The 137,854-nt window shown below is 31.9% G+C and overlaps 14 protein-coding genes and 5 pseudogenes across 21 annotated transcripts; 13 read left to right on the top strand and 6 right to left on the bottom strand.

The window, feature by feature from the left end:
* Window positions 1-5,006: 5,006 nt before the first annotated feature.
* On the top strand, window positions 5,007-6,447 carry LOC148207059 (uncharacterized). The gene has a single exon (XM_088105434.1). The coding sequence runs from the start codon at window positions 5,167-5,169 to the stop codon at window positions 6,313-6,315; it is 1,149 nt and encodes a 382-aa protein (XP_087961560.1). The 5' UTR covers window positions 5,007-5,166; the 3' UTR covers window positions 6,316-6,447.
* A 7,886-nt stretch (window positions 6,448-14,333) lies between these two features.
* Window positions 14,334-16,419, top strand: LOC148207058 (GDSL esterase/lipase At4g16230-like). Its single transcript, XM_088115915.1, has 5 exons — window positions 14,334-14,610; window positions 14,722-14,849; window positions 15,000-15,245; window positions 15,345-15,600; window positions 15,717-16,419. Exons 1-5 carry the CDS (start codon window positions 14,382-14,384, stop codon window positions 15,938-15,940), a joined length of 1,083 nt encoding a protein of 360 aa, XP_087972041.1. The 5' UTR covers window positions 14,334-14,381; the 3' UTR covers window positions 15,941-16,419.
* Window positions 16,420-19,488: 3,069 nt separating this feature from the next.
* Window positions 19,489-21,740, top strand: LOC124845876 (putative enoyl-CoA hydratase 1, peroxisomal). Its single transcript, XM_047323063.2, has 3 exons — window positions 19,489-20,041; window positions 20,113-20,395; window positions 21,356-21,740. The coding sequence occupies exons 1-3, from the start codon at window positions 19,632-19,634 to the stop codon at window positions 21,455-21,457; spliced, it is 795 nt and encodes a 264-aa protein (XP_047179019.1). The 5' UTR covers window positions 19,489-19,631; the 3' UTR covers window positions 21,458-21,740.
* A 270-nt stretch (window positions 21,741-22,010) lies between these two features.
* Window positions 22,011-23,385, bottom strand: LOC124845875 (putative ubiquitin-conjugating enzyme E2 38 pseudogene; annotated as a pseudogene).
* A 5,940-nt stretch (window positions 23,386-29,325) lies between these two features.
* On the top strand, window positions 29,326-30,440 carry LOC148207057 (putative ubiquitin-conjugating enzyme E2 38 pseudogene; annotated as a pseudogene).
* A 7,274-nt stretch (window positions 30,441-37,714) lies between these two features.
* On the top strand, window positions 37,715-40,643 carry LOC148207056 (putative protein phosphatase 2C 42 pseudogene; annotated as a pseudogene). The gene is made up of 4 exons (XR_015784959.1): window positions 37,715-37,918; window positions 38,023-38,415; window positions 39,028-39,398; window positions 40,296-40,643. The product of XR_015784959.1 is annotated as a putative protein phosphatase 2C 42 pseudogene (transcript).
* A 6-nt stretch (window positions 40,644-40,649) lies between these two features.
* LOC148207055 (UPF0481 protein At3g47200-like) lies at window positions 40,650-42,776 on the bottom strand (the record flags this gene model as incomplete). Its single annotated transcript, XM_088109434.1, has 2 exons — window positions 42,662-42,776; window positions 40,650-41,399 (listed from the first exon to the last, which is right to left on the bottom strand). A coding segment is annotated over exon 2 (708 nt), but the record flags the coding sequence as incomplete, so codon positions are not given.
* A 5,193-nt stretch (window positions 42,777-47,969) lies between these two features.
* Window positions 47,970-56,264, top strand: LOC148207054 (aldehyde dehydrogenase 22A1-like). The gene is made up of 14 exons (XM_088105433.1): window positions 47,970-48,467; window positions 48,544-48,587; window positions 48,723-48,827; window positions 50,259-50,386; window positions 50,640-50,762; window positions 51,039-51,192; window positions 51,664-51,767; window positions 51,856-51,934; window positions 52,077-52,172; window positions 52,283-52,420; window positions 53,121-53,336; window positions 53,484-53,675; window positions 55,599-55,742; window positions 55,890-56,264. The coding sequence occupies exons 1-14, from the start codon at window positions 48,356-48,358 to the stop codon at window positions 56,046-56,048; spliced, it is 1,794 nt and encodes a 597-aa protein (XP_087961559.1). The 5' UTR covers window positions 47,970-48,355; the 3' UTR covers window positions 56,049-56,264.
* A 1,208-nt stretch (window positions 56,265-57,472) lies between these two features.
* LOC148207053 (uncharacterized) lies at window positions 57,473-64,717 on the bottom strand. Of its 2 annotated transcripts, none has more exons than XM_088105431.1 (13): window positions 64,388-64,717; window positions 63,959-64,145; window positions 63,114-63,186; window positions 61,091-61,241; window positions 60,779-60,888; window positions 60,463-60,603; window positions 60,238-60,379; window positions 60,017-60,160; window positions 59,400-59,560; window positions 59,223-59,297; window positions 58,841-58,979; window positions 58,038-58,307; window positions 57,473-57,880 (listed from the first exon to the last, which is right to left on the bottom strand). In XM_088105431.1, the coding sequence occupies exons 1-13, from the start codon at window positions 64,670-64,672 to the stop codon at window positions 57,731-57,733; spliced, it is 2,028 nt and encodes a 675-aa protein (XP_087961557.1). In that variant the 5' UTR covers window positions 64,673-64,717; the 3' UTR covers window positions 57,473-57,730. The 2 variants fall into 2 exon arrangements, with proteins under 2 accessions (XP_087961557.1, XP_087961558.1); XM_088105432.1 differs by having other exon boundaries at window positions 61,091-61,238.
* A 5,821-nt stretch (window positions 64,718-70,538) lies between these two features.
* On the top strand, window positions 70,539-72,281 carry LOC124845889 (putative N-acetyltransferase HLS1-like). The gene is made up of 3 exons (XM_047323083.2): window positions 70,539-70,742; window positions 71,005-71,135; window positions 71,265-72,281. The coding sequence occupies exons 1-3, from the start codon at window positions 70,554-70,556 to the stop codon at window positions 72,136-72,138; spliced, it is 1,194 nt and encodes a 397-aa protein (XP_047179039.2). The 5' UTR covers window positions 70,539-70,553; the 3' UTR covers window positions 72,139-72,281.
* A 4,185-nt stretch (window positions 72,282-76,466) lies between these two features.
* LOC148207052 (protein high chlorophyll fluorescent 107-like) lies at window positions 76,467-80,371 on the bottom strand. The gene is made up of 8 exons (XM_088105430.1): window positions 79,806-80,371; window positions 79,565-79,708; window positions 78,621-78,926; window positions 78,469-78,528; window positions 78,045-78,290; window positions 77,494-77,604; window positions 77,232-77,408; window positions 76,467-77,004 (listed from the first exon to the last, which is right to left on the bottom strand). The coding sequence occupies exons 1-8, from the start codon at window positions 80,337-80,339 to the stop codon at window positions 76,636-76,638; spliced, it is 1,947 nt and encodes a 648-aa protein (XP_087961556.1). The 5' UTR covers window positions 80,340-80,371; the 3' UTR covers window positions 76,467-76,635.
* Window positions 80,372-85,036: 4,665 nt separating this feature from the next.
* Window positions 85,037-85,909, top strand: LOC124845887 (dirigent protein 11 pseudogene; annotated as a pseudogene).
* Window positions 85,910-89,500: 3,591 nt separating this feature from the next.
* LOC124845877 (ATP-citrate synthase beta chain protein 1-like) lies at window positions 89,501-95,026 on the top strand. Of its 4 annotated transcripts, none has more exons than XM_088105429.1 (18): window positions 89,501-89,755; window positions 90,072-90,101; window positions 90,695-90,813; window positions 90,937-91,039; window positions 91,240-91,305; window positions 91,387-91,510; window positions 91,606-91,740; window positions 92,209-92,269; window positions 92,348-92,424; window positions 92,547-92,702; window positions 92,798-92,926; window positions 93,062-93,194; window positions 93,299-93,426; window positions 93,650-93,755; window positions 93,884-93,960; window positions 94,043-94,113; window positions 94,201-94,485; window positions 94,741-95,026. In XM_088105429.1, exons 3-18 carry the CDS (start codon window positions 90,714-90,716, stop codon window positions 94,814-94,816), a joined length of 1,827 nt encoding a protein of 608 aa, XP_087961555.1. In that variant the 5' UTR covers window positions 89,501-89,755; window positions 90,072-90,101; window positions 90,695-90,713; the 3' UTR covers window positions 94,817-95,026. The 4 variants fall into 4 exon arrangements, with proteins under 4 accessions (XP_087961555.1, XP_047179020.2, XP_087961554.1 ...); XM_047323064.2 differs by having other exon boundaries at window positions 90,072-90,172; XM_088105428.1 differs by lacking the exon at window positions 89,501-89,755 and adding an exon at window positions 89,826-89,990 and having other exon boundaries at window positions 90,072-90,172.
* A 1,737-nt stretch (window positions 95,027-96,763) lies between these two features.
* Window positions 96,764-104,736, top strand: LOC148207051 (uncharacterized). Of its 3 annotated transcripts, none has more exons than XR_007029480.2 (13): window positions 96,764-97,854; window positions 98,279-98,699; window positions 98,783-99,455; window positions 99,698-99,738; window positions 100,083-100,151; window positions 101,653-101,753; window positions 101,880-101,958; window positions 102,236-102,334; window positions 102,460-102,528; window positions 102,654-102,703; window positions 102,807-102,888; window positions 103,271-103,376; window positions 103,817-103,872. XR_007029480.2 is itself a non-coding variant. In XM_088105426.1 (13 exons), exons 1-13 carry the CDS (start codon window positions 97,412-97,414, stop codon window positions 103,941-103,943), a joined length of 2,349 nt encoding a protein of 782 aa, XP_087961552.1. In that variant the 5' UTR covers window positions 96,769-97,411; the 3' UTR covers window positions 103,944-104,736. The 3 variants fall into 3 exon arrangements, 2 of the variants coding, with proteins under 2 accessions (XP_087961553.1, XP_087961552.1); XM_088105426.1 differs by having other exon boundaries at window positions 96,769-97,854; window positions 103,282-103,376; window positions 103,817-104,736; XM_088105427.1 differs by lacking the exons at window positions 103,271-103,376; window positions 103,817-103,872 and having other exon boundaries at window positions 102,767-102,888.
* Window positions 104,737-107,555: 2,819 nt separating this feature from the next.
* Window positions 107,556-109,049, bottom strand: LOC148207050 (uncharacterized). The gene is made up of 4 exons (XM_088105425.1): window positions 108,817-109,049; window positions 108,562-108,617; window positions 108,407-108,473; window positions 107,556-108,320 (listed from the first exon to the last, which is right to left on the bottom strand). The coding sequence occupies exons 1-4, from the start codon at window positions 108,943-108,945 to the stop codon at window positions 108,240-108,242; spliced, it is 333 nt and encodes a 110-aa protein (XP_087961551.1). The 5' UTR covers window positions 108,946-109,049; the 3' UTR covers window positions 107,556-108,239.
* Window positions 109,050-116,076: 7,027 nt separating this feature from the next.
* On the top strand, window positions 116,077-117,517 carry LOC124845880 (uncharacterized). The gene has a single exon (XM_088105424.1). It carries the CDS (start codon window positions 116,237-116,239, stop codon window positions 117,383-117,385), a length of 1,149 nt encoding a protein of 382 aa, XP_087961550.1. The 5' UTR covers window positions 116,077-116,236; the 3' UTR covers window positions 117,386-117,517.
* A 7,892-nt stretch (window positions 117,518-125,409) lies between these two features.
* LOC124845883 (GDSL esterase/lipase At4g16230-like) lies at window positions 125,410-127,495 on the top strand. Its single transcript, XM_047323077.2, has 5 exons — window positions 125,410-125,686; window positions 125,798-125,925; window positions 126,076-126,321; window positions 126,421-126,676; window positions 126,793-127,495. The coding sequence occupies exons 1-5, from the start codon at window positions 125,458-125,460 to the stop codon at window positions 127,014-127,016; spliced, it is 1,083 nt and encodes a 360-aa protein (XP_047179033.1). The 5' UTR covers window positions 125,410-125,457; the 3' UTR covers window positions 127,017-127,495.
* Window positions 127,496-130,564: 3,069 nt separating this feature from the next.
* Window positions 130,565-132,816, top strand: ECHIA (enoyl-CoA hydratase/isomerase A). The gene is made up of 3 exons (XM_088105423.1): window positions 130,565-131,117; window positions 131,189-131,471; window positions 132,432-132,816. The coding sequence occupies exons 1-3, from the start codon at window positions 130,708-130,710 to the stop codon at window positions 132,531-132,533; spliced, it is 795 nt and encodes a 264-aa protein (XP_087961549.1). The 5' UTR covers window positions 130,565-130,707; the 3' UTR covers window positions 132,534-132,816.
* A 270-nt stretch (window positions 132,817-133,086) lies between these two features.
* On the bottom strand, window positions 133,087-134,461 carry LOC148207048 (putative ubiquitin-conjugating enzyme E2 38 pseudogene; annotated as a pseudogene).
* Between the last annotated feature and the right edge of the window lie 3,393 nt (window positions 134,462-137,854).

The following is a 137,854-nucleotide window of genomic DNA, read 5'->3' as shown; positions in this document are numbered from 1 at the left end:
AAAGTTACGTAATTTCAAATTTCAAATATAGTTAACCCTTTAATATAATGTTGTGAGACATTTTTATTTAATAGTTGATGTCATGTTTAATACTTTGTGTCATTTTTAACTTCTTAAAATTTTAAATTAACGGTGTTATTCTCTATTTTAAGTTTTTATTCTAATTTTAAACCAACTTTAATCTTAACTTAGAAACATTTAATAAAAATATAAATTTTAATTATAATTTTGTAGGAAAATTAAATTTAATCTCAATTTAAAAAGAGACAAAATTTATCCATTAAAAAAAATAACTGAATCTAGAAATTTAACAAATATGGATTAAATATGTTTTTAGTCCCTAAACTATTGGTCGTTTCTGGTTTTCGTCCCTCTTCCAAAGTAAGGTACAATTTGGTCCTCATTCTTTAGAAAAACGTTCGTTTTAGTCCTCAAAATTTTGTTTTTAGTCCTCGTTTTAGTCCTCAAAACGTTCGTTTTTCGACTAAAACGGACGTTTTTTAAAGATTGAAGACTAAATTGCACCTTACTTTGGAAGAGGGACGAAAACCAGAAATGGTCAATAGTTTAGGGACTAAAAACATATTTAACCCAACAAATATAATGATAAAATGTAATATAAAACACTCATACGTAACTTTAATACTATCACATAACATTGTTATTTCCAACGTGATATGATACTAGATAAAAGTTGTTAATTATTTAAATAGTATTAGTAAACATGACTAAATTGAAAAAAGTTAATGAAAATTAGAAACAATTTGAAAAAAATTAAAACTGAATTAAACTAACTAAAAAAATAAAACCAAATTATTCGTATTTAAGTTTAGTATAAAGCATAGTTGTTTTGTTAACATTATTTCTCTTTTGAGAAGATATCAATGTATACCAAAAATCTTTCTCAAATAATTAAATAATTTAGGAACATGATCCACATAATCAATACAATTAAATAGTTCGTGCATGTGATGAAATTAATGCATTATAACACGTGTCTACTTGATAACATCATGAACATGAAATATCTCTTTGATTTATTAACTGTTAATTTCGGATGAAATATTTTTTAGCTATAATTTTACATATGCAAGACTTTGAACCTAATATTACGCTTAAGGGTCTCATTTCTATTTCACTCATACCGGTGTTTGTAATTATATTAAATAATTTAAAATTAAAAATTTATTTTGAGCTGCTAGATTGTTCATTTTTAAATTGCAGTTGAAAATTTTCACCTTATTTATTTTCTTTCTTTATTGCTTCTGTTTTCTGATTTGCCGCTTCTATGTTTGTGTGCTTCCAAAAGTCGTTTGGGGATGACGCAGACACATACAGAGTTACTGTTGTTCTTAGGTGTGTAACTTCACAATGCTAAAAATAAGTATCTTATTAGAGTATTGATTAAGGATTTTAAAAGTAACATTATTATATTTTAATTATGATTTTGAATGTGATTTCGGTAAAAACAGACAAACATATAGACAGAAGCATAGACCGTGTAATAGGTTTTACCATGTGTGTGGTGGGAAAAAAAGGTAATAATGGTATGTCGTGCTTTTACACTTAGAATTGAGTTGTTGAGTTGGTTCTGAAATGGTGAACAGCTAGGTCGGGTAGCTCAATTAAGGAATGGGATATCCCCAAGAATGTGGTGGTTGATGAATCACATGATGCTGCGGTCCAGCTATTCGAATTAATTAAGTAGTTAGTTCATTTTTTCTTTCTTGTTGAAAATCAAACTAATTATTTACTGATATGACAAGGATGATGTTTGCTTGCAAGTGTTGGCGGTGGAAGCCTGCATTCTCAACTTGGTTGCATGGACTGTAGCTTTTCTTTTTCTCCTCCAAAGTGAAGTTGTTCATCTAAATTTGATTCACAAATAATGGCGGGGTAGATGTGAATCTAGATGTTATTATGAGAATAAATGCTTATCATATTGTATAAACAATATTATTCATCATATTTTATATAGGACCCTTCAAAGATTCATTTTATTGATTCCGATTTTCGAGTGGGATGTACAAATTCATTTCATAACATTTGAAACTACAAAAAAAATATATAATACTGTTGATAGAATTTCATTGACAATAAAAATTTTGTTGGTAAAATAATATTTTTTTACTCTAAAAAATTTATAAAACAAATTATCGATGGATTTTATTTAAGAAAAAATTTAATTATTGATGAATATTTTAGTTGATAAATGTATCAGTAATATATGTCTATAATGGATATATAAATAAAATTTGTTGGTAATATAAATTTTTATTATTGATAGATATTTTTGTTAATAAAATGGGTGTAATAGTTTTTGTTTCAATTTTGATCATGTTATACAATTAGAAATGAATCTTTTTAAAGGGTTGTTGTTAATTTTTTGAAAATTTGTTGATAATAAATTCGTTGATAGTTGAACATGCTAGAATTCATTAACAAATTTGTTGATAATTATATTTTTTAGAATCGAACAATATATTCATTGATAAAATATATTTCAATGTTCCCACAAACTCACCAAATTAGTGTTTTAAATCAAATGCAAATAGGTGAGTATTTTAATAACAAATTTTTGGTCATCGGTATAACTTATAAGTAATTTTACTTTAGTAATAAATTTTTGTGTTTACCTATCAATTTTGACCATCAATAATATTATACTTTTTAAATTTTTATTTTATTTTTTTAGAGGATATTGCATTGGTTTAACCTAACAAACGATATAATATGGTTACTTTCACTATGCAATTTATCATATCGTTTCTTCATGAATCGATGTAATATCTTGTTGTAATAATTCTATTCTGCATCATTGTTATGTTTATTTTCTATTATTGATGACTTTGGATGACTTTTTCCTTACTAATTTTTTGGTTACTTTCTTATATAAAATCTAAAGTTGTTATAAATATTTATTTGACCACTTGAACGCGTTTTAAAAAGAAAGCAAATATTTTTAAAATTAATCTAATTTTTTTTTATTAAAATTACAACAAAAAATAAAACTGCACGCAATTTATATCTTTTGCCAACAATGTTATTGGTGACAGAGAACACTATTTTACCATCAAGACATTCATCCTATAATTAATAAAACATAAATCATCAACCTTAATAGCTCTTATATTTTTTTTTTTTTTCTGATAAAAAAATCAGCCTAATATCTCTGAATAGGTGAAATTAAACCTACAAACATTTGACTCTAATTACTGGTTACGTAGGTACATTTCTATCCGAAGCCAATTGAAATCTTAAAATTATTTCCCTTTCAGTATAGCTCCATTGCATCTAAAAAATAGAACAAAATAAAGGGAAAAGTTACCTTAATAATAAGTTAACCTTATGAAGAAATTGCTACAAATACAAATATATATACCTACTCTCAATCCACCACCTATTTAAGTCCCCACAAAATTCGCATGAAAGGAAGAACAAACAAAATGCATACTAAGGAATAGAAGAGGCCAGAATGGAGGCTGTGCCCAGACACATTCAGAGAACTCTCTCACACTCTATCCATTCTTCAAATTACAATACTATATACATTAACTACACAGACAAAAGAATTTAACAAGTAAACGAGAACCATTATCATTGTTATGTAAATTTATAAGAACCAATAGACAAATTATTTAATATAAAGATTAGAACCAACAGAAACAACACATTTAACCTTATAATAATATGACTGATTTAGAAAACGTTGAAATTCACACAAAATCAGTTACTAAGAAACGATGAAAAGTATTCATCTAATACAAAATGAAACGAATACTGCATGTATATTGGTCAGTTTTTCTAATAATGATGTATATTATTTATGACACGCATTCTTTAATTTACATACCTATAATCATACTCTTTTATTTTCTTATTGCAACAATTTTCTATGATTATATTATTTACTCAAAGACAGTGACGGAAGCACATTCAAACCTAAAAGCCATTGAAAATGCTGGTACTTTATTTTTAACAAGCATTCTTTGACTAAAAGTACATTTTAATATTAAAGTATTATGAAATAATATGACTGTCACTGTGTATTGATGAAGCAAGCTGTACATGTGGTGGGGTGCCAATCGTCCAGAAATGCTATATATTTCTTAAACTGGACTAAACATTAACATGTGAAGTTTTTTTAATTTGATTTCAGTGAGATGGCTGAAAATGTTTCTCACATCACATGCCAATCCCATGTATATGACATTGAACCGACAGATAATACACATAGCAGTAGGGCAAGTTTTCAAGCTATAAATGAGAAAAACAGTATAAAAACGTAAGGGTCTTCAACATTTCATAATTGCCATCTGCCAATCGCAGTCACTTCCAGAAAATTTTTCTAACTTCACTTTTTACTCACTAAAAATGGAAGAAAATTAATCACTCTGTATCCTTCACCTCGACCCGTTACATCCAGCCTTAAATATATTTACCAACTAAAGTCGTTCTGTTGGATACCAAATAACACCAATTTCCATCGTCATCAAGAGCCGTGTTCTTTCAAGTGTGTCATTAGAGATTGAATCTTCAGTGTATACAAATTTTCTTTTCGAGATATTAGTACTATAAATAAATTTTAACAATTTCAGAAATTAGTTCTCAGTTCTTTATCAAGATTCTAATAATTTACTTCAAAATAAGAATTTGTACGTGTACAAACTTCATTTTTGTAGATTTTGATTCTTGACAATACAAAGAGGGAACATGTTTCACAGAAAATTATGAACAACCACTTTCCTGATAAACGAAAATGTCCCATTTAGCACCTGATAATGAATAAGATAATTCACAGCAGAAACCCCAAAAAGGATACTCACTATTTAAACTCCTACAGTGACTGGAGCAAGCTAGTTGCTTTCAGTAGTGTTTTTTCTAATCGAGATATTATCATTTTTGTTAATAGCTATTAATCGAACTACGTTGTACTTAAATAAAGTAGTTGATGGTTGGGACATGACAATTAAGATTTCACCGGCCCGTGGATTTATCTTTAGAAACAAAGTTTGAACTTTTGACGGTGTTCGATAGTTGAGATCTCGATAAGTCTACGTGTATTAATGGTGTGTGTGCGCTTGTTCACACTATAAATAACTCCTTTCTGCCCAAGCTTTCTCCACAGAAAGCATTTTCTGCCCTATTTTCTCTATCTGTGTAAGGATGGGAAAGTTACAAAGCTATGTTGCAGTACTTGCTGTGGCATTTGTATTAGTGATAGGAGCAGCAGAATGCAGAAAAATTAAAGAAAATGAGTTAGTTGACGGTTTTGGAAGCGGCTTAGGTGGAATTGGAGGTGGACATGGTGGTGGATTTGGGGCAGGAATTGGTGGTGGCGGTGGTGCTGGTGGCGGATTTGGAGGTGGAAAAGGTGGTGGTCTAGGAGGAGGATTCGGAGGTGGGCACGGTGGTGGCGGAGGAGCAGGAGGAGGCATTGGAGGAGGTGCTGGAGGTGGTTTTGGAGGTGGCAAAGGCGGCGGTGTCGGAGGAGGAGTTGGTGGTGGAGGAGGGGCAGGAGGAGGCATTGGAGGAGGTGCAGGTGGAGGTGCAGGTGGTGGTTTTGGAGGTGGAAAAGGTGGTGGCGTTGGTGGTGGGGGAGGAGCAGGAGGAGGCATTGGAGGAGGTGCAGGTGGAGGTGCTGGTGGTGGTTTTGGAGGTGGAAAAGGTGGAGGCGTGGGAGGAGGAGTTGGTGGTGGAGGAGGGGCAGGAGGAGGCGTTGGAGGTGGGGCAGGTGGAGGAGCTGGCGGTGGACTAGGAGGAGGGGCAGGCGGAGGAGTTGGAGGTGGGGCAGGTGGAGGAGCTGGAGGTGGTGTAGGAGGAGGGGCAGGCGGAGGAGCTGGAGGTGGTGTAGGAGGAGGGGCAGGCGGAGGAATTGGAGGTGGTGCAGGTGGAGGGGCAGGCGGAGGAATTGGAGGTGGTGCAGGTGGAGGAGCTGGAGGTGGTGTAGGAGGAGGGGCAGGCGGAGGAGCTGGTGGTGGTGTAGGAGGAGGAGCAGGCGGAGGAATTGGAGGTGGTGCAGGTGGAGGAGCTGGAGGTGGTGCAGGTGGAGGTGCTGGTGGTGGTTTTGGAGGTGGAAAAGGTGGTGGTTTTGGAGGAGGAGTTGGTGGAGGTGCCGGTGGAGGCGCTGGTGGAGGTGCCGGTGGAGGCTTTGGTGGTGGGCATGGTGGTGGAGTAGGGGGAGGAATTGGTGCCGGAGGAGGCGCCGGAGGAGGCTTTGGAGGGGGTTCTGGCGGTGGCATTGGAGGCGGTGCAGGTGGTGGCGGTGGGGCCGGTGGAGGCGGTGGCTTCGGTAGTGATGGTCGGGGTTTTTGAGTTAAAATATATTCTTAATAGTATGTATACTATATACCATGCAATGCAATGCTCGTTTAAGGAACCAAGTACGTATAACGTACGCTATATTTATACATTATCGAAATAAACGAAAGTTTTCGTTCATGGTCATCTGATTCTTTTCTCCTTTACATCACAAGTTCATTTTATCACAGTTAACAATTAGCCTTTAATAAAACAACTGCCATATTTTGCTTTGTACTAACAAGCTAAAATTAAAGATATTACATGGATGTGGGACTTGTAATTCATCAGCTTTACAAATATAAATTATCTCGAAACAGTTATTTAACAACTTGGATTCTATCAAGGCTGTACATAAAACTGGTGATCGAGGTAGTAGAAACAAATTCGTGTCATGAAAAACCTATTACCTATACAGAATGTTTTAATTCAATAAATAAGTTGTACCTTACAGAGCTTCAAAAGGCTAGGCCTTGATTTTCACTGCTGAGTGGAAAAACATCACTTGTCTTAGCTCTTGACTATATTTTACAAGAAACAGACAAGTAAGCAATCATGTCATGTTGAATCTATCTTCTTCTGATGACCATAGAGAAAGGATGTTAACTAACTATTTTGTCCCAGATTATTCATTTCACATTAGTTTGGCGCCAACGCTTTAATCCAGCAGGCGTACATGTAGTTAGAATATCTCAACCTTGTCAAGTGTTTAATTATAGTGACACATCAAATTTACCACTGCCGTTAATCTCTCCATTGTGAGAACTAGCACTAGTGCAGTTAATTTTTATTTATTTTTATACTAGTTTAAGAATCGATATATATTCATTTTTTATACAGGTTAAAGCTATAACTATTTTTTCCTCAATGATGGTAAATGATGAGAGGGGCACGCCAGCAACGAACCAGTAGTTCACCATAGTCGTTGCGTGCGCCAACAAATAGCACAACGAGCATTCGCACACTCGTCGTAGACATGGATCTCGGCAACGAAAACGCAGCTCCTCCTTGCGTTTCACCTGCCCTTCACCGCCAAAACAACAACAACACTGAAAAAGAGGAAGTCGCACACCCAACCAGACCCGGAATCACTACAAATCCACGTATCATCGTGAGCACGATGCATATCTACAACACGTCGTAGTCGTAGTATTGGCGACCTCGTGATAACAGTGGCGGCCTAGGGTTCTAACGTCGAGGTGCAGCTAGGAGATGCGATCTCCAATGACGGCGAGCTCGTGCGGAAGTGGTTAATGGGCAAAATCGAAGGTGCCCTGTCTGGCGAGGGTTTAACGGCAGAAGGCTAGTGCGAGTAGCACTCACGCGCAGGAACGACGAACGACTGAGGGTGATTGATGCAGAGGCGTTGCGCAATGGCTTCCGTCATAGGGTGGCAGCAGAGAAGTCGTTGATACTAGCATTGGAGGAATCTTGCGAGAGTCTCACCGGAATCAGCAACCTAGGGCTTTAATGTTGCCAATCATGGAGTTTGCGTCCGTTGTATGTGTGAAGAGGAAATACAAGAAAATTGGGGAAGAAGGGGTGTGACCCCTCTCTTATCATTCCAAAACCCTAAAAATGTCATCTCATTGTATTTACAAATTAAAAAATAAAACTTAATTATTCGTTTCAACTCTATTTAATTGAAAAGTTTCTTAATCTGTGCTAAAAAAATTCTTTTTTTTTTTTCATTGTGTCCTAACTTTTTAAAAATTGATTTAATTAAGTTCTTTTTAAAAAATAAAAAAATAGTATTTATTTTCAACCAGGGAAGATGATTTTTATAATATTTACTATGCATTAATATCATTCTAATTAGTTCAAAAATATTTTTTACAGAATAATATTCAATTTTAGGAAATTGAGATTTTCAACATCTCCAAATAATCTTCACGATAAGTAGTATGTTCGTTATAATAAGAATAATAACAATAAAACCACCAAAACATACGTTAGCATTCTACCTTAGGTGGTGAATAAAAAAAGTTGAACAAAACATTTATATTGTAGTCAAACCATACTTCAAAGTTTAAAGAAAGAAAAATAAATAAATGAACTTTTACGTTGTTTGTATAAGGATGACAATAACTTTCATCCATCATTGAAGGGGAACACATCACATAGAAGAGATAAAAGAAAGAACAAAATATATAAAAGTATAAAAAATATTTTCAACAATCACAATCTTTTAGAACTGTTGATGATATACAATGAAAAAATTAATCTTTTTTTCTCTGCATGTGTTTTATCAAACACAGAATGCAACTACATCTTTTAATCAAAATGAAAATGGAAATAAATTTATGGTTGAGTTTGGTTTTGTTTTGGACTTCATAGTCAATTTTCTTTCTACTGTTTTTCAATATAATTGCTTTTAATCTCAAAACAACTGTCTTAAATTTTAATCTCCTTCTAAGGGAGTGAAAGGGAAAAGAAGAAAGAACGAAAGTGTCCTAATAGAAAAAAGAGGGTGGATAATACTATTTTCGTGTTTTTTTAATGAAAGGTCTGAAAGGCCGTGTAAAACTTCATAAATAAATAAAAAAATGTTGGTCCAACATTAATTCTAACAACAAAAAGTTAATTAAATTTTAGAAAGAATTTAATTTACTTTTAATTAAAATGCTTTGACTTTTTTTTAATAGTTAATTAAAATACTTAACTAATTTTTATTTAAATTATCAAAATGTATTTTTTTTATTCAAAAATACATAAAAGAAACAATATCTTTGAATTTGGATCTGTATAAAAAGATAAAAACAAAATAAATAAGTAAAGATAATTTAATTTACATTATTTGTCCTTTTTTGTAATGAACATATGATAATATTATGTGTTTGTTGTGATTTTTATTTTATTTTTATAAAAATCAATTGATATTAAAATAACAAAAAATGAGAATAGGTACGTGACAAAAAAATTTATATTATCTTGAATATGAGAATTAAAAGAAACTTTTATTTTAAAGATTATAATGAAGCTCATCTCATTTATTGTCATTCCTAACTCTAAGTGAGATTTTTAATCCCTAAAAGACCAAAGGTAATCTATAAATGTTTTTATGGGAAACAAATATGAAAAGGCTGCAAACTGTCAAGTTTTCTGATGTATTTGTAATTAGGTGACAAATAAATTACATGGTACTATGGTATGTGTATTAGTCATTAGCTTTTTTAATTTTATATGTAAATTTATTTACTTTTAATAATAATAATTTATCTTTCTTATTATTTATTTTTCAATTTTTATTTAAGTTTCTTGTAATTGTCCTTATTTCTTCAACTATTTCAAGTTGAAATTTTGTTTTTTCTTTTACATATTTATTGAACTTTTTTTAAATAACTTTGGAATTTTAATTTTAGTTCTTGCTTTATATTCATATTGTAGTTAGTAAGTTTATTTATTTTTTCCTTTTTTTAATTCTTATTTTTTCCTTTTTTTAATTCTTATTTTTTCCTTTTTTTAATTCTTATTTTTTCCTAATATAATAAGTAATTTGAATGTTATTTTATATTTTCAAGATCATATACATAAAAGTCATTGTATATTGTTTTTACTTGAGCCAATTTGAGTTTTAAATTTATTCGTTGTTGATGTAAAAGATTGAATTAAAAAATTTAACTTGAAAATCATATTTGATTATTAGTTTAAATGTTAAATTTAATATTTACTTCAAATGATATTAGAATAGTGTGAAAATATATTAGAAATCTCACATCAAATATGAATAAAGTATTTTTTATAATATATAAGTAAAAACTTTATTTTATAAATTTATAAAATAAAGTTTATTCGTAAAGTTGATTTTAAACTTTCACTTAAGAAAAAAAACTTATAAAATATTATTTATTTTTTATCAAAAGCATCAAAGTAATCATAATACAATTTTATTTCATTTTATCTTATTTTTAAAAGTGTTAAGTGTTGTTATGGTGCAAGAATTTTATAATATTTAAATTTTTATAATTTTTTACTTATACTTTGATGATGCAAGAATAACTTTTATGATTAAAATATATTTTTATAATCAAAAGTTTTATTTAATAGTTATAGTTTTTAATTATTCTCTAATATTATATTAACTTTTTTCCTTAATTATATATATATATATATATATATATATATATATATATATATATATATATTTATGTAAGTCTTAAACTTAAAACGTTGTTTCTTTTATAGACAATAAATATATATAGGGATGTCATGTTCTGTATATAGCACATCCTTGCATTTGTTTAAATACTTATTATTATTATTATTATTTTCTCTTCTTATTAATTAATTTCATATATATGATAAAAAATATATAGAGAATCTAACTAAACAACATAAAAGAAAATTCTCCTCTAGATATTTGTCATTGCAGAGGGTCTTGAAAGGTTGTTATAATGATGATTACATTAAAAAATATTCTAATAATGATGTATAGATATATTTGTATTTAATATTCTATTAAAATATAAATACGAAATGTGAATCTCAAAGAGTTATTAAATCACAACATTTCAGTTTAAATATATTAACCAACATGTGTTCAATGTTCCTCAATATACATTAACCTTAATGTTTTGTTTGAGTGACCCACTTGGGAAAATTTCTTTATAAGTTATCTAAGCAAACGAGTAAACTTTTTTATAAGTTATCCTAAAAATAATCTATTAATTGCACTTTCATTATTATAAAGTCATCTCTATTGGAGAGAAAAATAATGAGACTTTGGTGATTTTTAAAATATTAGGAAATCACAACACATCCAAATTAAAAAGCAAGAAACTTATTACATTGTATAATAATTCATAAACGAAGAATGATATAAAAAAATAGTATGACACATGCATTTTTTTTTAAGAACGGCAATAATAAATTAACTATAGTCAACTGGCTTAAAGTATGAATAAAAAAATAAAAAAAAAATGGATAAAAGTAAAAAAGATGAAGCCAGAATCACGTCGACCTTCATTGATTATGAAAGTAAATGAGGCAAGTTTGAAGTGGATGGAACTCTTTGGCTTCCCATTGTAGTTTAAGCAGTTATGAAGATGATGCTACACATCATCAACAACCAAGTATGGTACTTCCTTTGTTTTCTTACTGTTGGTAGCTGTAATTCAGTTTAGAAAATCTCTTCTAAGCGTATGCATGTTTCCCATTCTTCCATATATGCTACCTGCACCATTTATGATCCATAACAAATGCAAAAAAAGTAGTCATGGTGATGTGCGCAAAGTTGTCTGAAAAACAAAAGTAATGGGTGAATTATGTATTTTGTGCTGCATAATCAGAAGGCCCCATGAAAGAGAACTAGCTTGTAATTTTTATATGAGATGATTTTTCGTATTGTTTCAACAACTAATTTAGTGAGAATTCCAACACATTCCAAAATCCTACAAAACCAATTTTTAAAAAGAAGATTTACCTCTATTTATATATTATAAATTAATTTTATCTTTATTCAATGACTTTTAGGTTAAATAATCAACTATGTTTGAATTATATAATAAATTTAATTAATTATAAAATAAATTGTTTGATAATGAATTAAACTAAATATATTAATTTTAATGTTAATTAATTTAAAAATAAAATATTATTAAATATAATTAGATAATAATTAAGTTAAACTTGATTAAAAATCTATAAATAAAAGTTTAAAATAAAAAAAATTATGTAATTAATGTTTTATTAATTATTAATTGATTTTCACATCAAAATACGTTTATTTGAATAGTTAAAACGGTTCAATTTAACATTTGTATTTCTAAACATTATTTAGACTTTCAACTATGTATCCTCAAACTATTACATCGACCTCGTACCCAAAACATGAAACAGAGCAACGGATACTGCATGGAGATTAATTATTAACAAAGAGAAAAACTGCACAATATAAAATTAATTTTCATGTTAAATTTTCACATGCCTATATTAATTCAAAGTTTTGTGTAAATAATAATATACATATTTTAAATATTATTATTGAAAGGGGTGCACAGAAAACAAAGGAAAAAGTATTAGTCAAGAAAAAGCGACAGTGTGGGTTTTGTGATAGTTAAAGTTGCAAAAGAAAATATGAATTGAAGGAAGTCCCTGCAAACATTAAATAGTATCCTTTCTTTTATTGAGATGCATTTAATTAAAAAGCGTGAAGATTCAGTGCTTCTGAACTTTGAAGTTTGAACAACTTGTGGCATTGTTAGCAAAGTACTGTAGACAGACAGGAATTTAAAATTGAGAAGCAGGTAACCAAAGCTACCATTTCGTTGTGTTGCACATAAATTCAAAAGCTTCACAAACTATAGCAGAACCTGTGGTCTGATAATACAAGGATTTTATGCTACACTCGTACTAAAATGTTTTTTTTAAGGTTTTTTAGACACCTTAAAAAGTAATCGTAATAAACAAATTATTCGCTTAAATAATTTTATTAAAATACTGTTTTAATCACCGTGAATGTATTGTATATCATTATTAGACCACTGGCAACGCTAGTCGATAAATCGATAGAATTTATTTGGAGATAAAATTTTAATATACGAAAACACCAGACAATTTGACATAAAAAAAACAGTATTTTCAGTTAATTTGCAATAATCAATTTAGTTAATTTAATCAGTACTTCCTCCTTATTAAAAAAATAGACTTATTAAACTCATATATTTTGTTTATTGAGATTATACTTTGAATAACTCTTTTAAATTTTCATTTCTCAATTTTATGGATTTTATATTTGCTATTGATGAAAAAATATATTTCAATTTGATCTTTATTATATAAAAATATTTTGATATTATATTATTTTATAAGATTTGTTAAATAACATGTTTGTTAAATAATAACTCATCTCTTAAGTAAAATTAGAATATGTTTTATATGCGAGGATCGAGGTAAACAATCCAACTGTCGATAACAAGTCTAAATGTTAATTTTCAGTTTAAGTTTTCATATAATTGTTTGTTTGCGTTCGTTTAATTAGGAAATTATCTATATATTTTGATTTCAAAGTGGAAAAAGATTTGGCCGCGCATTAACGATGTGTAAAATTATCTATCTATTTATCTCAAACTTATATTTATAAATTTTAAATGAATTTTTGATTAATTTGGTCTAATTCTAAATAATTACATTTTACCTCTAAACATATTTAGTATTAATTAATTAATTTGATAAATGACTGATTGGTTTAGTTTCTCAACCAACCGATCATGACGATGATTCTTCTGGACTCTCCACCACCATGACCGTCCGACTTATAAGTGACAGAATTGTCTTAAGGTATATAGTTCTTTTTTACTTATAGTTTTTACTAAGTTTTTATATTTTATTTTTAGTTCTCACTATTTTTTTCTTTTTAATCTCGCATTAATTTTTTATTTATTTTAGTTTTTGTTATTTATTAACGTTCTTTGCAGTGTGTTTGGATGCAGCAACGGAAAGTTAAGAAGCGATGATTTTTCGGAAAACGATCCATTAAAATGCAAAAAAAAGAAAAAGAAATCACAACTTCTCACTAATTAATTTTATATATTTTTATTTATTTATCAATCATTAAATCATTAGCAATCTTTAATAAACTTTCATTTCATTTCTCACTGCCTTTTTCTTCATCTAAATAACATCACTTTCCCTTCACTTCTCTCTCAAATCTAATCATTTTCAGTCTCTCAAATCCTTAATCTAGTCCAAACACACCCTAATTAATTAGTTGTTAACTAAGAGACCATCTCATATATGTGGATGAAAACCAAATATATATATATATATATATATATATATATATATATATATTTATTATGGTATCTGTTTTGTTTTAATTTGAAATGTCATTTATTCCCTCCAACTACACGGTCAAGACTAGTAGGTTTATAGGCAGAGCAATTAATGTTGGCCCACTGCATGATTTTATCCCTCACATGATTTATTATTATAAAATTCCTTTATCATGAGCCGGTGGCAGTGTCTTTTGCACATTATAAAGCCCATTGTTTTTGGTACAATGTGGCACAGGTATAAGTACTATATAGGAGGAACTGCTTCAGTACTTCGTTGCAGTCACCAGTTACTGTTCTTTATTTGTGATGGGTGCCCTTTTGAATCTGCTTCTACTTTTCATAGTCTTGGTTTTGTTTAACGTTTCAACCTCAGATGATCTCCCTGCAAATTTTGTATTCGGAGATTCCCTTGTTGACGTAGGAAACAATAACTACCTTGTTTCCTTCTCAAAGGCTAATTATTTACCCAATGGCATTGATTTTGGAAGACCAACGGGAAGGTTCACTAATGGAAGAACCATCGTCGACATCATTGGCAAGATTTACCACCTTTTATATTAATTACATCCTATGTTTTTCTCTACTTTTTATATTAATGTTATTACATCTTTTGTCTGATGAGTTTTTCTTTTTCTTGCTCCATCAGGTCAGGAACTGGGTATGGATTTAACCCCACCCTATTTGGCACCCACCACAGTTGGACCAGTGATTCTGAAAGGTGTCAATTATGCTTCTGGTGGAGGTGGAATTCTAAATTTTACTGGACAAGTTTTTGTGAGTTTCTGCTTCTGTTGATGTTTGTTTAAGATGCTATAATCGTCAAGAAGCTATTAGTTTTACATGATTATTACGTGTTTGTAAGACCGTGATAATCTCACATCATCATACATTAATAACAGTTTGCATGCATTGATGGATTGTCAGGGGGGTCGGCTCAACTTCGATGCACAGATAGATAATTTTGCAAATACCAGACAAGACATCATAGCCAGCATTGGTCTTCCTGCGGCTCTTAATCTATTAAATATGTCATTGTTTTCCGTGTCGATAGGCTCAAACGATTTCATAAATAACTACCTAACACCATCATTCTCATTTTCCGAACGAGATTCGGAGTCTCCACAATCCTTTGTCGCAAAAATGATATCAAAATTCAGACTTCAGCTCACTGTAATGTTTTCAGGATTATAATTTTATGAAATCTTTGGTTCTGATGACTATTCTACGACAAATTGTTTAATGTTTCAACAACGTATGTACCACATGCAGAGGTTGTTCAATCTGGGGGCTAGAAAAGTTGTTGTGGCGAATGTGGGGCCTATAGGGTGTATACCAAGTCAGAGGGATTCAAACATCGGTGCTGGAGATAGCTGTGTTTCTTTCCCCAATCAGCTAGCACAGCTATATAATTCCCAACTAAAAGACCTTGTTACAGAACTCAACTCAAATCTAGAGGGTTCAGCTTTTGCTTATGCAGATGTGTATCAAATTTTAGATGATATTCTCAAGAATTATGTAGCACTCGGTACGTGTCTATATTGTTTGGCAAATAATCGATTATCAGAATAGAACCTTTGAATTTGCATTTGCAAGGTGTTTATTATGAACAAAAATTTTGTTGTGTGTATATACATGTGGCAGGTTTTGTTAATCCAACTTCAGCTTGTTGTCGCGTGGCTGGGCGCTATGGAGGTCTGGTTCCATGTGGTCCCACATCGAAAGTTTGCTATGACAGATCAAAGTACGTGTTTTGGGACCCCTATCATCCAACTGATGCTGCAAATGTTATCGTAGCTAAGAATCTCTTAGAAGGAGGTTCCAACTACATTTGGCCACGCAACATTCGCGGACTCCTTCAAACTTGACCTTTTATTTGGTGTGGATACCTATTTCGTCATACTAAATGCTTCAGCACAAATGTTATAAACTTACAAATTAAAGAAAGATTAGGAGATAGTGAAAATCATGAGCCACTACTAATGTTCTGTTTTCATGATTTCAAAGCTTATGACGACAATTTCCTTAATTTGCTTCGTAAGGTGTCTTTTGCTCCCTCCTAGGAAATCTCGATATGCCTCAAACTTCATGCTGAGGACATAATTGGATGCCTCAAACTGTTAGGTGCTCTGTCCCCATGGAAGAAGATATTATAGATATTTGAAGTCAGTATGTTCTACTTCCTACCCATTCACCAATAATTCACGTCACGTCACATATCTCCAACATACTCTTATAGTGTTTTTTAGGAAAAACATTAAATAGTACTATTAATTCCTCGTATTAATGCTGTAAAAGGATTTCATCCTTCTAGTTTGTTACTTTACAGTAAAGGTAATACATTTGAAAAAACACCCAAACTCAATGTTAATTATATAAAGGTTTAATACCTATTTTGGTTTCCTACTTTTATGGGTTTGATTCAAAATGATCCTATCTTTTAAAAAAGTTCAGTAAGGCCCGTAATTTTCTAACGGTGCAAATGTCACCATGACGCAACCTTATTGAGTTGTCAAGTTTGATGAATACGTGAATGTTACACTATGTACATATTAAAAAAATAAGGTTATATATATTTTTTAATTAAATTTAATTAATAATAAAATAAAAATATATTTTATTAGGTTAAATTTAATTAAAATTAAAATTAAAATTATATTTAATTTAATTTATATTATATTATATATTTTTTTTTGTAATTTTATTTAAAATTTATTTTAAAAATGTATAAAATATTATTTTTTTTGTGGGTATCCGTTACTACCCGAGTTTTAAAATACTCACGGGTATTTTCTATGTGGATACTCACACAGATAGCTGGTACAGTTTTATGGGGCAGGTCGAGTTGTGAATAGGCATTATGCGTGTTCGACCCGACACATTGTCATCTCTGGTTACTTCATCTCCTCCCATTATGTAACTATGAAATTCTAAAAATTAATTAAAACTAAATATTATTAATATACACAACAATATATTTATAAAAGAGTTTTAGAAGAAAAATAAATCAAACTTGTACTTATGAAAATATTATGATAGAGCTCGGATTCTTAGTTGATATTTATGCCATCAGGTTATAGTGTTCTTCAACCAATTTTGAACACAGATAAGTGACTCAGCCATTAGTGGATTTAAAAAGCTTCAAAGCACCCAAAACCCTACCTCCAATACTAAATATGCTCTCTAACCAAGACATTTATAACCATTTTTATAGATTCGAAAACCATGAATAATTTATTTTCCACCAAACCAAAATATTAAGTGGTCATACCATCAACAAAACTTATTTAAACACCTTTATAATTAATTTTTTCTATGGAATGTTTTTCTCTCAAATGCTATTAAAATCATCAACCATTATCAAATATCCAAGAATTTCACCAATGGTTCATGTATCAGATTAAGAAGAAAATACAGTTGCACTAACATATGACTACTTATATTTATGTTATTGTTTATCATTAGCTTATTTGTACTAATAATACATTTTTGTTGTACACAATTTGTTGGTTCCACAACTTTGTTTAAATCATATTTATACATTTGTTGAAAATTCTAAATTACATACTCAAACTTCAAACTTGTGTATAGTTGTTTGGGTGTGTATGGTGCAAAACATGTTCAAATAAAAAAAAATGACACCAAAATAAAATAAGTGATTGATGTTATCAACATTACCTTAATACCTTGGTACCTTATCCTTGAGTCAAAACAAATTTGAACTAATATACTATTCAGATATATATTTAGATTCATAATTGTATGATAGAATATCTGAAGACGAGCAGTTGTCAACAATAAACCAAACGGACCGACTGAACGATCGTCTTCATCCGGACAGCTAACAATAGTGAAGAGGCCAAGTAGGTATTAACGGATAGTCAACAATCACTTCCTAATGATCGTCAACCTCCTAGGCGAAACGATCGCGATATCGTAAAAGATAATGCCAGCGAGACAATCGTCATGCCACACGCTCGTCAATGTCGCCCCTAGTATCGATCGTCTTAATAGCGATCGTCCGTTACTTAAACCATCGATCGTCTTAGGAACGATCGTCCGTCACTTAAACCAAACAACCAACATGGATCAAATTAACCCAGTCAAGCTAAGAGTCAACATACGCTTGGTCAGCTTTATTCAGACTGGGTCAATTGACTCAGATACACTAAAGAAGAAGCGGTTACAAATGTATAACCATGAAAGCGCAAGTTGCGGAACTAACCAACCAAATATCAAAGACGAGGATAGGTTAAATACGAAAAACCTAGAGGAGACAGGTACGTTTTGAATAATTCAGAGAGAGAGGGAAAAAAATATTTTTCCATTATTGGACTAAAAAGGTTCAGTCATTCCTTTTTCTGACTTGAGCGTCAGAGTGCCTTCGCAGGTACCCACCCCATTCTTCCTGAAGAACGATAAGGAAACATTACATTGCTGAAAGGAGAAGACGTCATTCATCACCGTTCGCATCTCGGCCTCAACAACTATACTGAAACAATAATTGTTTTGTCAATTAGTAACCATTTAGTAAAATTAAATATGTATAATCATATGGAAAGACGTAGAGAAACCTTTAATAACTTCATAATTTAAAAAAAATAACAAAAATAGACATGTTTTCAATCATTAGAAGGTAAGATGACCATTATCACAACAAAAAAGACCACTAGAATATTCATTATCAAACTTTTCAAATACAACTTTGAAATATTATTCATCATATATATGAAATTGCACCTTGTGAGAACATCAAAGCGTAATATATTTTGTAATAATTTTTTGAAAACTCTATATACTCTCTAAACACAATTGATACACACAATAATCTCTATATACTCTATATATTTTACTTATTTATAAAATATTTGATTTTGAACTTTTTATAAAATGTTTCTCTTAGTTTTTATTCTCCCAAAATTTTAAAATTTTAAAACATTAATGTTGGTCTTGACATTTATTGAGATAGATAAATATCAATATTGTCCAGATCTGACTTTTTATCTAAATTGTTGAATGTTCATTGACATAAACAAATTATAAATGAAAATTATCACACTAACAAACTTAATTTAGTTTAATCATAAACAATAATTTTTAAATATAGAAATAACGTTAGTTAAAAAAATGCACTAACAGTAAAGTAATATTATATTATCCATCAAGCCTTTGTATGGATTATCCCTCTTTCTAGATTTATTTAAGCACAACAATCAAATAATATTGTGATTGATTAAGATGATTTCAATCAATTATTTGCGTTCAACACTTTTTCCCAACCTCTTACTATCAAATCTATCATTTTATTTATAAAATTAATTCTAACATTTCTTTAAAAATATTAATTATTAAATATAAGTTGAGTTTCATATAAATCATGATCATATAATAAGAAATATTAGTTTTGTGGTGGATAAAGATAATTATCTGACACGTCATCTCTCCGTCCGATCATCTTTTGCTTCACGCACTTCAAGACTGCATCCTCAAAGAAGGATCCACTCCCTCCCTTTCTTCTTAAGCCAACTTCACATTTTCAACCATCGAATCGGGTCAAACATGGAACGGCAATCACCGGAGAAACTAATACTCGTGAACCGCCACCCAAACGGCGTCGCACTGATCACGATCAATCGTCCGGGTTCTCTAAACTCGCTGACCCGGCCCATGATGGTGGACCTGGCCCAGGCGTTCAAGAAACTGGACCGGGACGAGTCGGTGCGGGTCATCATATTGACCGGGTCGGGCCGGTCGTTCTGTTCTGGCGTGGATCTCACGGCGGCGGAGGACGTGTTCAAGGGCGACGTGAAGGATCCGGAGAGCGACCCAGTGGTGCAAATGGAGCTCTGCCGCAAACCGATAATAGGAGCCGTTAGAGGATTCGCCGTCACCGCTGGGTTCGAGATTGCGCTCGCCTGTGACATCTTGGTCGCTGCCAAGGGATCTAAGTTCATGGACACTCACGCTAGGTTCATTCCCTTTATCCTTAATAGAAATCGACTCTTCGGATTTTGAACACGCCCCTTATCTGTTTGTGCAGGTTTGGGATATTTCCCTCGTGGGGTTTGTCTCAGAAGCTTTCGCGCATCATTGGGGTCAACAAAGCGCGGGAGGTATCTCTCACGGCCTCACCTTTGACCGCTGAGGTGGCTGAAAAGCTGGGTTTCGTGAACCATGTGGTTGAAGATGGTGAATTGTTGAAGAAAAGCAGGGAAATTGCTGATGCTATTGTCAAAAACAACCAAGACTTGGTGTTGAGGTACAAGGCGGTCATCAATGATGGCATCAAACTTGATCTTGGCCATGCACTTTCCCTTGAAAAGGTTAGTACTCTGTACAATTTGTCTCTACCATTATATGGCACGGATTTAGCGAAAAAGATTGGTTTGGTTTGGTCTAGAGCAACACAACAATTATCTGCCTCCCTTATTACATGTCGATTGTTGCCTAATTCTCTAAGACAGCTAGAAGATTTCTAATGTATATGGAATGGTTTCAGTTTCTCATAAGGTGAGTGGGGGTGTATCCATTAATTGTTGTTCCCTGTAGTTGATGTGAACTTAACATGGAGTTAGACCTCAGTATACCAAAAGTTTTTCCATAACTGCCGTAGAATTTTTTACTTTATGTATAAATTAATTTATTAACCCTTTTCAACTTTTATATTAACTATACTAATTGTAGTTTATATTAAAAATCATTTTTTTTCTGTCCTTAAAATATTTGTGAGAAAACTTATAACAGCAATAAGATGGTCTGGTTGAAAAGAAAGACTCATATCCCACAAACTGGATGAGTGACCTATCCATCTAATTTTATTTATCACAAATAAACTGTCCCCCTGATGATGGAAATGTTGTTCCAGATCCTGAAAACAGCATTTTATTGATCAAATTTGTCTTTGAAAGTGTAAACTTATTGAAATTAGTTTGCAACCCTTATGGTTAATTTGTCTGACGAAGTGCTATTCAGGGGCCTCAGACTCGAGTGCAATTTCCATCAACCTGAGATTAATGTATTGTATCTTTCGTAAACATTGGAAAAGAAAAGAGAAAGGTTGTGTTACACCGAAATTGTATCCGGGGATTGATTTGTTTGCTCTCTGTTTGGCACTATTTCTTTCCTGATTGTCTGTCAGTCTGCATTATCCATTTTATGCTTCTCTTCTATGTAATCAATGATCTTCCTTGCTAGGGATTTTTCTATTTTCCTCATTTGTGTACATTTTTAGCTTTACCCAAATCTTCTTACACATAAATTCTCCACCCGTGTAAAAAATTTAGGAGAGAGCTCATGATTATTATAACGGAATGACGAAGGAGCAATTCAGAAAGATGCAGGAATTCATAGCTGGTCGAAGTTCCAAGAAACAGTCCAAACTGTAGTAGGTTCTTTAGTAGGTTCTTTATTTGCGCTGATCTTTTGTGCTGTAAATGTATATGATTTTTCTTGGGCAAAGTTCACGCACTAGCCTAATCTTGATAACCAAGAACTAATTTCTGTGGGACGATACTTTGCTGGTCCACAAATTCGAGGTTTTACTAGCATAAATCCATCCAATATCTGAGAACTTCGACTGTTAGTTACGAATTATGTAAATGGTAGCAGTTCATTCCTTGTTAATTATAAAAATAAATGGTACAAATCATTTATGGATTTGTTTTCTTATCTGTTATTAGCCCCTTTTAAATATGGAATTTCGTTTAATTCTATGACTCTAAGCTCTTAGGATCTATTTTGTAGAGAGGAAATAAAATATGGAAAATTTGATAAAATAAAATTATGTAAAAACGGTCATTTATTACACTCAAATTCTTCTCATTTCATTTTAAAGAAGAATATGCAATTGTTATGGTGAGTGGAATATACTGCAGAAAGAGATAAAAGGAGAGAGAGAAATCGTAAAACAATGACTTTTGCGATGAAAAGCAACAAGAATGAGATAAAAATCAAATGAGTGCGTAAATTTTAAAAACAATTAAATTGCATGAACATTGCAGTCTGTCTAACTGGAGATAAGATCACAATCTAAACTTGCATCATGAACTATTACAATGACCTGAGTTTTTTTTTTCTTCCAATCAACAATTCAATCTTATGAAAAGGCCATGATAATAAGATATGCACACTACTTCAATTATATTAGGTTAACTTTCAAACACTTTCAAGACCACGATTTCTCCCGTCCATCTGGCTAATTTTGTTCTTACCAAATTTCCTGAATCTGAAAGCCTTTTTTATCTTTTCCACTATCTTTTTGAAGACTCCACTGCTTTTGGTTTCGGATTCTTGGCTCTGCACCTCCAATTGTTCTGCCAAACCCTCCAAAGAAGCACCATTCTGACGAAACGCTTCGAAGAGCCGAGGGTAAAGCACCACCATCCGCTCCTTGAAACTCCTCGAAACCTGGACCATCGGAAAACGCAAGTCATGGTAATTATAATACCCAACTCCCACGCGCCCACTCGCGTATTCGCCGCAGGCCGCCAGAATCGAAAACGCCCGCCGGCGAAAATGATCTCTGACGAAGGCCTCGAAGTTCCGCGGCGGCCGCTTAAGCAGATGGAAGGAGGTGACGCAAGTACTAAGGAAGACGTTCTCGTTGTACGCACGTGACTTCTTCTCCGATGGCACAGCCTCAGGTTCGTTGAAAAATGGTTTCTCGTTCAGAACCAGAGCTTGAATCGAGAGCAACACTTGCAACATCGTGGACTCACGCGGGTCCCACTTCTCCTTCTTTCTCCCGTACCACGTGTTCAACAGACTCAGGCACACTTTCCCGTTCGTGTAGAGGTTCGGGTTCATTCTGTACCCGAAGGAGTGGTAATACAGCTTCGGAGGGTTCCTCGGATAATCGGAAGGGAACACGATGTCGAAGAAGAAGAGACCATCGTGATACGGTGTGCCCGCAGCGCCTACGATCACAGCCCTCATTAGATCAATGCGTTGCTCGTAGACTCTGACATAGATTGATTCCGGTAAGTTCTGCTGGAGAATCTTCCACTCTCTCACGATGGTTTTGTACACTGTACTCTTTGAATCGCTGAACCATTTTCCCTTCTTTGAACCCAGAAAGTGGTGATCGGAATCGTCTGACACCACGTCGAAGTGCTCGAACTCCGTCGTATTTTCCATCTCTCCTTTTTCTCAAACTGAATTTTCAAATGCGAATTTGGAGAGAGAGTTCAAAATTTTCAACTTTTTGATGAAGGAATGGGTTTTCAGTGTCTAACAAACTCTCTCTACTAGTCCGTTGCAGGAACTTTAAAGGTGTGATCTGCGTTTCTGGTCTCTAAATCATAACAAACTCTTCTAATAATAAGATCGTATAAAATATCTTTTTTATTACAAGAATCTTTATATATTTTATGATTGATAATCCTATTACAGTTTATCTTTTTAGTAATTATTACATCATAAATAGTTTCATTTACTTGACTCTTATGTTTGTTTTTATCACTCTTTTATCTCTTCTGATCTTTCCGTGGTTTGTTTGTACTTCTTCAGAAAAGTATACAACAAGTCATTCTAATTGCTTAACATTTATCTCTTTCCATCGCTCCTCTCTCTTCTTATCTCCACGTGACTTCTAAATCAAGAAAGTTTCCAAGTCTCATCTCTTAATATTTTAATGTTTCTAAATTACCTGATATTAATATATACGTATGAAAAATGGGCTTAAATAACTTTTATTTCTCATCAATTTTTCCTATATTTTTTCCGTTTTAAACTTGAATAAAAATTTTGTTTCCATTTTGTTGCGTCCAAGTTAATTGACATTTCCGTAACTATAATACTTCTAATTTTTTTTATTTATTTATGTCATCAGTAAAAAAAATTTTTATCGTTTTTGTTGTTAATTTTTTGTATTTTACTTCTGATTACAAAAAAGAAATATTTGGTTCCTTATAAAAAAAATATTTTTGTTATGATACCTATCATTTATCTATATTTATAAAGTAATGAGTGATCTGCTAATTAAGAATATTACTAGTTAAATATAATGACAGATATTTTTAAACTTGTGCCTTTTGGAGAAAAATTAACCAATGTGATGGAACAATGTCGTTTTCATCAGTTTTGCATTTCATATTGTTTTTGTTTTTTTTATTCAAATGTGAAATTCAAAAAGAATAAAATTATAGGATTGTCCTTTTGGATTCTTCATTTTTTTAATTTTATCATTAAATCAAATACTGAAGAAAGAGCAATGCAAACTCTAATACAAAGGAAACAACATTACCTCCATCAATTAATTTGTTTTCTTAAACCATATTTTTAAGAAGATACGTATTCAATTCAGCATACGTGCAATTAAGTTACCATTTACAGTTAAGTATGGCATTAAAAGATATGGAAACAAAAGTCAGAATGGAACAAATCACACCCAGAAAAATTGTAAAAGTTATTTAAGGTGTGTTTAGATGGGAGATGATTTGAAGGAGTTTGAATGAATAGATTTGAAAAAATGGAAGATTGTGATGTTATTTGAATTAAGAAAAAGATGATGTAATTTGAGTGGATTTGAGATAAGTTTGTGCATAATGTGATGGATTTGATGGACTAAAAAATTATTTAATAGATAAAATTAGATGATTATTATTTTGAAGGATAAATCTATATAAATTGAAATATATATATATATATATATATATATATATATATTATTACTACTATTATTATTATTATTATTATTCTAATTATAATTACTAATTATCCATAATGTTACGTGAAATTCACATAAATACTTTTAAAAAAGTAATACATTAAAAATATAGAGATGCCCAAAATTTTAAATATGAAAAATAGTTACATTTTATGTGTATACTAGTTTAATTTATAATTAAATACTGAAGTATTTAATATATTTTATAATTCAAATATGTAAATGAGATTATAATAATAGCAAACACACCATTAATTAAAAATTAGGGGTAAATTTGTAAAATAATATATTATGATGTGACTTTCCTTGCTCATCTTCTCTACAGGGTACAAGTTTGGAAGTAAACAGAACATTAAAGATGCCCGAAATAATTTATCTTTTACGAAAAAAAAATTACCTAAATCATAATTAAACTTAGTCGCAGCATAACCCCTCAATATATTTGAGTTAAGTTGCTAAAATTAAGGCTTAAATAAATTTTGAATCTTCTAATGTATTTGAGTTTTTCTTTGGAATAAGATGGTAAAAAAAGAATTATTGATGTACTATGAACTATACCGATCGGAATTGATTATTATTAAATAGATACTAATAAGTCAGATTAGCTTACGCTATACAAATATATGGCATTAATGATTAATTATAATGGTTAATCAATGAACATGGATGTGGCAAGCATTATAAGTAGACAACTGATTTTCTATCCATTATAAAATATAGACCTCTTTATGAAACATATCTGACTTGAGCGCCGGAGTGCTTTCTGCAGGTCAACAACCCATTGGAGTGGATCGCGTTTTCAGAGAGCATTGAAGATCAAAAGAGAGCAGAGCAAGGAAGGACGACCGACCCTCAGACCAATTCAACCGAAACATTTTGGCGTCCACCGTAGGGCCGAGCGGCATCCCCATGAAGCCACAAAGAACAAGACGCACGCTCAGTCTCGACATCGTTACTTCGGATCAATTCCAGGTTTTGCAACAAGAGTAAAAAGTTCCGTAATAGTTCCCAAAGACATGTTTTTTGTTTTGAGAACTTTCAGGAACGTTCAGCCCTACATCCAACTTTGACATGCTTTAGTTTTCATTATAACCAAATTATAATATATTTGTTTAACTCGTTTTTGTGAGTAAAAATATCTTGCACAGGAAGGTACAAAGTTGCGTTCAACCAACTCTTAATTTTAAATTATAAAATATTTGCATTCGACTTTTTCAGGTTCTACCAACTCTTAATTTTAAATTATAAAATATCATGCACAGGATGGTTCAGAACTGCGTTTAACCTTGTCAGGTTCTAACGACTCTTAATTTTAAATTATAAAATATTATGCACAAGATGATTCAGAGTTGCGTTCAACCTTGTTAGGGTCTAACCACTCTTAATTTTCAATTATAAAAACTATAAAATATTATGCAAAGGATGGTTCAAAGATGCGTTCAACCTTCTCAGGTTCTACCAACTCTTAATTTTAAATTTTAAATTATAAAATATTATACACAGGATGGATCAAAGCTGCGCAACCTTGTCAGATTCTAAATAATGTGACAGCCAAGTCCATTGATTAACCATTAATGCAGTATAAATATATCTGCCAATCATTCATAAATGTAATATATATGCTTATGATACGGTAATTACTCACATTAATTACCCATTATTGCCCTTCACTGTGCCTACGAGGCCGACTGGTACTTTCGTCCAGATGGCCGATATACTGTCCTCACGTATTTGATCGATCGTCTCTCTTCAGTCTCTTGTCGGCGGATCTTGTATAGTACATTAAGCCCCCCAAGCCCCGAGCAGTTGTTTGCAGGTGCGAAGGGGTTTAACTTTTTGTAGTTGAGTCGTGTTAGGAGCGGTTTGAGCTGGTCACTAGAAGACTATGGTTGAACGTCTTCGCATGGCCGCCCGGGATTGCTAGTGAGTAGATCACTAGAATACGCCAGTGAGCTGGTCACTTGGCCGCCCGACACTGCTAGTGAACTGGTCACTACAAGACCATGGTTGAGTGTCTTCGCATGGCCGCCCGGGATTGCTACTGAGTATATCACTAGAAGACGCCAGTGAGCTAGTCACTTGGCCGCCCGGGACTGCTAGTGAGCTGACCACTACAAGACCATGGTTAAGCATCTTCGCATGGCCGCTCGGGATCGCTAGTGAGTGGATCACTAGAAGGTGCAAGTGAACTGGTCACTTGGTCGCCCGGGGTTTCTAGTGAGCATGGTTGAACGTAAGTCTGGACCTTCCTACGCAAGATATTTTTACTCACAAAAATATGTGTTAAGTAAACACTTCAATATATTATAAGTTATAATAAAAAGTCACTAGAACCTGATAAGGTTGAACGTAGGACTGAATCTTCTTATGCAGTATATTTTTACTTACAAAAATATGACTTAAACAAATATATTATAATTTATAAATTATAATGAAAAGTGGAACCTCTCAACGAATAACAGGACAGAATATTTTTACTCACAAAAATATGAGTTAAACAAATATATTATAATTTATAAATTATAATGAAAAGTTGAACCTGTCAAGGTTGAATGTAGGACTGAACCTGTGCAGAATATTTTTACTTACAAAAGTATGAGTTAAACAAATATATTATAATTTATAAATTATAATGAAAAGTGGAACCTCTCAAGGTTGAACGTAGGACTGAACCTTCGTGTCACAGAATATTTTTACTCACAAAAATATGAGTTAAACAAATATATTATAATTTATAAATTATAATCAAAAGTGGAACTTGTCAAGGTTGAAAGTAGCACTCAATCTTCCTGTGTAGATATTTTTAGTCACAAAAATATGAGTTAAACAAATATATTATAACTTATAAATTATAATGAAAAGTGTAACCTGTCAAGGTTGAACGTAGGACTCAACCTTCTTGTACACAATATTTTTACTCACAAAAGTATGAGTTAAACAAATATATTATAATTTATAAATTATAATCAAAAGTGGAACCGGTTAAGGTTGAATGTAGGACTGAGCCTTCCTAGATATTTTTACTCACAAAAATATGAGTTAAACAAATATATTATAATTTATAAATTATAATGAAAAGTGGAACCTGCAACGTTGAACATAGGACTGAACCTTCTTGTGCAGGATATTTTTACTCACAAAAATATGAGTTAAATAAATATATTATAATTTATAGATTATAATCAGAAGTGAACCTGTCAAGGTGGAACGTAGGACAACGTTCCTGAAAGTTCTTAAAACAAAAGACATGCCTTTAAAAATTATTACAGAATATTTTACTTTTGTTGCAAAACCTGTTATTGATCTAAAGTAGCAATGTCGAGGCCGAGCGCATGTCTACACGTTTGGTTCCTCGTGGTTTCATGGGGATGTCGTTCGGCCCCACGGTGGGCGCCAAAATGTTTCGGTTGAATTGGTCCGAGGGTCATTCGTCCTTCTTTGCTCTACTCTTTTTTGATCTTCAATCATCTCCGAGAATGTGATCCACTCCAATGGGTGGTTGACCTGCATAAGACACTGATGCTCAAGTCAGGTATGTTTAATCATGAGGTCTATATTTTATCATAATAAATTAAGATAGAAAATGCAGTATAAATATACCTGCCAATCATTCATAATTATAATATATATGCATATGATACGATGATTATTCACATTAATTACCCATCAATGCCCTTCAATGTGTTTATCAGGCCGACTGGTACTTTCGTCCAGATGACCGATATACTGTCATCACGTATTTGATCGATCGTCTATGTTCAGTCTCTTATCGGCGGATCTGTATAATTAATGTAATAACTCAGATAAATACAATCTTATTATAACCATGTGAGTAACTTATAAAGCTTATTTAGCACACTCAAGTCAAAAATTATATATCACTATACTTCCAAAATTACTACTTTTGAGTTAAAAACAACATAACATCATCATAATTTAAATTAATCCAACTGTATAGGATTCAAATCAATTTAACTAAAGTACTGATTATATTCTCTTTACAACCTTCATAACTACTTCAAATACGTTATTAATCATATATCATATGTCTAAAATTATTATAAATTCATATATACTCTTTTAAAAGTCTAATATAATTTTATTTAGATTTGAAATATTAAAAACAAGATATAATGATAAAAGTTTGTTTTTTCACTCTATAAAAATCGTTCACTTTAAAAAAAAATCATCGACAAATGATTCATTGAAATCATTTCATCAATATTGGAAATGATAAAATGCTTAGATTAAAATCTAACTATAGACTGTATCCGTGACCTTTGACCAAACCCTATCTCCAATACTATATAAATTTATTATTGTAATAAATAGTAGATATTTCTAGAATATATTATAAAAATTTGAAATTTGGGCAAAATTAAATAAAGTTATAAGATTTCTTTAGCTAAACTCGTCTATAAATCTAATATCAACGAAATGAAACTTCCCATATCATAACTAAAAAAAAAAATACAACAATTAAAATAGTTGTATTGTAACCCAATATGTGCGAGTTCTGTTGTAACAGTAGAATCCTTTTAAATGGTTTGTTTTGAAAACCAAACCTTACAAGAGGACCTAAAAGAAAACCTAAAACCACACTCACTTTACAAGCACCTGCAATGGTTCAAGAGCGATCCGAGAAACCAATGGAGGCGAAAAAGACCATGGAGTTCGAGCGGTTCGACAGTGTTGAGGACGACACAGACCATCATTTTCGAGATTCAAACGGTGGGAAGGGCTTCAACGATTCAAGGAGTGCACTTTACAAAACCATCATGAAAGAGTGGAAGATTCTCCAGAACAACTTGCCGGAATCAATCTACGTGAGGGTGTACGAGCGACGCATTGACCTAATGAGGGCTGTGATCGTAGGCGCCGAGGGCACACCGTACCACGATGGTCTCTTCTTCTTCGACATCGTGTTCCCGTCGGATTACCCGAACCACCCACCCAAGCTGTATTACTACTCCTTCGGATACAGACTAAACCCTAATCTGTACAGGAACGGAACGGTGTGCCTGAGCCTGCTCAACACGTGGCACGGTAAAAAGGAGGAGACGTGGAACCCACGCAAGTCCTCGATCCTGCAAGTTTTGCTGTCGATCCAAGCGTTGGTTCTGAACGAGAAACCCTACTTCAACGAACCTGGTGTGGAGGGTTTGTCGTTTTTCATGATAAACGTGGAGAAGAAATCGTGCGTATACAATGAGACCGCGTATTTTCGCACTTGCAAAACCTCGTATCAACTGCTTCGGAGGCCACCTCGGAACTTCGAAGGGTTCGTGAGTTCCCACTTTCGCGAGCGAGAGGATCGCATAATCAAGGCGGGCAGGGAGTACATGAGTGGGCGCGTGAGGATCGGGTATTACTCGTGCAAGTCGGCTCCGTCTTCTTCGTCGGCGGTGCATGTTTCGCGGGATTTCAAGCGCTGGATGAAGGAGTTTTCCCCTGACTTTGTTGAAGCGCTTCGACTGAACGGTGGTTCAGCTTCGAACGGGGCTGGTTTAACGATTATGAGGAGTTACTTTTATGTCCGGTCCGATAACGCCGATGAAGATCGCATCGATCCCGAGGAATCCCCAAGCAAAGGCGGCGGATTATTCAAATCGGTCATGGGTAAGATAAAAAAAGTCTTTGGGATTGGAAAAAATAATTAAGTGAAGGGGATGGTATAGTTTGTAGGTAGTCTTCAAATTCAAATTAAGGGCTTCGAAATAAACTATGTATGGTTATGGTTCTTCATAATCTTTAGCTTTTAATGATTCAATCATTGTCAATTGATTATAAACTTTGATGCTATTTTGGAATTATAAAAAGGAAACAGAACATTTGTTTTAAGGTATGTTACACGAATACCCCATTTTTTATTCTACACTCATCCAACGTCAACAAAATAACTTTTTTTTTCTCTCAATTTATAAGTCTATTTTTTAAAATAAAAACTTAATCATTTGTTGTAATATGGTTATGAAATCATATTAATAAATAGATTTTAAATCTAATTTAATTCAATAAAATCTGAACAAGAGCATGACATATATTATAATCCATGTATAATAATTTGATGTGTTTTTGAAATTTTTTTTATACAAATGTTATCCTCGTATTTTTAATTTTATTAAATATTTTATTAAATATTTTTTAAATTATTTTTAAATTAACTCTAACTATATTGTTATTGGATTCTATTTAAACAAATCATTTTTAAATAAGTTTTTGTTAATTAAAAAGTTGAGATTTTAGATATAAAATAGCTAAATATATATTTTCGAAATTTGGAGGAAGAAATTCGAAACTTTAAGTTCAAGAAAAAAAGGTTTGAAAACAAATTGTTCCATTTTAATTAATAAATACTTTTATTAATTAATAAAAATGTTTGTAAATATGATTTATAAATATTATTATATTTATTAACTAAATTTAAGTTTCAAGAGTAAGTAAGTATTAAAAACTATTATATTATTAATTCATATTTTTTATAAGATAAAAAGTAGTTTACGGAAATAGAATCTAATAATATCTTAGAGTTGTTTTAAAAATATTTCAAAAGTATTTAATAAAAATGTTAATTTTGATAAAATATCAATATAATGTTTGTAGAGAATATAAATTTGGTCATGATTTATAAGGAAATCATTAGTCTATTTAAAAAAACATGACTGAATTGAATCAAAGAATAAATATATGGACTTAAATTAACACATGATATGTATTTAACATAGTTGGTATAATACTAATAGAAATTACCTAATTACATCATTTCATTTAAACAAACTACTTATGAGACAAAAAAAAATTACCTACTTGAATTATTTAACCACCAAACTACTAATTTAACTAATAATTTAAAATGAACTAGGAAAATTAAAAAAAAAAATTATTAAGTGTTGAAAAGATATTTTCATATTGAGTGATGTATATCAAAAAATTTCCTTTTTTTAATTTGAACTCCTTGATTTCTTCTGTATATCTTGATTTCTTCTATGACCTGTTGAGTGTGTGCTAGTTCATTCATGAAAGGTTTTTGTGGTTAAACTAATTAGAAGTGAAAAAGTTTCAACATCAACTTTCCAGTTGAAAATATCTCTCTCCCAAAAGTAGCCGGAAAAAGGTTTAAAATATCTTAGCATGAATCAATCACTCTAAATTTATTTTAATAAGAATCAATTTCGTAAACTCAAATTGTTTATATTGTAAAAATGGCATCAATTAAGAAAAAAATTTTAAATATGAGAAGAGCCTCATAAATTAAAGTTGACATTTATTATGAGTCATTACTAACACATATCTATTAGTTGTATTTTGAACCAATCAAGCTTTTAAAGTTTTTGGAGCGAGATGGATATTTTAATTTTTTTTTATAAAATACGTCATACTTTGAATAAATAGTCAAACATAAAATTAAATATAATTAAAAAATAAACATAAATAAACAAGAGCAAGAATTAAATATTATAATTCTTGGTTTAGTTATTATCTGTGTTCACACCTCGTATGTTCTTTTATGTTTTTAAAAGAAAATAAACATAAATGTGTTCATAATTTTTTTTCTCATTTTTTATTTTATTGATTACTTAATTTATCTTACCTTTTTAACTTTTCCTATCCATACATTTACAATATAAAAATCATATTTTGAAATCAAAATTATCAAAACAAGAGTGGTTTTTTTATAGTCACAGTGGTACTAAATTATGTGTTCTTTTTATTATTTTAGTAATAATGATTAAATACATAAATTTTTATAATAGCATTTTGGATCCTTCGGTATTAATAATCTCAAAATCCGTGATTGCTTGAAAATATAAAAAGTTTAATTTTTATTCATGAAAATTTTCAAAAATATGATACTGAAAAATACGTTTTACATTTAGTTATGCTTTACAACCAATTTAAAAACTCTCTACATTTTTATTATCCAAATTTGAAACTCACACGCATCATTCATACATTAGTTACCTATATTTTAGTTCATTAATTGATGCAGAAATTTTTTAAAATAATGTAGTATAAAAAGTTTATAAAGTAGTGAAGTGAATTTGCAAACTCTGAAATAAAGAAAATAATTCTCGTAATAAGTTAACTCAAACAATTTAGGATGTTTAGTATATCATAATATCACATAATATATATATATATATATATATGGTTTGCTTGTATCAAATTTTAATTGACAAAAATACACTCATATATTATTAATTTTAATTTTTAAGATTAACGATATTTTTGAATAATTTTTAATTTTTATTTTATTTTTTATTTTAAATAAAAATAAAAAATACTAAAATACCTTTGTTTTTAAAGTATGTCTTTATTTTATAATAAGATATGTTTATCAACTAAAATTTGGCACATAAGTTAACAAACTATATATATATATATATATATATAGATATATAATATTTATTTTTTTTAATTATATTAATTATCTATAAAAAGATTATCAATATTAATTAGAAACAATTGAGATCAATTTTTTAATTATAAAAATATAACATCCATTCCCATAGATAAAATCCCATTAAAAACATATTAATCCTAAAAATAATATATATATATATAATAGTCATTCATAAATAAAAACAAGTAGTATGAGAAGAGAAAGAAAGCGAAATCCCATGTGGAATTCGTGCTACATGTTCAAATAAAAGACAAAAATTTGATGTAAATTTCATTTCATCTTAAACAGTTCACTAAACATAATGATAACTACAAGTCAATTTACATCTAATCCTTGTTTAAGTGTTGGCATCAAACTTATGTTGTAGATAGAGCGACAAAGGCAAGTGCGTCTTTGTCCTTTTTATATATATATATATATATATATATATATATATATATATATATATATATATATATATATATATATATATATATATATATATATATATATATATATATATATATATATATATCATGATATGTCCACTGCCTTATACTACTACGAGAAACCATAACTTCTTATTTTTGTCCCAATTAAATGAAAACTTTTTTTTCTTTGAATAAACAGACTTAATGATTAAAACAAAACAAGGAAAAATTCTAAATACACAATTATATCATTATATTGTATAAGGAATACAACATTTTTTACAATTGTTAGTACAACTTTTAATTACACAATTTTACTTTCTATTAAAATAATTGTATTTAATAAAATAAAATACATAACCATATTATCTTTTATTTCTTAACCAAGTCAATAATCACTTATAGTTCATCAAATTTTATCTTTATAAAGTTATTCATATTTTATTTCTTAAAGTATGTTTTTTTTCATGCATAAATGCGGATGCACATGACATCAACTTAAACTAAGGTGATAGACAACGTTACACTTATAAAATCCAACAGTTAGTCAGTCATAAATATAGATACTAATTACTAATTAGTAGTTGATTGTTAGTTAATCAGGTTTCTATTGTACCTAACACTGTTATAAACTAAATCACTGAATATTGAATTTCTTTTATATTAAATTTACGAGAATTCGATTTTCTCTCCAATAATCTATTCTCTCTATACAAAGATAGGTAATCTTCATAATAGTTATCCTAAAAATCATATAAAAAAATACATTGAATAAACTCATAAATTAATGACAACAGAATTATTTAATTAGTATTTTAATAGTTAATTTACTTTATACAAGACAAAGCCAAACTCTAAAAAGTTTAAAAAGAAATTACACATGAACTTTCGTTAAACACATTTATTGATGAAAAATAAAATAATAAATTATTTTTCTAAAAATGATAAAAGGAAAAATACATATAAAGATGAAAAGAGAACAAAATCAAAATCTTTACCTATTTCGAAACACGAGGTTAAGAATTTTATTATTCAATTAGAGGAGCTCTTACAATTCAACAAATTACAAGTGATAAATTTCATAGTAATTCTTTGTAATGTGATTCATGAAAACTTATTTAAACATGAAATGTCTAATGAGTCAAATTGATAAAATTAGAAGAGTTTCTTTAAAATTAAATTAATATAAAAAACAATCTCCTCGTGAGAAATATGTAAGAAGACATAATTGAAAATTTTAGTTTTGATTTAACTAATGATGAATTAAAAATTTTGAAAAAATGAAGGATAATTTTTTAGACGTGTATGATTTTTTTATATTTATAGTTCTATTAAATTATGTGTTTATTTTTGTTGTTTAATAATAGTGACTAAATATACAACTTTTGAGTATTCCAAAATTATTAGTCAATGTTTTTCAATTGTTGGAAGTCTACATCAACTATAAATAAGGTCAAATTATCTTACAAACCAGTTTTGCGAGATTGACTTAAACTTTAAAAATCACTTTTTAAAGAACATTCATCAACTCTCACACTAGTACAAAAACAGCGTATAACGTCATGCGTTTAACGTTCAACCACTGAATAACCAACTTCAATGATCGATGACATTTTTGTAAATAAATGCAATTATTAAACGTTGTTTAAAATTGTAATTCGATGTAAAATGATATAAAACGTCGAAGGCCCTAACGTTAGACGTCAAAAAGGTTAGTGAATTCAATAAAAAATTAAGTGAGAGATTAAAAATTCATTCACTTTATCGTAGCACGCGAGACCATTTTCTCTTCTCAAACTTTTTTCGAACGAAGTTTGACGACTATCACATGTAATCTTTCATTCATTTGATTCAAATGCATTTTATGTATGATTTTCGTTTGTTTTGACTGATAATTTTCGCGCTTTTGTCCTTCACAGGCGCATTCTGTTTTCTTTGTCATCGGTGAAAACACTTTATTCCAACGAACCCACCTTTTAAAGGTTAGTTTTTGTTTTTGTTTTGAATAACTTATTTGTTGAACTTGTTTTTGTTTTGAAGAACTTATTTGTTGAACTTGTTTGTTATAGTTTGGTTGAACTTGTTTGTTATTGTTTGGTAACTTGTTTGTTATTGTTTGGTTGAACTTGTTTGTTATTATTTGGTTGAACTTGTTTGTTGTTGGATATTGTTGTTTGTTCTTGATACCATATTCATAGTTCTTGCTTTATAAACTTGTTCGTTATTGTTGTTTGTTCTTGTACTAACGTCGTATATTAACAAAATTCGACGTATATTGACAAAATTTGACATTAACTTAACGTCGAAATTTTTAAATTCGACGTCAATTTAACGTCTTCTAATATGACGTTGTTCGCAAATTCGACGTTGTACGCGATTTTTGTACTAGTGTGATCACCTAATATATTTTTTATAGTTGAATCCAGCATTAATAAAGAGAAATGAAGATTTTTATAAAAACAATCTAAATAATTAATTTTTTATTTATGAATTAAGCCAAAAAAATCAAAAATACAAATTATAAGTGAATTCATAGGAAGGACATAGCTAAAATTAAATGTAAATTTTTATGTAAAATTTGAATATTTTCTTATTAAAATATTAAATTATTTTAGTAATGAATTATCTATCTATCTATCTATCTATATATATATATATATATATATATATATATATATATATATATATATATATATATATATATATATATATATATATATATATATAATACAATGCTTATTTTTGTATTAACTTTTATCACCTCTTGTATCTTGAAATTTATTGTTATTGATATGATATGTTAGTTGGGATATTATAATAAATATATTTACCATTAAAAGACATTCCAACAAACAGCATATTATTATTACCGCCACACCATCTATTAAATAAAGGTGTTTCTTTCATTCACTGCATTTACTCTCATTAGTTTATTCTTTAATGTGTTCTATTTGGTTGGATTAAGAAGTAGAAAATAAAAAATTGAAAAATGCTAAGGGAAATGGTTCATATTAAAAAGGAAAAAAAAATTAAAAGTGTAAAGAAACGAATAATGGTATTTTTAACGTGATAAAAAAAGTGATTATAAATTCATATATTTAAGAAATGATTAATGAGATATGATTAAATGTTAAGAAAGATTTAAATTGTTACTGCTTGCCTCGATTAAAACTTTATTCCATTACAAATCGCTATCCATTTGTTATTTGATATTTATATAAATTAATATATAATTTAAATTATTTTTAAAAAGAAAATAATATATTTTTAATATATTTTATATATTTGATGTTTAAAATTATATATATATATATATATATATATATATAAATATTTTGATATTCTTAAAATATTTGTTTAAGATTCGCAACTGCAAATACATGTAATATTGTAAAATAATTTAATGTAAAAAATAAAGTTTAAAAACATTTTTCCTATATCTCTTTATCATTATTTAAAAAATATAACAGTTAAGATTTTTTTTTGTGTTTTTAAAGTTTTTATTCTTTTCTTTTTCAAATTTTATTGCATCTCTTTCATGTATGCGTATTCGCGTCTTAATGCAAGACATAAAGATTAATGGACGTGAACTAAATTAATTATAGTCGTATAAACTTTAACGGTAAAAGTAAAAATAGCAATTTTTGATACATTTTTAGTAAAGTTCTTTATTTGCTGGGCTAAAATTTTGTTAAAAGATTTAAGAAAAGTCACAGGTGAGACTCGTCAAATTAAAAAGTAAACAATTTTATAATTTATAATGAAATTAAATTAATAATAAAAATGTATTATTGATATCTCTTAAATTAAACAATTGTATTTTCCTGAATTCAACAAAATGGACGGGGATGTTCACATTCAGCAACAGTTGGCAGGTCGTGCCTCTAGGCAAAAATAAAAGTCAAACGAATTGAAATGCCAAAAGTATAAGTACAAGGACGAAAGAGCAATAACTAAAAAACAAATCCAAAACTTTTACAGCCCGAAAAGTAATATATATTTTCATTTGATTTTAATTGAAAAGTGATAATTAAATTGCAAATGGAGTTTGTAAATAGTATATCTTTCATTGAAAAGGACTTGTATGAACTTTAAACACTGTTTGAGATAAAAATAAAATTAAAAAAAATAGAAAATAAAAAAAATGAGAAGGAAAATTGTGGAGAAGACACGAAAGTAAAGTAAAGGTGTTTGTCCCAACCCAACTAAAGTATGGAATTTGGTTTTATGAAAAAGGAAAAAAAGGAAAGGCATTGAAAATAACATCAGCAAACAGAGTCTTCCCCACACCATCTCTCCCACAAGAGAATGAGCCCGTTGATGTTCCTCTACAACCGAACACACCCCGCCACCACCCAAGGCTAACGTACGCCCCCTCCTTACCCTGCGCCTCACCACCCCGTCTTTTTTTTCCCCATTTTCCTTTTTCCCTTCTTAAGCACCGCGTTTAACCGTTACTTCCCCACTCAGATTCGGAGGATCGGAGCGAGGTTGGCGGTTCCGGCGTTGGAGGCCTTAGGGTTAGGGTTACCGAGCGATGTGGTATGATCCTGGCATTGATGAATCTGTTCTCGCTGTGTTGGAAGCCGTTCGGGCGCGATGCTGATCGATACGATTCCATCGGAGTTATCGGGAGCAACTTCGCCGGGAGAGAAGGCAGAGAAGGTTTGCTCTGGTTCCGCGACGTCGGAAAATATGCCTCCGGCGATTTCTCCATGGCCGTAGTTCAGGCCAACCAGGTTCTTGAAGACCAGAGCCAGATCGAGTCCGGTCCTCTCGGCACATTCGTCGGCATATACGATGGTCACGGAGGACCCGACGCCTCCAGATATGTTTGCGATCACTTGTTTCGCCATTTTCAAGGTTCTTCATTCGGAACCCTCACTTTATAGACAGTTTCGTTTGCTTCTTTTTTTAATTGTTTATTTATATATTCACTTTCACGGTTGTTGCTGTGTGGATTTAATGCGGCCACGTTTTTAGTCTGATCGTCTCTTCATGAATCACGAGTGGCAGTGGCAGTAACTGTTACCAGTGGTTTTCATCAGTTTGCTTTTCCCATGAACCTTTTTTGGATGTGCTTTTATACTCTCTCTTTTTTCTCGTTGGTCTATTGAGTCTGAGATTTCCAGGAATCAAGTACAGTTGAACATTCAGGACAATGGGTAGATAATGTTTGTTTTCGCTTTTTATCGTGAATCGATTTAATAGGTGAATTGTTTGTAGCTTTTTTTTGGATTTCCTCCAATGGAAACGGATTCGCTGTTCCGTGGCACATGGTGCTGTAAATAGTTATTAAAGTGTTTTGGAGTCTCGACTTTTGTGTTGAAGGCCCATGGTTTTGGTGGAGCATGATGCCTTAAATTTTGGTTCCTTCATGGGGTATGAGTGTTGGGTATTGGTTCTTCCATGTCTTGTTCTGTTGTTAAAGAAACAGTTCTTATGCTAGCTGTCTCAGATTTCTTGTCCGTGCAGCAACGTCGGCTGAGTCACGCGGGCTTGTTACAGCGGAAACAATTGAAAGAGCATTTCGCCAGACGGAAGATGGATACACAGCCCTCGTGTCAGGTTCCTGGAATGCTCGACCTCAAATTGCGAGTGCTGGTACCTGTTGTCTAGTTGGAGTGATATTTCAACAGACACTCTTTGTGGCAAACGTTGGAGATTCCCGTGTTGTATTGGGTAAGAAAGTTGGCAACACTGGAGGTATGGCTGCAATTCAGCTGTCTACAGAACACAATGCAAATCTTGAGGCTGTTAGACAGGAACTTAAAGAATTACACCCTCATGATCCTCAAATTGTGGTCCTCAAACATGGAGTGTGGAGAGTAAAAGGCATTATTCAGGTAATTTTTAACTTGTGTCCTCTCGGTCAAACATTTATCCATTCATTCATTATTTTCTTTATTGTTTTCCATTCTTTAAAGTGCTATACAGAAAGGTCTTGGAGGCTACTCAAACGGTGTCCTGAAAGGCCATTTCTTTTGTTTGTTAAAATTGAATGCTACATATGGGCTATGATTTCTGAGTCCTTACATGTCACCTGACCCAAAACACCTAAAGCCAAGGTCATAGATCATAGTTGTTCTTTTACTGTTTCTTGTATATTTTTCTACTGTGTCTTGTGTTGCAATATGAATTACCAACCTGGTTCATATTTTTAAGAAGCTTCTTATTCCTTAACCTCATACTATCTGTATTCATTTTCTGCATTGTTTTTCACCAGAGTTCCTTAAAAAAAAGACATCGAATATTTCAATTAAATTGTAGTTGTCCCCTATTCCCTTGTGAAGTTATCAGTACTTAAAAATATACCCTATTTTTAAGTGTATTAACAAATCCCTAATGCTTGTCCTTATAGTTTTAATTTGCTATCTTGTTAAGGCATTGTTGCGGTGCCTGTGTGTTTGCATGTGTATTAAACTACGAAGGTAATCCATGTGTTTAATGATTCAGTCCTTGATTTGTGTGGTTAAAACCAAATCGTATAAATGGAAGCAAACATTTTATATTTGGCTTATGATATTCAATATTCTATTTTCTACATTGCATTAGTGTTTAAAAAAGTACAGTTTAACCTCTGCGGTATTTTTATTGTTGAAGTCATATATAAATATATATGTGTATATGTGTCAGTGTATATACATACACACATAATTGTTAATAGTTCACAAGTAATCCCAAGGTTCACATCAAAACTTGGCAATATCACATATATACTTCATTGATTGTATTTGGTGCAGGTTTCTAGATCTATAGGTGACGTATATTTGAAACATCAACAATTTAACCGGGAACCACTTAATGCAAAATTCAGACTTCCTGAACCGATGCACATGCCTATCCTGAGTGCTAATCCCACTATTCTTTCTCATCCTCTGCAACCAAATGATTCCTTCCTTATATTTGCATCAGATGGTTTATGGGAGCACTTGAGTAATGAGAAAGCTGTGGATATTGTAAACAGCAATCCACATGCGGTAAGATTCTTTTTACCATGTCTGGATTTTCTTGTACTTATTTCTGTAATGGACGTTACCTATTATATTATTTCCTCGTATGGCCATGAAATGTATGGTTGTGTGTTGGGGGGGGAGAGGGAGNTGGCTAAACTTCTCATTCACAAATTCTCCATCCCCCGGCAACTGTTTTCTGAAGAAACGAAAGGTAAGCTCAGAGAGGGTCAGGGTCTGGTCATGTTGTACTTGAACGAGTACAATATGAAACAACCTTTGAAGAATGAGAAATGGTATTTGGTTTTCTAACAATATAAGGTCACATCTAACCTTATTGAGCAACCCTGGCGTGACAAATATGGGGTCACCACCACGTCTTATACCCTTTAGAGCATATTTCAAGAGAAGCTCAATGATGAAACACCCATCAACTAGCATCATCTCGATGAACTGGTTGCTTCTGAGGTTCAGTTCTTCTACATAAAAATTTCGTGCTGGCTTCTCTAAATCGCTCAGTGCATTCACACATTCGTGCAAACTTGACTCTAACTGGTTTGGTTGTCGACTCAGCAGTGTGAGCAGGTAATGCCACTTGCGATCTTCCATGTACTTTAGACCATCCTTGCCATGATGGAGAGGACCAATAGAAACTGTGCCAGGGATGTACATATTCTCATTTACTTCTAGGAGTTTCAATGGGACTCTGAAGATGGAGTTCAAAGATGAAACCGCTTCAAGCTTCTCTTTGATCGATGATACAAGATCTTTATCTGCTTGTGTCTTAGCTGAAACAGGGTTATGATCCATGTTTCTTGACTGATCCCTGGATTTGTCAGTGATTGTTTCCATTAAAAGATAGTAGAAAAGTGTTTTTTCTCTTTATCAAATCCACTGTGGGAGTAAAAATGAGATTTTGTTATTCATACAATAATTCTACTTTTCTTTTTCTCCATCATATTAAAATCATACATGCAGGCAAAATAGACTGCACTTGCATTTGCACGTTTTATTAAGAAATAAGCATGAAAATGAAGACGCAAATGCAAATGCTTCTCTCCAATATACATGAGGATCATCGTATCCAAATTTCAAGGAAAAGAAGAAGGAAGTAATGTTCATTAAGTTTGCAAAACTAAAATACAAGCAAAAGATAAGAGCCATGAGAGATCAGGGAGGGGGAAAATTCCATTATTCAATTGCAAGTTAAATCTATATATTCTAAACACATAATTTTCTTGTTCACAGATGGGTTTGGGTTTTTAAAAATGATATTTTTATTAAACTAATAGAGATTCAAAATAATTCAAAATTAAAGATTAATAAATATTTAGAATATTACACATTCAATAGGTTATATAACATAAAAAAATCTAACAGATTTGTAACTCTATTCAAAATGATGGGATATTTTTTTAAAAAATATTATACTATATTTACAAAAAAATAATAAACATTAAATAGATATGAATTAAAAACATATAAATATGGTTTACCATATATATATATATATATATATATATAATATATATATAATATATATAATAAATGTTTAATATTTTTATATTTTTTTTTTATTTTTTTATTTTTTAATAAATTATATTCCTTTTTTAATAAATTATGATTCATACCAAACCCAAATATAAATATACAAATTATTTTCTTTTGAAAATTATGAATTTGAAATTCAATCTAACTATTTAGATTTTGGTTTATGAAATTTTAAACTAATATCTTTAAAAAAAAATATGAATTTAAATTTAGTTTATTTTCAAATTATATTTTCAGAAATCCAATTTATCTTCACCCAAATAGTTGAACTATAGTTTGGCCATTTCTAAGTTAAGTCTTCACTTCTGTCTATGCTAACCTCATCCCATAATCTGTATTTAGCATAAATAATCTGTGTCCTTAAAATTATAATGAATGACATAAATATCAATCAAACCACATGAACAGAAAATAAACTCTGAAAATTAAATCAGCAAACCCCAGCCCCAAATATTTTTTTCTTAGCTTCAACAATTCTGCTATACATTTTTTTTTCAGTTCCAGTTATCCATTGCTGGAGAATTAGTACTAAATTAATTACAAAAAAATATTGGGAAAAACTTGTCAAGAAAATTAGAAAAAGAAACAAAAAGAAAAACATAGACCTGTATATCAGTTATCTGAATATGTTTCTTCCCAATCTGTATCTCTGTTTCTGGCTTTGTCTACCTCTGAAGACAATGCAAGAATGCTGCATGCATCGATATCTTAACAATCCCGAAAGCAATAATAGTTTCGAAAACTAGCGAGGCTACTGCTACTATATATACATAGATTAATCAAAACTTATTAGAATCCTAGATAACTTGAGAAGTGTGGTAACAGAAAGGAAGTGGAAAAACCAATGAATAAGGAAAGAGGGAACAAAACTAGTCAGGTACAGTTCTGAACTGTACAAAACAAAAAGAAAGCACGACCTGCTGAAGGTAAAGCAGAAACCTATTAGAAGTAATTACTTAGCATATAGTTTAAGAATTTTTCACACTAATTCTACGAGTCAGCATATTAACCCTTGCATCATGGTTTCCCTTCTTTCATCTTATATTTTATTCCAACTCAAGTTAGCTATAGTTATCATATGATAATTATTTACAAGAGTTTTTTCTGCAAGCACAAGAAATTTTGTAGCTATCATTACTAAAGAAAATTTTAGAAAGATATATGTATATTTTCGACCAGAAATATTTCAAAAAAAATTAAGTATTATCTATGAATTTTTTTAATAAAAATTCATATATATTTATGATGTAATAAGAAAACAATCTCTTTAGTGCGACTACAAATAAGAGCAAAAATAAAAACATATTATAAATTTAGTTTTATAGTATGTTTATAGAGATATTTGGAGGGATAATTACAGAGAACTTCATATAAGGAGTTTTACAGTGTAACGTAAGTGTAGTGTAGGAAAGTTGTTAATAATTAGAGGAATTATTTTTTGATATACCTAAATTTCTTCTTACATTTGATATTATCCTTGCTTAGTTTTTACTTTTTTCTTTCTTAAAATAATACAAAAGTTTACACCACTTTATCCTTGTAATATGTATTAAATTAACGTAAGAATGTGTCATGATATTATTATTATTACTCTAATGGCTAAATGTCAGCAACTTTGAAAGCAAAATCCTAGGCATAGATGCGTGAGCTAGAAAACTTAAGCCAATTTCAACTGTGTCTGTGTGATGCCATATTTTGACAGAAACTTATCAAAGTGTAAAAATTCACGTGTGTTACACAATCAAAGTGTAAAAGATTGTGTAAAATAAAATGAGAATCATACTATGAAAGATTAGCAGAACTAATATATGAGCAATAGTCAAACCTGGTCCATTTCCAAGTTTAACATGTTCAGAACCAGTGTAAGTGGATTTTGAAGAAAAATTGGAAGGATCACTTGTTATGTGATGTGAAGCCCCACTGACAGGGTACCGCAAAGATTCAGTCATAGATGATATAGAAGAAAATTGATCAAAACTGATATCGCTATTGGAAGGTGTAACCTGGGAATTATGTATTTGAACAAAGGACTGAAAATCTTGATTGAACCGATGCCAGCAAGAAGTAGTTATGTGTCCAAACTTGGTGCAAATTTGACATTGAACTCGCGTGTTGGCGTTGTTGTGGTGTGAGGAAGATGGTTTTGAAAAATTGTTCTTGTAGATACATCCACCATGAATAGAGTTAGAAGGCGAACAACCACGACCACGATCTTGAGTCTTGCTAACGAGTGGATAAATTCCAGGAAGATATGGTGATAGCATTAACCTAAAAGATATTATCAGAGGTTTGTTTGTGCTTCTCTAAGCGTTCCTCATGCGCAAAAAGCAAAGCTTCAATCTCTTCTACCGAGTAGGGTTCTGTTCAGAAAAGAATGGAAGTAACGAATCCATCGTATTCGTCTAGCAAGCCATCAAGAATGGCTTCGATGTGATTTTCTTCTGATGTCAAGAATGTACGCAGATATCGAGCGATCCTTTTTGGAAGCTTTGAGTTGCACTTTCAATTTTTTTACATGTGCTCTGGATTGGCTAGCGAAGTACACTGTGAGTTTTTGCCATCAAGAAAATGAAGTGAAGGCCTCTGATTGTTGCCATGCTAAAAAATTATGGTCATCAAGTTGAACGCTCACAGGTGTGGTGAAAGAATGTGGAGTAAAAGAAGGAATGGATGTGGATGTGATTTCAAAAGCGAAAGTCATGGTTGAGAGAAAAAAAAAATTATGCAGCTCTTGATACCATGTTGTGATAGTAAAAGAGTGAGGAGAGAAGATAACTCTACATGTATTATTACGTGAATCAAAACAGCCTTATATAGACATTAGAAACACTGACTATAGAAACTAACATAACAGACTCTGGTATGCAGTTATACACTAATAGTATTTAAAAAAAACAACTAAATTTTGATTCCTTGAAAATTGAACTTGGTTGATTGGGAATAATTGAGGCTAGAATTTAACTCCCCAATGATCAAATTCTAGCTTGGTATGATAAATTGAAAACCATATTATCCTTGTAATTGTTCATCAGAGTACGCTACGTTTATAAACACTCTTCCAAAACTTTTCCAAAAGTGTTAGTTGAGGAAAAATGTACTCATTTCAACCTTAACTTCATTCCACCTTCAACATCACCTTTTATTTAGATCCCAAATCATAGCCATTAGAGAAGGTAAGTGTAAGTCTAAGTTTAAGTTCCACGTTAACGAGAAAGTTGAAAAATATATAAAATACAGAACTTATAAATTGAAAAATGATTCTTTGACAAACCTAAATTTATTACTTTAAGAATAATAATACTTTGATACGGATGTTCATTTTGACACTCAAATGACACATTGTGGGTCCCAATAATAGTTTTATTCAATCAATCACATTGGGTTATTTTATAAATTAATGACATGATACTATATGAAATGAATGTATTTGACACGTTGACATGTGAATGTATGGATACTCTTGCTTTAAAGTTGAAAAATGATTCTTTGACACACCTAAATTTTTTACATTCATTTGACATTACCCTTACTTACTTTTTACTTTTTTCTTTCTTGAAAAAATACAAATTTTTACACTTTTACCCTTATACTCCGTGTCAAATGAATGTAAAAGTGTATCATGATACCATTTCTCTTTAAAGTTTTGAGTTGAAAGTGATGTCAATTTCTTATGTAAATTGGTGAGATGTCTCGTTACTTTAATTTTTGTAATTATTGAACACAATATGCTATATTTACATATACATTTTTAAAGAGTGTTAATTGAGTAAAATTTTTCCCATTTCAACCTCATATTACTTCATTTTCCTCGTCATCAACACAATTTATTTTATGCTTATGACTTTGGCCTCAATTTTCATCAAGTTTATTCAATGTAGTTTTTTTTTATAATTTCAATAAGACCTTAAGTTTCGTTAATTTTGATGAATTTGGTTATTTGTCGCATTTCACTTGTTGATTTTTTTATTTTTTCTTAATTTAAAAAATAATTCTTTATGTTTCAAATTAGCATTATCACAAGTGACAATATTAGTGTCACATGGTACTGTCACATGTCATTGGTTTATATTAATATAGTCTATATATTTGTTATTTTGATTCAATTTAATCTTTATAGTTGTTATTTTTATTTAATTTAGTTATTTTAAAAAAAATGGAGTAATTTTGTTTCTCTCTCTAAATTGAGACCAAATTTAGTTTTTATATGAATGTTATACTGATATTTTTATTAAAACCAACTCTAACCTTATTTTTTTTACATGTAGCAACAATCAAACATAACTTAATAGTTATATTTTAATAATTAGAGTTCGTTTAAAAATAATTATAGAAATATTTAATAAAATGTGAGTTTTAATAAAAATATAAGTATAACATTTATGTAAGATTTAATTTGGTTTCAATTTGAAAATGAACAATTTAAAAAAAATTGAACTGTGAATTGAATCAAAATAACAAATATAAAGAAAAAGTTGAATCAAAATATTAAATATAAAGGCCAAATTGAATATATGACATTGACACATAATATTAACATTGATACTTATACTTGACATTGACTTTGTTAGGTCACTGGCAAACTAACAAAAATTAAAAAAAACTGAAACGTGAATCTTAAAAGAAATCATATTAAATAAACTAGATGAAAATATAAATCATAATAGTATTTAAGTGTTTATTTTAACCCCTAAGATCACAGTTATGAACCTTAAGAAAAAGAACTCACCATTACTATTCTAAGATCAAACATGTTTTACAAAATTAAATGAACATTAATAATTATTGAAAACAAATTTTTTAATTTAAATATTTAGAATAATTTAATTTATTCACAGCTATCAATCTAATACCAAATATAAATAAAAATAATTTATACATTGTAGTTTTTTACCTCAATCCTCTCATCTCTTCTACAAATGGTGTCTCTCTCCCTTTTCGGATAAATTTACTTCATCAAAATCATTTCCACCTCTTTTAATTTTGGTGTGGCACGACAAGACAATAACAAGATAATGTTAATGCCACATTTAATGTTTCTTCTAATTTTACAAGAATAATTGCATTGATTATTTTTTATAAAATATAAAAATAGAAAGATCTTTAAAAACAATGAAAAATATTTAAAATATTCAATGATAATAAAGCGAAACAAATTATTAATATTTTTTTTATAAGAAATAGCTTTTAATTTAGTAAAGCATTTCCTTATAAGAAAAAACTTACATAAGGTAATATATGGTATAATTAGTGTTATACTTTAATTAATATTAGAGTTTTATTTTACGAACTTATATTTTATTTAATATTATTAAAGGTTTATTAAGATCAAATACATTTATAATAATAAGAAGAGATGTTATAAATGATTTTAGTAATGTGAAATTGCTTCTAAATTTTGATATTAATTTTTAAATTTTAAAAATAAATAAATGAGATCTCCTTAATACAATTATCTTAAAATTTTTAATTTTTTTACCGATCAAAGAGAATAACTTTTGAATTGTTTATAATATTAAACACGTTTTAGTTTAGATGTGAATCTAAAATAAATTTAACGTGTAAAAGAATATAATATTATTAATTTAAAAAAACTATATTCATTACATTTTATAATTTAGTTATCAAAAAATATATTGAAGCAAAAAAAAATTATAATTTCACATAAAACTACAAACATGTTTAATTGTAATTATAATAATAATAATAATTTAAGGGGAAAAAAAACACTCTGCTAGCTGTTCAAACTTGACTCATCCAACACAGCCACGCACGCGGGTCCTGGGACAGAGAGAGACACGAAAATTGTGAGTTTGGTCTCTTCTTAGGCCAGTTTTACTAAAAGTACTCCAAGATACATACTATTTATTTTATTTTTCTATTTTTTGAATGGATTTATTTTAATCACTCCTTCCTTTCACAAGAAAAAAATGATAAAGAATGCAGATAGAGATCAAAAAGGAGACCCAGGAGAGAAGTAAAGTACATTAAAAACGACAAGACGCATCACGCTTCGAATGGAATCTGGTTTCCTTTTCCCTCATTTCGTGCTATAAACTGAATTTTCCGCTTCGTTTTGCTCATAAAGATCGTTATCGTTACCACCAATGCCATCATCATCATCTTCACGACGCTTACACTTACACTGAGTGAGTGAGTGAGTGAGGGCGTTGTTCTGTAAAAACACTCTGCAGAGCCTTCAATCTAGAGAGCATCGATCGAACTCCAAGCCCTAGGTGTTACTGGTTTTCTTCCGATCGAATCTGCGACTTTTCATTTCGTATTGAATCTCCGAATTTCCAATGGCGTTTTGGTGGCCATTGCTCGTTTTAGCGTTCGCTTACGGTATCTGTAGGTTCCTTCTCATGCTCATTCCTCCTAAGGTTCCTTCCATCGACGTTGACACTTCCGATGGTACTCTATCTCTATCTATCTATCTATCTCTATTCATACCTACGATGTTGTGATGCTGAAATTGTGATAATGACAGTTCTGGACGATGGAAACCACCAGCAGGAGAATAGTTTCATATATGTGAGTCTCTCTCTCTCTTTCTCTCTGCTTTGGTACAAGTTGTGTATGATGGAAAGAATCTTGCTAATTGTTGCGTGGTAAAGTATGGCGTTTATTTTTCACAATCGCTGGGATTTATCGTTGTTTCAAATCCAGGTACCTCCGAGGGGAACGTCGCAGCAATCAGGGAAAATAGTTCAGTGCTATGAACCAGCAACTATGAAATATTTGGGATACGTTCCTGCATTGACGCATGATGAGGTCAGTGAGTATTTGTCTATGTTACCGAAGCTCGTAATAATGGTTTAAAAAGGAACTTTCAAGCACCAATAACTTAGTTGCTAAAAGTATTTGTATCCAAAATGTATTCTATATTGATATTCTTGGATACTTTACCAATACATATATGTGAAGCATACAAGCCTTTTAACAAAAGTTATTAAAATCCATTTTAGTTGTACATGAGATAGAAGCATGTGCAAAGATAGAAATCATCGTCACTTGATGAACCAATATTTGAAGTTTGTCCTCGTTAGGAATGATTTCAAGAAAGGAATAAGATTGATACTGGTATTATATGTAGAGAATACAAAGTGATTAATGATGACAATGATGACAACCTCTTTTTTTTGTTTAGTATTGTCCTAGAAGTATGTTACTATTCCTAATTTGAACTTGCGTAATGGCAATTATATATTTATTATGTGTTATGAGTTTTATATATATCTAGATATGTGTTGCATTGCGGTACTGGATATTCACATCGTATCTCATCATAGACTAGGAAGCACATCTAGTTTTCAATTCAAGCAATCTTCCATTTAAAGTGGTGCAAACTGGTTTCAAGCACACTAGAAATCTACTAGGGCATCATTTCTATGCAAGAAATATGGTGGTTGTGCTGAAGAAAATCTGACAGATCATATATTCTGCCTTGTGGATAAAATTTTGTACTAAACTAGAGCACCGCTTGTGTGCATGTGCAAATAGAGACAGCACGGTCCAAATAGAATTTTCTACTCTACAATAATATTTACCAGAATACCACCATTTGAGTGGGAAGCCAAATTGTTGATGATTGGCATTAGCACATCGTTGGTCAGTTTTAATGTGATTACTGACCATTCATTTTGTTGTCCAGTTGAGGAACAAGTTATGTTATTCCTTTTATACCTTTTTTGTCACAATTTTTTCTGATGTTGACCATATTTTGGTTTTCATCCATTTTTTTCTTCTTTATGAATGTTTGCACTTATTTATAAAAAGTTATTTACACTTGAGATTAGAACAGAAAATATATTTCTAGAGGGCTTAGAAGATCCCTCTCACTATCTTCTATATATAATGATAATACAAGAGTACATGGAATAGCAAGGGACTGCACTAGACTCCTAGGTGCAGAACTAGGTACAACTAATAAATGATATATCAGACTACTCCCTTCCTTGGCTTAATGATGATACATAAATATAATTATTCTAACATTTACCAATAGCATTCTTATTGGTCATTATACATGTGGAAACATTAATGACAAGGCATCCAGAGGTACCAAGATGACAATATTGATGTGAATACCAGTTATTGCAGAGCATGCACCTTAAAATACTGGTTCCTAGTTTTTCAGTTAGTTTTTTTTGCAAGCAAAACATTGCCAGATTGACTATAACTGCTTTTTCCATTTATGGATAGGTCAAGGATCGAGTGGCAAAAGTAAGGAAGGCACAGAAAATGTGGGCAAAGTCCAGCTTCAAGCAAAGGCGCTTATTTTTGCGTATACTTTTGAAGTATATAATTAAGCATCAAGCACTTATATGCGAGTAAGAGCACTTACTTTTGCATGGTTGTGAGGGAAGTTTTTATCATTCTATTTACACTGCTTGAAAGCATTTTTGGTATAAACTTAAACTTATTGTATCACTTTTGTGACATTTTAGGAAATATATGAATCTTCTGTAGCCATCCGCTGTTTTTAGTTATCCTATTCTTAATTCATTTTGTCTGAAGTAGATGTACATAGTGTTTATTGCATGAGAAAGTTATAACATGCTCTAGTTTATGTTCTTTAATTAGAATATCTTCTCGAGATACCGGAAAGACAATGGTCGATGCCTCTTTAGGAGAAATAATGACAACATGTGAGAAGATCAATTGGCTACTGTCAGAGGGCGAGCAATGGTTAAAGCCTGAATACCGGTACCTTCTTCTGCTAGTAGTTAATTAATTTCTTTCCTTAAACTTATCATCATGTATTATCTGTTTCATTATATTTTCTGTTCTTCCTGTGCCTTTTGTACACAAAATCAAGCCTTATAACTTATAAGACATCCTTTGTTTTATAAAAAAATAGTTATAATTTCTTCCTTATGTATTCATTTAAATCTCTACTATAAAATATCAAATTATCTAAAGTGACTTCTACTATCACTTTCTTTTTTTCTCCAGCATTTGATAAATAAAAAATCTTTGTAGGTCTTCCGGGAGATCAATGCTCCACAAAAGAGCTAAAGTAGAGTTTCATCCTCTCGGTGTTATCGGAGCAATTGTTTCATGGAATTATCCTTTCCACAATATTTTTAATCCTATGTTGGTGGCAATTTTTTCTGGAAATGGTATTGTGATTAAGGTATAAAGTATGTTGTTGTCTACCTATCCACAATTATTCTTCACGCTGTGTGTATTTTATGTTGTTTTATACATTGCTTACATTTGTACTTAATGGCAATTAGGTTATATTCCTCGCTAAAAATATATTAAAAAATGAAAATATTGTGCATGGTGCAATACTCACTCTTGCTCTAAGAGATATAAAACTTATGATGAACTTGTATCTAATAACCATTTAGAAGATTGATACGGTTTCTGCTAATACAATTAAGCTGAATTTCAGCTCAAGTTAAAATGGGTCTGTGCACTATCTATGCATTAAGCCCAAAAAGGCTATTGCACAAGGATCATGCTAGAGTTGGAGACATGAAACCACTTTTGATCTTCCACCTACTACTCTCTTGAGCTTTCAGGAGAATTGGTATTTAACTGTATAAATTGCTTTTATGTTTTTCAATTTGACTGAAAATTATATACTTCTTAATGTTAGATATCAGAACATGCAAGTTGGTCTGGATGCTTTTACTTCCGGATCATCCAATCAGCCCTAGCTGCCATAGGAGCTCCAGAGGACCTTGTTGAGGTGATAACAGGGTATGGCCATTTGTCTTACCATTTGTTTTTCCTTTTTGTTCTTTGATTGTTTTTATTCAGCTATGGCACTGATTGGACCTTCTCCCAGGTTTGCCGAAACAGGAGAAGCATTGGTATCTTCTGTTGATAAAGTCATATTTGTTGGATCGCCTGGTGTTGGTAAGATGGTACGATTCTTCTGGCCAGTTGAATGTTTTCTTGCCTAGAATTGGGTCATAATTCATTATTTTCAATCATTCCATTCATTTTTATGATGGCATCCTATTTCCCATAAATTGTGCTATGCCAATACACTGTCTTTTTATGCAGATAATGAGCAATGCTGCCAACACACTTATACCAGTGACACTGGAGCTTGGTGGGAAAGATCCATTTATTGTCTGTGAAGATGTAGATCTGGATCATGTATGAATCCTTTCTACCTGTTTGGATTCCGCAAAGCTTGGATGTAATTATTAATCATAAAAGCTTCATGAGTACCTTAGTTTTAACAGGCTTTGATCTGCTGAATATAGGTCGCACAAATTGCTGTCAGGGCTGTTCTTCAGTCAAGTGGACAGAACTGTGCTGGGGCAGAGCGATTTTATGTCCACAGGGAAATTTATTCTTCTTTTGTCAGTAAAGTCACCAAAATTGTGAAATCTGTTACAGCTGTAAGTGTTTTAATAAAATGTTGTTGATAAAATAAATCTTTACTCTGTGTAACTTTCACAATGGGCTTCTGATGCATAAAATCATTTATGTTTGCACTTCAATTCCACAAGATTGTTCTTTTCAGAAATCTATCGTAGTGTTTATACAGATGTTGTTTTTGTTCTCATTCATTGTCGAAAACTATGAGAAACAGTCATCTATTTCATTCAGAATATGTTGCATTTGTCATCTATATTTTGTTGAACTTATGCATTTTTTTTTTCTCGTTTCTCCTCTTCTTTACCAGTGCAACCACTTGATGCATAAACTTCTGAAAAAATGTTAGCATTGTGTGTGTGTTCTTGTGTGTTTGGAACTCTTCAAAATAAATAGTATATGTGAATCGTTGATGTATAGCTAAGAAATAGAATGTAGTGATGAACAAATTACATTTGCATACCATCACTAGCATGCTCCAACTCTCTTCTGAGATGATGTTTTCCCCTGAAACAGAAAGTACTGAAATCTGGATTTTATGATTATATACTGTTTGAGAGGAGGGCAAAAGAATTAGAAATTTAGGTTCATTCAGAGTGCTTTAACATCCCACAATAAAATAAGAGCTTGGTGATAATTGGTTATGAGTAGACTTCTGTTGTAGAACTAGAGTATAAAGAAGTCAATATTTTTTTTAATTTGTTGGCTATTGATTTCTTGCAGGGCCCACCGCTTGGTGGAAAGTATGATATGGGAGCTTTATGCATGCATGAACATTCTGAAAAGCTTGAGGGCCTATTAAATGATGCTTTAGACAAAGGAGCCGAGATTGTTGCCCGTGGGAGTCTTGGAAATATAGGTGAAGACGCAGTTGATCAATATTTCCCCCCTACTGTGATTGTGAATGTGAACCACTCAATGAGATTGATGCAAGAAGAGGTAACAAAACATGCCAATTGAGAGTTTATTAAATTTAGGTACACATCCTGTGATAGGCATGCATCTCATTTGTGCTTTTACATTCAAGAATTTATATTCTATGTTGTATCCTTCAGCAACTGCTTACCAAATTCATTGATTAACTAGGCATTTGGACCAATCATGCCAATAATGAAATTCAGCTCTGATGAGGAGGTTGTCAAACTTGCAAATGACTCAAAGTATGGGCTGGGCTGTGCTGTTTTCTCAGGCAATCAGAGTCGTGCGAGAGAGATAGCTTCACAGATACATGCTGGGGTAGCTGCTGTTAATGATTTTGCATCAACATACATGTGCCAGGTAAATTTGTGTGATGATGTGATTTATCTTGTCTATCTTTCATTTTAACTTCTATGTCTGTTGATCTCCTGATCGTGCAACAAGTAGGCCGACTGCAAAATTTCTCTGATCATGAGAATTATATTAGAGATGCTCTGGCAAATACTATTAAGCCACTTAATTAGGTTGAGATATATATATATATATATATATATATATATAGTTTACTGTGCAAGTGTTTGCTAGGAAGATGAAAAAGGCAGCTGCATAAGCAAGGTTTGAAACAGTTGAGTCATAAAATTAGGCTGAACAACCTACTACTGGATTTTAGTTCAAAAGGTAACAACATATAAAGGTACAGAGAAATTCCACAGGCTTGTTAATGAGCTTATCACTTTATATTATGTGAAAATAATATTTATATGCTTTTGCTAATTTACAGTTACATCCATTTCGTTATGTCCTACCTGTGTAGGAAATAACGTATTTGACATCATGTGAAGTTTCGAATCACATAAAGACGCGTGTTTAAGAGAAGGATATGTTATTTTTATTTGGGAAAGTTGTGTTTTTAGTTTCTACACTTTTGGTTAAATGTGGTCAAAGTCCTTATACTTTCATATAGACGAATCTGGTTCTCAAACTTAAAAATAACATCTGTATTAGTCTTCTCTTTTATGCAAACGAGGTAATTCTAGGAATACCAACTCGAAGAATTACAAAAATGTAGGGGATTTAATCAAGAATAATCCCAATCTGAATATTATTCCAGAAAGAAGATATAATGAAGAGTTTGAATGAGAATAATAACAAAATTATTCAAAACATTAGCAGTTATCTTAATATATAAATGCTAATAAACCGTTACAACAGAAAAACTAACTCCTTCCCACATGGCTACTAAACCAACTAACTACTAACAAACAATTTTGTAACACTTCCCTCCCCTTAATAGCATCGTTTCTCTCAAGGATGGAAGTTTGGAAACATCTTTAGATCATATTAGTATTCCCATGTGACATCTTCTGATAGATGATGCTTCCATTTTATCAACACCTTGGTCACAAGGAACCCCTTTCTTCTAGGACGGATTCAGGTTCTTTTTCAGCAAATGCATCATCCTGCTGATATGGTAAGTTAGTGGTGGCCACAAAGTTTCCTACATGTTTCTTGAGCTGAGAAACATAGAAAACGTATGGACCCTGCTCTGAGCTGGAAGATCCAACTTACAAGCTAGAGTACCAATGCAGTCCAACACTTTAAATGGCCCAAAATATTTAGAACTTAGTCCCGCATTGCTTCGGAATGCCATGGAAACCTGCCTGCCTACACGGATGTAGCGTAACATAAACATAATCACCAATGTCAAATTTGCGATCACTCCTATGTGCGTCAGCTACCTGTTTCATCCTTTTTTTGGGCTCTCTTTAAATGGAATTTTAGTTTTTTCATCTCTTCTTGCTTGGTAAGACTCCTATCCACCAATTCCACATTAGATTCCCTCGGAAGTAGGGGAGATGCACGGGTCCCTACTTACCTATACATGATCTCATACAAAGTGGCCTTGGTGGTAGTCTGACAAGTGATATTATACCACCACTCAGTTAGAGGAAGCCACCTTGACCACACGTGTGGAACATTGGCACACATACACCTTAAATAAGTTGAGGCACCGATTAGCCACCTTAGTTTGTCCGTCGGTTGGAGCATGGTAACTTGATGAAAGTTGAACGTGGACTCCCTGTAAGGTCATGAGTTCAATTTCATAAACACAATGACATGTTTGATATTAAAAATGCAAAAGGAAGACTGATAAAATTAATAAACTACAAATGATTAAAATTCCTGGTGGAAAATAGAAATTGAAAGTGGATAACCTGTTTAACTCAGCCTAGGTTATCATTCGATTTTCACTGAAGTAATTGTGCATTTTTTATTTTGCAGTCCCTTCCATTTGGGGGTGTGAAGCACAGTGGATTTGGACGATTTGGTGGTGTAGAAGGTTTGCGAGCTTGCTGTCTTGTTAAAGCAGTTGTTGAAGATAGATGGTGGCCATTTGTTAAAACCAAGATACCTAAGCCTATTCAGGTCAGTCAGAAACGCTTTTTGTCATAACATAATACTATTTCCTTCCCGTATCTTTAGATGCTTAAGATTTCCATATATAAGGGAATGGGTAGTATTTGTTACTTCACTGTGAATAGAAACTTTAATGGGCCTTTTGTCTGTCCACAGTATCCGCTTGCAGAGAATGGCTTCGAATTTCAGGAGTCACTTGTTGAAGCGCTTTATGGTCTTGGCATAAGGGATCGTTTGCGAGCATTGGTAAACGTTTTAAAAATGCTTACGGAGCAGAACCCTGCTGGCAGCAGCAATAAAAGAAGAAATGACTGATTGTCTGTTCGGGTAATGTGCTAGACGGCTGATATTATACTGAAATCCCGATGATGCTATTTGCTGTGAAAGAAGAAATAAATAATTGGATGATTGCTCTTGCTTCTCATATTTATCTCTCTAACTACTATTTTTGTACATCTGCTTCCCGTTCTGTTCCCTCCTTTTTGTGGAGCTTTGGTTTTAGTTTAATATTATTTTTAAATGCTCCTGCCATCCAAATCAAACTTACCTCTCTCTTTATCAAAGAAAATTTTCCCTGCAGTCATCTAAAAATTACCCATGATTATATGCCCATTTAAGCATGTTTTTTGTCTTTCTTTTCAAATGTTAAAGGAGATTTAAACAGAATATTTAGATGTGTTATCTGAACTGCGGGAGATAACGGAGTGTGGGCAGTGTTTTCATGCACTTCCATAACCTTGCATTTTTTTCATTTTTCTTTTTAGATTATATATAATTTGGAAGTCATTTTTACTTTTACTGTATAATTCGAAAGTATTTTTTGAATTTTTATTACATTCAAAAGTAAAATAAAAATAACTTTTGAATTGTGTAATATGAAAATCATTTTTCCCTTTGAAAAAAGATTATTTTATTCGAAAAGTTTTCAAATTACTGAAAAATTTCTGATCATACAAACCAAAATGGTAAAATAGCTGGTGGAGGAAGAAAGTTACGGAAGTGTAGTAAGAAACTGTCCGTGGTGTGATTTTAATATAGTTCTCTAGATTTGAGCCCAACAATTGAATGAACTATGGGATGAAGATTAGCCTAAAATGCCTCAAGCCTTAAGGTACACAACGTTACAATCTTATGTCGGGCTATTGTTTCTCTATTTTATGTAATCTTGTGTTATTCAATTCAAACAGCAAACATTTGGCCTTACAACCCAAAAGAAACTCAACACCCTCTAATTTCATGCATAAAATCATGGGTGGTTTGCTAAAATCAGGCTAAATTTGGGCATCATATCAATAACAGGTCAGTTGACCTATTATTAACCAGAAAAATGCACTCTATTTAATAAAAAGCAGAACCTACATCTAAATGCTAACAATCCTACCCAAATTTTAAAATTACAAGTGTTTGATCGTTCCAAATAAAATTAGTACAATACTTTATCCACTCATAATTCAGAAGCGCATGGTTTTAAAATAAAATCTAGTCCATGATGTTATCCGTAATCGCAAACCAAAATCATAGTGACAAAATTAACCTGGCCCCTTGATCACTGCTTTAGAAGATCTTTATCCAGTAATACACAATTTCTTCAAAACATATAACTCCCCCAATAAAATTTTGGAACAAAATTAAAGTAAAAAGTTACAGAGGAAAAGAGAATGAGAATGACGGAGGAGTTATAACTCAATTCTTCAAACTTCTATAACGAAAGAATGGTATGAGAATAAGTCGAAAGCAAATATTTAATTTAAATAATCACTCAATCAAATTTTTAATTAATTAATTGATGTAATATAAATATTTTGAAACATTCACTCAAAATATACAGCAATACTCAGGCTGAACTATGGATCATTAGACTTTCCTTTAGACAGGACGCATGAAGTGGGTTCTTAACGAAATACCTTTCAGGCCTTCATTATGATAGTGCAAGGAACGACTACAGTTTCACTACAATCCCAGTGCCACCTTCATTTGTACAACACTGCATTCAACAATTATTCACACTTGTATGCACGAGTGATTTCCCACGAAATTGAACCGTCTGGCGAGAGGCCATCTATCACACAACCATCTCGCTTACACTTTACCAATGCAACCATAAACCTCTCATTTTCTAACGACGAAGGATACATTAATTGCTCTTCCTGAAATAAAAAAATAATGTGTTCTTTGAGAACCAAGTTTTTTTCTATAGAAGTGATATTAGTAAGCATTGCTTAAGCTCACAATTCGCGATTTCTTACATTATCTAAACCCAATTTTGCTTGCAATGGCAAAGGGATATCATGTTTAAGATGTTACCTCGGGAAGTTCATAAAACTCCTCAGGAGCTATCTGCAACAAATCCATAGCAGTTTGACCTGTACACCATGCCAAAACTTTCGTACCCTCATCCACAAGAGTAATTTTCAGATGAAAAGTGCGTACTAACGTAGCATCAGAAATTGTATGACAAAAGCAGCATTTCATCGACCCATCAGGCATCTTGTTCACAAAATGACCACATAGAGAATGTGAAAATCGTGTATTAACGTAATAATACCGAATTGGATCAAGCGAGACTCGACATACCTTCAACAATAAAGTCGGAAAATTATCAGAACTTGTAAATAAACAATAAAATAACGGAGATACTGTAAAAAGAATAGGCATGGAAAGTTTCGGAACTGTACTCAAGAGCTCAATTTTTTTAGCTATAATAATAAAGCGATATATTATTCATGTAATCCTACTATTTTAAATGTCTGGCTCTATTTTTTTAGAGAACAATAATTCGTGAACACCATCGAACTACGAACACTCGAGGAACATGTCAATAACCTCTCGTGTTTCACTCATTATGGTTGAGCACGTGAATGAAGCAAAGTAACAAGGAATATTGAGTTCGAACAATAAAAAAAGTAGCTAAGGCAAGATGTCTTATATAAGTAAATAAAAAAATTTCTGTATATAGTATCATGTTGCATCAGCTATAATTAATGATTAGTCAGAAAATTGTAAACAGAAGACACTAGTGACAAGAAGATGACGCCTTCATAATTGAAACATAAAAGAAAAAAGTCAAGTAGACACTCAATTAATGCATACTGATACGTTATTCTTACTTGTGCGTAGCTAGTCTGGTCAGAAATATCAGAGAGTCGCGATAGCTTATGAAGGCAAGATGAGTAGATCAATGCTGGTAAGCAACTGAGATTGATGAAAGAAGCTCCAGTACCATTCTCAAACCATAATACTTCCAGACTGTCAATGAGAAACATTCAATTGTATTGAGTGATTATGCGGATACATTAACCACAAAAAGGGATTAATACAGGCAGATAAAATAGGCAGAGCAGGCGGTATGATGGAAAGGAGCACAATGCAACAATTTGATGTATTCAAAGACTTTCATTTTTTTGTCAATTTTCACAATTGTCTTTCTCATGTGGTGATTGGTCATGTGCATCAGTTTTTAATGTTAACTTTGAACTTGGATGCGCTCACCATGTTTGTTTCGACATTGAGCATGTCAAGCCAGATATGAATACAGTGTGACCGAGACTCACTCTTCCTAAGGACCTGCGGTATATATTATAAGAATATGAGGACGGAGAGCACTAAGAAAAGAATATTTACAACTGCAAAGAAACATGTTAACTGGTTTCCTATACTGTTTAGTACCAAAATCCCGCAAAATGAAGCTTTGTCCAAATTTCTCCGCTAGCATCCGCGATTCTTAAAGAGAAAACAGCTTCTTTGATATTTTCTTCTTTGATAATATCTGTAACAACACCATAGAGACTGATGCCCGTCATCTTGTCACGAAGGTCGACCACAAATGACTGCAAAACTTCACACAGGTAATAAAGTTAGGTAATAAACCATAAGACACACAAGCACACCTTTGGAAGCAGTGCACATAAGATAGTGTGTACATATTAAATATAAAAGAGAACAGTCAATAACACATTTTTTTCAGTGCATCCTTTAGTATTATTGGTCCATACAGGGCAAATTTAAATACGTTCCACTGAATACTGAATCAATAGAGACCTACATAAGTTATCGGGCAACACAAATGTCACGCAATAAAGGGTATCAGAATTGTGTTGCTAAACTAAAGCCAATAATAAAACCAAACACCGGTTATTGGCAGGCTTCCAATATAATTAAATAAATATTTAATATGAATAAAGTAAAATAACTAGTGAGAGAGCTATTCAGATTAAGAACAAATAGAAAATAACGAAAAACTATCCTTGAATTTTCTTTGGAGGGGAGGTAGAGAAAGAACTCACCCTAAAAGGATAATTACTGAAATCAATGGTCCCCTGAGAATCACGGGGCAAGCTAACTTGAGAAACCTTGAGATCCTGACTGGGATTACAAGAACCCGAGGGCAGTGAACCGTGACGTCGATTTGGAGTCAGTGTTACGCACACCTAATTGGCAGAGCTGTTAATAATTTCTCCATTTGACAACTACAATAGTTTATGTCAATCAGAAATCAACAAATAACCTGTTCTTCGTGTTGAATATACGGCACTAAATATAACTGTGTTTCGCTTCCGTATTCGAGACAAAACCCTTCACTTGTCTCGCCATCACAGTCCTCTGAACTAGCAACATACGGTTTGTCCAGGGCAAGCATGCTTCCCACTCTGTATAATCCCCAAAAATGAATGTCATACAAACATGAAAAGAATTATTCAGCTTCAGAAGTCTGATCACCGCAAGAACTTACCTGAAAAGATTGGCCAGGAGAATCTGCTCACCCCACAAGAAAAACTTTATTACAACACCATCGCCGTCAACAAGAGTAATCTGTTTTCTTTGTAAGATTCCAAACTTCCCTTGAACTTCCGAAGACTCGATCTTTTTAATCCTATAAATCAAAATAAGGAAATATTAATGGATAGTACACACTTTGAAACGTTAAGCTGCACCTGCATATTTGTACAAAAAGTAAAATCAAGCATGGTATTTTATCATCCCACAATGTGAAAAGATAACACCACTTGTTTTTTGTATAAGCACATCAATAACCGCACGTAGTTTACCGGGCATAAAGGGAATACGAAGCCCCTCCGTTCACTGCATCAAGAGAAATTGAAGAGAAAGAGTCTGAACAAAACTGAGCTCCTAGTAGCATTGCATCATCATCCTGATTCTGCGGTTTCGAAGAAAATGAAAGAGTAACCATCACGAAAACTTGACCTGAATCTCATCTTTTAGGTGTAGCACAAACACCGAAAAGGAAGAACTAGTCTACAGAAGCACATGTGTTCCAAACTCGAACTACTTGCATATGCAACTACAATGATCCAATAAAATTACCACAAATTCGTATTTGGACAAACTTTGAACGTTACCTCATCCAATAGAATCACAAGATACTCTGTTGGCAAAAGACGTGCACGTCCAGAACCTCCAGTGGCAGTTCGGAGGTAGCAACCGGTGAGAAAAATCTCCCTCCCTCGCTTCAGAATTCCGTTTTGCAGGCCTGCCAAGTCATAGAATCTGCTGGAAAACATATGATACAATATTAAATGAAATAGCAAATAAATATGACAAGGTTTTGATTTCAAATTACTGGCTACATATTTCAAACTGAAAAGAGGAGCTAAATCCATACTCAATACTTGCATTTTGTGCAAATATTTAAAAAATGTAAGCCATTGGAAACTTTAAAAGCTTTTAAACCGGTAAACAATTGAAGAGCAAACAGTAAAAGACAAAATATCTTAAACATCATTACCATCATATTGTCTAACAAGTTGAAGAAAATAATATAATTTTTTTTATCTTTTAATTAGATGCAGGAAATAATCATTCATGAGATTAAATGAAGTATTAGCAGCTACTAAATATTAGTTGTTGAGATTTACATATCTTATAAAAAAGATACACTTATATGTACACTTGTAAAACAAATAACATATACATACATATATATATATATATATATATATATATATATATATATATATACACACACATATATGTATGCTTCCAATTTTAATTGATATTTCCATAATTATAACAGGTATGGGTGCTAAAAATTCCCTTCAATTCACTGCTATCACAAATTATTTGTTAATGAATTTGCTTCACATATGGAAAGGAAATTGAAAGAAAATTTTGAGAAGAAAAAAAAAAGAAACGAAAGAGCAAAGATACAGAGATAAAGAAAAAATGTTTGATAAATATTGAAAAAGATATGACAAATTATGATCAAATAGGGAGAGACAAGGAAAAAGTAAGAAAAAGAAATTAAAGAAAAGGAGTTGAAAGAAAAAGAAATTAAAGATATTGAGTTGAGAGAGAATGAAATTGAAGAGGAAGAGTATAAAGAAAAAGAAATTGAAGAAGAAAAGTATAAAGAAAAAGAAATTAAAGTGAAGTTGAGAGAAAAAGAAATTAAAGTGAAGTTGAGAGAAAAATAAATTCAAGAGAATGAGTTGAGAGCAAGAAAAATTCAAGATAAGGAGTTGAGAGAAGAAATTAAAGTAAAAGAGTTGAGAGAAAAAGAAAACAAAGAAAAAAAATATAGAACAGAGAAAAAGAAAAATAAACAAAAAAACAAGTGGCAAGCAAAGAGAAACGAGAATATAATGATAAAGATAGTGTTTTTTATCCAGATATTATGGTTTTGTCCATTCAACAATTTTGATAAAAATGTTTTAGTGAGATTTGCAACAACCTATTATTTGATCCTAGTATTATGTTTTTTACTTGGAACAAATATACTCATGACACTAGAGGACCAATATACTTGAAAAAATAAAGAAATAGACAAATGTACTTAGAAAAAAATGAGAAAATGATATGATTTTAAGAAGTCTTCTGAATTTTCTTTGTAATATTTATCTTTTAATTAAATATAAGAAATGATGATTCATATAATAGGAATTAAATACAGCATTGGTAAGTATTAAATATTAGTTATTGAGAATTAATATGTAAAGGATCTTGTAAGTTATCTTATAAAAAGATAAACTTCTAATACAAATAACATATGAATTTGAAAGAAAATAAGATTTTTCTTTGTAAAAACCTTTTGAAGTTATAATTTATAAGAGTCCAATTTTGATCTTATCACTAACATTTTCATCTTTACTGGATGTGAAATCAATATCTTTCCCAAATTGATTAGAACGATCCTACCTTGTTTTTCTCCTCAAGAAAGAACTCACTTAAATAAATATAAATAAAGTTCCAAAGCTTTAAGAACTTTCAGGTTTCCATTGCTTTCAGTAGCAAGAGAAACAAGCCATGTAAAGTGAACGAAAAAGAAAAGCCAGCTGTCAGTGCAGGCATAGCGTAAATTTTTTTATTAACAATGCATCAAATTACAAAATTGAGTCAGACACCTGACTTGTTAAATTCAATTACCTGCGGTGTAGGTAGAGATCTATGGTATTGGAGCTCCAATAATCCCCTAATACGAGCATGTGGATGTTTGTGCCTGCAGATGGCAAGCATCAATCATTACAAAACAAAAATTAACACATACAAGAATCAATGGATGACTGTGAGCTCTATCAGAAATCAACTTTGAATATAACAACTAAGAGTGGGTTCCATTTGACTGACTTCTCCAAAAGACTTAAACCAAATAACTTTCCACTGCAGTTAAAGTGGGGTAGAATAACAAAACCGATGCCTGTTTGTAAATATTTAACGAATTACGTTCGTTCAAACAATACTTAAATTAAGCAAATGGTAAAGTTTTTTGTATGTTCTATTAGTATTTCAAAAGGTTAACATTTTTATTTAGTTATCTACAAATTTATTTTAAATTAATATTAGAATTTATTAAAAACTGATATTATTCTTAGATTTGGACTTCTTAACTTGGTCATTTAAATTTGGTACCTCCTTATTCCTAATCTGACTTGGTTTAAGGAACATTCTTCGTTATTATAAATATTTAAATTAGAGAATGTATTCGCAGAGTTCTCTCCCACTTTTTTCCCGCTCTTTCTTGGGTTATTTTCATTAAAAACTAGCTAGTTTTGTTGTCTAAAACTATAATTAGGAAGAACATATCATATCATGGAGACGTGTACGTCGCACTAAGAATTCCTCGGAAACAAAGTAAGTTCACGCACATCAGTTAACTTTGTTCTTGATCACTCTGAGTTCGTGACTCAGACTGCAAGAACATCAATCTTCACATTCGTTCGTTCCCGTCATTAAAATATACACAGGAAAAAAGTGCTTTAATTCCAAAGTACCTGGGAGCACAAATGCATCAACGATAACAGCTTCTAGAACACTGCTCAAGGACAGGAAGTTCTTTTCGAATATGGAATCAACTGTAACTGTGTTCGGAAGCTTAGTCCTCCGATGATTCTGCTTGAGTTGGTTGATTACTTCGAGCCGCTTCTTCGGAGCCCCAACCCTGCGTTGCTCACTCCACGCCTTCAAAGTAGATCAACAATAAGAAAAATAGCGAAAAACAGCAAAAATCCTAACTAAACTCAACACCGCGAAAAAGTAACAGCCAAACTCTCATAGAAAACAGTAATTGCTACATAACCTATCTAATTCCAAAAGAAAAGAACGTAACCGACTACAAAACCCTAACTAATCCACTCCGCAGTCCGTGCACTGAGGAGATCGCATTTAAACAGAGAAGAAATGGACGAGAGAGGTTGATGTACCTGAGAGAGTTCAGAGAGCAAGATCGCCGGAGTGACGCCGCTTGAATAAGCAATGCAAGTCTTCAGAATACGAGACGCGATCCAACTCCATCCAAGTCCAGTAGAACCGTCATCGTCTCCGTTTGCATCGCCTTCTAGTGATAACAGTTCAGATCTTGCGTATTCCACGAATTTTAGAAAGGGATCAAGTTCTTCCTCTTCCTTTTCTTGATCTTCTAGGCAACAGTCTACGTCCATGGCGGAATCTAGCTTTCTGCTGAAGCAATGGTGATCGCGATGCTCCATTCTCGAGTTACTGAGTTTTCAGATGCAGAAAGGTCACTTGGAATGCTTTATTCGCGGGCTTGGCGCGGTTTTCAATTGAAAATGCCCCTTTTGTAAATAGGTCTTCCACTTTTTGGCGGGCAACAGTTTGTTGGGCTAACGTACGGCTTATTGCCCAAGTACAATACAGTCTGGCCCAAAAAATCAACAAAGAGTTGGTTTGGCATTAATGGGCTCTTGTCTTTTTGTTAGGTGTTTCTTTATACACCACGTAAAACTCATTGTGCACCCTTTTTTAAACTAAAATTGATTCGCTATTTCGACTATTTTTTACCTGATTCGATCTAGCCAAGTTTAACAAAGTTTTATCGTCAGTTGTTTCAGACAATAATTCTTGAATATACTTTCTATAGCAATTATTCTTAAATTTAGTTGTTATAAAAATTTAGTTAGTACTTTCTCTCTTCTAACAATTCTCTGATTAGAAGAATATTGTGCATGAAATCATACAAATTAATGTAAAAATAACCATTAAGTATAATTAATTTGATATAATTCCTTCATACTATTATGATACGATTTTTAATTTTTTTTAAAGCGATAGTCATACTATTTGTCTAGGCTTTTTTAGTCATGGATTAAAAACACACATCGAAACTAAAAAAAAAAACAAATCAGTGGTTCATCACTAAACTATTTTTTTATCTAAATTGAAATTCCCCATCATTAATCATCTATATAATTTATTCTCACTGTTTATATTATTTATATAATTAATGTATGCATCAATAATAGTCGACGATATAACACTTTATTTTTATCATTACTTGTCATGTCATGTTTTCGTCTTATATATCATATCTTATCTGGTGCTCTAAGCCTCTAACGGAATCTGATGATTGTGTATATATACTTTTTGAATGTATGAGGAAAGAAGTACATATGAAAGAAAAAAGTAATATATAGTGATGAATACTGCCATGAAAAAAAATAATGTTAAGAACTCAAAATTGTATCTTTTTTAGCCTTGAATAAGCATTTTAAGTTTAAAATTAGGAAATGGAATATCCTATATCTTTCCATTTTTCTCAACAGGCGAGAGAAAAAAACTCTACTTAGAAAATTGAAAAAAAGAAGTAGCATTATGATTATATACGTATCTTTATTACCCCTAATTATGTAAACTTATACATAAAATTACTTAATATTATGCAATGAATAGCCTAATAAAACACATTAACATTGTATGTGGTACATAGTGTTAGAAATATAGTACAAAACTGTTAATGTTGTTTTAGAAAAGCATAGAAGAGACTATGTACTGTATAATACTGGTGTTAAAACGTTTCGATTTGCGATTGGAACGACAGATAGAAATAGACAAGACGCTGAAATATTCGGATATAATGCAGTAGTCGATAGATGTATATTCAGAAATACATGGAAAATTTCTACAAAGTCTTGATTAGAATGCACAATAGTCAAAGTCCTTATAAATGGTTTAGAAAACCCTTTTCCTTTCTGGAAACCATATGAAAAAATGGAAAGTGAAAATTCTTAAAAGGAAAAAGGAAAATGAAATAAACAGTAATGGAATCTGACACTCCCATGCCCTCATGTTTCTCGATATTTTCCATCAGTAGGGTTTTTACACGTCTAAAGTAGGGTTGTGGCAGTGTTTTCTCCATGAGACATAGAAGGACAAAGCAATTATAAGCTGAATGACTAAACGTAAAACCAACAGTAGTGATAAGAAACGAGCGAATATATAGACATTTAACTATATTCCTTCTTTGCCAGTGGCTGCCTCTTCACGTGCTTTCTTCAACAAAAGCTTCCTAGTTTGCCTCCTTGAGAGGAAGTACCTGCAATAACCACAATCATTTAACATAATTCAACTTTAAGAATATACTTAAGAAAATAATTTCAATATCACTTCAATTCGTCTGTCGTGTCGTTAAATAAACACTTGTATGTACTTTCAGGAAAATAAAATATATATGTATCTATGACATGTTGAGCTTGATTCCATTAGGTTTCAAATTGAAGGTTACGTTTTATCTTTGACATATTTTTTGAATAAAAAAATCCGACGTTGTAACAATTTAAAAAATAAAATAAAATAAAGATAAAAGTCTTAGATTAAGTAAAGGTGTATAAAATTAAAACTTTTAGGTTTGAGCTAATATATATATATTCTTATTGATCAAATCCATATTTGTTTAGTTTTATATAGTTTAAGAGATACAACATATCAATTGTTTTTTCATCTTCCAAAAACAATGCCACCATTTTTCTCTTTTCTTCTTTCTTGCAACATAGAGGAGTGATCGATGATTACATATGAGTTTATGAGCAATGATTTTATGCAATACAATATAACAGGATTGAGGTGTAAGTTAAGGTCGATCTAGATAAAGCTTATGCTTATATCTATATATGGTGGCATGTAAAATATGTATAGAATCCGAGGTTCTCACATTGCCATATTCAGGTTTATGATTAACAATTTAAACTCTTAATAATATATATATATATATAACCAATGCAGAAAAGACATTTAACGTCGGTCATTTTGGTCTTTTAACGTCAGCTCCAGAACTAACGTCTTTGTGGGTGACGTTAATCAAACGTCGAATTCAAACAGGCCCGATGTCTTTATAGACGTCGGTTACTGCATGATCTCGACGTCTAAAGGGCTTCATAGACGTCGGACAATGCAATGTTCGACGTCTAAAGGGCTCCCTAGACGTCGAACATTACATTAACTAAAGTTTACTACAGGTTGTGTATTATGGTAGCGTAGTAGCACCTTCTTCCTTTGCTAATTTATTCATAGAAAAGGTTGCGTCTTTTGGATCTCTTATGACATTTCAACCGAAAACCGAATCTGGGTCCTTGCCTAGTTCCATTAAAACCGCCAATGAAAACGAACGGTGACAATAGAACTAGGCAAGGACCGAAGTTCGGTTTTGGGTTGAAACGCTATAAGACATCCAAAAGACGCAAACTTTTCTTACGAGGAAACTAGAAAAGGGAGAATGTGGTACAAAGCTACCCAAAGACATGAGAAAAATTGCACCAAAACACAACAAAAACTCATTTTAATCAGTTCAAATGAAAGATAATCAATCAAAGACTAATATAATCGGAATAAAAATATGTTTAAACAGTTCAAAAGAGACAAAAACGCACTTAAAAAAACAATGCTGCGGAAAGAAAAGGTGAGAAGGAAGACGATGAAGTGCTCGTAACAACGGGTCTGATGTCTGATTTAACAGCTATATTAAAAGAGAGACAAACTTTGACTATAACACAATTTTAAAAATTAGAGTAACGTTTACACTTAACTGTATATTATAAAATTAAATTATTTCAAGTTAATGTAAGATTTTCAATGTTAAATAAAAATTTATATCATATTATAATTTTAACATTTATAAATTAAAGAAACACATCTGTAAAGGTCTAATAAAAAAATTTATTTACGTCGTTAAAACATTCTGTAAGTTTTGAAAAAAAAAATATTTTGAATGGCTGTTAACTGTGGAAATTATAATATAAAGTTAAATGTTGTGTATAGAAAGAGAAAGACAAAATTATCTAAATAGTTAAAACTCGTAAGTTAATTTGAGTTGGATTAAAAATAAATAAATTTTAATATGTGTCAAAATTGTACTTAGTTCACTAAGAATTCAATTCAATCAAATTGAATATGTGATGAGTTTCGGATTACCAACCTAGACATAAAAAAATTCACCTCATTCTTACTTTAATAGTCGAGTCTAACCAAATAAGCAATTTTGTTCTTTTATTTTAGAAGAGAGATTCATACCCACGATATTTTATTTATATTTTATTTAGAATTATGATTTAGTTTTTGAGATAATTTATTTATTGTATAAAATGAAAAAAAATATTTGGATTTTGGTTATATATTAAAAAATATGAGATTGAAGAGAGAAAAAGTTGTAATTTAATTTAATTAAGTGAATCAAACCACTTTAACTCATTAATCTATGTCTTGTTGATCGAACTCAAATTTCGATTAAGTTGACTTACTAAATAGCCAAACTCATGATGGTTCGAATGAGGTCACCATAATTATATATAATAAGTATTCAAGTATATTATAATTAATGAGTAAAAACACTAAAATATTAATTTATTATTGTGAAGGGTAAAAGACAATAATATAGGTGAAAGGAATATATGAGTATAAAATAGTGTAATAAGAAAGAAATAAATAAATATAACTAATGACTTCCAACATATTTTTTCACGTCAAGACATACATTTTGACTAATTCATGATTTTCATATATTTTGACTAATTCATGATTTTCATATATGTTAAGAGGTTTAAATCAATTTCAGTCTTACAAAACTCACTTATATACATTTTTTTCAATAATGTATTCAGTAAACCATCATTTATAACATTTTCTTTCACCAATGTATTCCTCAAACCATAATTTATATACATTTTTTTTTTCAATGTATTCATGAAATCATCATTTCATAAACCTCTTGCCAATAATTATAAGCACAGGTAATATAATGCTATTTATGATATTTTCCAATAAATGTGTACATTTTTTTTTATTTCTCTTATATAATTTAAGGTAAAGAAAACTATATATAAACACTTAAAATAAAAATTATACTAGAACATATTTTTAATCTATACAATAAAATTGTAAGTTTTCATTGTAATTTTTTTTCATGTAAAATTTAAAATTATTTTTTAATACTTATATAGAATAGTTAAATTTTAATTTTAATAATTATTTTTTGTATATGATAATCATTTTAAGATGATGCATTACCTTTATTTTGAAAATCTAAAAATGTCTTGTAATAACATATGCATACATTATATCATAGTATTAGTATTCAGATTAATTCGCCTCTTTTAAACAATGGTTTATTTTTTTTAATATATAAAGTAAATTGGCATAATTATGAATAAGAAATAACACACTTTAAATTTTGAAGAAATATAAAAACAGATATCTGAAATTTATTGAAAAAAGTTATTCGACAATTTGACAACTTTTATATCGATAAAAATTAACTTTTATATTTTTAAAAGAAAGAAAGAGGGAACAGTACTAAGTGATAATGTGAAATAATAGTAAAAAAGTTGTGGTTTCAAAATACCGTCAGCAAAAATTATCATACCACGCTGATTTTGTATTAGGAAGATATTAAAATCCGTTGAAAAAAATGAACAAGCATGCAGTACCCAAACTAAACCCGGGTCCCCCAACGTATATGTGACAACTCACAAGTCTGGCCACACCTGAGTAAACGATCATCAGCATTAACATTAGAATCAACACTCTGTCTGTTGAATAGCAATTAAGTTCGTGGAGCTTTATGTCGAAGGACTTGGAAGAGTTTGGACACATAACAAATGATTTCTTAGGTGTATCGCAAACGACATTGGTATGTCATTATCATTTGCTACGTACACATTTTTTAAGTGACAAAGCTTGAAGAAAGTTGTGAAAATCTTTATAAGTAGATTCAGTGGATCATTTTGAAAGGTTATTGTTTCAGTTTTGTGGTGCAACCCGTGTAGATTGTGTACTTGTATTTGTCCTAATGGCAACGACTGTGATAAATAGTGTCAGCCTTTAATAATAAAAACTAACACAGGAATTCTATTTTCAACGGATGCATCAAGTTGCGTGTTGTGATAAAATAGTTATTAACGGAATATTTTGATCGAGATGATACCGATCATAGAACAATGTGAACAAACAACCAATGGTTTTTCACCACATATATATAAGGATGCAGCAAGAGTTGAATGGTTGGGACAATCACACAAAGTTTTCCTAATTTCAGTTCACACCAGTACATCACTTGCTTCTTTTAGCTTAGGAAGAGTAGAAATGGTTGACACTTTCAGTGTAGAGAGTAGGCTTCATATAAGAGAGTTTGATGAAGGTAGAGATGTTAAGGTGGTGGGGAAGCTTGAGAGGAAGTGTGAGATTGGGACTAAAAAGGGGGTCTCCATTTTCACCAACATGATGGGTGACCCTTTATCTAGGATTAGGTTATATCCCCTTCATGTTATGTTGGTGGGTAGCTAATACCCTATATCTTTTTCCCCTTTGCACGATTATCTCTCCAAATCCAAACTTGGAAACTTGGGTTCAATTAGTTAATCATGAATATGCATTATCCAACAATCATCTTCATATATATATGTATATATATATACTCCATTTCTATACTTAAACTCTACTATATGAAAGTTTTGTCTGTTTCATATACATGCATATACCACATTACTATTATATGCAGCAGATGACTGTACTAATCATATATGTGTTTCATAAGGTGGCTGAGCTGCTTGAAAGCAAGGAGCTTGTGGGTGTGGTTCGAGGGTGCATTAAGAGTATGAGAACTCCTTCTGAATCATTGCTGAAGATTGGTTGCATACTAGGCCTTAGAGTCTCTCCTTCACACAGGTACTTGATTAATGCCACCATAGAATGCACCCAATCTGTTTGATTTATAAGGATGTAAAACTTTGAGCTTGGTATGAAGAATCACATTGCAATATGGTCAATGTTACCGACGTTTACTCATCTATGCAGGAGAAAGGGGATTGGACTGAAACTTGTCACCTCAGTTGAAGAATGGATGCTGAGAAATGGGGCTGAATATGCATTCCTGGCAACTGAAAAGAACAACGATGCCTCTAGAAACCTATTTACCAACAAATGCAAATATGTGAGCCTCAGCTCACTTTTCATATTTGTGCATCCAATTAGTTTCCCTGCAAAGCAGATTTCCAAGGATATAGAAATTGAGAAGGTAAACATAGACCAGGCAATTTCGTTATACAGAAGAACCCTGATGGCCAAAGAGCTTTACCCATTAGACATGGATAGTATTTTGAAGGAGAATCTCAGCTTGGGCACCTGGGTGAGTTATTACAAAGAGGGAGGCTTACTCAACTTGCAGAGAAAGGAAGAGAGTGAAGACATTATTACCAATGAAATCACAAGCTCGTGGATCATCTTTAGCATATGGAATACTTGTGAGGCTTACAAGCTTCAACTTAAAAAGTCTCAGCCACTTAGGTTTCTTCACACAGCTTTAAATCATGCAAGAGACAAAATCTTCCCTTGTCTGAGAATGTCGGTGAGTGACTCACTGTGCAGGCCCTTTGGGTTTCTCTTCCTCTATGGGCTCCACGGAGAGGGAGAGAACCTTGGGGAGCTAATGGAATCCATATGGAGGTTCACATCAAGGATGGGAGAAAGTTTGAAGGACTGCACAGTGGTTATAACGGAGCTAGGGTTTGGTGATCCACTTGTAAACCATATCCCTCAAACAGCTTCCATGTCGTGCATCGATGATATTTGGTACACGAAAAGAATTTCAAGCCACAGTGACGAAAAGGATGATGAACTGCTGATTAAGAGACAAATCGGGAATGTGTTTGTTGACCCTAGAGATTTTTAGGTCAATAACTTTTCGCAGCTACTTTTGTTGTTGTTGCATCTGATATGGCTTCTAGCATCATTAATTATCTCAACATATGGAGAATTATTATATGTATACCATTGACTTCAAATTATCTCTTAGTTGATTATGATTAACATCAATTCGTCATGTACCCCTTTTTTTTTTCTTTACTTTTCGGTCTTTTCTTTCTCCAACCCAGACAGACGAATCATTGATGCAACAGTTTTATATCTCGAAAGATGGACTTAAATGGTTGTTTATCATTTGTTGGTTGAACATAAAAGAAAATCGAAATACCTTCATGCTTTTCTTAGAATTTATGATGCAAAATTTCAAACAGACTACACTTCAAGAATCGATAGTGGTTCATGAATCATGACTGAACTTAAAGATACCCAGTTCCCTGTTTCAAATAACAGTTTTTTTTTTTCAAAGTTATAACATATTTCCAATAGATTAATCGTTGAAAATTCGGCCTTTTTATTATTATGTTAATGTGTGTGTGATACTTGTTACTATTCAACACCATTTCCCTCAATGGAATCATAGGATTACCTGAAAAGGTAAGAGTGGTGCGGTTTGCTTATCGAATCTTTGGTGACCCGAGGAATTGAAATCAGTTGTACAGACGCTGATGCAACAGTTCAAGGTGCAGCAGATCTACTGAGAGAAATATTTGCATAAGGAAAAGTATAAACATTCACCGAATCTTGGGTGGATTTAAGCGGTTGTGGGAAAGATTAGAATAATTAGTACACACACGAGACTATATAAGTGATATATGATCTAAAAGGAAGAAAGATAAGTAAAGAAAATAAAATAGAAATAATTAAGATGTATAAATATAATTCCTCTTTAGCTACGTATATAACTTGTGTACCTATACATATAATTAGATTTAGAAGATATAAATTATATAAAACTAAAAGTATTTTTTATACTGTTAATAGTACAGAAATTAATGCATGTATGGTAAATTAAGTATAAATATATACAATCACAAATCTGTGCATTAGTTCACAAATTTGTCATTTTTCTTACTTAAGATAATATCATATTAGTTATTAACTAAATTAATGCACCCAAAAATCTTGATTTTTTATAGAATAAAAAACATGACGTTATATATATATATATATATATATATATATATATATATATATATATATATATATATATATATATATATATATATATATATATATATATATATATATATATACGAAAAAATATTTCATTTTCATTTATTACAAATTGATTAGTTTATCACTCATATTAATAATTTTTTAATTTTTTTAATATTCTCTCTAATATATCTAAAATCCTTATCATTTTTTTTTCTTTGTGAAATATTCAGTTAGTTGAGTAATAAGCATAATTCAATTTAGTTTTACTAATCAGAAATTCTTTTTTAAATAAATTTTCTTTTTCCTTCACATATTTTAAATTAATTCATGATAATATTTCTTTAAAGGCACTATCTTTTACTTTTTAAAATGAATAAGGGTTATTAAACAAACAACCTAAATAAGTACTTCTACGATAAATTGTATTTATTGTGTATAATTTAATTTTATAATTGAATATGTAGTAAGATTATACTTACTACAACTAGTATAATTACTATCAATACTCGTTGTAGGATATTAATTATGTTAGTTAATATAACGTTTATGATTTGCATTGATAGTTATTTTGTGAAGTTCTGTATTTTTGTTTAGATTTAATTGAATTGGATGGATTTAAATGATCACATATGAATTTATAAGGAGAGTGTATTAGAATGTGTGTGTTGAATTACAAAAGTCATTATGATGTTAAAATGTTGTCAAAGTATCATTATTTTTTATTTAATAGAGAAAATCACATAGAATTGAATATTTTAGATGAGAAGTCATAAAAAATTTCTATACCTTTACTTCCTATTTGGATAAGACATTTCTATAATTTTAAAAATTGAAAGGCTTGTTTATTTGAATTGTTTGTAATTGATTTTTTTTTTCAAATATTTTATTTTGACAGAGTAATTAAAATATTTTGTATTTCAATTATATTGTTTAGATAAAGTAATTAAATTTCTCTTTTAAAAAAATTATATTTTAGGAATATTTATTTTAAAATATAAAAATTTTAAATTAAAATGTGCAATAAAATATTAGTCAAATTTTAATATTTAAATAATATTTAACAATTTTTTTTTCAATATGTATGTATATGTATATAAAAAGAAAGTCACTATGTGAAATTTTAATCTTCTCCGATTTTAAGTGAATTCAAATTTTATTGTTTTAATCATTTAAAATATCTTCAAAAAGTTTCTAGATTTTTTTTATCCAAACAATCCATGTAATTCTAAAAAAATTTAAATTGATCAAAAAAATTAATTATCCTTTTAAATGATCTCATCCAAACAGATTTTATATAATGCTAGCAAGGAATTATAATGATTGCTTGTAAGTAACCTTATGGTAGGTTTCATGTTTTGAATTTGATGTCAGAGTGTGTGTATTCAATATTTATTTTCTGAAAGTCAATTTAATCAAGCTCCTTCAATTTCTAAAATTCTAAGTGAAGTTGAAAACGTAATTAACATATAAATTTAGTGTTGTCAAAATGGGTTGTAATTCGTGGATCAATCCAGTTTATCACGGATTTGAGTCGGGTTGAGTTTGAAAAAAATGTATTTTTTTATGTGGACTAGTTTTCAACCCAGCTCACTTAGAACCCGGTTCACCGGGTTGAACCCGTGAGTGGCTCACCAACTCACCTAATTTAATTTAATTATTTATTATTTTGTGTTTCAATATTATTAGTTAGCATTTTTTTATTATAGGTAGATGGTGATAAAGAAAGAGATGTTTCAAGAGAGAAAAATATTATAGATTTATTCATTCAAGACTCTAATATTATAAATGAACAAGTGATACAAAAATTATCAATATTAAAAACTTATTTGTTCGTCTTTTGTACATGTTTTTGGATTACGTTTAGATTATATGATATATATATTTTTTTTTTAATTGTCTTTGGAGTTTAACATGATTTTAGTGTGCCTTTATTTAGATTTGAATTAAAACAAATTGTAATTTTTTTATTTTAAAAAAAAATTATAATTAAATGAGTCAGTGAGCCAACCTATTTAACCCACCAATCCGCATTGTGTCGGGTTGAGTTCAAATATTTTCAGCTCGCTAATAAGTGAGCCAAGTTGGGTTGGTTCACTAAATGATCAACCCATGATGAGTTGGACCGGTTCGATCTGGATTATCCATTTTGACAGATAAACTAACAATAGTTTTTTAGATGAGATTAAGAAAATGTAATGTAATATTTAAAATAATAACAGTTAACTTTATTGGTGACTAAATTAAATTTCATCAGTTTACCTATCTAATATATTTTTCATTATATAGTAATTATGTATTGGAACATCAATAAACGATGTCACACGTACAAGATCCAAGGGAGAATACTCACACAATATCTATGTAAATTGTATTTATGATATCACATATTTATATAGACCGTATTCTGATAAATTATAAATCTCTCTCTCTCTACACACACTTTAATTTGTAAAAGAACTTGTTTAAGTATTTTAAAATTAACTATTAAAGGTTGAACTTATTTCAATATAATTTTATATGTTATCTTGAAGAGTTTGTTAAAGTAAAGTAAAAATAATTTATATACATATCATTAGTTGTTTCTATAAAAATAAATAAATATAAATGCATGTTAAATGTTTTTCACAAAGGAAGTCCAAAACAAAACATAACAAATCCAGACATTAAACAAATTATAAATCCAGATATGAAAATTAATTAATTAATAATTTAAATTAATTGTATACCATTGATAAAAGTGCATCAATAATATTTTTCCTTGGAATCCAAAGCTCACTTCAGCTACTGAATTGGAACGTCCAAATTCCACAAAATGACATTTTGTCAATGGGAAGTTCGTTTAAATTTCGGATACATTTTCCGTGTGGTAAACTGTCAAAAGTAGTTGTTCTATACAGAATGAGTATTCACTTTAATTGTATGCCTGTGTTTTAGCTTAATTTAATTTATAAACTGGCAGATTGCTTTCACTTAACTGTAAAGTTCTATTTTATTTCAATTTTGATGGTTTACTTCATTGCAATAAATTATGAACTGAAAAAAATTGAAACATTGAAACAACAATAAGAAAGAGATAGAATACCAAAACAAAACTTAGAAGGCTATAAGAGTTTAATCTTTGCTATACGATCTTCCATTAAAGGTAGAGAAAGTTCGAGATTTTTTATCAAATTTAAGAGATATCATGACTGGGATTGATTAAAAAAAAACTTAAATGAGAAATTAGTATATTTCTATTGTATTAAAAAATATTCGTTTCTATGGCCTTGTTCAACACAAGGCAAAACACCTGTCATGACATGCCATGGTCACTCACTCTATTAAAATCAAAACAATTTTTACAAGACAACAACTAAACAACATTTCTTTAGACTTGCACTTTAGCAATTCTGTTATTTGGTCGCCATATCCTTCTACCAGATGGAATTCTCTTTTCAGAAGAAGTTTTGGGTGCTTCCAACTGAACTTCCAGATTGGAGGAATCTAAGGATAGTCTTTTCATAATGAAAGCATCCAAATCGAAGTCACTTTCACCATTTGCATCATCCTCATTATCGTCTTCAATAGGAAAATCGTCACTGTTTTTATCTGTTCCCGAAATATTTCTCAAAGAATTAAATGGCATATTGTAGGAATTTGGACTCAGCTTGAGGAGCGTCTTTAAAGTGTCAATGGCCGGGTCTAAAATATCTAAGAATCCCATAACCCATGAAGCATCATCTACAACTTCTGTGCGCTGTACCATATGCAACAAATAAAGTTTCTCATGTTAGCAGCGCACAAGGATATTTTCTCAATCTATTACAGAGAATCTAAAGTTAAATTATCTACATTTTACACCGTGCAATCCTTTAATTTACAAGAAACAATAAGTGATGTTAAATTATGTGTCAAGTAGAAATTGGTCTGAGATTATAACGGTCCCTGGATCATGAAAAATTTCTTCCAATATATGACAGTTACCTGTTGGAAATAGAGATTACGAATCTCTTCAGCACGCACGGAGTTTCCTTGTTCTTCCTCCATTGTTGCCCAAGTCATCCATGTCACATAACTCTGAGAATTTACATTCAGCGAGGATTTAAATAATCTACGTGCAGTAGAAAGATTGCCAAGCCTCTGCTCCAGAACACCCCAAGCCTGCATTGGAGACAATAGTCACAGCAAGTGATCATTAAGCTATGTAGAGACTCAAGTTGTAACATGATTCATCATATGCACGCACCTGAAGGCATCTGGCAGCAGTTTCACTGTTCTGATCAATTGAGAGTGTTTTTTGGTAGAATTCTCTGGCTTTATTCATGTTTCCTTCCTTCCATTCCATCCAACCCCAAGCCTACATGCCCCCAAATTTTCTGGTCAATCATTCTCTTTTCAAATTGTTATATACGAAAAGTAAAAAGAAAATATCTGTAGGTGGGAATCAAAAGTATGCAGTAAAATAGAAGTCATGATTCGTGCAACAAGGTGTTTTAAATCTGAAAGATAAACTATTTTTCATGTTGAATTAGTATATTCTTTGAAACATTAATTAGGATCCAGAACTAGATAGGGACAGTAAGAAGAATGCCATAATAAATATATGGCACTAATAAAAAACAAACAGAAGTGGCATATTCTGATCCCCTTTAGTCTTTCTAAAATATCTTACTTCCTGGTAGTCAGCACCACATCATGAATACAGTATGTATGGCACAGATTCCTCATCATGTCAAGCTTAGTTTACAGAACATCATGATATTTAAGATAAATGATCCAAGAAAAGAAATTTCTTACAAACCAAACAGGTTGGTGCCTTGGATTCAATTCTGACGCTCTCCTGAACAAAACCCGAGCAAGGTTTGCAGTTGAGTGTTGGTATTCTAATAAAGCAAGAGATTGAAGTAGAACAGCATCCCTCGGATTTAGAGTGTGGCCTATCTTTAAAAGTTTTCTTCCCTTGTCAATGTTGCCAATGTTTGCTTCAAAAACGCCCCATACATGCCAAGCAAACCTATTTTTGGGACTAGCCTGCACTGCTTTCTATTAAAAAGAAGAAAAAAAAACACATAAGTCACGCAATGACAAAATAATAAAAGCAAATGACTGAAAAAAGATGTCCCAACTCGTAATGAACATATAGTCTGTCTAGTTCAACCAATCAGATGAATCAGAACAAAAAAAAAAAACAAAAAGAGGAACTCGTAATGTTAAATACAACCTCAAACAATTTCCTAGCAGCACGGTAGTTTTCTTGTTCCACCTCCATTTGAGCCCAACTCTATTTTAGAAAGAATAAACATGATTTGAGATAACAAGCACTACATACAGGTTTAATTGATAAACTAAATCTCTCGTATCACCATGACTTACAAGCCAACTAGCACAGCTATTAGGATTACACTTTGTGGCCTGATTGAATAAATAACGAGCCTGCTGATATCTTTTTGCTCTAGCTTCAAGCAGTGCAAGTGTTTGGTATATGTACTCATTCTGTCCACCATATTGAAGACCTTTACCGAGTAGACTCCTTGCCTTCTTTATATTTCCCTGCTTTAACTCTAGAACTGCCCACCCATGCCAAGCAGCAACATGCTTCTTATCAGCAACCGTGGCAGCATCAAACAACTCTCTTGCCCTCCTGAAATTTCCCATTTGCATTTCAAGAACAGCCCAGCACTGTCCAAACAGAACTTGCATTTATTAATTTCAGAGGTTAAAATTCAGCGTATCAGAGTATCGGAAACAATGACCCTCCCTCCTAATAACATTATGTTTTAGTAGCTGAAAATAAAAAATAATGTCAGGTTTAGTACATGCCTCAAAGGAAATATGCCTGCCAGGTCAGGTAAATTATAGTCACATCTATGCCCATCTAAGATTTTAAGTACGATGAAGGGACATCTTTAAAACATGTTGGGATTTGATGTTGGCAATTTATTATCAACTAAGTAAAAAACTTGATTGAATACTAAATATAGATATAGTCAGAGGTAACATGCATCACTCCGATCTTTAACAACTTCTAAGAAAGAAAAAATGAAATAAGTTTCTCTACAAACTAATATTAGTTTATGCATAATTTAATTTATAAAAATTCAATTATATTAGTTTCCCTAAAAGATGAATTTTAATTAATGCATAAACGAAATTAAGAGAATTTTAAATGTAGTTCTCTTAGGAAATCAAACATATCACCAGAATGAGTTATTGGACAAACATGATTTGAAGGAGGCAAAGCAACCAGTAAACAAAACGTAGCCAGCTAGAGAGTGTGAAGCGTGATCACCACATGCAAAACACACTAGAACACTAACCTGCCAAATGTAAGCATTTTCACCCTGCGTAGCCTGGCAACCCTTCTCGTATATCTCTCTGGCTTCACCTGTTTTCGATTGCTTGCTCAAAATCTTTCCAAGTACCACGTAAGGTCGACCATCTTCAGGCCAAAAGCTTATACACTTCCATTCCCATTCAAAACCATCAGAAAAGAAATTGACAATATTTCCAAATAAACAAACTAGTCACTTAAAAAAAAGGAAAAACGTGACACCACACCTTTCGAAGCAATGCCTCTGCTTCTTCATATCGAAAGCTTCTTCTAGCCATAAGCTTCGCCCTGTATAACGCCAAGTCCAAATTCACTTTGAGGGGTCTCTCTTTCGATTCCAACCTCTCAGGTTCAAACATGGGCATCTTCTTCGCGAATTTCGCGAGCCCCGCGTCGATCGTGGAAGCCTTCGCGTCACCACCGTCATCCGCCTCATTCTCCTTCTCTTCCTCCTCCTCCACCTCCTTCTCTTCTTCCTCTTTGCCGGAAAAATCAGTCAACGGCCGGCGAACGGCAAGGGCATCCACGGAGCCCGAGTCTTCGGGCGAAACTGCATTGCTGTAATTCTGATCCGATGAAAGGGAACTTTTGTCCAGCACCGTGGTGTACGAGGAGGATGAGTCACTGAGAGAGCAACACGGAGCATGTGAGTGTAGGGGCAAAATGGGTACCTTATGTGTGAGCTTGAAGATATATTTAGGGTTCTTGGACTGAGTTACGAAAGCGAAGGCGGAAGAGGAAGAAGAAGGGACGGCGTTCATTTCTGGTTAACGGTCTAAACTGTTTCCTGTTTTCTACGTACAGGCAATTGTTGAAGAAGAAGAGAGTGATTGGAATTACCGTTATTACCCTCTGTTGGAGTCGCAAAGACGGGTTCATGATTCAAGTGGAAGGGTAGTTTGGTAGTTGTACATGCTACGTCTCAGTGGACTGAAATTATCCACATAAGTACGTGGCTTATGTGGCTGGGCCTTCATCCTGAATGCAGATTTTAGCCACACGTGTGGGCTCGTAATTGGCATGTGTGGTCGGGTTCCGGATTTTACAAACGTGGTGGATAAATCATAAACGACGAGTAAACTGGGAGAAATAATCGAATGTGATGGGTGTAGAAAATTATTAATTACAAATGTCAATAACCTGTCTCCAAAATTTAGTTGTACTTTTCATATATTATAGTGATAATTCTAAATTGATTTTTACTTCTCTCCACAATTGAATCTTCTTTTAACACTGTTTACTTACTGTTTCTTTGTTGTCTTTGAAACAAAAATATTTTTCTAGCACTTCGATCGTCTTAAGAAGCTAAAACTCCGGTTTTAAAATCTACTTATAAAAAAATGCTTATAGAAATAGTTAGAGGTCGATTTCCCAATACAGAAAGTTCTAAAGCTTTTTCCAAATGAACAAATAAATTCAATTTTAATTGGATTTTTTAATTTAAATATACAGCTTAATTAAACATGTGTTTCATACAAGGTGAGATTTTCAACTCACATTAAATTTTTATCCATCTTTCTCTCACGTGCGAGTCTTTTCATATTAAAACACTTCATTCTTAAACACGAATACTTTAGTAGTGACAATTTATTTGCATCATCGTTTTAGTATGGGACAAGCTTTTGTAAATTACTTTCAAAATAAAGAATCTTTAAAATTTTTAGGTTTTTCACTTTATATCATATATATTCTAGTTGTCATCTAGATAAATCCACATTAAATATGACAATGGGTTAAATCGGGTATAAATAATACCTACCGGTGAAAAAATTTAAAAAAATACTTTATTAATGTTAAAATGTATTAAAATTAAAAAAAAAGTTTTGTTTATGTATTATTTTATGTATGTGAAAAAAAAATTAGGGAGCCAAAGCCTCCTAGACCTTATACTAAGCTCTGCCATTGGGTTTACCTGCTATCATCTTATCCAAAAAAAATCTATCACATAACTCGTTGGGCTTCTTATCAGTATTTGTGAAAAAATATTTATAAATACCTGTGATACTAATGAATATTATATATATATATATATATATATATATATATATATATATATATATATATATATATAATTTAAAATAAAATTATTTTTAAAAAAATATTTAAAATATACATTTAGATAACAAATAATAATTTGTAAGTACAGTCCAAGTCAATAAAATATTAATACAAATAAATTTAATATTTTTAAAAAATAAATTTAAATGAGTTGTGTCAAAATATAAATTTTAAAATATTAATATTTTACCAAATAACTACAATTTCATATGTCTAGATGAAAATAGATATAAAATTAATTTTTAAAATATTATTTTATTATTAATATATCTTTCACTAATATTTTTACTTTTATTAGTTGAATTGTGAGACCCTAGAAAATCAGCACTGCAAATCCCTGTCACATCACCATTAATACACGCCACATCACTGCTCAGGGAAATTAAAAACCCACTTTGCACCGCATGCAAGTCTGCCATGTGTCATTTTAGAACCTTAGGAAATCTGTAGTGGGAAACAGGTGGCAGTAAGTGAGTGCATGACCGTTTGACGTGGGGGGGGGGGAGAAAATGATTTCTCTGAAAACACTTCCTCTCACTCTCTGCATTCACCCACTTCCTCACGAAAACTCAACCCTTCATCTTCTCCAACTTCTCTCTAGAACTCCCAATTTCTCTCTATTGTAAATCTCACACCTCTTCTCCGATCACGTTACAGCACCGTAGGCACGTTCGTTGAGCTGGGAGCTATCCACTGGACCGAACAGTTTCAAGAACCGAAACTGGTAAGCCTTTCTCCAGTAGCTCGTCCTTAGGTTTTCTGGAAAACCAAGTTTCTTTGGTTGCATGCAAAAGAGTAGTCTAAAGGATTTCATGTTTCTGTGGATTAGATTGTTTAAGAAGAGTCAAGAAGCATTGAGAGTAGAATACCGTTAGCTGGACGAACCAAAAATCTTGTGTTAGGACGTTTCCTTCATTGATCCGGGTAAGGGAAGCTTATAAGTTTAATTCATACTGCTTGATTTTTTGTGATCTGAGTTGCATGTATGTAAAGTCTGATGTTTGAGCTGTTATGAACGGTTACTGATATCTGATATGATTTCTGATGTTGGTTTAATCTGTCATGAACAAATACTGCTTGTATGTATTACATATGTTGTTTTTGGTTTTGATTAAATGCATGTTGATCTGATCATGTATAAATGGAGTATGGTGATTGTATAGTTGGAATGATTCAAATGTTGAAATCTGTATGATGATGATGTTTAAGGTGAATTAAATCTGGAATGAAAGTTATAAAGTTATAAATTGGAAATCTGGAAAATTTTGCTAAGGTTGAGAAATCTGAAATTTCATTCTTTCCCACTGATAAATGACGTTCGTCCCTGTACGGTCTTAAACCGTTCGGCATTTCAGTAAAGTAACTTAGATTGGGATTCTTTCATTTGGAAGGAATTCTGCTCATGAACGAGCGTCCCAAATTGAATGTCTGAGCGTTCGTCTAGCTCAGCAATATTTAAATATTTAAAACTTTATGAATAAGTAACGCTCGGTCTTATACCGAGGCGTTCGTCCTAATTAGCGTTCGGCCTTATGTTGAACGTTCGTCTTTGATAGCGCTCGTCCTTATGTCGAGCGTTCGTTTTTCATAAGCGTTCGGCCTTATGTCGAGCGTTCGTCATTCGTAGCGTTCGGCCTTATGTCGAGCGTCCGTTCTCAATAAGCGCTCGGTCTTATCACGAGCGTCCGTTCTGAATCTCGCTAGGTCTCTTACCTCGCGTTCGTACTGAGTGAATATTCAATTGATAAAATAGCGTTCGTTCAAAGTATTTAAATATTCATTTTTCTTTGCGTTCGTTCCATTCCTGGAATTGGATTCATATGTAAATCTCTTGAAAAATAATTCTAAGTGTTCTTGACCCTCCTTTGTACATTAAATCTGGTTCAAGTTTCTATCATGATTATTTTCTAAGTACCAGTACACTTCAAGTAGAGTCAGTTCATTTAACAGAATCCACAGAAATTACGTTCGTTCTAAGTATTTTTCCTGAGTATCCAGTGAAGTTATTTGGACGTTCGTCCTGAGTGTTCAGTGGACTGTACGTTCGTTCTGTTATTCTCTTACAGTTAAAGATGAAATTGATGTTACATCATATTGAATTACAGTGTGAACACTATATGGATTGAATCTATGATTATGGATATTGGATGAGCGTTCCAGGGAGGAACGTCTCTTATATGATTGAATATTGAATTGGTAAAGTATGACTGTGGTTAGTTAATGCTGGCTTGGTCCATCCTGATATTCCGTGATGCTCATCTTCACGTAGAAGGGGGTAGTCATGTGTGGGAATGGCAGGAGGTCTTTCGTATCCCTCACTTAGCAGGGGCGAAGGATTAACCTCAAGTGGAAGCTGATTAGGTATATCCCGGCTACTACACCACTTGGGTGCAAGGACGCCTATAACTACATGGTTCATACAGTCCGGACGGTCTGTCTTATATATCTTTCTATGTTAAATTACATGATTAAGTTACTTGATGTATGTGTGAATCGAATTACGAACTGTATGTGTGTTGTATTAATTAAACAGTATAAGCTTACCCTTGCGTTTTCCATTTGTGTTGTCTACTGTCCATGTGCTTTCGTCTTGTCAAAATGCAATGATCATCCGTTGTGGATGTGAGCAGATGGTGATGCATCCCTTGAAGTCATGCTGGAAGAAGAAAATTTGGAGGATGCAAATCTGGTGGAAGTTGAAGTTAAAGCCGAGCCTTAGAGCGCTCGTTAGTTTAGTACAGTATATATATAGTAGCTCATTTTGGGACGTTCGGTTATCATCTTGTAAAACCGTTCGTTATTAGTGCTCGTTATTTTGAGCTGTAATTTGTAACTCTGGAACCTTAAGTTGTTCTGCTTTATTTTCTCTGCACTTGGATACGCTCGTTATTTGTACACCAGCCGTTAGACTTTGAACCTTGGTTTCCTGTTAATATTAAGACTGTTTACTGTTCACTGTTAATTGTAATTAATTCTGAATTATGGTATTACTATATTTTGGGATGTTACATGAATTTTTTTTTTAAAAAAACACACATAAAATTTGCAGATAATAAACACGGATTAAAAATTACACTTATATTTGGTTCATCAAGAAACATGTAATTAAATATTAATACTCATTATCCACAATATTCATTAAAAATATCTATAAAATATCTTTTACATAGTTTACTTGAAAATATTTGTGAAGACGAATAATTTTGTCATTTTCAAGTGATATTAGAGAGATTGATATCTTTAACTAGTAAACAATAAGCCTATATAAAATATCAAAACATAATTTTTAAAACATTGAAACAATAGATTTATGAAATTTTATATTTTATGTATTATTCGTTTTATCCATTTTTTGTGCAATATATAACTTAAGTCTTCTTAAATTTCTAACCATGCAAACTAAAGCATAAAAGGGCACCAGGTGCGAAAGTGGTAGCCGCGAAAGTGGAATCTAACCCAATGAAATTCCTTTGTCACTTTCCTCTGGGAATCTTGGTTTATCAACACACAAGCATCTTGAACCACCACAATTAAATTAATTAATTATCTAACCTTGATTAATCAGCCCTAAAGCATCTTAATTAAACTAACATCAGGTAGAAAACCAAGCAAGGGACAAGGGACCAGAGACAAAACAGGATCATGAACAATCCACTGAACCTAACTTCGAACCTCTTCTTCTTCATCTTCAACTTGACCATCCTATACGCAGCCTACACATTCTCCACATTCCAACCAAAGCAAACGAATCTCATATTCTACGTCCATGATCACTTCACCGGCGACCACTCCACGGCGATTACGGTAGCCGGAAAGACTGGAGCGGTCTCCAACATCCTAAACTTTGGCACTGTGGCGATCGTTGATGACCCAGTTACAGAAGGACCGAACATCGATTCAAGACTGATTGGTAGAGCTCAGGGTATGTACATAAATTCGCAACTTGATGGGAAAGGCTTGTACATGGTTTTCTCTGTGATCTTCAGCAGTGGGGAATTCAAAGGTAGCAGCTTGGAGATTCAGGGATCTGATATCTTCACAATGAAGGAAAGAGAGTTCGGAGTTGTGTCTGGCACTGGTTATTTCAGGTTTGTGAAAGGATACGGGATTATGGAAACTGAGTTCATGGATATAGCTACTCTTAGGGCCACTCTTAAACTCAATGTAACACTCAAACATTACTGAGAAAACTCACTGTTATGGTTTCTAGAATTTCATTTCTATCAACAAATCCTTTTATTTACAATAAGATATATTAACATTTAGCAACTTTTTCTTTAACAACTTTTTCATTATAGATTATGTGTCAATATTAATAACAAACTACTGCAATCATATAAACGCGGTTGTAAAAAAGTTATAAAAAAATTATTAAAAAAACATTTTTCAAGATATATACCTGTCATACACAAATATTCTAAAAAAATCTAAAATTTATCTAAGTCTCTGTATAAGTATTCTAAAATTAAATATATAAATAAATATAGTTATAAAAATATATAATTTTATTTATTAAAAATAATATTTGCATATTGATGTTATACAATTTCTTCTCGTTGTGTATTTTCTCTTTATCGTTCCAATTTCATGGGATAGCTGAGTGTGTTTTATATATATATATATATATATATATATATATATATATATATATATTTTTTTTTTTTTCACATGTTGGGTTTTTTTTTTCTTAAACTAAATATTTAGATACGTTAAAATTTTCCACACCAATTTTTTCAGAATTTAAAGATATTTGGATGAGTTGAAAAATTATAAGTACAGGATTTTGATTTTGTTTTCCTTCTCGGTTAAGTACTTGGAATTTCTTGTGCTCCAACTTTGGACCATCACCCCATGTTTAACAAATGCTGTTTTTTTTTATAATTAATTTGAATAAATTATTCTAGTTTTTTTTTTTAATCTTTACCTACTGTTACTTAATACGATTAGGGTTCCTATATCACTATAGGTAGAAATAATCATGATTTTTAGGTTCGAAGATCAATTTTATCAACATACAAAAATCTAAATCAAAATTTTAATGACACTTCTTTTTAATCATGATATAATGAAAAGACTTTTAACATGTTATTGACATCGTCGTTAACAAAATATTTTTTAATAATATAATATTTTACAATTGAATTATATATATACACTTGAAATACGTTATAATTAAATTATCTGAATAAAGAAAACATGTGTGTTTTTAAATTGTTATTGTTTGCAGATAAGTGTTAAAAAATAATGTTTCCTTCATTTTGGATGACACATAAATAAATAATTAACGTTTTTTAATATTCTTAATATTTTTTGACGATTATATAACTTTTTATAAGTCTTATTTGATAACATATCGGATATGTTTATATTGTTTGGTTAAATGTGTGTGTGTGTGTGTGTATATATATATATATATATTAAACTTTTTATTAATATTAAAAAATATAAGAAAATATCACTTTATATGAATGAGAGATCAAATATTTTAGAATAATTTTAACATATTTTTATAATTATATAATTGTTTTTTCATTTAATATTCCTTTCTGGATTAAATTCTTTTTTTCTTGCTTTATATACTTTTTTCATTTTCTAGATTGATGTTTCATTTTTCTCTGACTAGATCATTTATTTGCTCAGACCACGAAGAGACGGTAAAATAAAATCCATCTTAAATAAGTTTTTGTCTTTCTCTGATCTTTAGATGTTGCTATATAATTTTTTTGGAAGCTTTTGAGCTCAGTATATAGTTTATGAAGCAGACTCACTGGACTAAGTTTTATTTGTATTTGTTCCAATTTCTTGAATATATATTTTTTTTGGATTTTTAGGATGCAAGTAAGATTCAAGCTAACTAAATACAGCATGTAATGGTGTGTCAAGTTTGTGAATGAGACTTGTTTCGAGGAAATTAAAACTTCTCTAACTTTGCAGATATTTTTTTTTAAAATTATCCAAAGAGCATAAAATTTGAGATAATAAGAGTTAACTTATCCATGAAAATATTTCATTTTGGTGATGATGATGATTATGAACAAAGAGAATCTGATTTTCAATTTTCATTTTTGAATTTGATTGTTCCGTCTATAAAGTTTTTTTTGCAATCTTTTATTTACCGTGAATATCATTATTACTATTATTTGGATGGTTTAGAAAATGAGATATTGTAATAAATTGTTGGTTTTAATTACTTTTGTTTATATTTTTTTAAATTAATATGTTTATGTATATAACTTTAAATAAATTTAAGAAATATATGAATAATAAGTTCTCTATTTTGTGTGTTGAAAATTTTCAATATTCAAAAGTAAATGATTTCATTTAATGACATATGACAAGTTAATTAGGAATTTTCTTGATTTAATTATGAGTGTTTGATATTTTTAGATAAAGTTTATAAATATGAAGTAAGTTTAAGCTTTTTTAAAAATGCTTTATGTCTATTTATGTCCTATTTATGAAAAATCTTTGAAGCACATTTAAGTTTTGCATTCAATTTTTTTCTCTTTTAATAAGTTGTGATATGATAAATTATTGATTAGTTTTGAAATATTAGAATTCATAATTACTTGTAACACGAAATTATTTGAAATTCTTGTATTTATTTTCCTTTTCTTGCTATTTTTTACAATTTTGCATTGTTTGCTCAGCCGAAAAAATAATTTTGACTTGAAAAACAAAACATCCAAGATAGTTTTTTTTTCTTCTAAATTTTTTTCACTTAAATAATTAACTATCACTTAAGCTAAAATTATTTCCCTGTTTAAAAAATATAAATAACTAAAATAAAATTATTTTGTTTAATTGATATATAGATTGAAAAATGTACTTATATATATATATAATTATTTTAGAGTTATATAACTATAATACCAAAAATAAATATACATATTATAAGATATAGTATTACACTCTTTCAAAAGAATAATAAAGTTTTTCAAAACTGGATGATTCTAAACTAACACTACTACTTTCGTCTTGCATTGAATTAATTGTTATTTTCTCGTATGTTCATACCATGGAAATAATTATTGTAAACAAAAAAAAACGCATAAACTTGATTAATGAAGAAGAAGACATGTTATTAATAAATGATTGACTATTAACTTGTTACAATTTTCATAATTGATTAATTAATTACGCATATAATTCATTAATTACTAATATTTAACTACTTATATTAACTATTGATAATCCTTGAATTATATTATGTTATAAATAAGACTTTTCTTTTAAAGAATAAAACACATAAATTAGTCTTAATTATTTACTGTGTTCTCTTCTTTTTTTTTCTTCTTAAAGAAATTCCTATCTTCTCTCGGTAATTGTTTTTAAAATTTACTCTTTAAATAATTTTTTAAAATTAAAATAACTATTTTATAATTTTATCATTTCTATAAACATTTTTTAAACTTAATACTTTTTATTATAAAACTACCTAAAATAATAAAACTATTCACAGTAAAAAAATGATTTATATTTAATTTCATAATTATAATAATAACAATAATAATAAATTTTTTATTTTTTATCATCATATAAAAAGTAAAGATAGTTGCGTGTGTCTTCGCTAACATTTATTAAAAAAGGAAGATGAGTTAAAAATAAGGAAAATGTTATTTGGACAACAAAAGTTTGACACAATTTTGACAACGGCGACGTGGCAGCTGTGCATTGGCTCAGTGAATTGAAAACAAACCAGAAAAAACCCAAAATACCCCTCAACCCGGTTCACTGAGCCGTTGTTTCTATTTAAAGTTAAAACCTAAAATAAAAAATAAAAAAGAAGAGATAAAAGTGGGGGTGTGATTCACCACGCACATTAGATAACATAAGATAACATAACCGGTTACCGCCTCCTTCTCCAATGACCAATACTGCCAGTGCTCACCCCACCTTCTGTTTCGCAAAACACAGACTGTGAGAGAGAGTTATGGAAATTGGACAATGAGAATGTATGTATGTGGATGAGGTTTTAACAAATCATAATAATGCTGACCCATGAGCTAAGCCAAATATCACTCTCACGTGACCACTCTCATTCATTTCATTATATATAAAACTTATATCGTCTCTTGCACAGCATTCATCCTAAATTCTAGCAGCTTACTCCATTTAGGTACACTTTCTCTTTCAATCTCAGATCTCCTTTCATCATTTCCTTCCATTATCACTTCACCAATCTCATCATATTTCTCTCTTCGCTGTTCCCCATTCTGCTTCAATTTCATTTCTCTCTTCGTTCTTTCTTTCCCCAATTTCAAAACCGACAGCATGCACATGACGATATCATCTTGTTTTTAATGTTTTTGTCTAATTATGTGGAATCGGAATTTCGGATCTGGCGAGTTGCAGTAATTACGTTGGATCAGCATTATATTTTATACTTTTTTTTTATTCAAACTTAATGCCTAACGTCACGTCCATCTTGTCAGGGTAGCTGTTTGGTGGTGGTTCAAGACTCGGTTAGGCTTTCAGTCTCATTTACTCACTCCTTTGACAAATTTGGTTCTTCGTTAATCTGTTTCCTTTTCTTGTAAGTTAGGAATTTAATGATGCATTGTTGCGTTTCCTTTTCTGAGGTTATATTAGAGTTAGGAACGAGTGTTGTTTTTCTTCGTAAGCTCAGTGGTTTCTTTTCTTGCTTTTGAAGTTTAAGAGGTTTCACATACTGGTTTGTTTGCTCTATTCCTTTGCCGTGCGTGTGTTTGATGATAATTCATGACATGCATGACACGTGGAATTTTGCGCATCACGAATCTGGTTGATCTGCTTATTATGTTTTGTTAATCAGTCCTGTGATCCTAGAGCTGTTATATAGTATAACTATTAGGCTGAAGTGTCAGTAAGTTATTCGAGGGTTGTGGTTATTTTTAATCGATATATCTTAAATAATTTATCTGTCTTTCTGCTTAAAATTAAATAGTTGATTGATACTGAATCCTGGAGAGAGATTTCGATATCTATAGGTGATTTTGAGGGAATTTTACATGTCAAATATTGGTTTATATTGTACCTAGCTTCTTCTGCAATATAATGCATTAGTGTATGTTATCAGATCCATCTGTTTCTTCGTCATGGCCGCTGGACAACTATTCTCGCGTACTACACAAGCTTTGTTTTACAACTACAAGCAACTTCCCATCCAACGGATGCTTGACTTTGACTTTCTTTGTGGTGTGCATCATCAATTTTATCATTTTAATTCCTTATTACAATTCGAGACTTACAGTAGCAAATTGTGGAGCTACATTAATGTGTTTTTTTTATTAATGAAAGTTCCAATTATTTTATTGGCAGGTAGAGAAACACCATCAGTTGCTGGAATTATTAATCCTGGTTCGGAGGGATTTCAAAAACTCTTTTTTGGTCAGGAGGAAATTGCAATCCCAGTTCATGCTGAGTATGTGTTTCATGATTCACAAATTGTCTCTTTTTGGCTTAAAATTTGGACTTGGTGAACCAAACATGGTTAAGAGTTTTCTTTTCCTCCCTTCATTTTTGTGGTCTCTTTACTGCTTGGACATGCCGCTGGAATACCAAGTAACCTGTAATGAAAGGAAATTCTCGTTTCTGTAAGTTTATGTTTGACTTATTTTTCAGTATTGAAGCAGCTTGTGCTGCACACCCTACTGCTGATGTGTTCATCAATTTTGCATCGTTTAGAAGGTTGGTATTCATGGCTGTTCTTTTTGAGTCCAGGACTATCTTATTGCATGGTATCACGATAATAGTTTGATATACTTGCAGTGCGGCTGCATCATCCATGTCTGCTTTAAAGCAGCCGACAATTAGAGTTATTGCTATTATTGCTGAAGGCGTCCCTGAGTCAGACACTAAGCAATTGATAGCGTATGCCCGGGCAAACAATAAGGTGAGAGAAGAAATGGAAATCAAATTAAATAAGAAAACTTCGTAGCTAAATAGAATAGGTTGGAAATACTAATTTTAGTGATGATGTTGTGCTAGGTTGTTATTGGTCCAGCCACTGTCGGAGGAATTCAAGCTGGTAGTTTTAAGATAGGTGACACTGCTGGAACAATTGAGAACATAATTCAGTGCAAGCTCTACCGGCCTGGATCTGTTGGATTTGTTTCTAAATCTGTATGTAGATTTTTTATTTTCCAGTTCATGGCATAGTGTTGTTCCATCTCACTTTTCTCTTGTTAAGGATATGATATTATATCTAGTACTACTTTGAAAGGAGGAGATGCTTTTCTATCAATGTATTCGTGAGCATAGTCTTGTAGATTTCAGAGTGGAAATTATGGTTGTGGAGTGATGAATCAATTAATATTGAAGTGCAGTTCTGCATAACAGTGAAAATTGGTAGTAGTAAACCTGTTTGATAGGATTCTGTAACATCACTACGACCCCCTTTCTGTTGTTAAGTAATAGCACCGGCTAGTACAGCTAAAATGATGTGCTAGCATTTTGATAGTAAAATTACTGTTATCCAATGTTTGATTACCAAACAGCTAAGAAATTTGGAATTTGAGCTCTATTTCTTTTGGCGTTGTCTTATTATGTATACACCAATGGTTGAGAGAAGAAAAAACTATTGAATTGCAGGGTGGGATGTCAAATGAATTATACAACACTATTGCCCGTGTGACTGATGGAATTTATGAAGGTACTGCCAGGGTGTATGTTGCTGTATTTCTTTAACGATAGTTTTGAATTATATTTTTAATCTTTTGTCTTGCTTCAGGCATTGCCATTGGCGGAGATGTTTTCCCAGGTTCCACACTCTCTGACCATGTTTTGCGGTTTAACAACATACCACAGGTAAAATTTCATTTTCATCTTGGTTACCGTACATAACATCTGAAACTCATAAAGAACTGTGAAGAATTTGGAGCCTATAATTTTCCTGTGAATGATCAGTCTGTATTTACATCAAACCGTAGGTTAAAATGATAGTAGTACTTGGTGAGCTTGGTGGGCGAGATGAGTATTCTCTGGTGGAAGCCCTAAAACAAGGGAAAGTGACAAAGCCAGTCGTTGCCTGGGTTAGCGGAACCTGTGCAAGACTCTTCAAATCTGAAGTACAATTTGGTCATGCTGTATGTCACTGGCTCGTTATTTTTGACTAATTCTCAGTTCTATTTATAACATGGGAGGCAAATTCCTGATGTCCATTGGCAAATTTATAAATTAGGGAGCAAAAAGTGGCAGTGACATGGAGTCTGCTCAAGCAAAGAATCAGGCACTAAAAGACGCTGGAGCTGTTGTTCCCACTTCATATGAGGCTTTTGAAGCTGCAATAAAGGAAACATATGACAAACTGGTTAGTTTATCTTGAAAATTTTATCTTCATAACTGTTTTTTTCCTTGTTCCATCTCCCATAAGGAGCAATGCTTTAAAGAAGTTGTCAGTTTTCTAGATTAGCCTGACTATCGTGGTTGGTTTTTCTTTTGCTAGGTTGGAGAAGGGAAGATCGCACCTATTAAAGAGTTTACTCCTCCACCAATTCCTGAGGACCTTAACATTGCAATTAAGAGTGGAAAAGTACGTTCTCCAACTCACATTATTTCCACCATCTCTGATGACAGAGGTATGTTGGGATCCATCAAGTTTGTCAATTGTAACATGGAAATGAGGTGTCCCAAGGATACATTTGATAGCTAAATCAAACTTCTCTTCCATTATTTTCCAAAGGTGAGGAGCCCTGCTATGCTGGTGTACCCATGTCTACCATTATTGAAAATGGTTATGGTGTGGGGGATGTTATCTCTCTTTTGTGGTTCAAACGTAGCCTTCCCCGTTACTGTACTCAATTTATTGAGGTATACTATTCACATTCCAGTTTGCTGAGCTTTCATAAAATCTAGTTCTCCCTTTCTTTTTATGCGTTGTCTACCTTAGGCATGTGAAACTGTCTATGCTCATGCTCTTTTTTAAGACTATTATTGCACTATTCGCATTTCATATAGGTATTGGTTTTTGAGTAAAATATTGATATCATCTTCTAGCTTATATTTTTCTGATGCTTTACATTGGTGATATCAGATATGTATCATGCTGTGTGCTGACCACGGTCCTTGTGTCTCTGGTGCTCACAATTCTATAGTAACAGCAAGGGCTGGAAAAGACCTTGTCTCCTGTCTTGTATCGGGTAAATACTGGCCTCTAGTCTTTCTACTGCCGAAGTATGTTTGTTATCTGAGTAACCGTGTCTGTGCACTAATATTTCCTTTCAATCGTCTCTAATATTTTTCATTTGGCATTCTTGGTTTATAACAGGCTTGCTTACAATTGGTCCTCGATTTGGGGGTGCCATTGATGATGCTGCTCGGTATTTCAAGGATGCTTATGACAGGGTATGATTAATAGGCTTTTCCCGTGAAGCTAGCTATCCATTTATTGTTTTAACATGCCATACCGCACATTTTCTTGTTACAGAATCTTACACCTTATGAATTTGTTGAAAGTATGAAGAAGAAGGGCATCCGTGTTCCTGGAATAGGGCACAGGTAGTGTGTTCATTTACTATTTTTTTCTATTTGGTTTTGTTTCTACGAAGATCTAAATGTAAATTTTGGTTTTGTTCTATAAACTAGAATCAAGAATAGGGATAACAAAGATAAGAGAGTCGAGCTGCTACAAAAGTTTGCACGCACACATTTTCCATCTGTGAAATACATGGAGTATGCTGTTGAAGTTGAAAACTACACCCTCACCAAGGCAAATAATCTAGTTTTAAACGTCGATGGTGCAATTGGGTCGCTTTTCTTGGATCTCCTAGCTGGTAGCGGAATGTTCACCAAACAAGAGGTTGACGAAATTGTGGGAATTGGCTATCTGAATGGGCTTTTTGTTTTGGCACGCTCCATTGGTCTGATAGGGTGAGTTTCGTTTTGATTGTCTTTATTTGTCAGAAAGAGCTTCATTTTTATCGTATTTATCTGTCAGTAAGAGCGTTTATTATTTCTTTTTTCTAGTAAATAAGAGATATCATTTTTGGGTATACACACACAAATTTCAACCATTCCCACTGTCAAAACTCGTAATTTCATTGGATTTTGACATCTAAAGTTTGTGTTACAGATACAGCATTCAAGACTTAAAATTAATTCATTTTTATTAATTCATCTTTTCAGGCATACCTTTGACCAAAAGAGATTGAAACAGCCACTCTACCGCCATCCATGGGAAGATGTTCTGTACACAAAATGAGGGGTTCTGTATTGCTGAAAGAACTTTGCTATGCTTCAGATAAGCTGTTTTTCGGGAAATCATGCATCAATGCTGGAATGATTTTGTTTTTTAGTTGTTAGACTAGTGTACGGGGGGCTTATTGGTATCTAGCTGTTTATAAGTTGTATTAAAAATTAATTTAAGAAATAACTTAGTTAAATTAAAATTATTCTTCTTGCTCTTGATGAAGATGGTCTCTATTCTACCATGGCTCCAAACAAAATTGGTCACCAAGTCCTTGTGCATTCGTGCATCACTCTGCTATTTTGTTAAAAATTCTGGTAATCGTAATCTTGTGTGTTTATTTATGCTAATAACGACTCTAAGTAGAACATGAAAAGATGCCCCAATTATTTTTACTTCAACATTTGTTTGGTCCAATAAATGTAGTTGAAGAAAATAAACAAACAGTATTTCAAAAGCCTGGCTTTGAATTTTAGTCTTAAGCTCTAAATCTTACACTGATGCAGGTCAAAAACTATTTTAATTAGTACACTGTTAATCTTAATAATTTATTTCAATCACATAAATTTTTCTATTTTCTATTTTACACCAAAGCAAACTTTCAAACGTTGTTGAAAAGTAACTTTAACTTTATCTTTATTCTATATATTTATTTTTGATTGGTCAAATGATATATTTCACTTTTCTTTTTCTTTCATGTATTTTATTTTCGTATTACAATGAACACTTGCAAAATTTGAAATAATGATTCTTATATTTCCCCTCCTCCGTGGGATAGGATAGCCTGATTCTTCTATATTCTTTCTATTTTTCAAGCCTCCTAAAGTTGTCTGTATGCACTTATTTATATTCAAGAAACCAATTGTCTAAGAATTTAATCATACAGTATTAAGAAGATAATAAAGTTATAAGGATTTTCATACAGAAATATTTTTTACTATTACAAATTCTAATAAAATGTCATACAATTTTTCATATTTTTAATTCTTAATTCTTCAATTATGATCTAATTAATGTTTTTTATTTTAAATTTTTATTTTTATCTTCATCAAATTAATTTTATTTACGTGTAACATTTAAAATGATTACTTACCCATCTATTGTCACATACTAACAATAGAAAAATACTAATTTGAAGTTCTTACAAGTTCAAAAATTTAAAGAATTTCTCCAATAACTAAAATAAAATAGAAGAGAAAAAAAAGGAGTTGTAAAGCAACTCATACAAGAATAATTAAAATTATAAAGTAATATATAAGAATATAAATTCAATAATAAGAAACAAAATTCTTGGCCACTCTTACAAAAGTTACAGTAAACCATTCAATTGGAAAAACAAAGAGTTAGTTTTTCCTATCTTGATTTTGGAAAGTAAATACAGAATATATCTGATTTAGACTGTTTAAGGCAAAAAAGTGGTGATTTACTTTTAGGAACGCTCTGATAATACTTAACTAGTTCAGTGACGGCTATATATTTTTAATATCTTAAAAAGATTTATACTTTTATTTTACTAACACAACTGAAAATAAATAAATAATATAAAAATAGAGTCTTAACTTAGAAAAAATAGTTTTTGTCTTTTAATTTTTTTATGTTATCATAATATGTGTATTGCATGGTTGAAGTATACTTACACTTATTAAATTATATTTAATATATTAAAAATATCAAATGTACGTTATTATTTTTATGGACACTGAGAAACAGATTAAATTATAAGGTGTCAGTCCAATGAACATACCCAAAAATGTATAAAGAAAAATATCTTGTTGCTTGCTCATTTGAGGTCTCATTTCATTTTACTTTATGATGAGTAATCACAAATTTTGCTAACAAGGAAAAAACAGGTAAGAAATGTGTCCAGTATTGTGTCTGAACCAAATTAAAACAAGTGGAGTCCTCCTGAAGAGAAAAAATAGCATGCTCCATGGAATAAAAAAAAAGCGCTGGTGTGAGAATGAACCAATAAGAATGAAGCGACTCAAAAGTTTTTAAACCAAAAAGACAGAGTACGTTAGGAGCATAAAGCACACCCATAGGAGAGAGTTGATACACGTGTGTCCTGGATTGGTCTAACACTAAGAACTCGAAAGGAGAACGGGCTGTTACTGCCACGCGCGGGATTGCGAGTGGGATTTTTTGGTCTACTTTTATGATGTAATAATAATGAATAACTTTCTTTTGGTCCAAATAGCTGGATTCAGATATTAACGATGAGATAGAGAATGGAAAGAGAAAGAGTTGAAGTAAGAGTAAGCAAAGGCAAAGGAGAAGGAAAAAAAGGAAAAAAAAAAGTAGTAAGAGTGAAGAATATAGGTAGAGATAATAGAGATAGAGAAAGGAAGAGTTTGTTTTTTTTGTTTTGATGTTGTATTGACTCTGTTGAGAGATAAGACTTTGAACTTGAATTGAAAATTTATTGCAATCTGTGTCTAATCAATTTATTTATGAGCTATATGTGTTGGTAGCTTCTAGAGAAAAGGGAGGTGAATGTTGTTGTTGCGGTTGCTTGTTGTTAGTGGATAAAATAAACATATCTGAAGAGGACGATAGCAATAGCGTGTGTTTGTGTTTGTGATTGCGATTGTGATTGTGATTGTTGTTGCAATGGGAACTCCACCACCGGATGAACTCGTGAAGAAGATCCAACAGTTAGAAGAAGGACACGCGCACTTGAAGCAAGAAATGTCAAAGCTCAAACTCTCCGATGTGAGGCATGGACATCGCCAGAGGTCGCACTCCGTCTCTCCGCAGCGTTCCAGATTGGGCGCTCCGCCGAGGAGGCGGACTGATGCGCCGGCAGCTGCGTGGAAGAGAGGTTCGTGTTCCTTCAAACAATCCTCGCCGCTGCAGAGAGAGAGCCGCGGCGGCGGCGATCCTCAAATTCACGGCGGCGGCGGAGGAGGTGGAGGAGAAGGAGAAGGAGAAGGTGCTACTCCGCGCCGTGGCCCTTCCGCCGTGAATTTCACTGAACGGCAGTATCTTAATATTTTGCAGTCAATGGGACAGTCTGTTCATATATTGGATCTTAACTGTCGCATAATATACTGGTCAGTCTTTGTCTCAATGCGTATCGCGTTTTTTTATTTGTTTTGCTATTAAATTCTGTGTAATTTTTCTATTCTGTAACGGTGATAGTTAACGAAGATGTGGAATATATGAATGTATTGACTTTTATAGCAACTTTCTCATTTAACCTTTTCAAAATGAAATGCACGAGTTAATTTTAGTGCATGAGAGAAAGTCGGATGATTTTCCTTTTCTGTGAATACTTAGGGAAAAGCTTCTTACTATAAATACTTGTGATTAGTTCTTTGCTGGAAAATGGATGTGCTGGCTGTGTTTTAATGTTTGATATATATTGTTTACTGTTGAGCATGTGATGTTGTATGGTGCTGATTGCGTTAATTCGGGGAACCTATATTAAGACCTTGTTTTGAGAAAACAAAAATGTGGTTGGGGAAAATTTTGCAGGAACCGTAGTGCGGAAAATCTGTATGGTTATACTGCAGAGGAAGCTTTAGGGCGGGATGGGATTGAGCTGCTTGTAGACCCTAGGGATTTGGGCATGGCCAATGATACAGTTAACCGTGTAATGATGGGAGAGAACTGGACGGGGCAATTTCCGGTCAAGAATAAGATGGGAGAGAAGTTCATAGCTGTAGCGACTAATACACCTTTCTATGATGATGATGGAAGCTTAGTTGGGATAATTTGTGTCTCTTGTGATTCACGGCCTTTTCTTGAAATGAAAGTTCCGATGTCTGGTGTAAGGAACACTGAGTTAGATTTGGACTCAGGCGGAACTCGATCTAGAAGTAGCATTACGAATAAACTTGGCATTGATACTCAGCAGCCACTTCAAGTTGCTCTTGCGTCGAAAATTTCAAATTTGGTTTGTGACATAACTTTTTTGATTCTGTAATTTTAGTATACAGTGGTGTGCCTCGACTCTTGACATCTTTAATCATTAAACAGGCATCAAAGGTGAGTAACAAAGTAAAGTCAAGGATCTGGACGGGAGAAAATAATGTGGATCGTGAAGTTGGAAGTGGTGAAAGTCATCATTCTGAGCATAGTTTGTCGGAATCTGTTCTTTCGGACCAGAGAGAGGATGCTAATTCCAGTGGAGCTAGCACCCCCAGAGGTGAGGTGGCACCGTCCCATTTTGGTGTGCTTTCTCACGGCGAAGAAAAGTCCCAGGGAAAATCTTCGAGAGGGTCTGGTGACGAGAGTGAAGGAAAATCTATTCACAAAATCATACCTGCTAAGGCTGAAGCCTGGATTCAAAGGAAAACATTATCATGGCCATGGAGAACAAAGGACCGAGAAGGTTCAGATGGATCAGAGGGAACCAATGTTCGAGTTACTGGGCCCTGGAGACAGAATGATCGAGAAAATGAATCAGTTAATCAGAAGATTCTGTCTTCTAGCTTGAAGCAAGAAAGCCAGGGAGGTGAAAGTAATCGCCCTAATAACAGTGAAGTTTCAGGATCCTGGTCCTCCTTTAATGTTAACAGCACAAGCAGTGCCAGCAGCTGTGGGAGTGCTGGCAGTTGTGCTGTCAATAATAAAGTGGATGTGGACACTGATTGCTTGGATTATGAAATTTTGTGGGAGGACCTGACAATTGGAGAACAAATTGGGCAAGGTGAGACACTCTTAACTAGTGGGGCAAACTTGAGAACATAATCTTTTGAAAACATCTATGCCTTAAGAGAAAAATTTACTCTATGTTTGAAATTCTGTTCGTTTCTTTCTAGAGCTCTCATAATTTATTATGCCTATGCTTGCAAACCCAAATATCAAGTTAACAATGGTTATTATGCCTTCTATGCTATACCCGTGACTTCATTTCCTATTCACATAACCGTTTCCTTTTCCAAATTGCAGGTTCTTGTGGAACTGTATATCATGCTCTGTGGTATGGATCAGTATGTTCTTTTCTCTTGCTGCGATTTCTGATTTTAATTTCTTCCATTATAGAGGATATTTTCCAAGAAATTTACTCTAGCTTAGGTTTCTTTAATGCATTCTTTTCCTTGCCTTTTTGGGGCGTAAGCTTATATATTGGTGCAACTGGAAACTAATAGCATTTAGTATACCGATGTCCTTTATTGTGCTAGTTCAACATTCTTGAGTTAAGGCATCATAGAATTTCTGGTTGTCCTGCGAAAAGAGGATGGCAATTCTAAGCCAGACAACGTTAGAACGTGCCTGTTATAGTTTTATAAGCTGACTGAAATTCTGATGTCAACTTATATTTGGAATTTTGCAGGATGTTGCCGTTAAAGTTTTCTCAAAGCAAGAATATTCAGATGATGTGATATTGTCCTTCAGACAAGAGGTATGCTTTCCTGTAGCCTAATTTTCTTATTAGTGAGGAAGTGACAAAGGTTCAGAAAAACAACTATTGTTGCCAATGTAATTAGGAGAGGAAAATCGGCTAAAACAAAACAGTTTTCCTTACTTTGATGTTTGCTCAATTATTGCACAATTGGGAGGGAAATGTCATACTTGTTGCTTTCACCTTTTTAATACCATGATTTTATGAGAACAAATCTACCTGCATGTTGGGCATCATTGGTCTCTATTAAGTGAACTTGATTCATTTGTAAAGCATGCGTTGGGCTTCTTAATCACTTTTGGTTATTTTATATAAGGATTAATAGGCATCGTTGTGACTTTGCTAAGCTTGTGAAAGGGATCCATGTTTATACGTACATGGCTTAGGTGAATGATGGCCTACATTGTTATTCTGTTTTGTTTTTGGTTGCAGGGGGTGGGGTGAGGTGTTACATTATTTACCTTAGAGTGGATATAATTAGCCAAATGCAGTGAAAAACCACACATTTAGCGTAAAAGATAAACATCATCTGCATTGTGGAGTGCATGCAAATTGCCAAATACAGTATAAAGCCACACATTTAACGTAAAAAATAGTGTATGATTTGTAGCATGACTGGTTGAGTAAAATTCAGTCTCATTATCTCTTAATCTCCTCTAACGATAAAGGAGTTTAGGAGGGGACAACCTATACTGAGAGTACTGAGTTCTAGTGTGGGATTTATACAGCCTTTGGCTCCAATTGAAATGGCTAGCTTTTGTGATCTAGCTCTTCCATGATTCGTATCAATTGATATCAGATCTTTTCGCGACAGTGTCTCAGTTATGAAGAAGCAGTGGGTGGTGCACTGCCGTGCATTCGCTTTGGCTAGTAAAAGGGCTAGTGTGTACATCCAGCCCGTATGAACTCAAGGGTTTCTAGAGTGCGGGTTTTATAAGGCTTTGGGCTCTACACCTACAACAGCTAGCTTTTGTGATGTGGTTTCCCATTTGTGACTGGATGACTTTTTTTTTCTCTTCATTAGTTGTCCTTCAAGTTCAATACTGTTTGGTTACTCTGCATCTTGTTATTAGCCACATCTTTCTTCCTTAAATACGATAAACTGCTTATATTGATTTAATATGACCCATATATATTCTATTCCTTTAATTATCCGACTTTATACTCCAATTTACCATGGTAATATGGGTGCACACTTACACAGCCTAGATTGCATTATATTTTCAAGATTGACAATTTCCCATAATATGTTTAAAATAATCGGAAAGAATTTGGATCGGTGCAGAAACTATTAGTTATTGAGTGCCGTGGCTATTAGGATCGCTAGGGATTTGATATAATGTACTTTCTAGAATTTAACTAATATGGAGCTGTGCCTTGTTCTTCCACTTGATTATTTTACCGTATTGATCACTTTTTTCGTCTAAACCTCACGAGTCCTTGGCAGACCCCTGCAATATCTTGTCTTACATCGATTTGACAACATTTTTCTCGTATGAAGGTGTCTGTAATGAAAAGACTTCGACACCCAAATATTCTTCTCTTTATGGGGGCCGTGACTTCACCTCAACGTCTCTGCATCGTGACAGAGTTTCTCCCACGGTTTGCTGACTTTTCTTTTGACCCATTTGTATTAAGAGCATGTGATTGTACTTTACTATGCTATGTATCACGAAGTACTTAGCTGGGTTAATCATTGCTGTGTTCATTTGTATTTTATTACTTCAGTGGAAGCTTGTGCCGCTTGTTACACAGAAACACTTCTAAACTTGACTGGAGACGGCGAGTTCATATGGCCTTGGATATTGTGAGTATTTAATAATAGAACTATAGATCGTATGGTGTTTAACTCTTTTCCTTCCAAATAAGGTCATTGTTATGATGCTATTTATTTGGTATACTAGTGGATCATTCACTTTGTTTCCCTTTCCTTTTGGCATTATTAATTTATTTCGGATTTTACTCCTGGAGCATAACGTAATTCTGACTTTGCTCGTATAAATATAAATTCCATTAGTATTTTAGAAAGCATCTCTCGCATTGTTTGAAGCTTGTTGTATGCTTACAACATATTCTTTCTACAGGCACGGGGCGTAAATTATCTTCATCATTCTAACCCACCTATCATCCACAGAGATCTGAAGTCTTCAAATCTTCTAGTTGATAAGAACTGGACTGTGAAGGTCAGCCACTTTTCAGTTTTCTATTTATTCTACGATGTTGGTTTGGAAGCTTGTCCTTGATTGCTTAAAGGTTCTAACACTGTCTGTGGTACTACAAATATCTTGATGACGTTTTAACTGAACAGGTTGGTGATTTTGGTCTTTCACGAGTTAAGCACGAAACATATCTCACAACTAAGACTGGCAGGGGCACGGTACACTCTTTTTCTTTAGTGGGACATAATATTTCTTATATTTTTGCAATTGTCCCCTTTATATTTTTCAATGCTAAAGAGTCTCAAAACATCTCACTGATCCTAGCATTTTTTTTGCTTTATAGCCCCAATGGATGGCACCCGAAGTTCTTCGTAATGAACCCTCCGATGAGAAGTATGTCCTATCTGTGCTTTCATTTACACTTTCTCTCCACTGATGTTTCTAAACAAATTTCAGACTTTGAATATCTGTTTTTGCTGCTTCTTGGGAACATCAGATCTGACGTTTACAGCTTTGGAGTGATACTATGGGAAATTGCAACTGAAAAGATACCTTGGGATAATCTCAACTCAATGCAGGTATTTCTTTCATGAGTACATGAACCTTCGAAAATATATACGCACGAAGCTTAAATTGGTAGTAAAGCTTATCTAATCGAATTGCAAAGTTTGGCTTTATCGTTGGTCAAGCCTTTGCTTTTTTTGAAGTTATTTGTTATTCCAGTGCTTTCAAACTTGGAAGTGAACTATTATACCATTAAGGGTGAAAGTTGGGTGTTTAAATTGTCTTTGGCTGCAGCTTATTTAGTTTTTGAATTACGCTTATTCTATGTTATTAAAGATCATGGTGACTGGAGATTATTATATCATAATGTTTTCCCAGTTCAATATGAAGATTTTCTTTTATGAACTATGGAATATGGATCACTGTGGGTGCATATATGAACAACTTTTCCTCTAGGAATCTTGCAGGTGATTGGCGCTGTAGGATTCATGAATCAACGGCTGGAAATTCCAAAAAATGTCGATCCACGGTGGGCTTCTATAATTGAGAGCTGCTGGCACACGTAAGCGTTCTAATCTCTGTAAAACTTTTGTACGCCAATCCCAACCCTCCAAATGCCTTGAATACCCAGCATGAAAGTTATCACCCAAAGGAATATAGAAGTTGCTTTACTTGTGCTCCAATAGTTGGCTAGCTTACCTAAACAATCTTCGTATTTTCTTGCTGTTTCATCAAACTGGAAGAAGTATTTTGCCCTTTTATTTATTCAACATTTTAATGTAGCCCATTTTACATTTTCGGACTGTAGTGAATAAGAAATTCTTAGTTTCTTAGTTGACCTTGGTTTGTTGCGTTTGCTCCTCAACTTTTTTTTTTTCATGTAAATCCTAGATCCCTTATATTTTCTACCTTCTTTTGGTAGTTTTACTTACGAATGTTGAAGCCATATAAGTGGAGTTAGCAAACGTTTTTCCAACTTACAAATTTGTCTGTTCCTACCAGCGATCCAGCATGCCGGCCAACGTTCCCGGAACTGCTTGAAAGGCTTAGAGAGCTGCAAAAACAGTATGCCATCCAGTTCCAGGCAACACGATCCGCCAGCAAGGAAAGCACCCAAAAGGAGTCGTAGAAAAGCTTGGAGCCATTTTTTTCTGATGGTTAATGATTTTTTTTGCATATATTTTACCAAAGCTGCTGGAGTAGATGAGTTAGTACAAACAAACAACTGGTCTTGGAACTTTGTAGCATAGCTGATCTGAGTCCTTCATCAACATTTGCCAAGTTATTTTGAAGAAGGTGATAAAGAAACGTGGGGATTGCCAAACTTTTGATAGTGATTGGGTCAGTCATCTTATTTTTCTCTTGTGGCATCTTTTAAGTTTCATCAATTGATTGGTGGTTTTGGATGTTTGGAGTCTTGTCAATTGGATCGATTACCACCCACGTTGTACTTTTCTATGCAAATGTTTGCGCCACTATTTCAAAGTTGTACAGAAGGTGGAGAAAAGAAGGGGAAAAGAAATCATTTGACTACATAGATTTTAGAATCACAAAGTCAGTGTGCTTCAATGTTTTACTTAATGTTGGATCTCTATCATTATCCACTCGAACCAAAAAGTTCAGTTTAGCACATCAGACAGCCTTTTAAAGGAATCATTTAAAATTTGATTGGCTGTATAGGCAATAATTCCTATATTAGACACTAAATATCATCGAATGAGTATAGGCAATAATTCCTATATTAGACACCAATTTTCAATTGCTTCTGCTTCTATTGGCCGTCCCTTTTTGTGAATATTAACCGAATTGTAAAATGCTGATTTCCTAAGCGATATAACGATCAAAATATTTGTTTTTCTCAAGATTAGATGTAATGGTAGATGGAGGTATGATTAGATTGCTATTACGATTTGAATTTCTTACGACTCTGCATCCTTGGCGATGGTAATGTTTTATTTCCTTAATAAATGGCATAAAAGAATGAAATTTGTTTTGAGAAAAAACATGAAATTATAAAGAAAAACATTCTAACAATTCTCATTTCGTTACTGTAACTTTAAAGATCGAATTCTTTTTTTAAAAAAAAATTGAATCCCATAATTTATTTACAAGTATTTGTATCAGAAATCAAACTAAATGATTATATATAACGGAGAAGTTTGAATTAAGTAATTTATACTTAACTGTTTACAGTAATATAGAGAAAATATATTATATACTGATAATATAAAATAATTATTTAAAAACAAACAAATATGCATGGTAAGTATGTTAGTTTTGACATTAAAAGTTATACTATATCATTTTTTTTTGTGTTGTTCCACTTTCTTTTAGTTTCAACAAGTAATTCCAATGTGGCAAAATTCAAACAATGTTTGGATTCCATTAGTAACTTCAGTTATGACATATGTTAGATTATGTATGTTGATTTCAATTGGATGCTTATACGAAGTTAGCATATCATCAATTCAAAAAGTAATTTTAAGAGTCATAAAATAATTTTATATAATTAATACAATTATCATACTCAATTCACGCATGGGACTTGAGCAGAGTTTTCTTATGTAGTTTCCTAACAAGCTCAAAAAAGTTAGACTTTGATGGAGTCATTTAAATTCTTTTTCCATGACACCAATGTTTTTTCTTTTCAATTAAAATCAATGGAAGTAGTTTTGAATTGATATAAACCACAATTATTTGTATTAATATCAACCAGATTTGTTTTCCGTTATTGGTGATAAATTTTTTGTCGGTTTTTTTATTTTCTATATTTTTGTATATATGTTGACTAAATTGAGATTGGTTAAAGGGCTACACCTCCAACCTCTCATTACATCTCCATAAATTCCACTTTAACCTTAATTATTATTATTTTTAATAATTATATTTTAAAAATTATTAAGATATAAACGTATATTAAATACTATTAAAATTTTAAATTATTATTAAATTTTAACTTTGAAAATAAAATTTTAAAAATTTATGAATTGAATTTCAAAATTCGTAATGATATGAAATTTTTGGAAGTGTAGGATAAGAGGTTAGAGTTGCAGAACAAAACATCCTTGGTCAAAACAATATAGTCAAGTTAGATTTAATGTTTTTTCATTTGACATAAGAAAAAAAACACATGACAAACTCTTAACAAAAGTAACTCTAAAAACATTGATTGAGAAAATGAATACTGCAGTTATGAAAAAAAAAAAGAAAAAAGAAACTATGAAACAAATCAATTAAAAAATAGTCCTGCTAATATTAACAGAAAAAAAGAAGATAAACTTATTTTACAATATTAAATAATAATATTATTTTCATAAATTAAAAAAAAAAATCTCTATCCAAAAGAATATATTTTGTCAAAAAATATTCCAAATTCTTTATAAAAACTAATTAACTTACGAGAATTTCACATTATAAATAACCTCTTTGAATATTTGGTCTTTGATATGGTTTAATGCTATCATTTCATCTATAAATTGATCTCGCCTAGTTAAAATTTTGCTATTGTAATATTTCTTAACCACAGGTTTGAAAACTAAACAAAATAAAAATAAAATAAAAAATAAAAATTACACGGTATCGTATGAGATTTTCAAGAGAATGTTGATTTGATAATTTATATTTAGGTAGTTTTGGGCTTAGCTTTATGTTTTCATTCTTTATAAAAGTTGCACCAAATACATTTAAAGAAATAATCCTGAAAAAAAAACAAGGACCTTGACTTTAAAATTGATAGAAAGAATTTGTTTTAAGGAAAAAATAACTTCCAAGATTAAATTACACGCTATCTTTCATTTTGAACTAATTTATGTTACGAAATAAAGTTAGCTTTCAAATAGTTTTTCAGATAAAACAACAGTCATTCAAAACTTTAACTTTAAAATAGCTTTTAAACAATAAGAAAGCAAGTTGGGTCAGCCATAGCCCTTTTCCTCCTTCCTAACAATTCCCTGTTTACTAGTGAAAATGTGACGTAAGTTATGAGACAAGAAAGGGGGAAACATCTCATGCAACTTGTAGAAATCTGAAACAACTTCATGGTGCGGAATTATAAAGCCTATTTCGGGACTAAGGTTGCTTTTATCACTTAGGAAGTGGGTTTAAATTTTCAGATAAATAAAGTAGTGGATTCCCCGACAAACAAGCAAGAAAAAAAAGGATGAGATGACAAACTAATGGCTCTAAAGACATCTTAGAAATAAAGAAAAAAGAAAAGACACGACAGCATGAAGAACTGTTGCAGCTGTATGTTTTATTAGAATCTTTCTTTAATACGGAAAAAAGTAGGTGAAAACATAGTGGATGCTTTCATCACGACACGACAATGTCAACTTCAATCAAGTTACATCAAGAATCTAGCTTCTATCAACTTGGAAGTGGTAAAAATAGTGCAAATATGTCCTAACAACTTGCACAAACTGTTGCGAGCAATACCTTACAAGAGCATTAAGCATGGAGATACAGGACTAAGTACAATGTTTTCTATTTGACCACAGTAGTTGACAAAGCATTAAGCACTGAACTTGAAGATGTAGGAGCTTCACGTCGAACATGCAAATGAGCTAATACTAGTGACAAAGACGGAGATACATGACTCCAATTATCTCACGCTCCAACATAACTATGCATAGATGATCCAAGGATCAAGAACTCAAGATCCTATCGTATGCCATCTTAGCCATTCGTTTAGTTCCAATTGGTCAATTTGATGCATGAAAGAGAAAAAACAGAACTGTCATGGTAACCGAAGAAATCTAAGAATTCTGATACATTTATTGTTTGAGTCAGTAGTAGAAAGAGTTTAAACACATGAAGAAAGAGAGGGAAGGAGGGATAAAACTTCAATAGATAACAACTCATTTAACTAAGTTTTAAAAAAATAATAGTACCCAAACCATTAAATTTCCTTGGGTACCACATAATTTCTCAAGATAACATAGTTTTAATGGTGAGATTTGTTCTTCAAACTGTAGGGGATGCATTTCCATGATCCAACGGGTGCTACCTATGGTGATACACTGTGTTCAAATCTCACTCCCCACTTGCCCAATTCAGGCTAGAAATTCTAACTTGAAACTATCTACGCCAGAACAAAATAGCACCCCTGCCACTAGGTTCCCTAGCCTTCATGAAACATTAATTGATTGGTTCTATCGGCATAGAATATTTGCTCAAAGTCTAGTCTAATATCAGCACCAAACATAAGAGCAGAACAATGCAAGACAACTAAGCTAATCTATTGTTAGTTCCTTTATGTTAGTTATTATGCTTTCAAGAGCTGCAGGACTTGATTATGAATATAGAAATTTTGTAAACATCTAAACAAATGTTTTGGCACGTGGATCGTATGATTTCTGAATAAATTAGGTCTTTGCATTCAGATAAGTATGATTTTGCTAACTATGGCACTTCCATTCCCACAACTCTAGCGAAGCAAGTGCCGGATTGCAGCAACAGCATCACCTTTATGCTCGCGTAAGGTTCTTTCAGCAACCTTTTTATCCAGCTTTTGAAAACAAATTACACATAAAAATATCAATTGATTGAAAAAAACTGGAAAATTTTAAAAATGCGACGTACGGACAAAGTTACCTCTAATTCATTAGCGATAATATCAACATCGGCGGCATTTATCTTAACAGCAGCTAATTCTTTCTCCCTAAAATCATGGGGAAAATACAGATTAATAGTTACTTAATCACTAATCAAATGTAGAAGACAGAAAAAAGAATTAATAATGATTTTACCTCAAACGCATGGCTTGCCAATCAGCTTCCGCGGATGCAGCAATTGATGCCATGGCCTGCAAGATCATTAGAAAATACCGCAAAATTCTGTTTAACAAGAATCGAATCGCTTGTGTGGAATTTTGTAGCAACGTTTGATAACAGCGCGTTTGATTTCAGTTTAGGACGCGATTTTGAGAAGCTGATAAACGCGCTTCTGAACGTGTTTTGAATTTCGAATACGATTACAAGAAAATATGAGAGAGAGAAGAGAACCTCTTGAACGCGAGAGGAATCGAGTTGGCGATCCTCGACACGGTCAGTGAGCTTGTCGAAAGCTTTGGTCTGCTGCTGCATGTCCTTTGAGTCCACCACCCTCTCTATTCCCTCCTCTGCACCTTCCATTTCTCTCTCTCTCTCTCTCTCTCTCTCTCTCTCTCTCTCTCCAATTTCACTCTTTCTGCTGCAAAATCAAACTCTACAACAAAACTAACACAACCCACGCGCAAAGCTGAAAGAGCTTCATCTCATACAGTTACTTTGTGCCTTCTGAAACATTGTTCGGGCCTTATTGGGCTCAACGTGGAATCCATTTCTCTAAAGGATTGACGTCCTGCACCCCACAATTTCTTCACGCACCCAAACTTTTCAAAATAACAATTTTACTTTATTAAAAAGTGACTTCTTGTTTAAAAAAATTCAAAATAATTTTTTCAGATTTTTTGGAATAAAACTTCCGAATATACATTTTTTTCTAGAAGGAATTTTCTGAAACAACATGAAATGCATTCTAGAAAAAGCTTTCCAAAACACATTTATCTTATTCTTCATCTACAACATTATTCATCTATTCTTCTCTCTTTGTAACACAATCAGCCCACTAAGTTAGACCCAACTACTTTTTCACATAAGAAAGATTATTTTTTCAGTGCCAATAAAAAATATAAACTACATTGCAATTAAAATAAATAGTGTTTAGTTATTGATAATTTTAAAAATAGCAATTAAAAATTAATTTACAAATAACAATAGGATTAAATATTTCTGAAAGGAAGATTTTGTGGGTGCAATTTAAAAAATGTACACAAAATAAGAAAATAGAAAAAAAAATATTGATATGTGTAAGTGGTAGAACATGAGGAGTGAGTCTCATTCTCCGATATATTTTAATTTATAATTTTGAAAATCGTCTTGTATAAAACTTTTAAAGAAATGATTACAAAAACAAAAAAAAAATATAATCTTATCCTACAATGTTATTCCTGAGTTTACAATAATGTAAAACACTTTATTATATCATAACTCCATATATTTAATTTCTTTTAATAGTATGAAAATGATTAAGATTAATCTTAAGTGAAAGTAATTTTCTTATTTATAAATTAACGTGTAAAATTATTCTAATTAATGTATTTTTCATTTTAAATTATTAAGCACGTGGGCATAGATAAATGGATATGAGATAATTATTTACTATAAAGACCTAAATATTAATCTAATTATTATTTTCGTTGAGTTATTTCAATTCAGTCATAATAGTTTTTTAATTAATTTTTTATTCATTTTTTTCAATTTAATTATTTTTTAACATCATTTAAATAATTAATAAACAATGAATTGTGTAAATGTAATTTTTTGTGTTTTTCTTTATTTCTAAAATATTTTTAAATTTTCTTTACTTATTTTTATTTTTTTAATTTAAAAACAATGTTCATGTCTCAATAAAACATCATGCTATATGAAAATAGTAATGTCATATCACAATTTAATGGTATATTTATTATTTTTATTCAATTTAATTTAATTTTTTTTAAATTGATTAATTTTGTTCTTCTACAACTGAAACCAAATTTAATTTTTATATAAATATTATATTTATAAAAATTTACATTTTTATTATGTATATTTTTTTTACAGTTAGTTGATTTAATATTAGAATGAAACTCTTAAACAATGGAGATCAAGATAATTGGTTTAAAATTTTAAAAATTAAAAATCAAATAAAGTATTAAATAAAAATAAAAATTAAAGTTAACACAATTTATAAAAAGAAGTAATTGTAATTATTATTATCATAAAAACACAAAGAAATGAAAATCTAAAACTAGTTATTTTTATAAAATATATATGTTTAAATTTGAAAATTTCATTTTATAATTGATTATAATATAAGGATTAAATATGTTCTTGTCCTTTAATTTTCATTTAAAATTAAAAGTAATCTCTCTTCAAAATTTTGGCTTAATTTAGTTTTCCAATTTTATAAATGTGTTGATTTAGTTCTTTTAACTAAATTTTGTTAAGTTTATTTAACTTTTCATACATATTTCGTTATAGTACTTGGGTTGTTTATACCGTTTGATACATTTTTACTTTAATGTTAATTGTAAAACACCTTTGAGATATCGTATAAATTTAATAAAATTTAATTAAAACAACTAAATCCATGTAGTTTTAAAAATAAAATACTAAGATAATTTAAAGTTTTGAAGATGGACTAATTTCAATTTTCACCGAAAGTTACGTAATTTCAAATTTCAAATATAGTTAACCCTTTAATATAATGTTGTGAGACATTTTTATTTAATAGTTGATGTCATGTTTAATACTTTGTGTCATTTTTAACTTCTTAAAATTTTAAATTAACGGTGTTATTCTCTATTTTAAGTTTTTATTCTAATTTTAAACCAACTTTAATCTTAACTTAGAAACATTTAATAAAAATATAAATTTTAATTATAATTTTGTAGGAAAATTAAATTTAATCTCAATTTAAAAAGAGACAAAATTTATCCATTAAAAAAAATAACTGAATCTAGAAATTTAACAAATATGGATTAAATATGTTTTTAGTCCCTAAACTATTGGTCGTTTCTGGTTTTCGTCCCTCTTCCAAAGTAAGGTACAATTTGGTCCTCATTCTTTAGAAAAACGTTCGTTTTAGTCCTCAAAATTTTGTTTTTAGTCCTCGTTTTAGTCCTCAAAACGTTCGTTTTTCGACTAAAACGGACGTTTTTTAAAGATTGAAGACTAAATTGCACCTTACTTTGGAAGAGGGACGAAAACCAGAAATGGTCAATAGTTTAGGGACTAAAAACATATTTAACCCAACAAATATAATGATAAAATGTAATATAAAACACTCATACGTAACTTTAATACTATCACATAACATTGTTATTTCCAACGTGATATGATACTAGATAAAAGTTGTTAATTATTTAAATAGTATTAGTAAACATGACTAAATTGAAAAAAGTTAATGAAAATTAGAAACAATTTGAAAAAAATTAAAACTGAATTAAACTAACTAAAAAAATAAAACCAAATTATTCGTATTTAAGTTTAGTATAAAGCATAGTTGTTTTGTTAACATTATTTCTCTTTTGAGAAGATATCAATGTATACCAAAAATCTTTCTCAAATAATTAAATAATTTAGGAACATGATCCACATAATCAATACAATTAAATAGTTCGTGCATGTGATGAAATTAATGCATTATAACACGTGTCTACTTGATAACATCATGAACATGAAATATCTCTTTGATTTATTAACTGTTAATTTCGGATGAAATATTTTTTAGCTATAATTTTACATATGCAAGACTTTGAACCTAATATTACGCTTAAGGGTCTCATTTCTATTTCACTCATACCGGTGTTTGTAATTATATTAAATAATTTAAAATTAAAAATTTATTTTGAGCTGCTAGATTGTTCATTTTTAAATTGCAGTTGAAAATTTTCACCTTATTTATTTTCTTTCTTTATTGCTTCTGTTTTCTGATTTGCCGCTTCTATGTTTGTGTGCTTCCAAAAGTCGTTTGGGGATGACGCAGACACATACAGAGTTACTGTTGTTCTTAGGTGTGTAACTTCACAATGCTAAAAATAAGTATCTTATTAGAGTATTGATTAAGGATTTTAAAAGTAACATTATTATATTTTAATTATGATTTTGAATGTGATTTCGGTAAAAACAGACAAACATATAGACAGAAGCATAGACCGTGTAATAGGTTTTACCATGTGTGTGGTGGGAAAAAAAGGTAATAATGGTATGTCGTGCTTTTACACTTAGAATTGAGTTGTTGAGTTGGTTCTGAAATGGTGAACAGCTAGGTCGGGTAGCTCAATTAAGGAATGGGATATCCCCAAGAATGTGGTGGTTGATGAATCACATGATGCTGCGGTCCAGCTATTCGAATTAATTAAGTAGTTAGTTCATTTTTTCTTTCTTGTTGAAAATCAAACTAATTATTTACTGATATGACAAGGATGATGTTTGCTTGCAAGTGTTGGCGGTGGAAGCCTGCATTCTCAACTTGGTTGCATGGACTGTAGCTTTTCTTTTTCTCCTCCAAAGTGAAGTTGTTCATCTAAATTTGATTCACAAATAATGGCGGGGTAGATGTGAATCTAGATGTTATTATGAGAATAAATGCTTATCATATTGTATAAACAATATTATTCATCATATTTTATATAGGACCCTTCAAAGATTCATTTTATTGATTCCGATTTTCGAGTGGGATGTACAAATTCATTTCATAACATTTGAAACTACAAAAAAAATATATAATACTGTTGATAGAATTTCATTGACAATAAAAATTTTGTTGGTAAAATAATATTTTTTTTACTCTAAAAAATTTATAAAACAAATTATCGATGGATTTTATTTAAGAAAAAATTTAATTATTGATGAATATTTTAGTTGATAAATGTATCAGTAATATATGTCTATAATGGATATATAAATAAAATTTGTTGGTAATATAAATTTTTATTATTGATAGATATTTTTGTTAATAAAATGGGTGTAATAGTTTTTGTTTCAATTTTGATCATGTTATACAATTAGAAATGAATCTTTTTAAAGGGTTGTTGTTAATTTTTTGAAAATTTGTTGATAATAAATTCGTTGATAGTTGAACATGCTAGAATTCATTAACAAATTTGTTGATAATTATATTTTTTAGAATCGAACAATATATTCATTGATAAAATATATTTCAATGTTCCCACAAACTCACCAAATTAGTGTTTTAAATCAAATGCAAATAGGTGAGTATTTTAATAACAAATTTTTGGTCATCGGTATAACTTATAAGTAATTTTACTTTAGTAATAAATTTTTGTGTTTACCTATCAATTTTGACCATCAATAATATTATACTTTTTAAATTTTTATTTTATTTTTTTAGAGGATATTGCATTGGTTTAACCTAACAAACGATATAATATGGTTACTTTCACTATGCAATTTATCATATCGTTTCTTCATGAATCGATGTAATATCTTGTTGTAATAATTCTATTCTGCATCATTGTTATGTTTATTTTCTATTATTGATGACTTTGGATGACTTTTTCCTTACTAATTTTTTGGTTACTTTCTTATATAAAAATACTAAAGTTGTTATAAATATTTATTTGACCACTTGAACGCGTTTTAAAAAGAAAGCAAATATTTTTAAAATTAATCTAATTTTTTTTATTAAAATTACAAACAAAAAATAAAACTGCACGCAATTTATATCTTTTGCCAACAATGTTATTGGTGACAGAGAACACTATTTTCTACCATCAAGACATTCATCCTATAATTAATAAAACATAAATCATCAACCTTAATAGCTCTTATATTTTTTTTTTTTTCTGATAAAAAAATCAGCCTTAATATCTCTGAATAGGTGAAATTAAACCTACAAACATTGGAACTCTAATTAACTGGTTACGTAGGTACATTTCTATCCGAAGCCAATTGAAATCTTAAAATTAATTTCCCTTTCAGTATAGCTCCATTGCATCTAAAAAAATAGAACAAAATAAAGGGAAAAGTTACCTAATAATAAGTTAACCTTATGAAGAAATTGCTACAAAATACAAATATATATACCTACTCTCAATCCACCACCTATTTAAGTCCCCACAAAATTCGCATGAAAGGAAGAACAAACAAAATGCATACTAAGGAATAGAAGAGGCCAAGAATGGAGGCTGTGCCCAGACACATTCAGAGAACTCTCTCACACTCTATCCATTCTTCAAATTACAATACTATATACATTAACTACACAGACAAAAGAATTTAACAAGTAAACGAGAACCATTATCATTGTTATGTAAATTTATAAGAACCAAATAGACAAATTATTTAATATAAAGATTAGAACCAACAGAAAAACACATTTAACCTTATAATAATATGACTGATTTAGAAAACGTTGAAATTCACACAAAATCAGTTACTAAGAAACGATGAAAAGTATTCATCTAATACAAAATGAAACGGAATACTGCATGTATATTGGTCAGTTTTCTAATAACTGATGTATATTATTTATGACACGCATTCTTTAATTTTACATACCCTATAATCATACTCTTTTATTTTCTTATTGCAACAATTTTCTATGATTATATTATTTACTCAAAGACAGTGACGGAAGCACATTCAAACCTAAAAGCCATTGAAAATGCTGGTACTTTATTTTTAACAAGCATTCTTTGACTAAAAGTACATTTTAATATTAAAGTATTATGAAATAATATGACTGTCACTGTGTATTGATGAAGCAAGCTGTACATGTGGTGGGGTGGCCAATCGTCCAGAAATGCTATATATTTCTTAAACTGGACTAAACATTAACATGTGAAGTTTTTTTAATTTGATTTCAGTGAGATGGCTGAAAATGTTTCTCACATCACATGCCAATCCCATGTATATGACATTGAACCGACAGATAATACACATAGCAGTAGGGCAAGTTTTCAAGCTATAAATGAGAAAAACAGTATAAAAACGTAAGGGTCTTCAACATTTCATAATTGCCATCTGCCAATCGCAGTCACTTCCAGAAAATTTTTCTAACTTCACTTTTTACTCACTAAAAATGGAAGAAAATTAATCACTCTGTATCCTTCACCTCGACCCGTTACATCCAGCCTTAAATATATTTACCAACTAAAGTCGTTCTGTTGGATACCAAATAACACCAATTTCCATCGTCATCAAGAGCCGTGTTCTTTCAAGTGTGTCATTAGAGATTGAATCTTCAGTGTATACAAATTTTCTTTTCGAGATATTAGTACTATAAATAAATTTTAACAATTTCAGAAATTAGTTCTCAGTTCTTTATCAAGATTCTAATAATTTACTTCAAAATAAGAATTTGTACGTGTACAAACTTCATTTTTGTAGATTTTGATTCTTGACAATACAAAGAGGGAACATGTTTCACAGAAAATTATGAACAACCACTTTCCTGATAAACGAAAATGTCCCATTTAGCACCTGATAATGAATAAGATAATTCACAGCAGAAACCCCAAAAAGGATACTCACTATTTAAACTCCTACAGTGACTGGAGCAAGCTAGTTGCTTTCAGTAGTGTTTTTTCTAATCGAGATATTATCATTTTTGTTAATAGCTATTAATCGAACTACGTTGTACTTAAATAAAGTAGTTGATGGTTGGGACATGACAATTAAGATTTCACCGGCCCGTGGATTTATCTTTAGAAACAAAGTTTGAACTTTTGACGGTGTTCGATAGTTGAGATCTCGATAAGTCTACGTGTATTAATGGTGTGTGTGCGCTTGTTCACACTATAAATAACTCCTTTCTGCCCAAGCTTTCTCCACAGAAAGCATTTTCTGCCCTATTTTCTCTATCTGTGTAAGGATGGGAAAGTTACAAAGCTATGTTGCAGTACTTGCTGTGGCATTTGTATTAGTGATAGGAGCAGCAGAATGCAGAAAAATTAAAGAAAATGAGTTAGTTGACGGTTTTGGAAGCGGCTTAGGTGGAATTGGAGGTGGACATGGTGGTGGATTTGGGGCAGGAATTGGTGGTGGCGGTGGTGCTGGTGGCGGATTTGGAGGTGGAAAAGGTGGTGGTCTAGGAGGAGGATTCGGAGGTGGGCACGGTGGTGGCGGAGGAGCAGGAGGAGGCATTGGAGGAGGTGCTGGAGGTGGTTTTGGAGGTGGCAAAGGCGGCGGTGTCGGAGGAGGAGTTGGTGGTGGAGGAGGGGCAGGAGGAGGCATTGGAGGAGGTGCAGGTGGAGGTGCAGGTGGTGGTTTTGGAGGTGGAAAAGGTGGTGGCGTTGGTGGTGGGGGAGGAGCAGGAGGAGGCATTGGAGGAGGTGCAGGTGGAGGTGCTGGTGGTGGTTTTGGAGGTGGAAAAGGTGGAGGCGTGGGAGGAGGAGTTGGTGGTGGAGGAGGGGCAGGAGGAGGCGTTGGAGGTGGGGCAGGTGGAGGAGCTGGCGGTGGACTAGGAGGAGGGGCAGGCGGAGGAGTTGGAGGTGGGGCAGGTGGAGGAGCTGGAGGTGGTGTAGGAGGAGGGGCAGGCGGAGGAGCTGGAGGTGGTGTAGGAGGAGGGGCAGGCGGAGGAATTGGAGGTGGTGCAGGTGGAGGGGCAGGCGGAGGAATTGGAGGTGGTGCAGGTGGAGGAGCTGGAGGTGGTGTAGGAGGAGGGGCAGGCGGAGGAGCTGGTGGTGGTGTAGGAGGAGGAGCAGGCGGAGGAATTGGAGGTGGTGCAGGTGGAGGAGCTGGAGGTGGTGCAGGTGGAGGTGCTGGTGGTGGTTTTGGAGGTGGAAAAGGTGGTGGTTTTGGAGGAGGAGTTGGTGGAGGTGCCGGTGGAGGCGCTGGTGGAGGTGCCGGTGGAGGCTTTGGTGGTGGGCATGGTGGTGGAGTAGGGGGAGGAATTGGTGCCGGAGGAGGCGCCGGAGGAGGCTTTGGAGGGGGTTCTGGCGGTGGCATTGGAGGCGGTGCAGGTGGTGGCGGTGGGGCCGGTGGAGGCGGTGGCTTCGGTAGTGATGGTCGGGGTTTTTGAGTTAAAATATATTCTTAATAGTATGTATACTATATACCATGCAATGCAATGCTCGTTTAAGGAACCAAGTACGTATAACGTACGCTATATTTATACATTATCGAAATAAACGAAAGTTTTCGTTCATGGTCATCTGATTCTTTTCTCCTTTACATCACAAGTTCATTTTATCACAGTTAACAATTAGCCTTTAATAAAACAACTGCCATATTTTGCTTTGTACTAACAAGCTAAAATTAAAGATATTACATGGATGTGGGACTTGTAATTCATCAGCTTTACAAATATAAATTATCTCGAAACAGTTATTTAACAACTTGGATTCTATCAAGGCTGTACATAAAACTGGTGATCGAGGTAGTAGAAACAAATTCGTGTCATGAAAAACCTATTACCTATACAGAATGTTTTAATTCAATAAATAAGTTGTACCTTACAGAGCTTCAAAAGGCTAGGCCTTGATTTTCACTGCTGAGTGGAAAAACATCACTTGTCTTAGCTCTTGACTATATTTTACAAGAAACAGACAAGTAAGCAATCATGTCATGTTGAATCTATCTTCTTCTGATGACCATAGAGAAAGGATGTTAACTAACTATTTTGTCCCAGATTATTCATTTCACATTAGTTTGGCGCCAACGCTTTAATCCAGCAGGCGTACATGTAGTTAGAATATCTCAACCTTGTCAAGTGTTTAATTATAGTGACACATCAAATTTACCACTGCCGTTAATCTCTCCATTGTGAGAACTAGCACTAGTGCAGTTAATTTTTATTTATTTTTATACTAGTTTAAGAATCGATATATATTCATTTTTTATACAGGTTAAAGCTATAACTATTTTTTCCTCAATGATGGTAAATGATGAGAGGGGCACGCCAGCAACGAACCAGTAGTTCACCATAGTCGTTGCGTGCGCCAACAAATAGCACAACGAGCATTCGCACACTCGTCGTAGACATGGATCTCGGCAACGAAAACGCAGCTCCTCCTTGCGTTTCACCTGCCCTTCACCGCCAAAACAACAACAACACTGAAAAAGAGGAAGTCGCACACCCAACCAGACCCGGAATCACTACAAATCCACGTATCATCGTGAGCACGATGCATATCTACAACACGTCGTAGTCGTAGTATTGGCGACCTCGTGATAACAGTGGCGGCCTAGGGTTCTAACGTCGAGGTGCAGCTAGGAGATGCGATCTCCAATGACGGCGAGCTCGTGCGGAAGTGGTTAATGGGCAAAATCGAAGGTGCCCTGTCTGGCGAGGGTTTAACGGCAGAAGGCTAGTGCGAGTAGCACTCACGCGCAGGAACGACGAACGACTGAGGGTGATTGATGCAGAGGCGTTGCGCAATGGCTTCCGTCATAGGGTGGCAGCAGAGAAGTCGTTGATACTAGCATTGGAGGAATCTTGCGAGAGTCTCACCGGAATCAGCAACCTAGGGCTTTAATGTTGCCAATCATGGAGTTTGCGTCCGTTGTATGTGTGAAGAGGAAATACAAGAAAATTGGGGAAGAAGGGGTGTGACCCCTCTCTTATCATTCCAAAACCCTAAAAATGTCATCTCATTGTATTTACAAATTAAAAAATAAAACTTAATTATTCGTTTCAACTCTATTTAATTGAAAAGTTTCTTAATCTGTGCTAAAAAAAATTCTTTTTTTTTTTTCATTGTGTCCTAACTTTTTAAAAATTGATTTAATTAAGTTCTTTTTAAAAAATAAAAAAAATAGTATTTATTTTCAACCAGGGAAGATGATTTTTATAATATTTACTATGCATTAATATCATTCTAATTAGTTCAAAAATATTTTTTACAGAATAATATTCAATTTTAGGAAATTGAGATTTTCAACATCTCCAAATAATCTTCACGATAAGTAGTATGTTCGTTATAATAAGAATAATAACAATAAAACCACCAAAACATACGTTAGCATTCTACCTTAGGTGGTGAATAAAAAAAGTTGAACAAAACATTTATATTGTAGTCAAACCATACTTCAAAGTTTAAAGAAAGAAAAATAAATAAATGAACTTTTACGTTGTTTGTATAAGGATGACAATAACTTTCATCCATCATTGAAGGGGAACACATCACATAGAAGAGATAAAAGAAAGAACAAAATATATAAAAGTATAAAAAAATATTTTCAACAATCACAATCTTTTAGAACTGTTGATGATATACAATGAAAAAATTAATCTTTTTTTCTCTGCATGTGTTTTATCAAACACAGAATGCAACTACATCTTTTAATCAAAATGAAAATGGAAATAAATTTATGGTTGAGTTTGGTTTTGTTTTGGACTTCATAGTCAATTTTCTTTCTACTGTTTTTCAATATAATTGCTTTTAATCTCAAAACAACTGTCTTAAATTTTAATCTCCTTCTAAGGGAGTGAAAGGGAAAAGAAGAAAGAACGAAAGTGTCCTAATAGAAAAAAGAGGGTGGATAATACTATTTTCGTGTTTTTTTAATGAAAGGTCTGAAAGGCCGTGTAAAACTTCATAAATAAATAAAAAAATGTTGGTCCAACATTAATTCTAACAACAAAAAGTTAATTAAATTTTAGAAAGAATTTAATTTACTTTTAATTAAAATGCTTTGACTTTTTTTTAATAGTTAATTAAAATACTTAACTAATTTTTATTTAAATTATCAAAATGTATTTTTTTTATTCAAAAATACATAAAAGAAACAATATCTTTGAATTTGGATCTGTATAAAAAAGATAAAAACAAAATAAATAAGTAAAGATAATTTAATTTACATTATTTGTCCTTTTTTGTAATGAACATATGATAATATTATGTGTTTGTTGTGATTTTTATTTTATTTTTATAAAAATCAATTGATATTAAAATAACAAAAAATGAGAATAGGTACGTGACAAAAAAATTTATATTATCTTGAATATGAGAATTAAAAGAAACTTTTATTTTAAAGATTATAATGAAGCTCATCTCATTTATTGTCATTCCTAACTCTAAGTGAGATTTTTAATCCCTAAAAGACCAAAGGTAATCTATAAATGTTTTTATGGGAAACAAATATGAAAAGGCTGCAAACTGTCAAGTTTTCTGATGTATTTGTAATTAGGTGACAAATAAATTACATGGTACTATGGTATGTGTATTAGTCATTAGCTTTTTTAATTTTATATGTAAATTTATTTACTTTTAATAATAATAATTTATCTTTCTTATTATTTATTTTTCAATTTTTATTTAAGTTTCTTGTAATTGTCCTTATTTCTTCAACTATTTCAAGTTGAAATTTTGTTTTTTCTTTTACATATTTATTGAACTTTTTTTAAATAACTTTGGAATTTTAATTTTAGTTCTTGCTTTATATTCATATTGTAGTTAGTAAGTTTATTTATTTTTTCCTTTTTTTAATTCTTATTTTTTCCTTTTTTTAATTCTTATTTTTTCCTTTTTTTAATTCTTATTTTTTCCTAATATAATAAGTAATTTGAATGTTATTTTATATTTTCAAGATCATATACATAAAAGTCATTGTATATTGTTTTTACTTGAGCCAATTTGAGTTTTAAATTTATTCGTTGTTGATGTAAAAGATTGAATTAAAAAATTTAACTTGAAAATCATATTTGATTATTAGTTTAAATGTTAAATTTAATATTTACTTCAAATGATATTAGAATAGTGTGAAAATATATTAGAAATCTCACATCAAATATGAATAAAGTATTTTTTATAATATATAAGTAAAAACTTTATTTTATAAATTTATAAAATAAAGTTTATTCGTAAAGTTGATTTTAAACTTTCACTTAAGAAAAAAAACTTATAAAATATTATTTATTTTTTATCAAAAGCATCAAAGTAATCATAATACAATTTTATTTCATTTTATCTTATTTTTAAAAGTGTTAAGTGTTGTTATGGTGCAAGAATTTTATAATATTTAAATTTTTATAATTTTTTACTTATACTTTGATGATGCAAGAATAACTTTTATGATTAAAATATATTTTTATAATCAAAAGTTTTATTTAATAGTTATAGTTTTTAATTATTCTCTAATATTATATTAACTTTTTTCCTTAATTATATATATATATATATATATATATATATATATATATATATATATATATATTTATGTAAGTCTTAAACTTAAAACGTTGTTTCTTTTATAGACAATAAATATATATAGGGATGTCATGTTCTGTATATAGCACATCCTTGCATTTGTTTAAATACTTATTATTATTATTATTATTTTCTCTTCTTATTAATTAATTTCATATATATGATAAAAAATATATAGAGAATCTAACTAAACAACATAAAAGAAAATTCTCCTCTAGATATTTGTCATTGCAGAGGGTCTTGAAAGGTTGTTATAATGATGATTACATTAAAAAATATTCTAATAATGATGTATAGATATATTTGTATTTAATATTCTATTAAAATATAAATACGAAATGTGAATCTCAAAGAGTTATTAAATCACAACATTTCAGTTTAAATATATTAACCAACATGTGTTCAATGTTCCTCAATATACATTAACCTTAATGTTTTGTTTGAGTGACCCACTTGGGAAAATTTCTTTATAAGTTATCTAAGCAAACGAGTAAACTTTTTTATAAGTTATCCTAAAAATAATCTATTAATTGCACTTTCATTATTATAAAGTCATCTCTATTGGAGAGAAAAATAATGAGACTTTGGTGATTTTTAAAATATTAGGAAATCACAACACATCCAAATTAAAAAGCAAGAAACTTATTACATTGTATAATAATTCATAAACGAAGAATGATATAAAAAAATAGTATGACACATGCATTTTTTTTTAAGAACGGCAATAATAAATTAACTATAGTCAACTGGCTTAAAGTATGAATAAAAAAATAAAAAAAAAATGGATAAAAGTAAAAAAGATGAAGCCAGAATCACGTCGACCTTCATTGATTATGAAAGTAAATGAGGCAAGTTTGAAGTGGATGGAACTCTTTGGCTTCCCATTGTAGTTTAAGCAGTTATGAAGATGATGCTACACATCATCAACAACCAAGTATGGTACTTCCTTTGTTTTCTTACTGTTGGTAGCTGTAATTCAGTTTAGAAAATCTCTTCTAAGCGTATGCATGTTTCCCATTCTTCCATATATGCTACCTGCACCATTTATGATCCATAACAAATGCAAAAAAAGTAGTCATGGTGATGTGCGCAAAGTTGTCTGAAAAACAAAAGTAATGGGTGAATTATGTATTTTGTGCTGCATAATCAGAAGGCCCCATGAAAGAGAACTAGCTTGTAATTTTTATATGAGATGATTTTTCGTATTGTTTCAACAACTAATTTAGTGAGAATTCCAACACATTCCAAAATCCTACAAAACCAATTTTTAAAAAGAAGATTTACCTCTATTTATATATTATAAATTAATTTTATCTTTATTCAATGACTTTTAGGTTAAATAATCAACTATGTTTGAATTATATAATAAATTTAATTAATTATAAAATAAATTGTTTGATAATGAATTAAACTAAATATATTAATTTTAATGTTAATTAATTTAAAAATAAAATATTATTAAATATAATTAGATAATAATTAAGTTAAACTTGATTAAAAATCTATAAATAAAAGTTTAAAATAAAAAAAATTATGTAATTAATGTTTTATTAATTATTAATTGATTTTCACATCAAAATACGTTTATTTGAATAGTTAAAACGGTTCAATTTAACATTTGTATTTCTAAACATTATTTAGACTTTCAACTATGTATCCTCAAACTATTACATCGACCTCGTACCCAAAACATGAAACAGAGCAACGGATACTGCATGGAGATTAATTATTAACAAAGAGAAAAACTGCACAATATAAAATTAATTTTCATGTTAAATTTTCACATGCCTATATTAATTCAAAGTTTTGTGTAAATAATAATATACATATTTTAAATATTATTATTGAAAGGGGTGCACAGAAAACAAAGGAAAAAGTATTAGTCAAGAAAAAGCGACAGTGTGGGTTTTGTGATAGTTAAAGTTGCAAAAGAAAATATGAATTGAAGGAAGTCCCTGCAAACATTAAATAGTATCCTTTCTTTTATTGAGATGCATTTAATTAAAAAGCGTGAAGATTCAGTGCTTCTGAACTTTGAAGTTTGAACAACTTGTGGCATTGTTAGCAAAGTACTGTAGACAGACAGGAATTTAAAATTGAGAAGCAGGTAACCAAAGCTACCATTTCGTTGTGTTGCACATAAATTCAAAAGCTTCACAAACTATAGCAGAACCTGTGGTCTGATAATACAAGGATTTTATGCTACACTCGTACTAAAATGTTTTTTTTAAGGTTTTTTAGACACCTTAAAAAGTAATCGTAATAAACAAATTATTCGCTTAAATAATTTTATTAAAATACTGTTTTAATCACCGTGAATGTATTGTATATCATTATTAGACCACTGGCAACGCTAGTCGATAAATCGATAGAATTTATTTGGAGATAAAATTTTAATATACGAAAACACCAGACAATTTGACATAAAAAAAACAGTATTTTCAGTTAATTTGCAATAATCAATTTAGTTAATTTAATCAGTACTTCCTCCTTATTAAAAAAATAGACTTATTAAACTCATATATTTTGTTTATTGAGATTATACTTTGAATAACTCTTTTAAATTTTCATTTCTCAATTTTATGGATTTTATATTTGCTATTGATGAAAAAATATATTTCAATTTGATCTTTATTATATAAAAATATTTTGATATTATATTATTTTATAAGATTTGTTAAATAACATGTTTGTTAAATAATAACTCATCTCTTAAGTAAAATTAGAATATGTTTTATATGCGAGGATCGAGGTAAACAATCCAACTGTCGATAACAAGTCTAAATGTTAATTTTCAGTTTAAGTTTTCATATAATTGTTTGTTTGCGTTCGTTTAATTAGGAAATTATCTATATATTTTGATTTCAAAGTGGAAAAAGATTTGGCCGCGCATTAACGATGTGTAAAATTATCTATCTATTTATCTCAAACTTATATTTATAAATTTTAAATGAATTTTTGATTAATTTGGTCTAATTCTAAATAATTACATTTTACCTCTAAACATATTTAGTATTAATTAATTAATTTGATAAATGACTGATTGGTTTAGTTTCTCAACCAACCGATCATGACGATGATTCTTCTGGACTCTCCACCACCATGACCGTCCGACTTATAAGTGACAGAATTGTCTTAAGGTATATAGTTCTTTTTTACTTATAGTTTTTACTAAGTTTTTATATTTTATTTTTAGTTCTCACTATTTTTTTCTTTTTAATCTCGCATTAATTTTTTATTTATTTTAGTTTTTGTTATTTATTAACGTTCTTTGCAGTGTGTTTGGATGCAGCAACGGAAAGTTAAGAAGCGATGATTTTTCGGAAAACGATCCATTAAAATGCAAAAAAAAGAAAAAGAAATCACAACTTCTCACTAATTAATTTTATATATTTTTATTTATTTATCAATCATTAAATCATTAGCAATCTTTAATAAACTTTCATTTCATTTCTCACTGCCTTTTTCTTCATCTAAATAACATCACTTTCCCTTCACTTCTCTCTCAAATCTAATCATTTTCAGTCTCTCAAATCCTTAATCTAGTCCAAACACACCCTAATTAATTAGTTGTTAACTAAGAGACCATCTCATATATGTGGATGAAAACCAAATATATATATATATATATATATATATATATATATATATATTTATTATGGTATCTGTTTTGTTTTAATTTGAAATGTCATTTATTCCCTCCAACTACACGGTCAAGACTAGTAGGTTTATAGGCAGAGCAATTAATGTTGGCCCACTGCATGATTTTATCCCTCACATGATTTATTATTATAAAATTCCTTTATCATGAGCCGGTGGCAGTGTCTTTTGCACATTATAAAGCCCATTGTTTTTGGTACAATGTGGCACAGGTATAAGTACTATATAGGAGGAACTGCTTCAGTACTTCGTTGCAGTCACCAGTTACTGTTCTTTATTTGTGATGGGTGCCCTTTTGAATCTGCTTCTACTTTTCATAGTCTTGGTTTTGTTTAACGTTTCAACCTCAGATGATCTCCCTGCAAATTTTGTATTCGGAGATTCCCTTGTTGACGTAGGAAACAATAACTACCTTGTTTCCTTCTCAAAGGCTAATTATTTACCCAATGGCATTGATTTTGGAAGACCAACGGGAAGGTTCACTAATGGAAGAACCATCGTCGACATCATTGGCAAGATTTACCACCTTTTATATTAATTACATCCTATGTTTTTCTCTACTTTTTATATTAATGTTATTACATCTTTTGTCTGATGAGTTTTTCTTTTTCTTGCTCCATCAGGTCAGGAACTGGGTATGGATTTAACCCCACCCTATTTGGCACCCACCACAGTTGGACCAGTGATTCTGAAAGGTGTCAATTATGCTTCTGGTGGAGGTGGAATTCTAAATTTTACTGGACAAGTTTTTGTGAGTTTCTGCTTCTGTTGATGTTTGTTTAAGATGCTATAATCGTCAAGAAGCTATTAGTTTTACATGATTATTACGTGTTTGTAAGACCGTGATAATCTCACATCATCATACATTAATAACAGTTTGCATGCATTGATGGATTGTCAGGGGGGTCGGCTCAACTTCGATGCACAGATAGATAATTTTGCAAATACCAGACAAGACATCATAGCCAGCATTGGTCTTCCTGCGGCTCTTAATCTATTAAATATGTCATTGTTTTCCGTGTCGATAGGCTCAAACGATTTCATAAATAACTACCTAACACCATCATTCTCATTTTCCGAACGAGATTCGGAGTCTCCACAATCCTTTGTCGCAAAAATGATATCAAAATTCAGACTTCAGCTCACTGTAATGTTTTCAGGATTATAATTTTATGAAATCTTTGGTTCTGATGACTATTCTACGACAAATTGTTTAATGTTTCAACAACGTATGTACCACATGCAGAGGTTGTTCAATCTGGGGGCTAGAAAAGTTGTTGTGGCGAATGTGGGGCCTATAGGGTGTATACCAAGTCAGAGGGATTCAAACATCGGTGCTGGAGATAGCTGTGTTTCTTTCCCCAATCAGCTAGCACAGCTATATAATTCCCAACTAAAAGACCTTGTTACAGAACTCAACTCAAATCTAGAGGGTTCAGCTTTTGCTTATGCAGATGTGTATCAAATTTTAGATGATATTCTCAAGAATTATGTAGCACTCGGTACGTGTCTATATTGTTTGGCAAATAATCGATTATCAGAATAGAACCTTTGAATTTGCATTTGCAAGGTGTTTATTATGAACAAAAATTTTGTTGTGTGTATATACATGTGGCAGGTTTTGTTAATCCAACTTCAGCTTGTTGTCGCGTGGCTGGGCGCTATGGAGGTCTGGTTCCATGTGGTCCCACATCGAAAGTTTGCTATGACAGATCAAAGTACGTGTTTTGGGACCCCTATCATCCAACTGATGCTGCAAATGTTATCGTAGCTAAGAATCTCTTAGAAGGAGGTTCCAACTACATTTGGCCACGCAACATTCGCGGACTCCTTCAAACTTGACCTTTTATTTGGTGTGGATACCTATTTCGTCATACTAAATGCTTCAGCACAAATGTTATAAACTTACAAATTAAAGAAAGATTAGGAGATAGTGAAAATCATGAGCCACTACTAATGTTCTGTTTTCATGATTTCAAAGCTTATGACGACAATTTCCTTAATTTGCTTCGTAAGGTGTCTTTTGCTCCCTCCTAGGAAATCTCGATATGCCTCAAACTTCATGCTGAGGACATAATTGGATGCCTCAAACTGTTAGGTGCTCTGTCCCCATGGAAGAAGATATTATAGATATTTGAAGTCAGTATGTTCTACTTCCTACCCATTCACCAATAATTCACGTCACGTCACATATCTCCAACATACTCTTATAGTGTTTTTTAGGAAAAACATTAAATAGTACTATTAATTCCTCGTATTAATGCTGTAAAAGGATTTCATCCTTCTAGTTTGTTACTTTACAGTAAAGGTAATACATTTGAAAAAACACCCAAACTCAATGTTAATTATATAAACGGTTTAATACCTATTTTGGTTTCCTACTTTTATGGGTTTGATTCAAAATGATCCTATCTTTTAAAAAAGTTCAGTAAGGCCCGTAATTTTCTAACGGTGCAAATGTCACCATGACGCAACCTTATTGAGTTGTCAAGTTTGATGAATACGTGAATGTTACACTATGTACATATTAAAAAAATAAGGTTATATATATTTTTTAATTAAATTTAATTAATAATAAAATAAAAATATATTTTATTAGGTTAAATTTAATTAAAATTAAAATTAAAATTATATTTAATTTAATTTATATTATATTATATATTTTTTTTTGTAATTTTATTTAAAATTTATTTTAAAAATGTATAAAATATTATTTTTTTTGTGGGTATCCGTTACTACCCGAGTTTTAAAATACTCACGGGTATTTTCTATGTGGATACTCACACAGATAGCTGGTACAGTTTTATGGGGCAGGTCGAGTTGTGAATAGGCATTATGCGTGTTCGACCCGACACATTGTCATCTCTGGTTACTTCATCTCCTCCCATTATGTAACTATGAAATTCTAAAAATTAATTAAAACTAAATATTATTAATATACACAACAATATATTTATAAAAGAGTTTTAGAAGAAAAATAAATCAAACTTGTACTTATGAAAATATTATGATAGAGCTCGGATTCTTAGTTGATATTTATGCCATCAGGTTATAGTGTTCTTCAACCAATTTTGAACACAGATAAGTGACTCAGCCATTAGTGGATTTAAAAAGCTTCAAAGCACCCAAAACCCTACCTCCAATACTAAATATGCTCTCTAACCAAGACATTTATAACCATTTTTATAGATTCGAAAACCATGAATAATTTATTTTCCACCAAACCAAAATATTAAGTGGTCATACCATCAACAAAACTTATTTAAACACCTTTATAATTAATTTTTTCTATGGAATGTTTTTCTCTCAAATGCTATTAAAATCATCAACCATTATCAAATATCCAAGAATTTCACCAATGGTTCATGTATCAGATTAAGAAGAAAATACAGTTGCACTAACATATGACTACTTATATTTATGTTATTGTTTATCATTAGCTTATTTGTACTAATAATACATTTTTGTTGTACACAATTTGTTGGTTCCACAACTTTGTTTAAATCATATTTATACATTTGTTGAAAATTCTAAATTACATACTCAAACTTCAAACTTGTGTATAGTTGTTTGGGTGTGTATGGTGCAAAACATGTTCAAATAAAAAAAAATGACACCAAAATAAAATAAGTGATTGATGTTATCAACATTACCTTAATACCTTGGTACCTTATCCTTGAGTCAAAACAAATTTGAACTAATATACTATTCAGATATATATTTAGATTCATAATTGTATGATAGAATATCTGAAGACGAGCAGTTGTCAACAATAAACCAAACGACCGACTGAACGATCGTCTTCATCCGGACAGCTAACAATAGTGAAGAGGCCAAGTAGGTATTAACGGATAGTCAACAATCACTTCCTAATGATCGTCAACCTCCTAGGCGAAACGATCGCGATATCGTAAAAGATAATGCCAGCGAGACAATCGTCATGCCACACGCTCGTCAATGTCGCCCCTAGTATCGATCGTCTTAATAGCGATCGTCCGTTACTTAAACCATCGATCGTCTTAGGAACGATCGTCCGTCACTTAAACCAAACAACCAACATGGATCAAATTAACCCAGTCAAGCTAAGAGTCAACATACGCTTGGTCAGCTTTATTCAGACTGGGTCAATTGACTCAGATACACTAAAGAAGAAGCGGTTACAAATGTATAACCATGAAAGCGCAAGTTGCGGAACTAACCAACCAAATATCAAAGACGAGGATAGGTTAAATACGAAAAACCTAGAGGAGACAGGTACGTTTTGAATAATTCAGAGAGAGAGGGAAAAAAATATTTTTCCATTATTGGACTAAAAAGGTTCAGTCATTCCTTTTTCTGACTTGAGCGTCAGAGTGCCTTCGCAGGTACCCACCCCATTCTTCCTGAAGAACGATAAGGAAACATTACATTGCTGAAAGGAGAAGACGTCATTCATCACCGTTCGCATCTCGGCCTCAACAACTATACTGAAACAATAATTGTTTTGTCAATTAGTAACCATTTAGTAAAATTAAATATGTATAATCATATGGAAAGACGTAGAGAAACCTTTAATAACTTCATAATTTAAAAAAAATAACAAAAATAGACATGTTTTCAATCATTAGAAGGTAAGATGACCATTATCACAACAAAAAAGACCACTAGAATATTCATTATCAAACTTTTCAAATACAACTTTGAAATATTATTCATCATATATATGAAATTGCACCTTGTGAGAACATCAAAGCGTAATATATTTTGTAATAATTTTTTGAAAACTCTATATACTCTCTAAACACAATTGATACACACAATAATCTCTATATACTCTATATATTTTACTTATTTATAAAATATTTGATTTTGAACTTTTTATAAAATGTTTCTCTTAGTTTTTATTCTCCCAAAATTTTAAAATTTTAAAACATTAATGTTGGTCTTGACATTTATTGAGATAGATAAATATCAATATTGTCCAGATCTGACTTTTTATCTAAATTGTTGAATGTTCATTGACATAAACAAATTATAAATGAAAATTATCACACTAACAAACTTAATTTAGTTTAATCATAAACAATAATTTTTAAATATAGAAATAACGTTAGTTAAAAAAATGCACTAACAGTAAAGTAATATTATATTATCCATCAAGCCTTTGTATGGATTATCCCTCTTTCTAGATTTATTTAAGCACAACAATCAAATAATATTGTGATTGATTAAGATGATTTCAATCAATTATTTGCGTTCAACACTTTTTCCCAACCTCTTACTATCAAATCTATCATTTTATTTATAAAATTAATTCTAACATTTCTTTAAAAATATTAATTATTAAATATAAGTTGAGTTTCATATAAATCATGATCATATAATAAGAAATATTAGTTTTGTGGTGGATAAAGATAATTATCTGACACGTCATCTCTCCGTCCGATCATCTTTTGCTTCACGCACTTCAAGACTGCATCCTCAAAGAAGGATCCACTCCCTCCCTTTCTTCTTAAGCCAACTTCACATTTTCAACCATCGAATCGGGTCAAACATGGAACGGCAATCACCGGAGAAACTAATACTCGTGAACCGCCACCCAAACGGCGTCGCACTGATCACGATCAATCGTCCGGGTTCTCTAAACTCGCTGACCCGGCCCATGATGGTGGACCTGGCCCAGGCGTTCAAGAAACTGGACCGGGACGAGTCGGTGCGGGTCATCATATTGACCGGGTCGGGCCGGTCGTTCTGTTCTGGCGTGGATCTCACGGCGGCGGAGGACGTGTTCAAGGGCGACGTGAAGGATCCGGAGAGCGACCCAGTGGTGCAAATGGAGCTCTGCCGCAAACCGATAATAGGAGCCGTTAGAGGATTCGCCGTCACCGCTGGGTTCGAGATTGCGCTCGCCTGTGACATCTTGGTCGCTGCCAAGGGATCTAAGTTCATGGACACTCACGCTAGGTTCATTCCCTTTATCCTTAATAGAAATCGACTCTTCGGATTTTGAACACGCCCCTTATCTGTTTGTGCAGGTTTGGGATATTTCCCTCGTGGGGTTTGTCTCAGAAGCTTTCGCGCATCATTGGGGTCAACAAAGCGCGGGAGGTATCTCTCACGGCCTCACCTTTGACCGCTGAGGTGGCTGAAAAGCTGGGTTTCGTGAACCATGTGGTTGAAGATGGTGAATTGTTGAAGAAAAGCAGGGAAATTGCTGATGCTATTGTCAAAAACAACCAAGACTTGGTGTTGAGGTACAAGGCGGTCATCAATGATGGCATCAAACTTGATCTTGGCCATGCACTTTCCCTTGAAAAGGTTAGTACTCTGTACAATTTGTCTCTACCATTATATGGCACGGATTTAGCGAAAAAGATTGGTTTGGTTTGGTCTAGAGCAACACAACAATTATCTGCCTCCCTTATTACATGTCGATTGTTGCCTAATTCTCTAAGACAGCTAGAAGATTTCTAATGTATATGGAATGGTTTCAGTTTCTCATAAGGTGAGTGGGGGTGTATCCATTAATTGTTGTTCCCTGTAGTTGATGTGAACTTAACATGGAGTTAGACCTCAGTATACCAAAAGTTTTTCCATAACTGCCGTAGAATTTTTTACTTTATGTATAAATTAATTTATTAACCCTTTTCAACTTTTATATTAACTATACTAATTGTAGTTTATATTAAAAATCATTTTTTTTCTGTCCTTAAAATATTTGTGAGAAAACTTATAACAGCAATAAGATGGTCTGGTTGAAAAGAAAGACTCATATCCCACAAACTGGATGAGTGACCTATCCATCTAATTTTATTTATCACAAATAAACTGTCCCCCTGATGATGGAAATGTTGTTCCAGATCCTGAAAACAGCATTTTATTGATCAAATTTGTCTTTGAAAGTGTAAACTTATTGAAATTAGTTTGCAACCCTTATGGTTAATTTGTCTGACGAAGTGCTATTCAGGGGCCTCAGACTCGAGTGCAATTTCCATCAACCTGAGATTAATGTATTGTATCTTTCGTAAACATTGGAAAAGAAAAGAGAAAGGTTGTGTTACACCGAAATTGTATCCGGGGATTGATTTGTTTGCTCTCTGTTTGGCACTATTTCTTTCCTGATTGTCTGTCAGTCTGCATTATCCATTTTATGCTTCTCTTCTATGTAATCAATGATCTTCCTTGCTAGGGATTTTTCTATTTTCCTCATTTGTGTACATTTTTAGCTTTACCCAAATCTTCTTACACATAAATTCTCCACCCGTGTAAAAAATTTAGGAGAGAGCTCATGATTATTATAACGGAATGACGAAGGAGCAATTCAGAAAGATGCAGGAATTCATAGCTGGTCGAAGTTCCAAGAAACAGTCCAAACTGTAGTAGGTTCTTTAGTAGGTTCTTTATTTGCGCTGATCTTTTGTGCTGTAAATGTATATGATTTTTCTTGGGCAAAGTTCACGCACTAGCCTAATCTTGATAACCAAGAACTAATTTCTGTGGGACGATACTTTGCTGGTCCACAAATTCGAGGTTTTACTAGCATAAATCCATCCAATATCTGAGAACTTCGACTGTTAGTTACGAATTATGTAAATGGTAGCAGTTCATTCCTTGTTAATTATAAAAATAAATGGTACAAATCATTTATGGATTTGTTTTCTTATCTGTTATTAGCCCCTTTTAAATATGGAATTTCGTTTAATTCTATGACTCTAAGCTCTTAGGATCTATTTTGTAGAGAGGAAATAAAATATGGAAAATTTGATAAAATAAAATTATGTAAAAACGGTCATTTATTACACTCAAATTCTTCTCATTTCATTTTAAAGAAGAATATGCAATTGTTATGGTGAGTGGAATATACTGCAGAAAGAGATAAAAGGAGAGAGAGAAATCGTAAAACAATGACTTTTGCGATGAAAAGCAACAAGAATGAGATAAAAATCAAATGAGTGCGTAAATTTTAAAAACAATTAAATTGCATGAACATTGCAGTCTGTCTAACTGGAGATAAGATCACAATCTAAACTTGCATCATGAACTATTACAATGACCTGAGTTTTTTTTTTCTTCCAATCAACAATTCAATCTTATGAAAAGGCCATGATAATAAGATATGCACACTACTTCAATTATATTAGGTTAACTTTCAAACACTTTCAAGACCACGATTTCTCCCGTCCATCTGGCTAATTTTGTTCTTACCAAATTTCCTGAATCTGAAAGCCTTTTTTATCTTTTCCACTATCTTTTTGAAGACTCCACTGCTTTTGGTTTCGGATTCTTGGCTCTGCACCTCCAATTGTTCTGCCAAACCCTCCAAAGAAGCACCATTCTGACGAAACGCTTCGAAGAGCCGAGGGTAAAGCACCACCATCCGCTCCTTGAAACTCCTCGAAACCTGGACCATCGGAAAACGCAAGTCATGGTAATTATAATACCCAACTCCCACGCGCCCACTCGCGTATTCGCCGCAGGCCGCCAGAATCGAAAACGCCCGCCGGCGAAAATGATCTCTGACGAAGGCCTCGAAGTTCCGCGGCGGCCGCTTAAGCAGATGGAAGGAGGTGACGCAAGTACTAAGGAAGACGTTCTCGTTGTACGCACGTGACTTCTTCTCCGATGGCACAGCCTCAGGTTCGTTGAAAAATGGTTTCTCGTTCAGAACCAGAGCTTGAATCGAGAGCAACACTTGCAACATCGTGGACTCACGCGGGTCCCACTTCTCCTTCTTTCTCCCGTACCACGTGTTCAACAGACTCAGGCACACTTTCCCGTTCGTGTAGAGGTTCGGGTTCATTCTGTACCCGAAGGAGTGGTAATACAGCTTCGGAGGGTTCCTCGGATAATCGGAAGGGAACACGATGTCGAAGAAGAAGAGACCATCGTGATACGGTGTGCCCGCAGCGCCTACGATCACAGCCCTCATTAGATCAATGCGTTGCTCGTAGACTCTGACATAGATTGATTCCGGTAAGTTCTGCTGGAGAATCTTCCACTCTCTCACGATGGTTTTGTACACTGTACTCTTTGAATCGCTGAACCATTTTCCCTTCTTTGAACCCAGAAAGTGGTGATCGGAATCGTCTGACACCACGTCGAAGTGCTCGAACTCCGTCGTATTTTCCATCTCTCCTTTTTCTCAAACTGAATTTTCAAATGCGAATTTGGAGAGAGAGTTCAAAATTTTCAACTTTTTGATGAAGGAATGGGTTTTCAGTGTCTAACAAACTCTCTCTACTAGTCCGTTGCAGGAACTTTAAAGGTGTGATCTGCGTTTCTGGTCTCTAAATCATAACAAACTCTTCTAATAATAAGATCGTATAAAATATCTTTTTTATTACAAGAATCTTTATATATTTTATGATTGATAATCCTATTACAGTTTATCTTTTTAGTAATTATTACATCATAAATAGTTTCATTTACTTGACTCTTATGTTTGTTTTTATCACTCTTTTATCTCTTCTGATCTTTCCGTGGTTTGTTTGTACTTCTTCAGAAAAGTATACAACAAGTCATTCTAATTGCTTAACATTTATCTCTTTCCATCGCTCCTCTCTCTTCTTATCTCCACGTGACTTCTAAATCAAGAAAGTTTCCAAGTCTCATCTCTTAATATTTTAATGTTTCTAAATTACCTGATATTAATATATACGTATGAAAAATGGGCTTAAATAACTTTTATTTCTCATCAATTTTTCCTATATTTTTTCCGTTTTAAACTTGAATAAAAATTTTGTTTCCATTTTGTTGCGTCCAAGTTAATTGACATTTCCGTAACTATAATACTTCTAATTTTTTTTATTTATTTATGTCATCAGTAAAAAAAATTTTTATCGTTTTTGTTGTTAATTTTTTGTATTTTACTTCTGATTACAAAAAAGAAATATTTGGTTCCTTATAAAAAAAATATTTTTGTTATGATACCTATCATTTATCTATATTTATAAAGTAATGAGTGATCTGCTAATTAAGAATATTACTAGTTAAATATAATGACAGATATTTTTAAACTTGTGCCTTTTGGAGAAAAATTAACCAATGTGATGGAACAATGTCGTTTTCATCAGTTTTGCATTTCATATTGTTTTTGTTTTTTTTATTCAAATGTGAAATTCAAAAAGAATAAAATTATAGGATTGTCCTTTTGGATTCTTCATTTTTTTAATTTTATCATTAAATCAAATACTGAAGAAAGAGCAATGCAAACTCTAATACAAAGGAAACAACATTACCTCCATCAATTAATTTGTTTTCTTAAACCATATTTTTAAGAAGATACGTATTCAATTCAGCATACGTGCAATTAAGTTACCATTTACAGTTAAGTATGGCATTAAAAGATATGGAAACAAAAGTCAGAATGGAACAAATCACACCCAGAAAAATTGTAAAAGTTATTTAAGGTGTGTTTAGATGGGAGATGATTTGAAGGAGTTTGAATGAATAGATTTGAAAAAATGGAAGATTGTGATGTTATTTGAATTAAGAAAAAGATGATGTAATTTGAGTGGATTTGAGATAAGTTTGTGCATAATGTGATGGATTTGATGGACTAAAAAATTATTTAATAGATAAAATTAGATGATTATTATTTTGAAGGATAAATCTATATAAATTGAAATATATATATATATATATATATATATATATATATATTATTACTACTATTATTATTATTATTATTATTCTAATTATAATTACTAATTATCCATAATGTTACGTGAAATTCACATAAATACTTTTAAAAAAGTAATACATTAAAAATATAGAGATGCCCAAAATTTTAAATATGAAAAATAGTTACATTTTATGTGTATACTAGTTTAATTTATAATTAAATACTGAAGTATTTAATATATTTTATAATTCAAATATGTAAATGAGATTATAATAATAGCAAACACACCATTAATTAAAAATTAGGGGTAAATTTGTAAAATAATATATTATGATGTGACTTTCCTTGCTCATCTTCTCTACAGGGTACAAGTTTGGAAGTAAACAGAACATTAAAGATGCCCGAAATAATTTATCTTTTACGAAAAAAAAATTACCTAAATCATAATTAAACTTAGTCGCAGCATAACCCCTCAATATATTTGAGTTAAGTTGCTAAAATTAAGGCTTAAATAAATTTTGAATCTTCTAATGTATTTGAGTTTTTCTTTGGAATAAGATGGTAAAAAAAGAATTATTGATGTACTATGAACTATACCGATCGGAATTGATTATTATTAAATAGATACTAATAAGTCAGATTAGCTTACGCTATACAAATATATGGCATTAATGATTAATTATAATGGTTAATCAATGAACATGGATGTGGCAAGCATTATAAGTAGACAACTGATTTTCTATCCATTATAAAATATAGACCTCTTTATGAAACATATCTGACTTGAGCGCCGGAGTGCTTTCTGCAGGTCAACAACCCATTGGAGTGGATCGCGTTTTCAGAGAGCATTGAAGATCAAAAGAGAGCAGAGCAAGGAAGGACGACCGACCCTCAGACCAATTCAACCGAAACATTTTGGCGTCCACCGTAGGGCCGAGCGGCATCCCCATGAAGCCACAAAGAACAAGACGCACGCTCAGTCTCGACATCGTTACTTCGGATCAATTCCAGGTTTTGCAACAAGAGTAAAAAGTTCCGTAATAGTTCCCAAAGACATGTTTTTTGTTTTGAGAACTTTCAGGAACGTTCAGCCCTACATCCAACTTTGACATGCTTTAGTTTTCATTATAACCAAATTATAATATATTTGTTTAACTCGTTTTTGTGAGTAAAAATATCTTGCACAGGAAGGTACAAAGTTGCGTTCAACCAACTCTTAATTTTAAATTATAAAATATTTGCATTCGACTTTTTCAGGTTCTACCAACTCTTAATTTTAAATTATAAAATATCATGCACAGGATGGTTCAGAACTGCGTTTAACCTTGTCAGGTTCTAACGACTCTTAATTTTAAATTATAAAATATTATGCACAAGATGATTCAGAGTTGCGTTCAACCTTGTTAGGGTCTAACCACTCTTAATTTTCAATTATAAAAACTATAAAATATTATGCAAAGGATGGTTCAAAGATGCGTTCAACCTTCTCAGGTTCTACCAACTCTTAATTTTAAATTTTAAATTATAAAATATTATACACAGGATGGATCAAAGCTGCGCAACCTTGTCAGATTCTAAATAATGTGACAGCCAAGTCCATTGATTAACCATTAATGCAGTATAAATATATCTGCCAATCATTCATAAATGTAATATATATGCTTATGATACGGTAATTACTCACATTAATTACCCATTATTGCCCTTCACTGTGCCTACGAGGCCGACTGGTACTTTCGTCCAGATGGCCGATATACTGTCCTCACGTATTTGATCGATCGTCTCTCTTCAGTCTCTTGTCGGCGGATCTTGTATAGTACATTAAGCCCCCCAAGCCCCGAGCAGTTGTTTGCAGGTGCGAAGGGGTTTAACTTTTTGTAGTTGAGTCGTGTTAGGAGCGGTTTGAGCTGGTCACTAGAAGACTATGGTTGAACGTCTTCGCATGGCCGCCCGGGATTGCTAGTGAGTAGATCACTAGAATATGCCAGTGAGCTGGTCACTTGGCCGCCCGACACTGCTAGTGAACTGGTCACTACAAGACCATGGTTGAGTGTCTTCGCATGGCCGCCCGGGATTG

Source organism: Vigna umbellata, chromosome 1 (assembly GCF_029865625.1).
Source record: "Vigna umbellata cultivar VRB3 chromosome 1, Vumbellata_1.0, whole genome shotgun sequence".
NCBI classification, from domain to species: domain Eukaryota; kingdom Viridiplantae; phylum Streptophyta; class Magnoliopsida; order Fabales; family Fabaceae; genus Vigna; species Vigna umbellata.
This window is presented reverse-complemented; position numbering and strand designations above follow the sequence as displayed.

What these genes read in the sequence shown, in the direction of transcription:
- ECHIA (XM_088105423.1), top strand. Translation starts at nt 130,708, where the DNA reads ATGGAACGGCAATCACCGGAGAAACTAATACTCGTGAACCGCCACCCA. An exon ending in TTCATGGACACTCACGCTAG is followed by an intron (nt 131,118 to 131,188) that starts GTTCATTCCCTT and finishes CTGTTTGTGCAG; the next exon opens with GTTTGGGATATTTCCCTCGT. An exon ending in ATGCACTTTCCCTTGAAAAG is followed by an intron (nt 131,472 to 132,431) that starts GTTAGTACTCTG and finishes TAAAAAATTTAG; the next exon opens with GAGAGAGCTCATGATTATTA.
- LOC124845880 (XM_088105424.1), top strand. Translation starts at nt 116,237, where the DNA reads ATGGGAAAGTTACAAAGCTATGTTGCAGTACTTGCTGTGGCATTTGTA.
- LOC124845876 (XM_047323063.2), top strand. Translation starts at nt 19,632, where the DNA reads ATGGAACGGCAATCACCGGAGAAACTAATACTCGTGAACCGCCACCCA. An exon ending in TTCATGGACACTCACGCTAG is followed by an intron (nt 20,042 to 20,112) that starts GTTCATTCCCTT and finishes CTGTTTGTGCAG; the next exon opens with GTTTGGGATATTTCCCTCGT. An exon ending in ATGCACTTTCCCTTGAAAAG is followed by an intron (nt 20,396 to 21,355) that starts GTTAGTACTCTG and finishes TAAAAAATTTAG; the next exon opens with GAGAGAGCTCATGATTATTA.
- LOC148207053 (XM_088105431.1), bottom strand. Translation starts at nt 64,672, where the DNA reads ATGGAGCATCGCGATCACCATTGCTTCAGCAGAAAGCTAGATTCCGCC. An exon ending in TGCTCTCTGAACTCTCTCAG is followed by an intron (nt 64,146 to 64,387) that starts GTACATCAACCT and finishes TCTACTTTGAAG; the next exon opens with GCGTGGAGTGAGCAACGCAG. An exon ending in AGTTTTATGAACTTCCCGAG is followed by an intron (nt 57,881 to 58,037) that starts GTAACATCTTAA and finishes TTTTTATTTCAG; the next exon opens with GAAGAGCAATTAATGTATCC.
- LOC124845883 (XM_047323077.2), top strand. Translation starts at nt 125,458, where the DNA reads ATGGGTGCCCTTTTGAATCTGCTTCTACTTTTCATAGTCTTGGTTTTG. An exon ending in AACCATCGTCGACATCATTG is followed by an intron (nt 125,687 to 125,797) that starts GCAAGATTTACC and finishes TTGCTCCATCAG; the next exon opens with GTCAGGAACTGGGTATGGAT. An exon ending in ATTTTACTGGACAAGTTTTT is followed by an intron (nt 125,926 to 126,075) that starts GTGAGTTTCTGC and finishes ATGGATTGTCAG; the next exon opens with GGGGGTCGGCTCAACTTCGA.
- LOC148207052 (XM_088105430.1), bottom strand. Translation starts at nt 80,339, where the DNA reads ATGAACGCCGTCCCTTCTTCTTCCTCTTCCGCCTTCGCTTTCGTAACT. An exon ending in CTGCTGCCAGATGCCTTCAG is followed by an intron (nt 77,409 to 77,493) that starts GTGCGTGCATAT and finishes TCTCCAATGCAG; the next exon opens with GCTTGGGGTGTTCTGGAGCA. An exon ending in GTAATCTCTATTTCCAACAG is followed by an intron (nt 77,005 to 77,231) that starts GTAACTGTCATA and finishes CATATGGTACAG; the next exon opens with CGCACAGAAGTTGTAGATGA.
- LOC148207050 (XM_088105425.1), bottom strand. Translation starts at nt 108,945, where the DNA reads ATGGAAGGTGCAGAGGAGGGAATAGAGAGGGTGGTGGACTCAAAGGAC. An exon ending in ATTCCTCTCGCGTTCAAGAG is followed by an intron (nt 108,618 to 108,816) that starts GTTCTCTTCTCT and finishes ATGATCTTGCAG; the next exon opens with GCCATGGCATCAATTGCTGC. An exon ending in TTATCGCTAATGAATTAGAG is followed by an intron (nt 108,321 to 108,406) that starts GTAACTTTGTCC and finishes TGTTTTCAAAAG; the next exon opens with CTGGATAAAAAGGTTGCTGA.
- LOC148207051 (XM_088105426.1), top strand. Translation starts at nt 97,412, where the DNA reads ATGGGAACTCCACCACCGGATGAACTCGTGAAGAAGATCCAACAGTTA. An exon ending in AACTGTCGCATAATATACTG is followed by an intron (nt 97,855 to 98,278) that starts GTCAGTCTTTGT and finishes AAAATTTTGCAG; the next exon opens with GAACCGTAGTGCGGAAAATC. An exon ending in AATGAACCCTCCGATGAGAA is followed by an intron (nt 102,704 to 102,806) that starts GTATGTCCTATC and finishes TGGGAACATCAG; the next exon opens with ATCTGACGTTTACAGCTTTG.
- LOC148207054 (XM_088105433.1), top strand. Translation starts at nt 48,356, where the DNA reads ATGGCGTTTTGGTGGCCATTGCTCGTTTTAGCGTTCGCTTACGGTATC. An exon ending in CTGCATTGACGCATGATGAG is followed by an intron (nt 48,828 to 50,258) that starts GTCAGTGAGTAT and finishes ATTTATGGATAG; the next exon opens with GTCAAGGATCGAGTGGCAAA. An exon ending in CGCCTGGTGTTGGTAAGATG is followed by an intron (nt 51,935 to 52,076) that starts GTACGATTCTTC and finishes CTTTTTATGCAG; the next exon opens with ATAATGAGCAATGCTGCCAA.
- LOC124845877 (XM_088105428.1), top strand. Translation starts at nt 89,940, where the DNA reads ATGTTTTTGTCTAATTATGTGGAATCGGAATTTCGGATCTGGCGAGTT. An exon ending in GCAATCCCAGTTCATGCTGA is followed by an intron (nt 91,040 to 91,239) that starts GTATGTGTTTCA and finishes CTTATTTTTCAG; the next exon opens with TATTGAAGCAGCTTGTGCTG. An exon ending in CGCTCCATTGGTCTGATAGG is followed by an intron (nt 94,486 to 94,740) that starts GTGAGTTTCGTT and finishes TCATCTTTTCAG; the next exon opens with GCATACCTTTGACCAAAAGA.
- LOC124845889 (XM_047323083.2), top strand. Translation starts at nt 70,554, where the DNA reads ATGGTTGACACTTTCAGTGTAGAGAGTAGGCTTCATATAAGAGAGTTT. An exon ending in ATCCCCTTCATGTTATGTTG is followed by an intron (nt 70,743 to 71,004) that starts GTGGGTAGCTAA and finishes GTGTTTCATAAG; the next exon opens with GTGGCTGAGCTGCTTGAAAG. An exon ending in AGAGTCTCTCCTTCACACAG is followed by an intron (nt 71,136 to 71,264) that starts GTACTTGATTAA and finishes TCATCTATGCAG; the next exon opens with GAGAAAGGGGATTGGACTGA.
- LOC148207058 (XM_088115915.1), top strand. Translation starts at nt 14,382, where the DNA reads ATGGGTGCCCTTTTGAATCTGCTTCTACTTTTCATAGTCTTGGTTTTG. An exon ending in ATTTTACTGGACAAGTTTTT is followed by an intron (nt 14,850 to 14,999) that starts GTGAGTTTCTGC and finishes ATGGATTGTCAG; the next exon opens with GGGGGTCGGCTCAACTTCGA. An exon ending in AATTCAGACTTCAGCTCACT is followed by an intron (nt 15,246 to 15,344) that starts GTAATGTTTTCA and finishes TACCACATGCAG; the next exon opens with AGGTTGTTCAATCTGGGGGC.
- LOC148207059 (XM_088105434.1), top strand. Translation starts at nt 5,167, where the DNA reads ATGGGAAAGTTACAAAGCTATGTTGCAGTACTTGCTGTGGCATTTGTA.